Here is a 144179-nt window from a genome sequence, read left to right on the forward strand (position 1 = left end):
AGTTTGGCTAAAAGAGGTTGATTTTCCAGTTAAGCTACTTAAAAAAGTTTTCACAAACGAGAACAGTACACATGGTACATTATACTTGATTACTAATGATTTAAGATACACGTTTCTACGAACTCTATCAAAAAACGGTGGAGAATCGAGGAATACCATAAATCAATTAAACAGAATGCTAGTTTGGCTAAATCCCCAACTAAAGTTATTCGTTCACAATGTAACCATATTTTTTCGGTACTTATCGCTTATTGTAAATTAGAAAAACTAAAAATCAAAACTAAGCTTAATCATTTTGCGATAAAGTATAAATTATTGCTAAAAGCTAATCAGATAGCATTTAAGGAATTGCATAGTATGATTGCTACTACCGCTTAGTGCGTAACATGAGTTAATAATTTTTTTAGTTATTCTAGTTATGCAGTTTTAGGGGCGTATTTATTAAGGAAAAATATTGGGTTAAAGTTTTCTTGCTATTATTGGTTAATTTTATATTTGCTAGTAAGTAGTGTAACGTTTATTATAACTTGGATTTTAAATGTAAATTCTGTTAATCCTGATGAGAAAGCTTATTGGTATTTATCTCCGAACGTTGTCATAGCAGCTATAGGGATGTTTTTAGCATTCCAAAATATTATAATATACCAGTAAAGTATAATATATTACTAAAATGTATTTCTGAGAATTGTGTTGTTATTTTCTTTGTGCATGTATGGATATTAGTTAAATTAGAAAGTAAAATGATAAGTTTCTCGAGCTTTAATCCAACAAACTATCCAATATTTGGTAGTATAGTTTTAGCAGTTATTACTTTTATAGCTAGTTTGCTAATTAGTATAGTAATTAGCAAAATTCCTCATTCTCAAAAATTAGTTGGATGAAAAATACATATTTCCCGTTAGTTTCCATTATTATTCCGGTATATAACGGGGCAAATTATATGCGTGAGGCAATAGATAGTGCTTTAGCTCAAACATATAAAAATATTGAAATTATAGTTGTTAATAATGGCTCAAAAGATAATGGGAAAACGGAAGAAATAGCATTATCATATGGTGATCAAATACGTTATTTTTCTAAGGAAAATGGTGGATGTGCTTCGGCTTTAAATGTTGGCATAAAAAATATGAAAGGTAAGTATTTTTCTTGGCTTAGTCATGATGATCTATATTATCCTAGTAAAATTGAACATCAAATTAATATATTAAATGAATTAGATAACCAAGATACCATAATTTATGGTGGTTATGAGCTAATTGATGAAAAGTCCCGTTCTTTACGTTTTATAAAACTTGATGAGAAATATCCCAAAGAAAAATTAAATATATCATTATTTGCTCTTTTACGTGGGTTAGCATATGGTTGTACTTTATTAATACCGACTATATATTTTCAAAAAATTGGGTTATTTGATGAGTCCCTAAAACATACTCAGGATTATGATTTATTTTTTAAGATTTTTCGGATAGCAACAATTCATTTCGATTCTCAAATTCTTGTAAAATGTCGTAAACATCCAAATCAAAGTAGTCGTATCGTACCTAACCAGTTAGAAGAATGTGAAGTGTTATGGACGGGTTTTTTAAAAGAATTAACAGAGCAAGAAATGCTGACCATGGGTGGTGGCTCAATAGCAGCGTTTCTATTCGATACTATAAATTTTTTAAAATACAGTACTCCCTATAAAAAATCAGAACAATTAGCTTTAGAGATGGCAAATAAATATTTAAATAATACAAAAGTTACCGTGATTATTCCTCTATATAATAGAATAAATTGGACTATAGAGGCTATAGAAAGTGTGCTTATTCAAACTCACAGAAATTTTGAAGTGCTAGTAATAGATGATGGATCAACTGATGATGTATCAAAATTGATTGAAACCTGTAAAAAAGATGAAAGAATAAAATATTTTCGTAGAGAAAATAAAGGCGTTAGTTCAGCTCGTAATTTTGGAATTGAAAAAGCTACCGGAGAATATATTGCTTTTCTTGATTCTGATGATTTATTTATGCCGAATAAAATCGAAACTCAATTAAGGTATATGGCAGAAAATAATGAATCATTTTCTCATACTTCTTATCAAAAAGTAGATGAGCAACTAAAATATCTTTCTTCTGAGGATTCAGGTACTTTTTCTGGACAATGTTTTCCCCAGATTATTAATTACTGTCCAATAGCAGTGCCGACAGTTATGGCTAAAACTTCTGTATTTAGACAAAATTTATTTCCTGAAAATATTAGAAATGGTGAAGATTTTTGTGTATGGATTTCGATTGCAAGTAAGGATCTGATAGGTGGTATTAATAAAGAATTATCACAAGTAAGAATAACTAGTACTAATACTTTGTCAAATCCTATAAAACATGCAGAAAGTTTAATAAACACAGCATCTTATATTATTAGTCATCCTTATTTAAATAAATATAGCTCCCTAACTTTTGGTTTATTATCAAAAGCTATAACCAAATTAAAATCATTAAAAGAAGATGATGTTACAAAGAGCGACTCTAGTGGTATAAAAAAATACTATTAGGTTTTTCAAATATACCAAGTTTAATTAGGTTAGCCATTTATTCTATAAAATATAATGGAATGCATGCAACTATATCTAGAATAAGTATATGGCTTAAAAGAAGCAGATCTAAGTAATTTACTCATTAAGTATTTTTACTTTTGCACCATCGCTTATTTGAGACATGCCCTCTGTAACGATTATATCGCTGTCTTTTATGTTATCGGAAATAATCTCGATTAAGCTATTGGTTCGTAAACCAGTTTTTACATATAGCTGTTTTGATATATCACCATCTATTTTATAGACAAAATTATCTTGATTATTACGTTGTATAGATTTTTCTGGTACAGCTAAATTTTCATGCGGGTTGATTATCAACTTAACATCTACATAGCTATTATATAAAATATTTGTATTATTTGGTAAGGCAATTTTAGCGGTTATAGTACCATTATTTGATAAATAGTATAATGGACTGAGAAATCAAGACAAAATTTTGCTTGGTAATTTTGTTTAAAATTAAGCTGCCATTTTTGTATGATATTGTATACTATCGAGATAGACATTCATGGGTTTTACCAAACTACCGGCTTTAGACGGTAGAAATTGATAACCAATACTTGAATGGAATCTCTGATAATTATATTTACTGATATAATCATTGATCCCCTCTTTAAGCTCTCCTATATTTTGATAATCATTAATAAATATACAATTATATTTCAGCGTCCTAAAGAAACGCTCAATAACAATATTGTCAATACTTCTGCCTTTACCATTCATTGATAGTAAGCGTCTTGTAAAGGCGGTCTAGACAAAATGTGACTATTCCAGTTTAAGATTCCATGGTAATAAATCTACGATTTTCTTAGAATTATAATCCTGAATGATCTCAAGTACTTTTTGTCAATATTTCCAAGGATTGATATTATTTAATTTAGCGGTTTCAATAATCGAATAGATAATAGCGGCAGTATGTCCACCATTATCTGAGCCAGCAAACAATCAGTTTTTTCGTCTTATCGCGATTGAACGCCTAGCACGTTCTGCAGCATTGTTATCAATTTCAATCTGGCCATTATCTAAAAATTTTAGTAAAGCTTTCTGATTGTTCAAAGCATAAAAAATAGCTTTTGCTGTACTGCTTTTTTTTGGCAGTTGCTCATATGCTTTCCTGAAGCCTATAAATAATTTCTCAATCAGTGGCCTAGATTCTTTCTGTCGCTCCTTAACTCTTACATCAGGATCTAGACCTCTAATTCGATTTTCAATCTTATAAATTTCACCAATCTGCTCCAATATGGCAATCGCTATATTTGCTTTATCATTTGCAACTGTTATTTCATAAAATTTACGACGCATATGAGCCCAACATGCTGCCTCTTCTATCTTATTGCTTGATTGCTCATCATTAATATATAATTGGTTATAACCAGAGTAAGCATCAGCATGCAAAGTGCCAGTAAAATTCTTAAGATGCTCTAAGGACCTTACTCCTTTCCGATCAGGACTATAAAAATAACACACTGCAATAGTATATATATATTCTTTATTGATATACAAAAAGCAAATCAATCATTACAAACTTACATTTTGTGTTACAATATATGAAAAATAAAATAAAACTAAATAAAATAACACTGCAATAGGAGCTTTGTTACCATAACCTCTACCATCTAATACAAGTGGCAGGATCTATTGTCGGGAAGTGGCAGTAGGGTTAAGAAGATCTTGAAGGAAAAAGCAAAAGATTACTTTCTCGCAAGGGCTTTGACTGAGGCCAAGGAAAAAAAAACCTTGGAATTCTATATGACACTGAATCATTATGAGAGGGGCGCGCAATATGTAAATTTTGCTACTAGAAGTGAAAGGAGAATTTTGGCGAGTTTTAGGTTATATAGATTTGGTTGGGAAAACAAAAGGGAAAATGGAGAGGGTGAGAAGATATGTTGTTTGTGTGGTTGGGGAGTGGAGGGTGTGAGGCACCTCATACAGGACTGTAAAGGAACAGAAGGGATTGAAAGGGATGAAGTTTCTAGAAAAGGCTATGACAGTGCCATAGACATTCTGGGAGTGTGTAAAAAAGAAGATCTAGAGATATTGTGTAATTACTTAAATTTCATCTTGAATAAGCGACGCAAGAACTTAATGTAACAGAACTTAGTTATATTTTATTTGGTTTAGAATTTTATTTTTATTTTTCTTTTGTTGTACATACACATTGTATTTTTTTTTATTTTTATATTATCAGTTTTTTTTTTTTTTTTTTTATATTTTATGTATCGTGATAAGCCTTTGGCAAATCAAAAATAAATAATAATAATAATAATAATAATAATAATAAGGTCCATATTCTACCAATTTTTGTTTTGCCAATGCCAGGAGCTAATACTTTTACTGGTGTATCATCACCATGTATTTGCTGACCAGAAAATATAAATTGTTGAATTGCTACTGCTATTGGCTCTAGTAGTTTAGCACATTGACCAGCCCAACTTGCCATAGTGGTTCTAGAAAGCTCGATACCTTCTCTTTGATAAATTTGTGACTGACGATATAGTGGTAAATGATTGCAATATTTCTGAATTAATATATGTGCTAGTAATCCAGCACCCGCCTTACCTTTATCAATAGTTTTTGATGGACGATAAGCTTGTACTATTAGTTCACAATTAGTACAAACACAGCGTGGTCTTATATGCCTTATAACCTTAAATGATGACGGAACATATTCTAATGTTTCTGAAATATCATCACTTATTTTACGAAATTTTGTTCCGCCACAAGAAGTACATTGATCATCAACTTCTAATAATATATCTTCTCTTGGTAAATGCTCTGGTAACTTTTGACGTTTTGGTTGTTGGTTACTACCATGATTATCTAAAGTAACTTGATCATGATTCGATGCAATATGATCGATCTTACTTCTAAAACATGAAATAAGCTCATTTTCCTCTATTCTTAGCTCAAGATTCTGTATTTGTCGCTCTAACTTTTCTGATGATTGACCATATCGTTTAGATTTTAATAACGCCAGTTGTTCCTTTAAACTATTATTTTCTTCAGTTAATGACCTATTTTCCGCATTAAGAAATTTATTTTTAATTATCAATGATTCTATATCAAGATTTAATGTTGCAACACTTTGATGCAACTCTTCTATTTCTGATAGTAAATTTTTATTAATCACAAATGATATTCCAATATCTCAAATCTAGTACTAACTTTACAGAAGCCATTTTTTATCAATTACTACCGTCTAAAGCCGGTAGTTTGGAGTAGAAGAGTCACAGGGATTTCAGCACAGTTGGATGGTACACTTTTCAAAAAAGGGCAAACCTAGGTGAATGTTGGAAACCTCGGTTGAATGCGAAGTTGGATGACGTCATTGACCAATAGTAAATCAAGATGGCGTCGGGAGGTGTGGTGGGGGGGGGGGGGGATAATGGCTGCCTAAGCATTGATGATGTCATTGGCTTTGACCAATAGCAGCACTGTAAAAATCAAGATGGCGTCGGGAGGTGTGGTTGAATTGGTGGGGAGGAATGGCTGCCTAAGCATAAACGGGGAATAACCAGGTGACGTCATTGGCTTTGACCAATAGTGGCGCTTGACGGAGAGTGGACGGAGGGGTGGGACGTTGACATCATGTACGTTTTGGCCTAGTTGGATGGTACACTTTTCCAAAAAGGGCAAACCTAGGTGAATGTTGGAAACCTCGGCATTGACCAATAGTAAATCAAGATGGCGTCAGGAGGTGTGGTGGGGGGGGAATAATGGCTGCCTAAGCATTGATGACGTCATTGGCTTTGACCAATAGTGGCGGAGAGTGAACGGGGGGCGGGACGTTGACATTAGTCAGCAATTTTCAAGAATATGTTGAAATAGATTTGACCTTGAAAAATATTGTAATTTGACACTTTAAATATACATGATAAAATTCAAGACACGTGACCGGATGTTAATATTTTTTTTTTTTTTTTTTTTTTTTATTGAGTCAGCGATGTAATATGACACTTGAAATTTACATAATAAAAATACATGTTCAAACTTGTTTGAATGGACTTTGATCTTAAAATAATTTTACACGTGTCAGCAATTTTCAAGAATATGTTGAAATAGATTTGACCTTGAAAAATATGATATCATCATCTTGTTACAAGTTCAAACTTGTTTGAAATAATTTTACATGTGTCAAAACACGTGACCGGATGTTAATATTTTTTTATGATTAAGCGATGTAATATGACACTTGTTTACATAATAAAAATAAAAATACATGTTCAAACTTGTTTGAATGGACTTTGATCTTAAAATAATTTTACACGTGTCAGCAATTCTCAAGAATATGTTGAAATAGATTTGACCTTGAAAAATATGATATCATCATATTTTACATGTTTAAACTTGTTTGATCTTAAAATAATTTTACACGTGTTAGATAATAATTTGCAAGTATGGACAAGTCTGAATTCCAAGAAAAAATAATTAGTTTGAATTACGATTATAAAAATATCAAATTACAACTTTTTTAGTAGGGGGGGGATAATGCTATAAAAAGTGATGTACGTAGCTGTTGAAGTATCTCTTTCGAAATTCACCTTTGCTTCAGTTAGTTTTTTCTGCATATATTTTTTACATTATTTTTATTTTTATTGTCTCATCTATTTCATAGCAGGGCTGAGCCCGATTTAGTTTACCGCACGGACACAGTCAAGTGACGGTAAACTGTTTTTTCCTTGTTCTGGTCTGTCATGTGAACCGGAGAATGTGTGTGAGTGTGCGTGTATATTTGTGAGGGTATTTTTATTATTATTATTATTATTATTTAAAATTTGAAATTAACGAATTCATGCCTGCCAAGGAGGGAGAGAGGATACAGGATTTACACCCCAGAGCCTCCCATCTCCTTGAGAGACATAAATCTTCACAAGGCAGCTACGTCTTTTGAAGAAAGTTCACTGACTTGTGGCCGTGTAGTCTGTACGTCCGTCAGTCCACATATTATTATTATTTTATTATTATTGTTATTATTATTATTATTTAAATTTGATATTAACGTATTCATGTCTGCCAAGGAGGGAGAGAGGATACAGGATTTACACCCCAGAGCCTCCCATCTCCTTGAGAGACATAAATCTTCACAAGGCAGCTACGTCTTTTGAAGAAAGTTCACTGACTTGTGGCCGTGTAGTCTGTACGTCCGTCAGTCCACGCGACGTCTGTTGGTCCGTCTGTTTTCCGAGTCGGTGGTACGTAAGTCTGTCTAATGTCCTGGTCAAGCAGGCTCCGTCCCTGCACCGCAGCGATGTGGAACCTACTAAAAGAAAAAAAATAGAAAAAGAAGAAAGAAACTTCAAGGGCTGTTACTTGAAGACAGTCTGATGCGATCTCAATGTACGAAGGGTGCCTATAATGACAGCCTTCTGCATAGAAGAGATAAGGTGACGAAGATGAGACCTGCAGACCGGAATTTGAGATAGATTCGTCTCGAGAGTTGGACGAATTCCGCCTAGGCAACCAATAATGAGGACAACCATTTTGACTGAGTAGCCAGGGTGTAGTTGTCGTAGTTCTTGTAAGAGATCAAGATATTTAGTCCGTTTTTGCTCCTCCTTCGTGACTATGTTCGTTTCTGCAGGCGCAGAGAACTCGATGACGTACATAGTCTTAGATAAGATATCCTGGAGCACTATATCAGGCTTAGTAGCAGAGAGCTGCCTGGTAGTTGGGAACGAGAAATTCCAGAAGATAATGCATTTCTCGTTCTTGACGACGGACTCGATCTCGCCTGGAGCATATGGTAGGACTGGCGTAGGGTCCACTTCATACTTGTGTCTCAAGAAGTAGTACAGCACGCGGAGGGCAGCGTTATGGCGATGTATGTAGGTGTTTGTGGCATAAGAAGGACATGCCGAGATGAGGTGCATCAGCGTCTCCGGCTGAGATTTGCACGCTCTGCACATAGTGGTGGGGACTGCTTGCTTATATACATACTTTTGGTGAGTTAGCGTCGCTATCACACCATCTTGGGCAGCGATGATAAAGCCTTCTGTTTCGGACTTGAGTCCAGCTGATCGGAGAAAAGAGAACGTAAGATCAACGGAAAGACTACAGGTGTCTAGATGACGGTAGAACATTCCCTGATGGTCACGATTCCGATGATCTTCGAAGAGGGAGCGTATTTCAGCTCGTTTTACAGCTGAACGAAGTCGAGATTTGGAGAGAAGGACCACGTTATCATCAAGATCACGATTAGACGGATCAAAAGCAAGGCCCAATTTAGACGCTGCACGTTGTGCTGCAGAGAACAAGAATGCTCCTTTACCCTGTAACTCATGATCGCGCACGAGTTTCATAAGAGGGTCAGAACTATTTATGACCTGACAAGCTATTCCTAAAACTACCCTATCATGTAGACATTCAACGGATAGGAGACCTCTACCTCCTTGCTGGCGTGGGAGGTAATTACGCGGTACAGAAGCACGTGGGTGCAAACTACGGTTAACGTTCATGAGTTTGCGAGTGCCTCTATTAAGTTCCTTAAGCTCCTCTATTGTCCATTTGATGGAACCAAAAGAATAGAGAAGGATGGGTATTGCAAGCATATTAGTAGCACGGATCTTATGGTCCCAGACAATTCTGATTGCCAGATTTGTCGAAGACGGTGCCTATACCTGCCGCGAAGAGCTTCCTTGACAGTAGACACACTTTGAATGTGGTTTTCACCGACACCCAAATATGCGTAGAGCTCTTCTTCATCGAGATGTTTCACGATGCTTCCATCTGTGAGCTGCACGTCTGCATCGTAATCAGGGACACGACCCCTCTTACAATGAATGACGGCACATTTATCAAGTCCGAATTCCATGCCAATAGCCTTCGTGTACTGATGGACAGCTTTGAGAGCTTGAGATAGACTGCTCTCAGAAGAAGCATAAAGTTTCAGGTCATCCATATAGAATAGATGAGTTACCTGATGCTTCCTATCTGCCGGGGGACCACAACGGTAACCAGTTTCTTCTCGCAAGCGCAAGGAAAGGGGCATAAGGGAGATGCAGAATAAAAGCGGGCTAAGGCTGTCGCCTTGATAGACACCACGCTTATACGTTACCAGATCTGTTGAGACAGTACGTTTACCACATCTAATGGTAAATTTGGTCTTCCACAAAGGTAACAGCTCTTCGATGCATCTGATGATATCGGGGTGAATTTTCAAGCATTTGAGCAGCACCAATATGAGTTGGTGAGAGGTAGTGTCAAATGCTTTCCTATAATCCACCCAGGCCATACTCAGGTCGCGTTGATACTGACGAGCGTCTTGACAGATACATCTGTCAACAAGAAGATTATCTTTGCAACCTGATATACCTCGTTTGGAGCCGCGTTGCTCGTATATCATCTGCCAAACCGGTTCTAGGGTTGTGAGTATGCGTTCATTAAGAATGGAGGTGAACGCTTTGTACACGGTATTGAGACATATAATCGGGCGATAATTGCTCGGAACTGAAAGGTCTCCTTTCTTGGGAATCAAAACTGTTCGTCCTTCCGCGAACCACGTTGGAAAGGTCCCGTACCCAAGGGTGTATGAAGTAAAGTGCCTAGCAAGATGTGCGTGTGTGGAAGTTAAACGTTTCCACCAGAAGTTGGACACAGCATCCATGCCAGGCGCCGAATGATTCTTCTTGCCTTTGAAAGCAAGGGATACTTCATCAGCGGTAACAGATGTTAGGACCGCTTGTTCTGCTAGGCGCGCGTTGCAGAACCTTTCGAACAGTTTGATTGGTCTTATATTTTTATCTACACTAGTCGAATTTTCATATAAATCACGCCAGTAGCCATCGATTTGCTCTATCGAAGGTGGATTCTCGACGAGAGAAGGGGGTTTTGCAAATAAACGGGAAGGATTCGATACAAAGATCTTGTTCTCTCGAATACTCTTCTCGCGTTTAACTAGCTTTTTCCGAGCGAGAGCTAGTGCACGTATCTTTTCAATGTTTCGCTGCTTGATAGTGAGCAGGATACCCTTGTTTAGTGTGTGGTGTTGGTGCCTGAGTTCACGCGCGAAGGCTCGCACCTTTGGGGTGAAGGGTTTACCAGCTTTCTGGTACTCTAACACACACTCGATACGTGATACCGTCTGTCGTAGAGGGGTCAACTTGGAGTCAAGTTGCTCTATACGCTTGCGTGTTTTCTCCTCGGCTGTCTCAGTAGACTTGGGGGCAGGAGAAAGAGCACACATTGCAGCATAGACTGAGCTATCGATTTCGAGTAGGCTACTTGTGTGATTCAGATGATCGTCGACGATCTGGTTGATTAAAGCAAGGTCTTGTGCTTTGGCAAACGTTTTGCGGTACTTGGGACGTTTGCGTTTGGAAAGGTCATTATCGGTTTTGAACAGGATATTTTGAAACCGCTCTTTAAGCTCTTCCAAACGAGTGTTTGGTGGCTCAGCAGGAAGGATCGGAGTTTCCTCTACGTTCGCATCCGTGGTCGAAGTGAGTGGCGTGGCTGTTTCCGCCGTTAACACAGGTAGTGCTGGGATATCTTCGGGTATCAGAGGCGTAGGTGGTGAAGCCTCTAACACAGGTGGTGGTTGGGTATTTTGACATACCCGATCCTGTGTCTCAGTATCAGATCTCTCACTTTCTAATACTGGCCCATCCTGAGATATTCCATCCTGCGTCTCAGCGACTAATGTCTCACGTGTAGGATGAACTACACCAATAGCAGCCGGCTCTATCTCATCACCTCGATTCACTTCCGCTTGCGTAGTCCTGCATCGTTTCTCTTGTCCTGTTCGGGGTTTGTCAAATCCGGTTTTTTTGAGACGGGATGCTTGATCGCGTAGATGTTGCGATTTCATATGGGAAAGTTCGGGATGCTTTTCGCACCAGAGGGTGTGCATCCTGCCCATATAGCCACGTCTAGATGGTTCACTTGCTTCGTAACAAGTGAGCAGGTCAGCCTTAAGTGCCTTCGTCCATTGAAAGCGCTGAAGACGACTGTTTTGTGTGCTCGCTCGACTTTCTTGAGAAGTGCCTTGAGATGGCTCTTCGTCGTCAGCGGCACGTCTAGTCTCCGGGACTAGCCTGGGATCCAAAGCCAAATTTGATTGCTCTCCCTCATATCCGTGAGAGCTACCCCCTATAGGTAAGGTAGAAGCGTCACCTGCAGGGGGGCGGGGTTCTGTAGGACTGGGTCGACTACTAGTAGAAGAGTCATGTATGTTTCAGCGCAGTTTGACCTCAAGTAACCCCGGATGGTACACTTTTCAAAAAAGGGCAAACCTAGGTGAATGTTGGAAACCTCGGAAGTTGGAGGGGATAGATGACGTCATTGACCAATAGTAAATCAAGATGGCGTTGGGAGGTGTGGTGGGGCGTGGCTGACAGAGCGTTAGTGTGTTTCTTGGCGGAAGTGGGGCTTAAAGTGGTGGGCGCGGTTTTGGAAGTGGGGGTTAAAGGGGGCGGGAATTGGACGTTAGATGAGATAATCGAGCCCACTTTCAACCCCAAAGTATGGTACACTTTTCCAAAAAGGGCAAACCTAGGTGAATGTTGGAAACCTCGGCATTGACCAATAGTAAATCAAGATGGCGTCGGGAGGTGTGGTGTTGGGGAATAATGGCTGCCTAAGCATTGATGACGTCATTGGCTTTGACCAATAGTAGCACTGTAAAAATCAAGATGGCGTCGGGAGGTGTGGTTGAATTGGTGGGGAGGAATGGCTGCCTAAGCATAAACGGGAAATTACCAGGTGACGTCATTGGCTTTGACCAATAGTGGTGCTTGACGGGGGGTGAACGGGGGGCGGGACGTTGACATTAGTCAGCAATTTTAAAGAATATGTTAATTTGACCTTGAAAAATATGATATCATCATCTTGTAACAAGTTCAAACTTGTTTGAAATAATTTTACACGTGACCGGATGTTAATATTTTTTTATGATTAAGCAATGTAATATGACACTTGAAATTTACATAATAAAAATACATGTTCAAACTTGTTTGAATGGACTTTGATCTTAAAATAATTTTACACGTGTCAGCAATTTTCAAGAATATGTTAATTTGACCTTGAAAAATATGATATCATCATCTTGTAACAAGTTCAAACTTGTTTGAAATAATTTTACATGTGTCAAAACACGTGACCGGATGTTAATATTTTTTTATGATTAAGCAATGTAATATGACACTTGAAATTTACATAATAAAAATACATGTTCAAACTTGTTTGAATGGACTTTGATCTTAAAATAATTTTACACGTGTCAGCAATTTTCAAGAATATGTTAATTTGACCTTGAAAAATATGATATCATCATCTTGTAACAAGTTCAAACTTGTTTGAAATAATTTTACATGTGTCAAAACACGTGACCGGATATTAATATTTTTTTATGATTAAGCAATGTAATATGACACTTGAAATTTACATAATAAAAATACATGTTCAAACTTGTTTGAATGGACTTTGATCTTAAAATAATTTTACACGTGTCAGCTATTCTCAAAAATATGTTGAAATAGATTTGACCTTGAAAAATATGATATCATCATCCTGTTACAAGTTCAAACTTGTTTGAATAAAAATACATATTCAAACTTGTTTGAACATGTTTAAACTTGTTTGAATCGCATTAGATCTTAAAATAATTTTACACGTGTTATGAGATTAGAATAAAGGTTTTATTTAATAAAAATCTTATAAATATTTTTTTTTTTTTTTTTTTTTATTAATGATTAAAATTTACATTTTAAAAAAAATTTACAGAAAAAAATTATTATTATGAATCTGAAAAAACACACAAAGTATTGGTGACACTACAGTTCAATAAATTCATCAAATCCATTCCTATAACGACCTGCATTCATAGAAAAATTTTTCATTATTACAACAAATCCATTTGGATAATTTAATTAATCATCGTTTTGTTTTATCTATGAAATGACCTCACCACCTTATTTTCAGGTTATAAATACACCTTGTTTGTGCTAATTATATTCGCACCATCAAGTAATTTTGAGTAATAAACATGAATCAAAAAACATTTGTATTACAACAATATTTTTATATTGTTTTGTGTTAGTTAAAAATTGCTTCAATAAAATTTCATGAACCTAGTCTAATATATATATTCATATTAAAAAATACATTTCCTTTTTTAAAACACAAATATGTTCACAAAAGCGGTCCACTATGACAAAAATTTTTTTTTGTTACAAGTATGTTCACAAAAACTTTCCACTATAAAAGGAGACTTTTTTTATCAATATATGAATCATGTAAAGAGTCGAACCCTAACCACCTGACTTTAACGTTAGATCCATGTTTAGCTAAGACCTTTTCCACTAAATAAGTGTTTGTTTTGTGTTAAATACATCAGAAATTTCAGAATAAAAAATCATTTTATAAAATCTATGTATTTTTATTTTTAAATATTTATATATTATGAATCTGAAAAAACACACAAAGTATTGGTGACACTACAGTTCAATAAATTCATCAAATCCATTCCTATAACGACCTGCATTCATAGAGAAATTTTTCATTATTACAACAAATCCATTTGGATAATTTAATTAATCATCGTTTTGTTTTATCTATGAAATGACCTCACCACCTTATTTTCAGGTTATAAATACACCTTGTTTGTGCTAATTATATTCGCACCATCAAGTAATTTTGAGTAATAAACATGAATCAAAAAACATTTGTATTACAACAATATTTTTATATTGTTTTGTGTTAGTTAAAAATTGCTTCAATAAAATTTCATGAACCTAGTCTAATATATATATATTCATATTAAAAAATACATTTCCTTTTTTAAAACACAAATATGTTCACAAAAGCGGTCCACTATGACAAAAATTTTTTTTTGTTACAAGTATGTTCACAAAAACTTTCCACTATAAAAGGAGACTTTTTTTATCAATATATGAATCATGTAAAGAGTCGAACCCTAACCACCTGACTTTAACGTTAGATCCATGTTTAGCTAAGACCTTTTCCACTAAATAAGTGTTTGTTTTGTGTTAAATACATCAGAAATTTCAGAATAAAAAATCATTTTATAAAATCTATGTATTTTTATTTTTAAATATTTATATATTATGAATCTGAAAAAACACACAAAGTATTGGTGACACTACAGTTCAATAAATTCATCAAATCCATTCCTATAACGACCTGCATTCATAGAGAAATTTTTCATTATTACAACAAATCCATTTGGATAATTTAATTAATCATCGTTTTGTTTTATCTATGAAATGACCTCACCACCTTATTTTCAGGTTATAAATACACCTTGTTTGTGCTAATTATATTCGCACCATCAAGTAATTTTGAGTAATAAACATGAATCAAAAAACATTTGTATTACAACAATATTTTTATATTGTTTTGTGTTAGTTAAAAATTGCTTCAATAAAATTTCATGAACCTAGTCTAATATATATATTCATATTAAAAAACACATTTCCTTTTTTAAAACACAAATATGTTCACAAAAGCGGTCCACTATGACAAATTTTTTTTTGTTACAGGTATGTCCGCAAAACGTTCCACTATAAAAGGAGACTTTTTTATCAATATATGAATCATGTAGAGAGTCGAACCCTAACCACCTGACTTTAACGTTAGATCCATGTTTAGCTAAGACCTTTTCCACTAAATAAGTGTTTGTTTTGTGTTAAATACATCAGAAATTTCAGAATAAAAAAATCATTTTATAAAATCTATGTATTTTTATTTTTAAATATTTATAATACAATTAAAAAATACATCTCCTTTTTTAAAACACAAATATGTTCACAAAAGCGGTCCACTTTGGATTGTGAACTTTTTGTAATTCTTAGCAACCGCATAGAAACAGCCCTTTATATCATCGTTGTTGTAGTCATTCAGTAAACATGTTCTTAGGTTTGTAATTGGGATGTTTCACCTCGCGATTGGTGAATATTTCCGGTGTCCATGAATGAAAACCATGACGCTGTTCTAAATTTACATATCCTAGATACAGATCTGTTTAACCCAATGTTGAACAACTAGAGCCTAATCAACCAAATGAATTTATCTCATAGAATAATTCTAATGGTCCAGATGATAATTATTTTGAATAATTATGTATGCAACAGATGTAATATTTTAAATGTAATGTAATGTAAGAAGGTTTTATTTAAATAAAAAAAAAAAATGTCTGTGTAATAATGTCATGTATTATAAAAACAATACAAAAATATAAAATATAAATATTAATTAATATATCATAAATATTAACCTGAAAAATAAAAATAAAAAACATTAGAAATTTTAAAATAAAATTGAACATATAAAGTACTCACTTCACATTATTCCCCACATGCTGTCTTCGATTAAATATGTAATAAGTTCTAAGAGTATGTTGATATAATTATGCGGTTCTAAAATAATAAAAACTCATTAATAAATTATCTTAAGAAAAAAACAATTAAGACTTACTAAATGTTAAGTAATATATTATTTGGTATAATCCACACTCGTGGATTATACCCCCATTGATGTACACCTGCACAACTTGTATTGCCGTTTGAATTTGCACTTAAAAACACAAAAAATTATAATTAATAATTTATTAGTTAACAATAAAATTTTAAACATACTTGTTGACACTAAATAATAAATTTGGTGATACATTTGAACTTTCTCCATTGTAAAAAATTAACTTTTATGTTTAACCAGAAAAAATAACTCTATTTATATTAAAATAAATGCAATCCTACAAAAGTCATCTTGAGAAAGAATTTATTCAGGATTGTGTTAGAAATTCGATACACCAATATATATACAGGGTATTCTGTTATTAACTGTAGATCGTCAGCCTACGGAATAAGCTCATAAAACGAAGGAAAAAGTCATTTACCAATTTTGGATTTGAGGCCTGGTTTGGGCGCTACAGTTATGGTAAAAATTGATAAATTTGTTCATTCACTGACTATGATTCGATAACCAGCAGCCAATGATAATCAGTAGATAATAATATTAAACTAAAGAAGGGACTGATTTCAATTGGATTATATCATTTTTTTATTATATTTTTCCTAGAAAACATTAGATTCCTAGTAAAAAAACAAATTACATCATAAAAGGCGGTGTGTAGTTAATAACAGAATACCCTGTATATATATTGGTGCGTCGAATTTCTAACACAATCCTGAATAAATTCTTTCTCAAGATGATTTTTTGCATGATTGCAGTTTATAAATAAAAGAAATAATTAGATTAAATCAAAGAAACTTTAAAAAAAAAAAAAAAAAATATGTTTATTCACATAAAGTATTGGGTGACACTACAGTTCAATGAATTCATCAAATCCATTCCTATAACGACCTGCATTCATAGAGAAATTTTTCATTATTACAACAAATCCATTTGGTGAACTCCAACAATGTCGATATAAATCATGAAATTTTTGAAAATTCATATCAGAGCCAACATGATCGTAGAATATGTGTTTTAGATTCATTTCGTCCGTTTTGAATAACACCAAGCAATTAACATTGTCCCTTATGTTATGCTTTGGAACACATGCGTAGCTCTGACATAGGTAGAAACAATCAATTTTTCGATGACGACCCATACTAAAGTATTCTCTACTTCTCTGTTGTGAATGACAGCTCACATCATCAAAAATGAAAAGACTTTTTTATCGAGCTTCATTCAGACTAGGAATTTCACTAGTATCACTAAGTGGAAAAATAGCCAACCCCTTCCACTAATTTTAAAGTCTCTTCTAGTAATTGATATTTCGGTTAGTAAACAGATTTACTGTACACATAAATGTTTTCAAAGTGTAAACCATTTTCATCTTAAATTAAATTCAACATAACATTGGTTTTACCACAACCACTAGGGCCACATATTATTGTTCGTAGTGAATCTGAAAATAGAGGACCATGATATGTTTGTGTGTCTGTATTTTCTGGGAATAAACACTCAGAGCGGGTTGTTGTTTATGAAAATGCAATGTAACTAAGACTAAAATTTCAATACAACCCAGAGCACTTTACGATACAGATCTACATGCGTATGCTAAACAATTTAAAATTCCGTATTTTTGTAGTGTTTTTATGTGTGACACCCTACCTAAAATATCATATAAATTAATATTAAAAAATTAGATGATTATGTATTTTGTTTTAATATAAAATTATAATTTTTTAAAATAAAATTTTTTTATCTAATCTATAGTACAAGTTCATTTATTATATTCAATATAAAGAGCATATTATATGGGTTGATTGATGATGCTTGTTAGATTTGAAAACCAGACCTCTTTCTAAACAGACCAGTATTAAACAGGTCAAAACCAGTATTAAACAGCTACAGACCAGTATTAAACAGATACAGACCAGTATTAAACAGGTTTTCACCGATTTTGCTCCGACTTTCGCCGAATTTACTCCGGTTTTCACCGATTTTGCTCCGACTTTCGTCGATTTTACTCCGGTTTTACTCCGGCTTTCACCGATTTTACTCCGACTTTCGTTGATTTTACTCCGGTTTTACTCCGGCTTTCACCGATTTTACTCCGACTTTCACCGATTTTACTCCGGTTTTCACCGATTTTGCTCCGACTTTCGTCGATTTTACTCCGGTTTTACTCCGGCTTTCACCGATTTTACTCCGACTTTCGCCGATTTTACTCTGGTTTTACTCCGGCTTTCACCGATTTTACTCCGGCTTTTTAATTTTTGATAAAGTTATTATAAACTTGTTAATTAATTATATTTGTTTTCCTCAAGTAATGGATTATAGATAGTATTTCTCTTCCGATGTTTGTAGAATGTAGCCTTCTTAATTTATCAATTAATATATTACGATCACTATTGGAATCAATATTTTTTTTTTTCATAAGTTTTCAATACTAGGTTGAAAAAAACTGTTTAATACTGGTTTTGACCTGTTTAATACTGGTTTTGTCCTGTTTAATACTGGTCTGTATCTGTTTAATACTGGTTTTGACCTGTTTAATACTGGTCTGTATCTGTTTAATACAGGTCTGTATCTGTTTAATACTGGTTTTGACCTGTTTAATACTGGTTTTGTCCTGTTTAATACTGGTCTGTATCTGTTTAATACTGGTTTTGACCTGTTTAATACTGGTCTGTATCTGTTTAATACTGGTTTTAACCTGTTTAATACTGGTTTTGACCTGTTTAATACTGATCTGTATCTGTTTAATACTGGTTTTGACCTGTTTAATACTGGTCTGTATCTGTTTAATACTGGTTTTAACCTGTTTAATACTGGTCTGTATCTGTTTAATACTGGTTTTGACCTGTTTAATACTGGTCTGTATCTGTTTAATACTGGTTTTGACCTGTTTAATACTGGTCTGTATCTGTTTAATACTGGTTTTAACCTGTTTAAAACTGGTCTGTATCTGTTTAATACTGGTTTTGACCTGTTTAATACTGGTTTTGTCCTGTTTAATACTGGTCTGTATCTGTTTAATACTGGTTTTGACCTGTTTAATACTGGTCTGTATCTGTTTAATACTGGTTTTAACCTGTTTAATACTGGTTTTGACCTGTTTAATACTGATCTGTATCTGTTTAATACTGGTTTTGACCTGTTTAATACTGGTTTTGACCTGTTTAATACTGGTTTTAACCTGTTTAATACAGGTCTGTATCTGTTTAATACTGGTTTTGACCTGTTTAATACTGGTTTTGTCCTGTTTAATACTGGTCTGTATCTGTTTAATACTGGTTTTGACCTGTTTAATACTGGTCTGTATCTGTTTAATACTGGTTTTAACCTGTTTAATACTGGTTTTGACCTGTTTAATACTGATCTGTATCTGTTTAATACTGGTTTTGACCTGTTTAATACTGGTCTGTATCTGTTTAATACTGGTTTTGACCTGTTTAATACTGGTCTGTATCTGTTTAATACTGGTTTTAACCTGTTTAAAACTGGTCTGTATCTGTTTAATACTGGTTTTGACCTGTTTAATACTGGTCTGTATCTGTTTAATACTGGTCTGTAGCTGTTTAATACTGGTTTTGACCTGTTTAATACTGGTCTGTTTAGAAAGAGGTCTGGTTTTCAAATCTAACAAGCATCATCAATCAACCCATATAATATTCTCTTTATATTGAATATAATAAATGAACTTGTACTATAGATTAGATAAAAAAATTTTATTTTAAAAAATTATAATTTTATATTAAAACAAAATACATAATCATCTAATTTTTTAATATTAATTTATATGATCTTTTAGGTAGGGTGTCACACATAAAAACACTACAAAAATACGGAATTTTAAATTGTTTAGCATACGCATGTAGATCTGTATCGTAAAGTGCTCTGGGTTGTATTGAAATTTTAGTCTTAGTTACATTGCATTTTCATAAACAACAACCCGCTCTGAGTGTTTATTCCCAGAAAATACAGACACACAAACATATCATGGTCCTCTATTTTCAGATTCACTACGAACAATAATATGTGGCCCTAGTGGTTGTGGTAAAACCAATGTTATGTTGAATTTAATTTAAGATGAAAATGGTTTACACTTTGAAAACATTTATGTGTACAGTAAATCTGTTTACTAACCGAAATATCAATTACTAGAAGAGACTTTAAAATTAGTGGAAGGGGTTGGCTATTTTTCCACTTAGTGATACTAGTGAAATTCCTAGTCTGAATGAAGCTCGATAAAAAAGTCTTTTCATTTTTGATGATGTGAGCTGTCATTCACAACAGAGAAGTAGAGAATACTTTAGTATGGGTCGTCATCGAAAAATTGATTGTTTCTACCTATGTCAGAGCTACGCATGTGTTCCAAAGCATAACATAAGGGACAATGTTAATTGCTTGGTGTTATTCAAAACGGACGAAATGAATCTAAAACACATATTCTACGATCATGTTGGCTCTGATATGAATTTTCAAAAATTTCATGATTTATATCGACATTGTTGGAGTTCACCAAATGGATTTGTTGTAATAATGAAAAATTTCTCTATGAATGCAGGTCGTTATAGGAATGGATTTGATGAATTCATTGAACTGTAGTGTCACCCAATACTTTATGTGAATAAACATATTTTTTTTTTTTTTTTTTAAAGTTTCTTTGATTTAATCTAATTATTTCTTTTATTTATAAACTGCAATCATGCAAAAAATCATCTTGAGAAAGAATTTATTCAGGATTGTGTTAGAAATTCGACGCACCAATATATATACAGGGTATTCTGTTATTAACTACACACCGCCTTTTATGATGTAATTTGTTTTTTTACTAGGAATCTAATGTTTTCTAGGAAAAATATAATAAAAAAATGATATAATCCAATTGAAATCAGTCCCTTCTTTAGTTTAATATTATTATCTACTGATTATCATTGGCTGCTGGTTATCGAATCATAGTCAGTGAATGAACAAATTTATCAATTTTTACCATAACTGTAGCGCCCAAACCAGGCCTCAAATCCAAAATTGGTAAATGACTTTTTCCTTCGTTTTATGAGCTTATTCCGTAGGCTGACGATCTACAGTTAATAACAGAATACCCTGTATATATATTGGTGTATCGAATTTCTAACACAATCCTGAATAAATTCTTTCTCAAGATGACTTTTGTAGGATTGCATTTATTTTAATATAAATAGAGTTATTTTTTCTGGTTAAACATAAAAGTTAATTTTTTACAATGGAGAAAGTTCAAATGTATCACCAAATTTATTATTTAGTGTCAACAAGTATGTTTAAAATTTTATTGTTAACTAATAAATTATTAATTATAATTTTTTGTGTTTTTAAGTGCAAATTCAAACGGCAATACAAGTTGTGCAGGTGTACATCAATGGGGGTATAATCCACGAGTGTGGATTATACCAAATAATATATTACTTAACATTTAGTAAGTCTTAATTGTTTTTTTCTTAAGATAATTTATTAATGAGTTTTTATTATTTTAGAACCGCATAATTATATCAACATACTCTTAGAACTTATTACATATTTAATCGAAGACAGCATGTGGGGAATAATGTGAAGTGAGTACTTTATATGTTCAATTTTATTTTAAAATTTCTAATATTTTTTGTATAAGACCCATGATCCATTTCCATGTCTTCATGATGTTGTGGTACCAATAACGCCTCAAAGTCAGCGTACACCATATACTCAACACGTTCCTTGCTGTTGAAATCTTTGAACTCAACGAACCGCTCGTCATCAGTTTCAGGCATTCGTACCCGCACTGCTTCTTGCTCACCACAATTTACTGAATGCTGTTGGAGTTTGCCTTCTGTAGCAAAATAGTTGAGACATCGATCACATAAAAATATTTTATGCTCGAATTTTGTTACACCCGATCGAGCCAACTTTGCTAAATTTTTTATCCAGCAAAAGTGGTGACTGTTCCCATTCTCCACAGCCAATAGATGAATTTTCTTCCCCGCAGTGTTCGAACTAACGCGTACAGGGAAAATTTCCAAACCATGTATAAACGTATCTTTGTAGCCGTACACGTTAATCGATAAATGCGGGTTCATCTTTTCAAATTTATTAATTTGATCCAGAGACATGGGAAACTTTAATCCATCAAATTTTAAATGATATTTATAGTGCTGGTACTTAGTTAAACGTTGAGGATTCCTTTCAACCGGGTAAAGTGCTGACATTATCGACCATAAAAAGCAATGTTGGTCATCATTCTGGACATTAATCACAGCTTTTCTACATTTAATTGCAGATGGTAGTTCGCAAAATGTTCCAGCTGTGATCGGAGAGTACTTATTCATGTGGACTCGAATATTTATGATCATGTCAAGAGCCCAACCGCTATCGCGTTCCTGGAATTCTTCCAATTTTTTCAACAAATAGTTTTTGACATGATCAATGTACCACTCCTGCATGTCCGTTGTCAGATACATTTCCTTAGCCGACGTTATAAAAGTTTTCAAATCCTCCTCTTTGGTGCTGGGCTTAATGAAATTGCCCGTGAACATAATATACACCTGAAATAAAATCTCATTAGACTATTTAAATTATAAATCTTAAATTTTACTTACCTTGAGGGGATGATTCACTAGCTCACGCCGAACGTGTCTTCTAAACATTGGAAATGCCCGGTTGAAAAATATATTTGGATCTTTATAATCCAAATTGGTAATCATACCAGTCTTCACCCTGCCCTGGTGGTGGGTTTCAATTGTCTCCCAGATTAGATGTCGATTTTGTTTTTTGGTGACACCACCACCTTGCTTAACTAAATCTAATCGCAGTCGGTGAAGTTGCCGCTGGTATGATTTACAAAGTCCAATATTAGCTTCAAAACGCAGAGGATTTTCTTTCTTTAACATCAACATCTTTTTGAATAAGCGGATGTTCTGCTTATTAAGTATCATCCATCGCTCAGCTTCCTCCACCGTCTTGATGAGCCTCAACGCTCTCTCCACTTTCTTCATCATATCAGTGCTACCACCTTGAGGTACCACGTTTATCGTCTGCATAACATTTTGTTCGTAGGTGTCCATCTTTCAAAAAATTATATTTAAGTTTCACAATAATATTTAAAAAATTTTACACTTACCGTTATATTTTCAAATACTAAGCAAAATATACGTTACCGAACGTTCAACACTAAAGTTAACTTACAACTGAGTAATATTTGTTTTTTGTATAAAATATATAGACTAAGTTTAGAATAATAAATATACCAAAAAAAAAAAAAAAATAATAATAATAATAATAATAATAATAATAATAATAATAAAAATAACGTAAAAAATATATGCGGAAAAAACTAACTGAAGCAAAGGTGAATTTCAAAAGAGATACTTCAACAGCTACGTACATCACTTTTTATAGCATTATCCCCACCACTAAAAAAGTTGTAATTTGATATTTTTATAATCGTAATTCAAACTAATTATTTTTTCTTGGAATTCAGACAAGTTTAAACATGTTCAAACAAGTTTGAACATGTTCAAACAAGTTTGAACTTGTAGCAGGATGATGATATCATATTTTTCAAGGTCAAATTAACATATTCTTGAGAATAGCTGACACGTGTAAAATTATTTTAAGATCAAAGTCCATTCAAACAAGTTTGAACATGTATTTTTATTATGTAAATTTCAAGTGTCATATTACATTGCTTAATCATAAAAAAAAATATTAACATCCGGTCACGTGTTTTGACACATGTAAAATTATTTCAAACAAGTTTGAACTTGTAACAAGATGATGATATCATATTTTTCAAGGTCAAATTAACATATTCTTGAAAATTGCTGACACGTGTAAAATTATTTTAAGATCAAAGTCCATTCAAACAAGTTTGAACATGTATTTTTATTATGTAAATTTCAAGTGTCATATTACATTGCTAATTCAATAAAAAAAAATATTAACATCCGGTCACGTGTCTTGAATTTTATCATGTATATTTAAAGTGTCAAATTACAATATTTTTCAAGGTCAAATTAACATATTCTTTAAAATTGCTGACTAATGTCAACGTCCCGCCCCCCGTTCACTCTCCGCCACTATTGGTCAAAGCCAATGACGTCATCAATTCTTAGGCAGCCATTCCTTCCCCCACCACACCTCCTGACGCCATCTTGATTTTTACAGCGCTACTATTGGTCAAAGCCAATGACGTCCCCCCCTCCAACTTCGCATTCAACCGAGGTTTGCCCTTTTTGGAAAAGTGTACCATACTTTGGGGTTGAAAGTGGGCTCGATTATCTCATCTAACGTCCAATTCCCGCCCCCTTTAACCCCCACTTCCAAAACCACACCCACCACTTTAAGCCCCACTTCCGCCAAGAAACACACTAACGCTCTGTCAGCCACGCCCCACCACACCTCCCAACGCCATCTTGATTTACTATTGGTCAATGACGTCATCTATCCCCTCCAACTTCCGAGGTTTCCAACATTCACCTAGGTTTGCCCTTTTTTGAAAAGTGTACCATCAAAGCGGGGTTACTTGAGGTCAAACTGTGCCAGGACCGCTGTGACTCTTCTACTACTACTACCCGCCTGAGGACCGAAAAATCTGCTTCTCAAATTTGACATTTTTTGGATTTGACTCATTTAGCTCCGCTGAGTCAGCACGGACCCACCTCGTTAGCCCATCACTTTGAGCGGAATTGATGGTTACCGGGTATGGCACGTGTCCTAGTGTTAGGCTCGGACGTGAGGTTAGGGATTGCCTGCCCCTATTATTATTATTATTATTATTATTATTATTATTATTATTTTGTTTTTGATATATTTATTATTCTAAAATTAGTCTATATATTTTATACAAAAAACAAATATTACTCAGTTGTAAGTTAACTTTAGTGTTGAACGTTCGGTAACGTATATTTTGCTTAGTATTTGAAAATATAACGGTAAGTGTATAAATTTTTTAAATAATATTGTGAAACTTAAATATAATTTTTTTGAAAGATGGACACCTACGAACAAAATGTTATGCAGACGCTAAACGCGGTACCTCAAGGTGGTAGCACAGATATGACGAAGAAAGTGGAGAAAGCGTTGAGGCTCATCAAGACGGTGGAGGAAGCTGAGCGATGGATGGTACTAAATAAGCAGAACATCCGCTTATTGAAAAAGATGTTGATGTTGAAGAAAGAAAATCCTCTGCGTCTTGAAGCTAATATTGGACTTTGTAAATCATACCAGCGGCAACTTCACCGACTGCGATTAGATTTAGTTAAACAAGGTGGTGGTGTCACCAAAAAACAAAATCGACATCTAATCTGGGAGACAATTGAAACCCACCACCAGGGCAGGGTGAAGACTGGTATGATTACAAATTTGGATTATAAAGATCCAAATATATTTTTCAACCGGGCATTTCCAATGTTTAGAAGACACGTTCGGCGTGAGCTAGTGAAGCATCCCCTCAAGGTAAGTAAAATTTAAGATTTATAATTTAAATAGTCTAATGAGATTTTTTTTCAGGTGTATATTATGTTCACGGGCAATTTCATTAAGCCCACCACCAAAGAGGAGGATTTGAAAACTTTTATAACGTCGGCCAAGGAAATGTATCTGACTACGGACATGCAGGAGTGGTACACTGATCATGTCAAAAACTATTTGCTGAAAAAATTGGAAGAATTCCAGAAACGCGATAGCGGTTGGGCTCTTGACATGATCATAAATATTCGAGTCCACATGAATAAGTACTCTCCGATCACAGCTGGGACTTTTTGTGAACTACCACCAGTCATCAAAAATAAATTGGCTGTGGTTAATGTCCAGAATAAAGACCAACATTGTTTTCTATGGTCGATAATGTCAGCACTTTACCCGGTTGAAAGGAATCCTCAACGTTTGACTAAGTACCCGCACTATAAACATCATTTAAAATGTGATGGATTAAAGTTTCCCATGTCTCTAGATCAAATTAATAAATTTGAAAAGATGAACCCGCAGCTATCGATTAACGTGTACGGCTACAAAGATACGTTTCTACATGGTTTGGAAATTTTCCCTGTACGCGTTAGTTCGAACACTGTGGGGAAGAAAATTCATCTATTGGCTATGGAGAATGGGAACAGTCACCACTTTTGCTGGATAAAAAATTTAGCAAAGTTGAGTCGATCGGGTGTAACAAAATACAAGAATAAAATTTATTTATGTGACCGATGCCTCAACTATTTTGCTACAGAAGTCAAACTCCAACAGCATTCAGTAAATTGTGGTGAGAAAGAAGCAGTGCGGGTACAGATGCCTGAAACTGATGACGAGCGGTTCGTTGAGTTCAAAGATTTCAACAGCAAGGAACGTGTTGAGTATATGGTGTACGCTGACTTTGAGGCACTATTGGTACCACAGGACCATGAACACATGGAAACGGATCATGAGTCTTATACACAAAAGATTCAAAAACATATACCCTACAGTGTGGGGTATTATGTACATTGTACTCATGATCCTAACCAATCATTCTACAAGGCATACCGTGGTGCTGATTGTGTCAAGTGGTTTGTTCATGAACTGGAACAAGTAGCGTACTCATTAGAGCAAAAAATAAAACACGTTAAACCAATGTGTCCGCTCACCGTCGAACAAGAACTGGATTTTATGTCAGCAGAGAAGTGTCACATTTGTGGTAAAGATTTCGTATCCAATTCCATACGTGTTCGCGATCATTCACATCGCACAGGTAATGCAATTTATTTATTATTTTTTTAATTTCATCTAATTTTATATTAATCTATTTTAGGTATCTACCGTGGAGCAGCACACCAATTTTGTAATTTGCATTATCAAGATTCAAGGGTGATACCTGTTGTGATGCACAACTTAAGTGGATACGATTCGCATTTTATTATTGAAGCTCTGCTGACGGAAATCGACGGTCAAGTTGATGTGTTGCCCATCAACAAAGAAAAGTACATCAGTTTCACAAAGCACGTCTCGGACATTCAATTAAGATTCATCGATTCCTTCCGATTTCTCGCAGACAAGTTAGAAAATCTGGCCTCATATTTAGATAATGATAAAAAATCCATTTTACATAAAGAGGTAAATGATAAAAAATAAATAATTTTTAATACAGGGTTGTAATTTGTTTTTTAATTTTTTATAGGTCAGTAGTGATGAACAATTTCAATTGCTAACGAGAAAAGGTGTATTTCCATATGAATACATGAGTAGCTGGGGACGTCTCCAAGAGACAAAATTACCACCAAAGGAGGCGTTCTACAGTGTGTTAACAGATGAACATATAACGGATGAGGATTATAACCATGCGATACAGGTATGGAACACATTCAATTTACATACACTAGGTGATTATTCAGACCTGTATATGAAAACTGATGTGTTACTACTTGCGGATATTTTTGAAAATTTCCGTAACACTTGTATTCATAGCTATGGCCTCGATCCTAGTCAATATTACACACTTCCTGGCTATACGTGGAGCGCCATGTCGAAATACACCAATATCAAATTGGAATTGTTCACGGATATTGATGACTTGTTGTTTATCGAGAAAGGAATCAGAGGCGGTGTAAGTCAATGTTCTAATCGCTATGCTAAGGCGAACAATAAGTACATGGAAGAGGGGTATGATAAAACTCAAGAAGATGTCTACCTTATGTATTATGATGTGGTGAACCTATATGGTGCAGCAATGTGTGGATACCTACCAACAGGAAATTTTAAGTGGGTCGACACACCAAACATCGAGGATGTTGCAGATGATTCACCAGTCGGGTACATTTTAGAAGTAGACCTTGAAATACCCCAACATCTACATGATTACTTTAGCGATTTACCGCCATGTCCGGAGACAACGAAACCACCTGGATCAAAACAAAAATATCTTCTGTCAACCCTTTACAATAAGACCAACTATGTCGTGCACTACAGGAATTTAAAACTGTATACACAACTCGGCGTTAAGGTAACAAAATACCACCGCGTGTTACAATTCGATCAATCTGCATGGTTGAAACCATATATTGATTTCAATACCGAAATGCGCAAGAACGCCTCAAATGAGTTTGAAAAAGCATTATTCAAACTCATGATTAATGCCATCTTCGGTAAAACCATGGAGAATGTGAGGAAACATCGGGTTGTGTACATACGAAAAAATTGGGATGGAAAACATGGTGTGAAGAAATTAATTGCCAAACCCAATTTTCACAGTATGATGGTGCTCGACAATGATGTCAGTATTGTTGAAATGAAAAAAACACAGATACGTTTCAACAAACCCATCTACATAGGCTTCACAATTTAGACGTATCGAAAACGTTTGTGTATGACTTCCACTACAACTACATGTACCAACGGTACAACCCCACAAATGTCAGGTTATTATACACAGACACCGATAGTCTAATTTATAGCGTGAGAAATACTGACGTCTATGAGGTCATGAAACAGGATATTAATCGTTTTGATACGGCTGACTATGCACCCGACAACGTCTATGGTATGCCACTACGTAATAAGAAAGTCAAGGGTTTAATGTCCGATGAAAATAATGGTGATGTTATGCTAGAATTTGTTGGATTACGTAGCAAAATGTATGCTAATCGGGTGCAAAATAAAAAAGAGACTAAACGATCCAAGGGTCTCAAGAAGTCAGCTATCCAAAAACTTACTTTTGAGGACTATAAGCGGTGTTTGCTTGAGAACCGTAACTTTTACCGTGTTCAGCAAAGCATCCAATCCAAGCGACACCGCTTACATACCATCAAACAGCAGAAAGTGGGCTTATCACCATTTGATCAAAACCGATACATTACTCACAATTCATGTGAAACAAAACCATGGGGCCACTATAGCATTATTTGTTGAGTGTAAGTATTTTATATTTTATGTTTTTAATATTTAGCTAATTTTTGCTGTTGTTTCAGAAATGTGTCCTGCTGTTGTGATGATCCTCAAAGTGGTTCGGTATTGTGATAGGTGTACAAACAATTGATAGAGTAGTGCGCATGAACAATTGATAGAGTAGTGGTGGGGGTGTCAAAAAAATTGCAAGACTTTGGTAATCATAATAGTGATAACAACTGTATTGTTAATATGATTAAAGATAATTGTAGTTTAAGTACTATAAACAATATGTTAACAAAGTATTTTAAAACATGAGTTAATATGGCAATTAAATGTGGTCGACCGGAAACTTTAAACTACCTTATTGATAAGGTAGAACAAATGGGCTTAGAAGTGAAATTTTCCCCATCGTCAGACGATGAAGACAAACAAATGTGGAACTGGATTTTAAAAAATATCCACTCTGGACAAACAGATGGAATTGTAGGACTCTCCATTTTTGAACAATCTTACTACAGTGTATTTACATCAGACGAGTTATCCGACTATGTTCAAGTGAAAGAAATGATTGAAAATTATCTTATGAGGAAAGATGATGATGATGACAACGGACACTTTTCAGAATAATAATTATAATGTATTTTCGATAATTTATAAATATATATTTTTTAAATATTATTATAATACAACTCTGTTTTTATACTTTTCAGAATAATAATTATAATGTATTTTCGATAATTTATAAATATATATTTTTTAAATATTATTATAATACAACTCTGTTTTTATATGGTATAGATAAAATTTTACAATAAAAATAAAATTTCACAATGTGATATTTTTTATTTTTTTTTATAAAACACAAATATGTTCGCAAAAACGGTCCACTATGACAAATTTTTTATTGTTACAAGTATGTTCATAAAAACGGTCCACTATGAAATAAGACTTTTTTTATCAATATATGAATCGTGTAAAGAATCGAACCCTAACCACTGGACTTCAACGTTAGATCCATCATCATTTAAGGTAAATTCATTATTTTGAATCAGAATTCATATTGATTCACAAACATCTTCTACACTAATACCCAGGGTTGGGAAAAATTACTCCAAATTACTCCGATATTACTCCATATTACTCCGATATTACTCCGATATTACTCCAAACTACTCCGATATTACTCCAAATTACTCCGATATTACTCCGATATTACTCCAAATTACTCCGATATTACTCCGATATTACTCCAAATTACTCCGATAATACTAAACAGGTCTGTATCTAAACAGGTTCTGTATCTAAACAGGTCTGTATCTAAACAGGTCTGTATCTAAACAGGTCTATATCTAAACAGGTCTCTTTCTAAACAGGTCTGTATCTAAACAGGTCTGTATCCAAACAGGTCTGTTTCTAAACAGGTCTGTTTCTAAACAGGTCTGTATCTAAACAGTTCTGTATCTAAACAGGTCTCTTTCTAAACAGGTCTGTATCTAAACAGGTCTGTATCTAAACAGGTCTGTATATAAACAGGTCTGTATCTAAACAGGTCTCTTTCTAAACAGGTCTCTTTCTAAACAGGTCTGTATCTAATCAGGTCTGTATCTAAACAGGTCTGTATATAAACAGGTCTGTATCTAAACAGGTCTCTTTCTAAACAGGTCTGTATTAAACAGGTTAAAACCAGTATTAAACAGATACAGACCAGTATTAAACAGGTCAAAACCAGTATTAAACAGATACAGACCAGTATTAAACAGGTAAACCAGTATTAAACAGGTCAAAACCAGTATTAAACAGATACAGACCAGTATTAAACAGGTTAAAACCAGTATTAAACAGGTTAAAACCAGTATTAAACAGGTCAAAACCAGTATTAAACAGATACAGACCAGTATTAAACAGATACAGACCAGTATTAAACAGGTCAAAACCAGTATTAAACAGATACAGACCAGTATTAAACAGGTCAAAACCAGTATTAAACAGATACAGACCAGTATTAAACAGGTCAAAACCAGTATTAAACAGATACAGACCAGTATTAAACAGGTCAAAACCAGTATTAAACAGATACAGACCAGTATTAAACAGGTCAAAACCAGTATTAAACAGATACAGACCAGTATTAAACAGGTCAAAACCAGTATTAAACAGATACAGACCAGTATTAAACAGGTCAAAACCAGTATTAAACAGATACAAATCAGTATTAAACAGCTCAAAACCAGTATTAAACAGATACAGACCAGTATAAGTTTAACTTACGAAAAGGTAAGAGTAATTTATTAACAAGATTTTTATAAATTAAAATAGTTTGTTTAGAAAATTTTTACATATATAATTAATGTGAAAATTATTTATTAGTATAAGTAAAGTTAGTAATGTCTTTGTTAAAGCTTAAAAAATTTTTTATGATTGTTGGAAATTTTTTCTTAAATTTGTTATTTAAGTTGTGTTATAGATTCTAATTAAGGTTGTCTAAAATTCTATTAATCATTAATATAATTTTTCTTTCTTTCTTAAATTTATAGTTTATACTTAATTATACAAATGTGAAAATGGATGCATATCTATAATCCATGCAATGGATTAATTTGGGGCAAATTTCTTGCTTTCTTTGAACTTACGGTGGTTGCTTAAAAAAAATTTTTTTTTTTTCAAAAAAAAAAAAAATTTTTTTTTTCCTGACTCTTGGGGAATGTTCCGTAATTTATGTCGGTTAGATTACATAAATTACGAACACAACATATTACATAAAATAATGGATCTATTTTCTTATGCGCAGTGATCGCTACGCGGAGGAATTTACTAACCTACTTGTTTGAGTATTGATTAGGAGTTCTCTTCGTTTTGGGCTCTCGGACAGCAAGGATCGCAATGTAAAAACAGTAATGGATCCTACATTCAATATACAATTTTAAATTATTTGCACGTGGCACACTTAAACAATATGTGAGCAAGCAGTGATATTTTTATTAAATTATCTGGTATGTTTCGATTTATTATAATTATTGGGTTTTTGGAGATAGTTTGAAATGTTTAATTTCAATATATCATGCATCCGTTTAAACCTTTGATATAAGTTTATTTAAGGTTTCTAGGTTTAAAATGGCTTAGAATTTATTAATCGTTATTCGTAAAACACTTTAGAAAAAAAAAACACTTTGTGTATTTATTAAATACTTGATTTATGTTATTCAGTAAACACTTAATGTGTTAAATTCCTATACTTTGTAAATTTTCATAATGACGCTTAACGCGTTAAATTTGTATTTGATTATGTTTACATAAAATATCTTTCAAGTTTAAAATTACCTTTGATATTTGTTTTTAACTCTTTCCTTTTGGACATTTTTGTTTTGTAGATGTGAAATTCAAATCCATACGGTAACTTTTGGAAAAGTAAAGAAATGAAGCCTTTATTTTGAACACTAAACATTCCCATCCAGTTCTGATCTTATCCTCTGGACCTGTCGGTTTTAAATATCAGGGTGGCTCTAAAAAGTACAATTATCCCGGAAAACTGCATGGGTTGGGCCCTCTAGCACACTTTTCAACTCGTAACTCCGTTAATCTTAACTAATAATTATATTCTCTTTCATGAAACCCCATCATGGGTTTTTCGTTTCTTTTTGCTTCACTATTGATATTTTCGGAGAATTATTATTCATATATTTTGATTTTTATCATTATGTCATTGCGAGCGAATGACATGAGCGTGGCAATCTTATGAAGCAGGACTCCTGAGATTGCTTCGTCGATGCGTTGCCTCTCCTCGCAATGACGTTTTTAATCTTAAACATACCAAGGAGCAAGAGACAAGCCTATCTTAATCCCCCTCACAGTAATATCTTCTTCCTTACTAGCAAGATATTTCTCTTCTTTAACTAAAGCTATAGCTTTATTTTGATAGCTGGAACATATTATGCCTATTGAATCATTTCCTGCAAGTATTTCCTCATCTTTAATCAAGGATGATAAATCTTCCTCAGCTATAATTTTGTATATCTTTCTTCTTATAACTCCTTGATATTTAGCCCTTGAAATAACTTCCTGTCCTACATAACAACCTTTATCATAGCTAACTCCCTTTAGCTCCTCAATACCATATAAAGTGGGTATAGATTTACCAACAGTTAGATCATCTACCCCATCTACTATGGCAAAATTATATTTATCATCTAAATATAATTTTTTACTTAGATTCCCGCCTATGCGGGAATGACATGATTGGCTTAGTGTTATTGAGCGAAATCCCAACAAATTATATCGAGGATCACGAGCTGTGACTAACGAATCCATATTTAATTCTTGATGAAAATAAGCAATTTTATACTCATCTTTACAATCTACTATTTCTATTTTAGAGCGGAACTTATAAAAATTTAAGTGATCTATTAAGGCAGTTTTACTTTTCTCATCAATATCAATATAAATTTCTTCAAGGTTATGTATATATACAAAGAAATCAAATAAATATCTACCTTGATTATTAAGTAAATAAGTATAACAATAATTACTCTTATTGATATCATTAGTTGTAAGGTTTTGCAGGAACTTTAACGAATCTGAACCCGCTATTTTAATAACCTCTCTATTGTTTAATATTTCGTACATAATTATAACATTATTGACTTTCTATGCTCCACACTACTATACTTTAAATTTATGTAAATTAAACTTAAATAATTATGAGATGTTCATCTTACTGCATTTCTTCTGAATATAAGATGAGTGATCTAGTTACTAATTTAAAAAAGATAGAGCTTGAACCTCAGCATTTTGATGATGTTTTATATATTCGGAAAGAAATAAATAAAGATTCTGATTATATAGATATATTTTCTTTCCATTTGGTTGTGTAACTATTTGGGGTGGTGACGAAGTTCAGGAAAAAGTAATTTTAAATGATACTGATTAAGTAACGATAAATAGACTTGCTGAATCTGTATCAGTAGAAGAGTCATGTACCTTTCAGCCCAAAAGAATGGTACACTTTTCAAAAAAGGGCAAACCTAGGTGAATGTTGGAAACCTCGGAAGTTGGAGGCGATAGATGACGTCATTGACCAATAGTAAATCAAGATGGCGTTGGGAGGTGTGGTGGGGCGTGGCTGACAGAGCGTTAGTGTGTTTCTTGGCGGAAGTGGGGCCTAAAGTGGTGGGCGTGGTTTTGGAAGTGGGGGTTAAAGGGGGCGGGAATTGGACGTTAGATGAGATAATCGAGCCCACTTTCAGCCCAGTTGGATGGTACACTTTTCCAAAAAGGGCAAACCTCGGTTGAATGCGAAGTTGGAGGGGGGACGTCATTGGCTTTGACCAATAGTAGCGCTGTAAAAATCAAGATGGCGTTGGGAGGTGTGGTGGGGTGAGGAATGGCTAAACGGGGGGTTGGCTTTAACCAATAGTGGCGGAGAGTGAACAGGGGGCGGGACGTAAGGGGCAAACCTAGGTGAATGTTGGAAACCTCGGCATTGGCCAATAGTAAATCAAGATGGAGTCGGGAGGTGTGGTGTTGGAGAATAATGGCTGCCTAAGCATTGATGACGTCATTGGCTTTGACCAATAGTGGCGGAGAGTGAACGGGGGGCGGGACGTTGACATTAGTCAGCAATTTTCAAGAATATGTTAATTTGACCTTGAAAAATATGATATCATCATCTTGTAACAAGTTCAAACTTGTTTGAAATAATTTTACATGTGTCAAAACACGTGACCGGATGCTAATATTTTTTTATGATTAAGCAATGTAATATGACACTTGAACGTGTTAGATAATAATTTGCAAATCTGAATTCCAAGAAAAGAATATTATGAGTCTGCAATTTTCAAGAATATGTTAATTTAACCTTGAAAAATATTGTAATTTGACACTTTATACATGATAAAATTCAAGATACGTGACCGGATGTTAATATTTTTTTATGATTAAGCAATGTAATATGACACTTGAAATTTACATAATAAAAATACATGTTCAAACTTGTTTGAACTTGTTTAAACTTGTCTGAATTCCAAGAAAAAATAATGAGTTTGAATTACGATTATAAAAATATCAAATTACAACTTTTTTAGTGGTTTGAAATAATTTTACATGTGTCAAAACACGTGACCGGATGTTAATATTTTTTTATGATTAAGCAATGTAATATGACACTTGAAATTTACATAATAAAAATACATGTTCAAACTTGTTTGAATGGACTTTGATCTTAAAATAATTTTACACGTGTCAGCTATTCTCAAGAATATGTTGAAATAGATTTGACCTTGAAAAATATGATATCATCATCCTGTTACAAGTTCAAACTTGTTTGAATAAAAATACATGTTCAAACTTGTTTGAACATGTTTAAACTTGTTTGAATCGCATTAGATCTTAAAATAATTTTACACGTGTTATGAGATTAGAATAAAGGTTTTATTTAATAAAAATCTTATAAATATTTTTTTTTTATTTATTAATGATTAAAATTTACATTAAAAAAAAAAATTTACAGAAAAAATTATTATTATGAATCTGAAAAAAACACATAAAGTATTGGTGACACTACAGTTCAATAAATTCATCAAATCCATTCCTATAACGACCCGCATTCATAGAGAAATTTTTCATTATTACAACAAATCCATTTGGTGAACTCCAACAATGTCAACATAAATCATGAAATTTTTGAAAATTCATATCAGAGCCAACATGATTGTAGAATATGTGTTTTAGATTCATTTCGTCCGTTTTGAATAACACCAAGCAATTAACATTGTCCCTTATGTTATGCTTTGGAACACGTGCGTAGCTCTGACATAGGTAGAAACAATCAATTTTTCGATGACGACCCATACTAAAGTATTCTCTAATTCTCTGTTGTGAATGACAGCTCACATCATCAAAAATGAAAAGACTTTTTTCTCGAGCTTCATTCGGACTAAGAATTTCACTAGTATCACTAAATGGAAAATATCCAACCCTACTAAATAAATTATGGATATTTTTGTAAAAAATGGTGTTTATTTTAATTCATTACAATTATGGGATACAATGTCGTTACAAAATCATATTGATCTGTTTCAAAATTTGGAGATGATTTACCCAGAATATTTTAATGTGAGTATTGTTTGATAAGATCTGTTTAGAAAATTGTAGCCAAATATTTTTATAGATGGAATTTTATCAACTTATGGAGGCATGTCGTTGGAGTATACCTACAAAGTTAATCGACACATTACGGTATTCTTATTTAGAAGTTGATGATAAGTTTTTTTAAAATGTGTTTGTATTTACAATAAAAAACACCTATAATTTAATAAATTTCGATTTTTGCCCCAATTCCTAGATCAGTTTTTTGTATTTTTAAAATACGTATTTTCGACTACCAAGTAGTCATCATCAGTAAGAATTAGCTAGTGAATGTTACTCTTTGCTAATTTGGTGGCGGACTGCTAATTTTTTTTTTTTTGTTACAAGTATGTTCACAAAAACTTTCCACTATAAAAGGAGACTTTTTTTATCAATATATGAATCATGTAAAGAGTCGAACCCTAACCACCTGACTTTAACGTTAGATCCATGTTTAGCTAAGACCTTTTCCACTAAATAAATGTTTGTTTTGTGTTAAATACATCAGAAATTTCAGAATAAAAAATCATTTTATAAAATCTATGTATTTTTATTTTTAAATATTTATAATACAACACTGTTTTTTAAATAAGAAACTTACAATAAAAAAAAATATTTTTACAATGTGATATTTTTTATTTTTTTATAAAACACAAATATGTTCACAAAAGCGGTCCACTATGACAAATTTTTGTTTGTTACAGGTATGTCCGCAAAACGTTCCACTATAAAAGGAGACTTTTTTTATCAATATATGAATCATGTAAAGAGTCGAACCCTAACCACCGGACTTTAAATTTGGAGCTAAGACCTTTTCCACTAAATAAATGTTTGGATTGTAAATTTTTTGTAATTCTTCAGCATAGAAACCACCCTTTATATCATCGTTGTGACCTCACCACCTTATTTTCAGGTTATAAATACACCTTATTTGTGACAATTATATTCACACCATCAAGTAATTTGTTTTGTGTTAGTTAAAAATTGCTTTAATAAAATTTTGTGATCATATTAACCTAGTCTAATATATATTCATATTAAAAAATACATCTCCTTTTTTAAAACACAAATATGTTCACAAAAGCGGTCCACTTTGGATTGTGAACTTTTTGTAATTCTTAGCAACCGCATAGAAACCGCCCTTTATATCATCGTTGTTGTAGTCATTCAGTAGACATGTTCTTAGGTTTGTAATTGGGATGTTTCACCTCGCGATTGGTGAATATTTCCGGTGTCCATGAATGAAAACCATGACGCTGTTCTAAATTTACATATCCTAGATACAGACCTGTTTAACCCAATGTTGAACAAATAGAGTCTGATCAACCAAGCGAATTAATCTCATGGGATAATTCTAATACAACAGACGGTAACTTCTTGTAATTATGTATGCAACAGATACAGAATATGGATTCTTTTTCTTGTGAATATTTGCAAAATGCAGAAATATTGTAAATAATAACCCAATATTTTAAATGTAATGTAATGTAAGAAGGTTTTATTTTAATAAAAAAATTTTAAATTTTTTTCATGTATTTAATACATCAAAATAATAATAATAATAATAATAATAATAATAATAATAATAATAATAATAATAATAATAATAATAATAATAATAATAAATAATAATAAAAAATAAAAATATATCATAAATTATAACCTGAAAAATAAAAATAAAAAAACATTAGAAATCATACAAAAAAAAAGAAAAAAGCATACAAATAACTCACTTTCAAGCTCCTGTTGAAGTTTACCTTCAACTAATTGCTGAGCAATTTCTAACGTTCTGAACAGATAATTATCCGGCGCTAAAAATAATAAAAAACTTTAATAAATTATTCTAAATTATTCTAAAAAAAAAAAATGAGACTTACTGAACGTTAGTAAATAGGTCATCTCATACAACCTACAATCATGTTGACCCCCCTCGATCATCCACATTATGGCGTCTCTCGCCTCTCCTATTTGCACTTAAAAACAAAAAATTATAATTAATAATTTATTAGTTAACAATAAAATTTTAAACATACTTGTTGACACTAAATAATATAGATATAAGCACAGCGGTGTTGACATTTTTTTTTTTTAATTTTTTTCACTTGTTCACTTGAATGAAAGACTAACTTGTTCACTTGAATGAAAGACTAACTAGAAAAATAACTCTATTTATTTAAAATAAATACAATTATGCAAAAAATCATACTCAGAAAGAATTTATTAAAAATGAATTTATTCGGGATATTATTATGAGAATTTGATTAGTGGGCAATTCACAAACAATTCAGTTCAGGGAATCTGCGTTAGAAATTCGATATACCGATTTTTTTTTTTTTTTTTTTTTTTTTTTTTTTTCCAGATTGCAGTTTATAAATAAAGAAAATAATTAGATTAAATCATAGAAACTTTTAAAAAATATTTATTCACATGAAGTATTGGGTGACACCACAGTTCAATAAATTAATCAAATCCATTCCTATAACGACCTACATTCATAGAGAAATTTTTCATTATTACAGCAAATCCATTTGGTGAACTCCAACAATGTTGACATAAATCATGAAATTTTTGAAAATTCATATCAGAGCCAACATGATTGTAGAATATGTGTTTTAGATTCATTTCGTCCGTTTTGAATAACACCAAGCAATTAACATTGTACCTTATGTTATGCTTTGGAACACGTGCGTAGCTCTGACATAGGTAGAAACAATCAAATTTTCGATGACGGCCCATACTAAAGTATTATCTAATTCTCTGTTGTGAATGACAGCTCACATCATCAAAAATGAAAAGACTTTTTTATCACATAAATGTTTTCAAAGTGTAAACCATTTTCATCTTAAATTAAATTCAACATAACATTGGTTTTACCACAACCACTAGGGCCACATATTATTGTTCGTAGTGAATCTGAAAATAGAGGACCATGATATGTTTGTGTGTCTGTATTTTCTGGGAATAAACACTCAGAGCGGGTTGTTGTTTATGAAAATGCAATGTAACTAAGACTAAAATTTCAATACAACCCAGAGCACTTTACGATACAGATCTACATGCGTATGCTAAACAATTTAAAATTCCGTATTTTTGTAGTGTTTTTATGTGTGACACCCTACCTAAAAGATCATATAAATTAATATTAAAAAATTAGATGATTATGTATTTTGTTTTAATATAAAATTATAATTTTTTAAAATAAAATTTTTTTATCTAATCTATAGTACAAGTTCATTTATTATATTCAATATAAAGAGCATATTATATGGGTTGATTGATGATGCTTGTTAGATTTGAAAACCAGACCTCTTTCTAAACAGACCAGTATTAAACAGGTCAAAACCAGTATTAAACAGCTACAGACCAGTATTAAACAGATACAGACCAGTATTGAACAGGTTTTCACCGATTTTGCTCCGACTTTCGTCGATTTTACTCTGGTTTTACTCCGACTTTCGCCGATTTTACTCCGGTTTTACTCCGGTTTTCACCGATTTTGCTCCGACTTTCGTCGATTTTACTCTGGTTTTACTCCGACTTTCGCCGATTTTACTCCGGTTTTCACCGATTTTGCTCCGACTTTCGTCGATTTTACTCTGGTTTTACTCCGGCTTTCACCGATTTTACTCCGACTTTCGCCGATTTTACTCCGGTTTTACTCCGGTTTTCACCGATTTTGCTCCGACTTTCGTCGATTTTACTCCGGTTTTACTCCGGCTTTCACCGATTTTACTCCGACTTTCGCCGATTTTACTCCGGTTTTACTCCGGTTTTCACCGATTTTGCTCCGACTTTCGTCGATTTTACTCTGGTTTTACTCCGGCTTTCACCGATTTTACTCCGACTTTCGCCGATTTTACTCCGGTTTCACTCCGGCTTTCACCGATTTTACTCCGACTTTCGCCGATTTTACTCCGGTTTTACTCCGGTTTTCACCGATTTTGCTCCGACTTTCGTCGATTTTACTCTGGTTTTACTCCGGCTTTCACCGATTTTACTCCGACTTTCGCCGATTTTACTCCGGTTTTACTCCGTTTTTCACCGATTTTGCTCCGACTTTCGTCGATTTTACTCCGGTTTTACTCCGGCTTTCACCGATTTTACTCCGACTTTCGCCGATTTTACTCTGGTTTTACTCCGGTTTTCACCGATTTTACTCCGACTTTCGCCGATTTTACTCCGGTTTTACTCCGACTTTCGCCGATTTTACTCCGGTTTTACTCCGGCTTTCACCGATTTTACTCCGACTTTTTAATTTTTGATAAAGTTATTATAAACTTGTTATTTAATTATATTTGTTTTCTTCAAGTAATGGATTATAGATAGTATTTCTCTTCTGATGTTTGTAGAATGTAGTCTTCTTAATTTATCAATTATTATATTACGATCACTATTGGAATCAATATTTTTTTTTTTTCATAAGTTTTCAATACTAGGTTGAAAAAAAACTGTTTAATACTGGTTTTGACCTGTTTAATACTGGTTTTGACCTGTTTAGAAACAGACCTGTTTAGAAAGAGACCTGTTTAGATACAGACCTGTTTAGAAAGAGACCTGTTTAGAAACAGACCTGTTTAGAAAGAGACCTGTTTAGAAACAGACCTGTTTAGAAAGAGACCTGTTTAGAAAGAGACCTGTTTAGAAAGAGACCTGTTTAGATACAGACCTGTTTAGAAAGAGACCTGTTTAGATACAGACCTGTTTAGAAAGAGGTCTGGTTTTCAAATCTAACAAGCATCATCAATCAACCCATATAATATGCTCTTTATATTGAATATAATAAATCAACTTGTACTATAGATTAGATAAAAAAAAATTTTATTTAAAAAAATTATAATTTTATATTAAAACAAAATACATTTATAAACTGCAATCATGCAAAAAATCATCTTGAGAAAGAATTTATTCAGGATTGTGTTAGAAATTCGACGCACCAATATATATATACAGGGTATTCTGTTATTAACTACACACCGCCTTTTATGATGTAATTTGTTTTTTACTAAGAATCTAATGTTTTCTAGGAAAAATATAATAAAAAAATGATATAATCCAATTGAAATCAGTTCATATCCCTTCTTTAGTTTAATATTATTATCTACTGATTATCATTGGCTGCTGGTTATCGAATCATAGTCAGTGAATGAACAAATTTATCAATTTTTACCATAACTGTAGCGCCCAAACCAGGCCTCAAATCCAAAATTGGTAAATGACTTTTTCCTTCGTTTTATGAGCTTATTCCGTAGGCTGACGATCTACAGTTAATAACAGAATACCCTGTATATATATTGGTGTATCGAATTTCTAACACAATCCTGAATAAATTCTTTCTCAAGATGACTTTTGTAGGATTGCATTTATTTTAATATAAATAGAGTAATTTTTTCTAGTTAAACATAAAAGTTAATTTTTTTACAATGGAGAAAGTTCAAATGTATCACCAAATTTATTATTTAATATCAACAAGTATGTTTAAAATTTTAGTGTTAACTAATAAATTATTAATTATAATTTTTTGTGTTTTTAAGTGCAAATTCAAACGGCGATACAAGTTGTGCAGGTGTACATCAATGAGGGTATAATCCACGAGTGTGGATTATACCAAATAATATATTACTTAGCATTTAGTAAGTCTTAATTGTTTTTTTCTTAAGATAATTTATTAATGAGTTTTTATTATTTTAGAACCGCATAATTATATCAATATAGTCTTAGAACTTATTACAAATTTAATCGAAGACAGCATGTGGGGAATAATGTGAAGTGAGTACTTTATATGTTCAATTTTTATTTTAAAATTTCTAATGTTTTTTATTTTTATTTTTCAGGTTAATATTTATGATATATTAATTAATATTTATATTTTATATTTTTTGTAAAGGTAAACTTCAACAGGAGCTTGAAAGTGAGTTATTTGTATGCTTTTTTCTTTTTTTTGTATGATTTCTAATGTTTTTTTATTTTTATTTTTCAGGTTATAATTTATGATATATTTTTATTTTTTATTATTATTATTATTATTATTATTATTATTATTTTGATGTATTAAATACATGAAAAAAATTTTAAATTTTTTTATTAAAATAAAACCTTCTTACATTACATTACATTTAAAATATTGGGTTATTATTTACAATATTTCTGCATTTTGCAAATATTCACAAGAAAAAGAATCCATATTCTGTATCTGTTGCATACATAATTACAAGAAGTTACCGTCTGTTGTATTAGAATTATCCCATGAGATTAATTCGCTTGGTTGATCAGACTCTATTTGTTCAACATTGGGTTAAACAGGTCTGTATCTAGGATATGTAAATTTAGAACAGCGTCATGGTTTTCATTCATCATGGACACCGGAAATATTCACCAATCGCGAGGTGAAACATCCCAATTACAAACCCAAGAACATGTTTACAGAATGACTACAACAATGATGATATAAAGGGCGGTTTCTATGCGGTTGCTAAGAATTACAAAGAGTTCACAATCCAAAGTGGACCGCTTTTGTGAACATATTTGTGTTTTAAAAAAGGAGATGTATTTTTTAATATGAATATATATTAGACTAGGTTAATATGATCACAAAATTTTATTAAAGCAATTTTTAACTAACACAAAACAAATTACTTGATGGTGTGAATATAATTGTCACAAATAAGGTGTATTTATAACCAGAAAATAAGGTGGTGAGGCCACAACGATGATATAAAGGGTGGTTTCTATGCTGAAGAATTACAAAAAGTTTACAATCCAAACATTTATTTAGTGGAAAAGGTCTTAGCTCCAAATTTAAAGTCCGGTGGTTAGGGTTCGACTCCTTACATGATTCATATATTGATAAAAAAAAGTCTCCTTTTATAGTGGAACGTTTTGCGGACATACCTGTAACAAAAAAAAAATTTGTCATAGTGGACCGCTTTTGTGAACATATTTGTGTTTTATAAAAAAATAAAAAATATCACATTGTAAAAATATTTTTTTTTTATTGTAAGTTTCTTATTTAAAAAACAGTGTTGTATTATAAATATTTAAAAATAAAAATACATAGATTTTATAAAATGATTTTTTATTCTGAAATTTCTGATGTATTTAACACAAAACAAACATTTATTTAGTGGAAAAGGTCTTAGCTAAACATGGATCTAACGTTAAAGTCAGGTGGTTAGGGTTCGACTCTTTACATGATTCATATATTGATAAAAAAAGTCTCCTTTTATAGTGGAAAGTTTTTGTGAACATACTTGTAACAAAAAGAAAATTTTGTCATAGTGGACCGCTTTTGTGAACATATTTGTGTTTTAAAAAAGGAAATGTATTTTTTAATATGAATATATATATTAGACTAGGTTCATGAAATTTTATTGAAGCAATTTTTAACTAACACAAAACAATATAAAAATATTGTTGTAATACAAATGTTTTTTGATTCATGTTTATTACTCAAAATTACTTGATGGTGCGAATATAATTAGCACAAACAAGGTGTATTTATAACCTGAAAATAAGGTGGCGAGGTCATTTCATAGATAAAACAAAACGATGATTAATTAAATTATAGGTGTTTTTTATTGTAAATACAAACACATTTTAAAAAAAAAACTTATCATAGACAATTATATTCATGTTTTTATTTCTATGAAAAATATTTGGCTACAATTTTCTAAACAGATCTTATCAAACAATACTCACATTAAAATATTCTGTGTAAATCATCTCCAAATTTTGAAACAGATCAATATGATTTTGTAACGACATTGTACCCCATAATTGTAATGAATTAAAATAAACACCATTTTTTACAAAAATATCCATAATTTATTTAGTAGGGTTGGATATTTTCCATTTAGTGATACTAGTGAAATTCTTAGTCCGAATGAAGCTCGAGAAAAAAGTCTTTTCATTTTTGATGATGTGAGCTGTCATTCACAACAGAGAATTAGATAATACTTTAGTATGGGCCGTCATCGAAAATTTGATTGTTTCTACCTATGTCAGAGCTACGCACGAGTTCCAAAGCATAACATAAGGGACAATGTTAATTGCTTGGTGTTATTCAAAACGGACGAAATGAATCTAAAACACATATTCTACGATCATGTTGGCTCTGATATGAATTTTCAAAAATTTCATGATTTATGTCGACATTGTTGGAGTTCACCAAATGGATTTGTTGTAATAATGAAAAATTTCTCTATGAATGCGGGTCGTTATAGGAAGGGATTTGATGAATTTATTGAACTGTAGTGTCACCAATACTTTATGTGTTTTTTCAGATTCATAATAATAATTTTTTTCTGTAAATTGTTTTTTAATGTAAATTTTAATCATTAATAAATAAAAAAAAAATATTTATAAGATTTTTATTAAATAAAACCTTTATTCTAATCTCATAACACGTGTAAAATTATTTTAAGATCTAATGCGATTCAAACAAGTTTAAACATGTTCAAACAAGTTTGAACATGTATTTTTATTATGTAAATTTCAAGTGTCATATTACATTGCTGACTCAATAAAAAAAAAATATTAACATCCGGTCACGTATCTTGAATTTTATCATGTATATTTAAAGTGTCAAATTACAATATTTTTCAAGGTCAAATTAACATATTCTTGAAAATTGCTGACTAATGTCAACGTCCCGCCCCCCGTTCACTCTCCGCCACTATTGGTTAAAGCCAATGACGTCATCAATGCTTAGGCAGCCATTATTCTCCTCCACCACACCTCCCGACTCCATCTTGATTTACTATTGGCCAATGCCGAGGTTTCCAACATTCACCTAGGTTTGCCCTTACGTCCCGCCCCCTGTTCACTCTCCGCCACTATTGGTTAAAGCCAACCCCCCGTTTAGCCATTCCTCACCCCACCACACCCCCCAACGCCATCTTGATTTTTACAGCGCTACTATTGGTCAAAGCCAATGACGTCCCCCCCTCCAACTTCGCATTCAACCGAGGTTTGCCCTTTTTGGAAAAGTGTACCATCCAACTGGGCTGAATTCGATTATCTCATCTAACGTCCAATTCCCGCCCCCTTTAACCCCCACTTCCAAAACCACGCCCACCACTTTAAGCTCCACTTCCGCCAAGAAACACACTAACGCTCTGTCAGCCACGCCCCACCACACCTCCCAACGCCATCTTGATTTACTATTGGTCAATGACGTCATCTATCCCCTCCAACTTCCGAGGTTTCCAACATTCACCTAGGTTTGCCCTTTTTTGAAAAGTGTACCATTCTTTTGGGCTGAAAGGTACATGACTCTTCTACTTGTATCCGATTATATTTATTTTGAATATAATGAAGAACACGAAAAAACTTTTATTGACGAAGAAAAAAACAAAATAATTTTAGCTGATAAATCGGTTTTTGTTAAGCTATCTATTTCTCATGCACTTGCTTAATCTGTTAAGCTTAGCGTTCTTGAGCAATCTGTAAGTAATTTGATATCTCAAACCACTCCTATACAACAGGAATTAGCTAGAACCGGTAGTGTCTCTCTATCTAAAAAAGAAATATTACAACAAATAGGAATATTATTTAGTGAACGCTATTCAATCAGCTTACATAGTGATATATTCGATACTCCTGAATTTTTTTGGCGTCGTCCTAGGTATGAACCCCTATATCTTATGACGGCAGAATTTCAAGACATAGAAATAAGCAAAATATAATGAATCATCGCCTCAATATGATTCATGAGTTGCTCGATATCCTTTCAAATGATCTTAATTATAAACATTCTACTAAACTTGAGTGGATTATTATTATATTAATTGGTCTTGAATTAGTATTATCTTTATCTCATACCAATCTTTTTCTAAAAATTATTGAAGCTTTGTAAATAGCTTCATTTATGCAAATTATTAATAGTCAAAAAGTATTAGAAGAGTTTTGTAGGGAATTATCCACCAAAAAATGGTTGAGTATAGATACAGAATTTGAACGTCGTTATACCTATTATGCTAAACTTAGTATAATCCAAGTAAAAGCAGAGGGTTGCAGGATAATAATTGATGCAATAAATAACCTAGATTTAAATGTCTTTACAAGCTACTTATAGATAATAATATTATTAAAATATTTCATGCTCCTCGTGAAGATTTTGAAATTTTCTATAATTTGTTTAAAACTCTACCTTCTAATATTTTTGATGTACAAATTGCGGCAAATATTTGCGGTTTTGGTAGTCAACTAAGCTATGATGATCTTTGTTATAAACTTTTCAAAATCAATATTGATAAAACACATCAAAAAACCTAACTGGTTAAAACGCCCTATTACTGAAGATATGCTGAATTACGCATTTTTAGATGTTGAATATTTGGACAAAATATATAAACAGCTAAATAAGATAATTTGGGATAATAATTTAACAAATCAATATCAATCCATGCTTCAGTTTTTATTTAATATTAAAAACTATGAGGTAAAACCCGAAGATGCTTGGAAAAAAGTAAAATTTAGAATTGAGATTAAAGATTTTAATACTAAAATACAAATGCTTGCAGCCTATTGTGAAGAAAAAGCTCAAACTATAAATATTCCACGAAAACATTTCATTTCAGATGAAGACTTAATGAAGTTGTGTAAATATCTACCTTTAACTGAACAAGATTTTAAAAATCTAAACCTAAAAAGTAGACATTTACTAAAACCAAGACACAAAGAAGAGCTAATACAACTATGCAATAGCTATATGCATAAAATAGAATAGCACCGAAAAGTTATTATTCTATGTCATTCCCGCTTAAGGCTTGCTTGCGTAGATCGAGAGTTGTCATTGCGAGGAGCAAAGCGACGTGGCAATCTCAGGAAATAATGATGAGAATGCTTTGTCAAAACTTACAGTTTTTCCTCGCAATGAGGGGAAACTGATCCACGCGGGCAATGCCTACTCGCAATGACGGGCTATTAAAATTTTCTTTTACTGTTGAGGATACGGGTTATTACTTGCCACTTGAGCAGTAACAGTTTTTACACTATTATCGTCAAAGAAAAAAGTTATATCAACTGTGTCACCAACTTTTAGATCTTTCCTTATATAATAAGTTTTTATCATAATTAACCTTTTAATAATTTTATAAAATACTAGCATAAATTTTATATAAATCTAGTTTTTTAGAATATAATGCCTGCGTGTTTCTTTAGAAAATCTCTCAATCGCATAACGCAATGTAGTTCTAGGCATTTGCGATATATGTTGATTTAGAAAATCTATCAGCTGCTTTTCGTCCTTTTTTCCTGCTTCACGTAGCATCCACCCTACCGCTTTATGAATTTAATCATGCATATCGTTCAGTAATAATTGTGCTATTTTAAAAGTTAAATTGAGTTCATTTTTGCGAATAAAATACTAAGTTGCAACCATTGCTATTCTTCTTTCCCAAAGATTTTCAGATTTTGCTAATTTAAAAAGATATTCCTTATCTTTATCCCATAAATAAGCTCCGATAATATAATGAGCTGAAGCATCAACCAAGTTCCAATTATTAACATATTTTATATTATCTATATAGAATTCATAAAAAAATTTCTTATCATTATCAGAAGCTTTTTGATATTGATTGATAAGGATAACTAATGCTAAAAGTCTTTCTTCATTAAATCTTGATTTAATAAGCCCACCTAAATCATCCTTACTTAAATTATAATAAGTTTTAGCTATTTTACGTAAAGTCGGTACAGTCACCCCTATAAATCTATCATGCTCACCATACTGCCCTTCTTTAGTCTTAAAAAAGATTGTTAAACGTTCTACCGGAATAGTCGCCGAATTAAGTAAAATATTTCTAATTTCTTGTAAATTTTCTTTCATGTTCAATAAGCCATTTTTTGCGCTGTAATTCTGAACCATATCCGCCAAGCTCGCCATTATTATTAATAATGCGGTGGCATGGAATAATTATAGCAAATCTATTTGCTCCGTTAGCATTTGCAACAGCTCTATAAGCAGTTTCTTTACCCACTGCCTTAGCTTGTGTAAAGTAGCTCCTTGTTCCGCCATATGGCACATTCATTAGCTTTTCCCATACTTATTTCTGAAACTCGCTTCCTACAAGGCGTATAGATGTATTAAATTTTTGTAAATTGCCGTCAAAATATGACTTAAGTTCTTTTTCAACTGATGAAATAGGTTTGGTATTGCCATCAATAATAGACAATTTAGTCTTAACTTTAAGCATTTGAATTTTACGTTCTAAGCCTTTACTTTTAGCAAAATCAAGCAAATAAAGTTTCTCTTCATCACTAATAGCAAGCATCGAACCAAGCGGCGTATCAAGAAAAGTGGATTTTAAACTCATTTTTTTACCTAAAATTTTTTTAGTATTATATATTGATTTCTTTATTTAACAATTTTATTTTTTTTAAACTAATAATTCTAAGCGATTAAAATAGATAGAACAGAATTGAGCAAGATGAGTATTTAAGTTGAGTGACGTCATTACGAGGAAAAACCGGCTTTGTCGCGTGAATAACAAGTTGTCATTGCGATGAGATACGAAGTATCGACGTGACAATCTCAGGATTTAATATTAGATTGCAGCAAAGCTTCGCTCCTCGCAAGGAGCTAAAAAATGCTAATTTATAGTATTTTTTATTATTTTCCTTGCAGTCGCTCTCAATGACGACATTCGATCCACGCAACAATTTCTCCTGGCAATGACGGGAAAACAGTCAACCATCTACAATATCTGCAAGTCTAGTGAATAGAGCCTCAATCATGTCCCAGCCTTTTTTCTGAATATTAAGTAGTAAAAGATCATTAACATTTAACTGTTTTAATAAATCTACTCCCATTTGTTCATGCTCGGGGTCAAGGTGCGGTGGGTTTTAAAGTGCTTTTCTGCTTTTTTACAACTTAAAAATATTGAGCCTAATTTCTCATAAAATATAGTAGCACACGATTCTATTATCATATGCACAAGCACCGCTCGCTCACTATCACCAAGTGTCATCATTTTTAAAGTAAACCAAGAACCAAGTGCCTCAAAGATAGGATCTTCCACTTCGGTATTATTTTTTCTATCTTTTGAGAGTTCTATATTGTGACCGAATTCATCAAGTAAATGTTCCCAAGCAAGTTTTGTAAATTTTTTATGTTCTGAAAATACTACCCTTGCAAGCACCATTTTGTGAAATTCATTTGACCAGATTTGGAAGTAATCAAGAAATTTATTTTTTTGTGCGTCACTTTCTACATTAATTTTAAATAACTTATTTTGTTTAAATCTTTCTTTATATTTTTCATTGTCTAAAATTAAACGATCTATTACATTCATAGTTGTTAATATTAATTTATTGTTTAAATATATTAATATTAACAGGAGATAAATACCGCTAAAATTATTAATTTTTATTTACCAATTTTTAAAACCATATGTGTAGCTATAGACAAATATAAACTGCAAAATCATAATTTGCACACAATATATATATATAATATTTCTGCTGATCCATTTTAAATTTATAAATATTCTTTTTGAATAATTGATCATTAATATATATGTAGCTATTAATAAGATAATATCTAAAACTAAATCAAAATTTGAGAAATTAAGATCGCTAAAAGAAATAGTAAGCATGAACAGAGCTGAATGTACTAAAGTAATAAGAATTGTTACAAAACAACAAAGTTTTAGGTTTTTGGGTTCATGTTTTGCAATAAATCTAAGTATCATAATTGCAATTACAATTGTACCATAATCAATAATAGCCCAACTTATATACCATAATATTATCATTATAATAACATGGCAGTAGCCGCTATAGAAAAAACGAGTTAACGACTTATGAAAACAATAAATATAGCACTGCCCTAAATAAATAGAGATTAAAATATTTGTGTTGATAAACTGCTTGAATAATATTGTAGTGTAAATTTGTAGTAAAACACCCCATATTATTATTCGCAATTTTGGCTTATCATGAAAATTATAGCCAGCAAAAAAGCAAAAAACCGGCATAGCAGTACGACCAATTATTCGCAAAATAATAAGGTCAGGATATAGATACAAACCTATATGATCGATGATCATAGTTATGATTGCCAAGGTTTTTAGCAAATCTTGATAATTTGATTTATTTTTACTGCTTTCTAACATGTTTAACTACTTTTAATAAATAAGCTACACCAAAAAAGATTATAATGCCAATTGTAATAGTACCTCCTAATGCAAAAACTTTAATTAACAAATATTCCGAATAAAAATATTCTAAGAAATAATGTTTTATTGAGCCAATCATAATAGACATAATTATGCAGCATAATAAAACTTTAATACAAAAAGATTTTATATCCTGCTCTATATGTAGCATATTCTGCTTTTTAGTATAGCTATATAATAAACCTAAATTATACCAAGCTGCAATAGAAGTACCAACCACAATACCGATATGCTTTAAAGAATCCATCAATAACAAATTCATGCTGGTATTAATTATTATTGAAAATAGAGTTATTTTCAGAGGTGTTTTTGTGTCACTATTAGCATAAAAAATGGGAGTTAGAATTTTTGCCAAAATAAAAGCAGGTAGCCCTAAAGCAAACGCAGAAATAGCCTCAGCGGTATTTGTAGTATCAAGGGAAGTAAAAACGCCTCTTTCGTAAATCACGTTAATGATAGGATGCGATAAAATTATAATTCCAAAAGTCGCAGGCAGAGACAAAAATAGCCCCATTCTAATTGCATTATTCTTTACTTTCGTTGCAGCTACTATATCATTTGATTTATATATTTTTGATAATTCAGGTATGTAAAAAAACATATGTAAAAATTTCTACATATGTAAAAAAAAAATTTTCTTAATAAATAATTTTAATTTATTGACTATACGTGCAAAGAAATAGTACAACATGAAAAAACGATATCATTAACATTTATAAAGACAAAGAAAAAGGAAAACAAATTACACCTCTGACACTTTTAGAGGGTCAAAAAACGAAAATACAATGTCAACTGACGAAAGAATTGCTATGAAAAAAGAAGAAAATTGTTTTTTTTTTTTTTAACAGGTATGTCTTCAGCATAACCTGATTTACAATTTTAATTATAAAATTTAAAAAAAAAATTTGTTTAAAATTATCTAATGTGTTGAATTCCCACTTTTCCATATACAAATTCACTTAACAAAGAAAAACTTAAACTATTGCACTCGTTAGGTGATTTTAATTTGTATGTTTAAAATTTAGATTAGGAGTTAATTCGCACCACTACAATAAACCATCTTCATACCACTTTACTCTTCATATATGTTGCTGATGCAAATAAAATTCCAGAGTACATCCGTTAATAGCACTTAGAAAATCATACACTAGGCAAATTACAAATTAATATGTCAATCAGCATATGATATGTCCAGGTTAAATATACGTAATTAAACATTCAAAATGTTTTTCCAATGGCCAGGCAAAACAGTTATCAACAATGTTATATCTATTGCATGAAAAAATTGCCGCCAACATCCAATTATGAATTCATTTACATCGTCATAAGTTGTTTATTGTGAAAAGAAATATACAAAATCTTCCATCGAATTTGGTGCTTCCAAATATAATTATGCATTATCCATTTTGTAAAACGCAATAGTTCATCTCCATAAATAAACATAATTTGTGCCATAAGTGTATGAAATTTCAAATCGTTATCTATAGCGGTGTACTTTCAGATTCGTGTATTCTTGACAACCATATTTGTGTCAAGAAAAATGAGGTTATGTTACACACAACACAGTTTTTGAAAAAAATTAGATGATTGATTTATTTGTTATTAAAGTATAATCATTTGAGTGCAAAAATTTAAAAGAACATAAATTCAGTCAAGTCTTTTCACTTCTTTGGATTAAAATCATTTTACTCATTTGAGTACTACTAAAATGTATTAAAATTATAACATTGTATCGTTCAAATACACCAAAGTATACAAAAAATATTTTTTTTTTTTTTAAGAAACTGTAAGTTTTAAGAAAAAGAAAAAAGACTTGATTTTTACAATAAGTTTTTACATTATGCAATAGAACATTTAATTTGTAGGAATTCAAAACAAAAAGAAAAATCAAAATTAAAAGAAAAAATATACTAGATGTTATGTGAATTTTCCGCTCTTCTACTAGGAAAATAAACAATTTATCTAAAGAAGCCCTTACTCCAACAAACAAAAGTTTTTCCTTTTATTTATTAAAGAAAAGTACATTCGCGGTATGGGAAAGATTCCTTCAGACAAAGTTTAACCAAAAGATAATATTACGGATCTCTATGGAAAATTCTAGTACAATATATCATAAGTGACCAATTATTAGAAAATATAACAATAATCATCAAACAGATTATAATTGCTGGTAGGTAATGATTTAAACAATTTAATATTTATGCACGTAATATACGTTTTATAAGTTGTTAAATAATTATTTTTATTTCAGTTTTAGGTTACGTTCATGACAACTTACTTTATACAAACAATTGATGATGAAACATGGTATAAATTTTATGAAAAAAATTAAAGTTTGAAAAGAATAAAGTAATTTTCAAGTAGCTTAATAAGTTTTCATTAATTAACAATTTTGATGTACCAGTTTCTTTTTCAGATATGTCTCTGTACAGTTTCGTGAAACGGAATGAGATAGATTATGAAAATATTGAAGTGTATAATTTAAAAATTTTCGGAAAGAACTATTCTCTTCACACGATTTTTACCCACAAATTTACACAAAAGACCATCCAGAATAAAGAAATCTATGACATTTAAACCCGACTGGACGTCACGGTAAATGAATTTGCAATATTCCGAACTTTTTCTGTGATTCTCGTAGAGATAAATAGCGTTGAGATAAATAGCCCTAGATAATAACAGTTTAGACTCCGAAATATGAACTTTTTTTTTTTTTAAATTATCAACATGGTATAAATTTTACGAAAAAATTAAAGTTTGAAAAGAATAAAGCAATCTATAAATAGCTCAATAAGTTTTCATTAATTTACAATTTTGATGTACCAGTTCCTTCCCCCAGATATATATCGTTAAATACGTATTAGTATCCTTAGGATAATGTAATTATCTAGTACTATGATGGACAGGTTTAAGATGTGTAACATGGCATTTTTTAATTTCGTTTGTATTAATATGTTTTACTTGTACAGAAGACGGTGTATTAAACTTTGTAATCACATATGGACCCGAAAATCTAACAGCGAATTTTTTATCAGTATCAAAAGTCGAAGATGGTTCCAAGTTTTTAACCATAACAGTATCACCTATTTTTAGATTAGATTGAAGAGGATAATCTTTATACTTCTTTAAAGCTTTTCCGTTCGCGGCATGAATCGCGACCTTCACATCATCTATCGAAAAATCGTTTTCAGCCAAATTAATACTATACGCTAAATCGAAAGGAGTTTTCAATTCTCTACCCAGAAAAACTTTTGCTGGTGTCGTATCAATAGACGAATGGTACGTACGGTTGTAGTTGAAGGTAATACACTTCAATAATTCTGACCAATACTTATGATTTAAACCTTCCATTTTTAAAACAGCGGATAAGTTTATTTTAATATTTCGATCACTACGTTCAGATAAATTACTTTGGGCGTTGTATGGTGAAATGAATACCGGTCGTACCGTGCATTTCATTAGGTAATCATTGTATAAATTTGACCTAAAATCCGGAGCGTTATCAGAAATAACAAAATCCACGTAACCATACTGACAAAATATATTCTTTAAATTTTTAACTGTTACAGCCGCCGTGGCCCTACGAGTAGGAATTGTAATTAGGAATTTGGAAAATCCGTCCATCGCTACGAAAATGTATTTAAAATTTTCCACGGAGTTTAATAACGGACCAATATAATCGATGTACAAATGCGTCCAAACATTTTCTGGGGATATATGTGTTGGTTTAACGAGCATTGACTTATTGTGTGGTTTCATGATCGCACAGATATCGCATTTATTAAAAAAATTTTTAACCAACTGAAATAGATTTTTACACCAGAATCTTTTGGCTATATCTCTGTACAGTTTAATAATACCGGAATGAGATAGATTATGAAAATACTGAAGTGTATAATTTAGAAAATTATCGGGAAGAACTATTCTTTTCACACGATTTTTACCCACGAATTTACACAAAAGACCATCCCGATTAAAGAAATCTTTGACATTTAAACCCGACTCGATGTCACGGTAAATGAATTTGCAATATTCTGAATTTTCTGTGATTCTCGTAGAGATAAATAACCTTGCGGTTCTGTGTGAATAATATTAGATACTAACAGTTTAGACTCCGAAATATGAACTTTTTCTAAATTATCAAGTATTGTATCTTTCTCGCTTTGTTCGAACATACGCGACAAAGTATCTGCTATAACATTATCTTTACCTCGAATGTGTACTATAGAAAATTTAAACCTACTCAATTGTAAAATCCATCTACTGAGTTTATTAAAAGTTTGTGGTGTTTTAAAGAGCCAAACTAAGGCTGAACAATCAGTTTCTAACGAAAATTCCCTGTCCAAAAGGTAATCTTTAAAATGCGCTAGGGCCTTGACCACAGCGAGTAATTCCAATTCGTGCGCACTGTAGCGAATTTCCGCCCCTTGTAATTTTTTTGAAAAATATTCAATAGGAATAGGTCCACAAAATCTTGCGACAAGGTTGCCGAAATACGGAAAGAAGAAGCATCAGTAGTAACAATAAAACGTAAATTAAAATCTGGGAAACGTAATAAAGGGGGAGATATTAAAGCTTTTTTAAGTTGTTGAAAGGCTGTATGATGACTTTGATCGATTTTGAACTTTGCGTTTTTCTTTTTGAGAATATTAAAGGGATTAACAATTGAGCTAAAGTTTGAAATAAACTTAGCATAAAAAGCACACATACCCACGAATTTTTGCACTTCTTTAAGATTTCTCGGAAAAGGTAGGGTATTTATCGCTGCACATTTTTCTGGATCAGGCAATTTTCCCATATTACTGACAACATGCCCTAAAAGTCTTAAGCGTGTCATACATAAACGAAGTTTTTTAGGATTAATTGTTAGATTTAGTTCCTGGAAACGTTTAAACACTTTTGACAACTGAGAAATATGCTCATCCAAGTTATCTGAGTAAATAATCAAATCATCATAATACTGTTGGAAAAAACCTTCTTTACGAAAGTCAGAAAATTCACGTAATAAATACCTATTAAGAGCTTGAGAGGAATTTACCATACCAAAAGGGACCACATTAAAACGATACTGGCCAAAGGGGGTTACAATCGCAGTGATATCGCGAGACTCAGGAGCTAAGGGAATTTGATAAAAGCTACTACTCATATCCAAGCTCGAATAGTACCTAGACGAACACAAGGAATCAAAAATAGAGTTCATTTTCACTCCCGTAAGCGGATCAAACTGTATTTTAGGGTTTACGAACCTATAATCGGCACATAAACGAACACCACTTTGTTTTGGAACGAAAAATACTGGTGTTCCCCAAGGAGAAATACATGGAGAAAGAATTTTCCAATCTACTAATTCTTGAATATGCGCCTCCAAAAGTTGAATTTTATCTTTAGGAAAATAGTATGGAGATTTTCGTAGAGGTTCGCTATCTTTTAAAATTAATTTATATTCAAAATTGCGAGCTAAACCCGGTTTATTAGATAAAACAGATGAAAACATAGATAAAACCTTATTTAAGCGTTCGGTTTGAGGTTGTGATAACACCGCTTGAACCTCTGAAATTAGATTACATAATTTTGAATCACTTTTATAAGATACAAATGGAACTTCAAAATCTGAATCAAACTGAAATTTGATTCTTGAGGTCGCAAAATTATTTAAGATACCCGTGTGAGTAAGAGTTTCAGATCCTATAATCACAGGAAAAGGGATATTATCCGCAATTAAAAAGGTAGATTTCCAAGAAAAATAGCCCAACTTAAAAGATAGTTTACACGCTTGCTTAAATTGCATAAAGTTAGAGCCCGGTAACGTTGCCGTATATGAAACAGTTTCGAAATTAATTTTTATTGTTTTGAGTAAAGAATTGACTGCTTGTCGTGAAATAATATTACATGTGCTGCCCGAATCCAAAAGAGACAATACATCCAACACAGGAATTTCCTTAATGACATCATGAGGTCGAACAGATTCATTATTATTGTTACTACTGTGGTTTAGCTGCATTTGCGCATTTCTAGTTAATTCAGCAACAGAGTTCTGTTGTTGGTTAACGGCCAAGGATAAATTCCGTAACAAGTTTGTGGTTTCTTGTAAAAATAATGAAGTTTGTCTTAAAGGAGGACTCACCAAATCATCAATTCGCCTTCTTGCTCTTCTAAAAGTAGATAATGGCGTACGTTGTCGTCTACGTGGACTAGTGCCTGGGACAGGTTCTGCTGGTCCTTCCGACTGTACTTCAGTAATAGACGAATCCATATTGTTACTAAACTCAGATTAATGAACTTTACCAAATCAATATCCAACCTATAAGAAACAACTGTACATAAAATGTTCAACCAAAAACTTAAAGAGAGAAAGAAAATACACCAGGTATTTTCAAAAAAAAATTTTTAATAGTATAACATCAAGTTATCTATTAGAATATTAACGCACAAAAGGTGCTTTAAATGAGAAAAATCTCAATTTTAAGGTAAAAACTTAAAGAGAGGAAGAAAATACACGAGGTATTTTTCCAAAAAAAAATTTAATAGTACAACATCAAGTTATCTATTAAAATATTAACGCACAAAAGGTGCTTTAAATGAGAAAAATCTCAATTTTAAGGTAAAACTGAGGAGAAAAAAAAAATTAAAAATCATAAGTAATGACAATAACATATCATATTAAGGGTTTGAGATAGAATCGAAAGATAAAATTTAGTGTAGATCAAAAAGAAAATAAATTATCTAGTTTGATAACCGACGAAATTGGTATATCCATCGGTTTACGGTAAATTTCGGTTATAAAACACCAAACATCCATCCATTTGGCTCGCTGCCAAATGAAGCAAAAAGAAACGAAAAAACCCATGATGGGGTTTCATGAAAGAGAATATAATTATTAGTTAAGATTAACGGAGTTACGAGTTGAAAAGTGTGCTAGAGGGCCCAACCCATGCAGTTTTCCGGGATAATTGTACTTTTTAGAGCCACCCTGATATTTAAAACCGACAGGTCCAGAGGATAAGATCAGAACTGGATGGGAATGTTTAGTGTTCAAAATAAAGGCTTCATTTCTTTACTTTTCCAAAAGTTACCGTATGGATTTGAATTTCACATCTACAAAACAAAAATGTCCAAAAGGAAAGAGTTAAAACCAAATATCAAAGGTAATTTTAAACTTGAAAGATATTTTATATAAACATAATCAAATACAAATTTAACGCGTTAAGCGTCATTATGAAAATTTACAAAGTATAGGAATTTAACACATTAAGTGTTTACTGAATAACATAAATCAAGTATTTAATAAATACACAGTGTTTTTTTTTTTCTAAAGTGTTTTACGAATAACGATTAATAAATTCTAAGCCATTTTAAACCTAGAAACCTTAAATAAACTTATATCAAAGGTTTAAACGGATGCATGATATATTGAAATTAAACATTTCAAACTATCTCCAAAAACCCAATAATTATAATAAATCGAAACATACCAGATAATTTAATAAAAATATCACTGCTTGCTCACATATTGTTTAAGTGTGCCACGTGCAAATAATTTAAAATTGAATATTGAATGTAGGATCCATTACTGTTTTTACATTGCGATCCTTGCTGTCCGAGAGCCCAAATCGAAGAGAACTCCTAATCAATACTCAAACAAGTAGGTTAGTAAATTCCTCCGCGTAGCGATCACTGCGCATAAGAAAATAGATCCATTATTTTATGTAATATGTTGTGTTCGTAATTTATGTACTCTAACCGACATAAATTACGGAACAATAGTTTTACCAGTTTATAACAGAGAGAAGTTATTGCCGAGAGCTATTGAGAGCTGTCTTAATCAAACATTTAAAGATTTTGAGCTTATTATAATCGATGATTGCTCTAACGATAAAAGCTTTGAAATAGCAAAGGAATATGCAAAGCAGGATCAGCGTATTAAAGTAATAAGAAATGAGCCTAATAAAAAATTGCCAGCTAGTCTTAATATTGCTTTTAAAGAGGCTAAGGAGCAGTATTTTACTTGGACTTCCGATGATAATTTTCTGCACGAAGATGCTTTAGCAAGAATGAATAATGTTTTAGATAATTCACCGGATATAGGGCTTGTTTATACCGATTATACTTTAATTGATGAGCAGGGCAAAATAGGGGCAAGACTCTATCAAGAATCTCCGGAATTTTTGCCTATTCGTGATTGTGTTGGAGCATGCTTTTTATACAGAGCAGATATAGCAAAGAGAGTAGGTGGATATAACGAAAACATGCATTTAGTTGATGATTATGAATATTGGCTTCGGTTTGGGCTTGTTACGAAATTTGCTCATATACCAGAGTCGTTATATTTTTATATGGTGCATGATCAGAGCCTAACAACTGAACGTAAAGCAGAAGCCAAAAAAGCTAAAAGAGCTTTGCAAGAATTATTTAAAGATAAATATACTATTCCTGATAAGATTAAGCCTATAGATGATTTATATAGCTGGTTTATTGAGGATAAAAATTTAAATTCTTATCTCAAATTATTAAAAATAATAATTTATAATCCTATCATTACCCTTTCTTATATTCTAAAAAACCTTAAAAGAATTAGATAAATTTTTATTGATAAAAGGGTATTATTGGGTATTATGTTATTCACTGTCATCCCGTGGCTTGTCCGGCTTTGTTGCATGGATCAGTTCCACCATTGTCATCCCGCGACTTAATTGCGGGATCCAGTTAAAAATACTAATAATATTAGTATTTTTATTTATTTTCTGGACACCGTGGTCAAGCCACGACATGACATCGAGCAGGCTTTTCAAGCCCTACAACAAACTGGACTAAATAAATATATTATATGCCAAATCACGATTTCCTACATTCATTAAACGAGCAGCAGCAAAAGCAGTTCTTCATACCGAAGGACCGCTTCTTTTGCTTGCAGGGGCAGGGACGGGTAAGACGAAAGTACTAACCTCAAGAATTGCAAATATTATTCATCAAAATTTAGCATCCCCTCAAAATATTTTAGCTGTTACTTTCACGAATAAAGCAGCAAAAGAGATGCAGGAAAGAGTCCATAATTTGGTTAGCTCTTACGGTCTTAATATTGGTACTTTCCACTCAATGGCAGCAAGGATATTGCGTGATCAAATAGAGCATTTAAATCTTGGTTTAAATAGCAGATTCACTATTATTAATCAAGATGATCAACTAAGATTGATTAAGGATATAGTAAAGCTCAAAAATATTGATACTAAAAAATATGCTCCTAAATTAATACATATCGTAATCTCACGTTGGAAAGATCAAGGTTTATTGAAAAAATAAGCTTTCAAGCTCTGATACTAATTTACCGCTGCAACGTCTAGCAAAACTTGTTTATGAAGAATATCAGCAAAATTTACTGATCTCTAACGTAGTGGATTTTGGGGATTTACTGCTTTATAATAATGAGCTTTTCATTAAAAACCCTGAGATATTAAAATATTATCAAGAAAAATATCGTTATATTTTAATTGATGAGTATCAAGATACTAATGTCGTGCAATATTTGTGGGTAAGAATGCTTGCAAGCTTAAGTAAAAATATCTGTTGTGTTGGTGATGATGATCAGTCTATTTATGGTTGGCGTGGTGCAGAAGTAGGTAATATATTACGTTTTGAAAAAGATTTTTTAAATGCCACGATTATTAAATTAGAGCAGAATTATAAATCAACTCTGCCAATTCTTGCGGCTGCTTCAAATGTTATCAATAACAATAAAAATCGTCATGGCAAAACCTTATGGACTGATAAGGAAAGTGGTGAAAAGATCAAGATTATATCTTGTTGGAACGATAAAGAGGAAGCAATATATATTGCCTCCGAAATAGCTAGGTTAGTGCGAGAGGGAAGATATAGTGCAGGAAATATTGCTATATTAGTAAGGGCAGGGTTTCAAACTAGAAGCTTTGAAGAAGCCTTTATAAATAGTGCTATGCCTTATAAAATTATCGGCGGTTTGCGGTTCTATGAACGTATGGAAATAAGAGACGTGCTTGCTTATATCCGTATTGCCTTAAACCAGAATGATAATTTAGCATTAGAGCGTATTATTAACGTACCGAAAAGAGCAATAGGAGCAGCTACTTTAAATAAAATTAAAACGTATGCTATAGAAAAAAATATCTCTAATTTCGCTGCTATTAAAGAAATGCTAGAAAATGGTGAGATAAAAACAAAATCCTATGAAACTTTAAAAGATTTAGTTACCAAAATTAGCAATTGGCATGAAAGATTTTGCTTTGATGCTCCAATAAATGTAACTAAAGCAATACTTGATGATTCCGGATATTTAGAAATGCTTCAGGAAGAGAAAACTGAAGAAGCTTTAGGCAGGATCGAGAATATAAACGAAATGCTAAGAGTTATTGCTGTGTTTAATGATATTCATGATTTTATTGAGCATTCTAGCTTAGTTATGGAAAATGAAGTTTTAGAAACCAATTATGGTGGTTCTATAACAATAATGACACTACACGGTGCTAAGGGTCTTGAATTTGATGTAGTATTTTTGCCAGGTTGGGAAGAGGGGGTGTTTCCGTCTCAAAGATCTTTGGATGAAGAGGGTGAAAAAGGTTTGGAAGAAGAACGTCGCATTGCTTATGTTGGTATTACTAGAGCTAAAAAAGAGCTTTACATCACCAATGCTGAAAGCCGTAAAATATTCTACGAAATAGTCAGATCATACCCATCAAGGTTCATAACCGAAATCCCAGATGAAATAACTATCCGCACATCTTCTATGAAAAAATACGATTCTTTTTATAAATTTTAACTAATTTTTTTTCTAGAATTTAAAATTAATTTGGCATTTTTTCTATTATGTTTATTATTATTTAAAATAAATTAAAAAAGGAATAATATGACAGAGAATTTGAAAGTTGATGACAGAGTTCAGCAACTGAAAGACATAATGGATATGCAAGAAAAGGATTTAAATATTAATGATCAAGCTCAGCAATTCCCAAGAAAGATGTAGCTGATGAAAAAATTAATGAGATTGAAGAAGCAAAAAATTTAAAAATTGATGATCAGAACCAGCAATCATCAAATAGAAATGTAGTAAATAACAAAATCAACGATATTACAGGAGTAATTAGAAAGTTTGATCAATATCAGTCATTAGTACCTAAAGATCTTTCTTTTCTTGATCAACCGCTTCAATATGTACAAAATTTTGGTGGAGCGTTAGATTTAGGTTATGACCTTATAAGGTCCTATCTTAAAGAAGAGAGAATTCAAAATCTTGTTGATAGTATAAATGAAAATGCAAAACAAAATGCTGCAATAACTACAAAGCAAAATAGAAAGAAAATTAAACTTTATGCTGCAAAAATTGAAGGTAATTTAAAAGGATTTAGGGTAAGTTTAGATTTAGAATCAATGAAACCTGTACTAAATGAATTTAATGATCAAGATATAAATACTTTAACAAATGCAATTAATGAATCATTAGTTGAAGTGAGTAATAATAAGATTCCCGCAGAGATATATACTGAAAAACTACTAGAAGCAGTTATAGAAAAATTACCTAATTCTTTATCACAGCAAAAATTGCAACAATGTAAGGAATTTATTCATAGTGGGGGAAAAAATAAAAAAACATATACAGAATCGGAAATGGATAGAAAAGAAATTTCTAAAGCAGCAGAAGATTCAGTAAATCAACTGACAGAAAGATTAGATAAAATACTCAAGAAAGTAAAATGTTAGAGCCTATGGTTAGGCTTCTTGCACCTTTATATGAGAGTACCAATGAAAAACTTATTGAAAAAACAGGAACTATTTTAAAGAATTTAGATTCTGCTTATCTAACTGACAATAGTCCTAGAATAGTCTCGGAGCTAAAAGAAATTAATGACAAAGGTACTTCTCTCTGGGTAAAGTTTAAATCAATTTTTACAGGTAAAGATTACTTGGAGGAAAAACTAGAACAATCAGTAAATAAATATGCAGCGTTAAGTGATGAGTATGTCAAAAAAGAAATTGATAATAAAATCTTTTCAAATGCTTTAACAAACGAACAAATTGCTGCTTGCTTAACAAAATTAATGAATAAAACTGTTGAGCCAAAAAGAAGTTAATAATCATAATCTTAATGTAGTTGAAATAAGAAAAGCAAATCCTGAAATATTTGATAAATTATTATTTGCCAACCAATCTCAAACATCTTCAAAAGACAAACCTGCTATTCATCAAGAGAATCAGAAAGTAAGAATAAGAGGACCTGGTCTTTAGTTAGCCTTCTTTCCAAGCTGTGAAGATTTCTAAAAATACCTTAAAATGGGATATGTATTAGAAATCTTCATAGAACCTATCTTAGTTATTTCACATCGTTAATTTTTTAAATATTTCAATCAAAAGATAAAAAAGTTGCAAATTATGGAATTTTGATATCTAATATATCAAATGTTTTAATAATAGGTAACATATGGCTATAAAGTTACAAGAAGCACAGCATGAGGTTAGGAGTAAAGATAAAGAAAATGATTTAATACAATTATTAAGAAAAGACTAAAAAGAAACAAAAAACTATTTAGTACAAGGGTTAATTAACGAGGGATTAAAAAAAAAGAAATTAATGTAAATGATCCTGATGTAAAAAAAACAATTCAAAATCTAATATATTCTGATCCTGATGACCCTAAAAATATATCTTTTGATCCTAGTAAAAAAAATGATATTAAAAGTATTATTGCAACTATAAAAAATAACAACGAGCAAATAACAAAACGGGAGCAAGATGGTTATAATCCTGAAGCTTTTAAAGGAATTAAGGAAGAGATGGAAAAGCTTTCTAAGCAGTTAGAAGCAGAATTATCAAACCAAAAAAATGTAGATAATCTTGTAAATGAACGTGTAAAAAACCGTATATTTATGTATAATAATTTTGCTAAAGAAAATCAGCCAATATTTAAAGATGAAAAACTTATAGGTAAAATAAATAAATATGTAGAAATATCGCAAGATACAGTTTCGCCTTTGCTAAAAAATGAAAAATTATTAGACCCATTAGTGCGGCAAATTACTAAAAATGCTAGCGATTTTTTTGGTAAAGATGGAGCTAACGTTAAAAATGTATGCGTTTTAGATGAGAAAAAGTTGACTGATGAAAATATCCTTAAATTTACTTATGAAACTAATCATGCTATTAAGTCGTTTGAATCAGTACAAAAAGGGATTAATAACTTAGATGTTGCAAAAAATAAGCAGGTCACAGAAACATTATTATCTAAATTAGACACAGATTATATAACTAAATATAATAACACAATAATCAATGAGTTACAGGCAGTTAGTAATAAAGGCACTTCATTTTTAGAAAAAATACAAGCAGTTTTTACAGGAAAAGATTATTTGAGAGAAAAATTAGAGAATGTCCTAGATGCTCATATTAAGGCAAATAACAAGCATATAGATAATAAAATTACTACTCTTTCAAAAGGTTTAAAAAATAATGAATTTGTTACGGGTTTAAAGCATTTTATAGATGAAAATACAAAAAAAATATCAGATAACTCTAAACTTCGAAATGTAAATCTCAATGAAATACATAATAATAAAGCTGCTTTAGTAGAGCTTAGAAAAATTAATCCGCACAGATTTAATCAAACAGTGTTTGAAGATTCAAAGCGGCTTGCTTTAAAGTCTAAACCTCACAATATAAAAATTGAATCACCTACGCCTAATCTTTCTAATAAAAAAGGTCAAAATATAGTTAGATAAATATTATTCGAGGGTATCAGAAAGTATGTGTAAGTTGTAAAAATAGTTAAGAATAAAAATAACATAAACAACTTACATGGATCTAATATGAAAAATAAGATCAAAGTATCAAATCCAACTATAGAGAGAGTAGTATCAGAAATACTATTCCAAAGTGATTCATCTGAGATATTTGGCAAGGAAGGAATCTTTCAAGAATTTAAAAAGCAGATAGTAAATAAGATTTTAGAAAAAGAAATGGAAACTCATATTGGTTATGAGCAACATTTCAAAAATGAGAAAGATTCATATAACAGACGTAATGGTCACTATGATAAGACTTTAATAGATCCTGAGGGTCGTAAATTGAGTATAGAGGTACCAAGGGATCGGGATGGAGAATTTGAACCTAAAATAATGTCCAAAGGAGTGCGTAAATTTGAAGGATTTGATGATAAAGTAATATCGTTATATGCTTGGGGAATGAGGTGGTCCAATTTGTCTAGACTAAAAATTAAGATTTATGTAGTTAAGTGGGATAGGGTTAACACCCTCGCCTTTAGGCGAACACTTTAGTATAATCTATCTACTAGGTTACTAGAGGAAGAGATGGAATATAGGAGAGGGTCTCATAGCCTGTATGATTTAAAGTATCATATAGTGTTTTGTACAAAGTACAGGTATAGAGTTTTAACTGGGCAAATAGCAAGTAGAGCAAGGGAAGTAATTCAGGAAATATGTGCAGCTAATTACATTGATATAATTAGTGGCAGCATAAGTCCTGATCATGTTCATATATTAGTATCAGTTCCACCGAGTATCTCAATATCTAAGGTGTTACAATATATTAAAGGAAAGAGTAGTCGTAAATTGCTACAGGAATTTGAACTACTTCGTAAGCGATATTGGGGTCAACATCTTTGGGCTAGAGGGTATTTTGTTATTACAGTTGGTAATGTGAGTTCAGAAGCAGTACAGAAGTATATAGAGCAACAAGAAGAATTTCATGAAAAAGATGATTTTGGAATATCAGAGTTTTAGCGTTTACGCTTTTAATCTGCTTTGCAAGCGTAAACCAAACTACCGGCTTTAGACGGTAGAAATTGATTAACCATATTGTAATAAAGCTATAGTATATTGTCAATGTTTAAATAATCTTAATGCTTACAGCTACTTCCATGAACATGAGGAGGGTGCATTTTTATATATTTCAGCATTTTTTTAAGCAAAGTGTCGCGTTTTAGTTTAGATAAGTGATCTAAAAAAACTTTGCCATTTAAATAATCTACTTCATGCTGAATTACTGTTGCTAAAAAATCTTGTGCTTCTAGCTCTTGTTTATTCCCTTGATAATCAAAGTAATTTATTTTTATTGCTTGTGATCTGGTAATAGGTGCTTCTATTCCTGGAAATGATAAAGATCTTTCCATAAATGTTTGTTTGTCACTTGAGAAATAAGTTATTTCCGGATTGATAAAAATAATAGGTGATGATTTGTTATTCTCATGTAAATCAACTACCGCTATACGCTTTAATATACCGACCATATTAACACCAAGCCCTACAGCTCTTTCTATCTGCATAGTATTAAGCATTTTGTCTACAATAGTACGAATATTATCATCAACAACTTCTATATGTTCTGCTTGCTTCTTAAAGATATCGTTTGGAGCGTAAACTATTTGATAATAAGATTTTTCTTGGTTCATAATACTAATTTTTAATTATAATTGTTGATAATATATTTTGATTATAAGGTTCTTGCAAGTGATAAGAGCGTCTTTTGCTAGGGTATTTTGCTGGGTTTGCATAAGTATCTTCTGCAATTTTTTTAATATCTTTAACTCCTGCTTGCTTAAGCTGTAATTCTACAAATCCTGGTAAATCAAACTTATAATGATTTTCTTTTTTTGAATATATGAAGAATTGCTTATTATTAATATTTTTATCTAAAAAAGCCTTATAATATTCTGTATCAACTTCATATGATTCTTGTGCTATAGCAGGACCTATTAGTGCAGTCAAATTTTCTACACCTTTTCTATCATCTTATTAACTATGTTATGGATAATACCGTTTATAGCACCTTTCCATCCTGCATGTGCTGCTCCAATTATTTTACCATCACCGCTTACAAGTAACGCTGGTACACAATATGCAGTTTGCACTGCTAGAACTAAATTTTTTCTAGTAGTAATACTGCCATCAGCTTCAGGTATGATAATAGAATTATTATCTGCATCAATAATATCTATACCATGATTTAAAATTAGAATATCTTCTGCTTTAAAATAATCAGTTATGGCTTTTTTGTTTCTTATTATTTCTATTTCATCTATAGAATTATTTTTTTTTACATATCTATGACTAGAATCCTTGAATGTTCCGTCAAAAATTTTATAATATACTAGTCCGTTTATTAGTGCTTCCATGCAAATATCCTATAATAATTTTATTAATACCTTATCTAATAACCTAAAAAAAAAGAAACAGCTAGAAAAAATCATTTTCCAATTTCATAAAGATTATAATTTAATACCTATTATTGGGGTAGAGATAGAGTTTTACTTAAGCCCTAATATTGATATATCTAAATTTGAAATACTTGCAAGAAAATATTTAACGAAGTTTAAAATTTCTAAAATAAAAAAAGAAAAAGGTAATAATCAATTCGAAATAGATCTTCCTCCATCCCATGATTTAGTAAATTAAAAATGATACTTAAAGTTAAAAATACTTTAACAAAAATAGCTGAGTATTTAAATGGTCATACGGATTTCTCTCCTAAACCTTTTTTAAATGATTATGGAAATAGTATGCATTTCCATATAAGTTTTGATATAGAATCTGGCGATTATATAATTTTAGCAGCACAAGGTTAATGCCATTATATGCTAGATACTCTACTTGCTTTTATGCCTGGTAGTATTGATTATTTACGCCTTGACAAAGATTTTATGGCACCAACTCATGTATCTTATGGAGGAAATAACAGAAGTGTAGCTATTCGAACTCCAAATGTTGTTCCTAAACGTTTAGAACATCGCTTATCTTCTCCTGAAACTGATCCTTATATAGCAATTTTTACTATTTTAAAGTCTATATTATTATCTTTAAAATTTCCAAATTCAATTAAAAAAACAGAAAAGATTTACGGAAATGCTTTTGATCCGCAATATTATTTAACGCCACTACCAACGTCAGCTCAGGAAAGTTTTAAGCTATTTAAGCCAGAGTTTTGTAGATAAAATTTTTTACCAAAGATTTACATAATTATCAATCTTCACGAAACCTAAATTAGAAGCTATAACTTTTTATATACTTATTTATTAGAGCTATAAATATTAGTAAGTTCTACGTAATTTCTTACATTATCTTGCATCTCTTCTAGCTCTTGATCTGTTAAATATCTAACGAATTTTGCAGGGCGACCCATCCATAATTCTTTAGATTTAATTATCTTTTTAGGAGGTACAAGGCTTCCTGCAGCAACAAAAGCATATTCTTCTATTACTGCATAGTCCATTATTGTGCTACTCATACCAATAAAGGCATTATTGCAGATAATACAAGCATGAATAAGCGATAAATGACCAATAGTTATGTTATTGCCTATTTCTACAGGACCATTAAACCTTGAAGTATGAATTACGCTGCCGTCTTGTACGTTAGTATTATCCCCTATCTTTATTGATTCAACACCTCCTCTTAAAACAGTGTTAAACCAAATGCTTGAATTACTTCCGATCTTAACATTACCTATTATAGAACTACTTGGAGCAATATAAGCAGTTTTATTAATATTAGGTTTAATTCCTTTATAAGGAAGAATCATTAATTATAATCTACCCAAGAAATATTACCATCTTTACGGTAATAAACTATATTTATACGATTGTTATTAATATTTTTGAATACTAACTGCCGGTAAATTTTCTAAATCAATTTTCATTACTGCGTCTTTTACTGATAGCTTTAATATTTCTACAGGTTTTTCAGCAATAATTATTGGATAATTAGCATCATTTGTATCATTAGTATTTTCTTGATCTTGAGGACTAATAATATATTTAGTACCTTCAGAATCGATTTCAGATATTTTTACTTTACCTGTGTGATGATTTTTTAGTTTTGATTTATATTTTCTAAGCTGCTTTTCGAGTTTTGCCATAGCTTTGTCAAATGCTACATATATGTCATTGCAGCTCTCGTTACTCTTAACGATATTATGCTTACCTGAACCATATTTTGCTATAATAGCGCATTTAAAATTTATTCCTTCTTTTGAATAATGTATATCTGCACTTATTATATCAGAAAGATATTTTGTTAGAACTTGGTTAGCTCTTTCTTTTGAATATTCTTGTAAATTATTACCAATAGAAATATGTTGTCCTGAAACTGAAATAATCATAAATAACCTTATAGCTTGAAATTAAAACTATAACGTAAATATTAGTTATAGTGTATATAGATGTTACCTAGTAACATCTATATAATTAATTTATATTTAGCGTAATTTCAAGCTTTTATTACAAAATAAATCTCTTTCATGGGTAACTGATTTATTTTCTTGTAGTCTAATTAAGTCCTTAGTAATTTTTCTTACTAAAGAGGGTTCTATCCCTGCTTCAAAACATATGAGTAGAAGAGTCACAGGGATCCTGGGCCAGTTTGACCTCAAGTAACCCCGGATGGTACACTTTTCAAAAAAGGGCAAACCTAGGTGAATGTTGGAAACCTCGGAAGTTGGAGGGGATAGATGACGTCATTGACCAATAGTAAATCAAGATGGCGTTGGGAGGTGTGGTGGGGTGTGGCTGACAGAGCGTTAGTGTGTTTCTTGGCGGAAGTGGGGCTTAAAGTGGTGGGCGTGGTTTTGGAAGTGGGGGTTAAAGGGGGCGGGAATTGGACGTGAGATAATCGAGCCCACTTTCAGCCCAGTTGGATGGTACACTTTTCCAAAAAGGGCAAACCTCGGTTGAATGCGAAGTTGGAGGGGGGACGTCATTGACCAATAGTAGCGCTGTAAAAATCAAGATGGCGTCGGGAGGTGTGGTGGAGGAGAATAATGGCTGCCTAAGCATTGATGACGTCATTGGCTTTAACCAATAGTGGCGGAGAGTGAACGGGGGGCGGGACGTTGACATTAGTCAGCAATTTTAAAGAATATGTTAATTTGACCTTGAAAAATATTGTAATTTGACACTTTATACATGATAAAATTCAAGATACGTGACCGGATGTTAATATTTTTTTTTTATTGAGTCAGCATTGTAATATGACACTTGAAATTTACATAATAAAAATACATGTTCAAACTTGTTTGAATGGACTTTGATCTTAAAATAATTTCACACGTGTCAGCAATTTTCAAGAATATGTTAATTTGACCTTGAAAAATATGATATCATCATCTTGTAACAAGTTCAAACTTGTTTGAAATAATTTTACATGTGTCAAAACACGTGACCGGATGTTAATATTTTTTTTTATTGAATTAGCAATGTAATATGACACTTGAAATTTACATAATAAAAATACATGTTCAAACTTGTTTGAATGGACTTTGATCTTAAAATAATTTTACACGTGTCAGCTATTTTCAATAATATGTTAATTTGACCTTGAAAAATATGATATCATCATCTTGTTACAAGTTCAAACTTGTTTGAAATAATTTTACATGTGTCAAAACACGTGACCGGATGTTAATATTTTTTTTTTTTTATTGAATTAGCAATGTAATATGACACTTGAAATTTACATAATAAAAATACATGTTCAAACTTGTTTGAATGGACTTTGATCTTAAAATAATTTTACACGTGTCAGCTATTTTCAATAATATGTTAATTTGACCTTGAAAAATATGATATCATCATCTTGTAACAAGTTCAAACTTGTTTGAAATAATTTTACATGTGTCAAAACACGTGACCGGATATTAATATTTTTTTATGATTAAGCAATGTAATATGACACTTGAAATTTACATAATAAAAATACATGTTCAAACTTGTTTGAATGGACTTTGATCTTAAAATAATTTTACACGTGTCAGCTATTCTCAAGAATATGTTAATTTGACCTTGAAAAATATGATATCATCATCCTGCTACAAGTTCAAACTTGTTTAAACATGTTCAAACAAGTTTGAACATGTTTAAACTTGTCTGAATTCCAAGAAAAAATAATTAGTTTGAATTACGATTATAAAAATATCAAATTACAACTTTTTTAGTGGTGGGGATAATGCTATAAAAAGTGATGTACGTGGCTGTTGAAGTATCTCTTTGAAATTTACCTTTGCTTCAGTTAGTTTTTTCCGCATATATTTTTTACGTTATTATTATTATTATTATTATTATTATTATTATTATTATTATTATTATTATTATTATTATTTTGTTTTTGATATATTTATTATTCTAAACTTAGTCTATATATTTTATACAAAAAACAAATATTACTCAGTTGTAAGTTAACTTTAGTGTTGAACGTTTGGTAACGTATATTTTGCTTAGTATTTGAAAATATAACGGTAAGTGTAAAATTTTTTAAATAATATTGTGAAACTTAAATATAATTTTTTTGAAAGATGGACACCTACGAACAAAATGTTATGCAAACGCTAAACGCGGTACCTCAAGGTGGTAGCACTGATATGATGAAGAAAGTGGAGAGAGCGTTGAGGCTCATCAAGACGGTGGAGGAAGCTGAGCGATGGATGATACTTAATAAGCAGAACATCCGCTTATTCAAAAAGATGTTGATGTTAAAGAAAGAAAATCCTCTGCGTCTTGAAGCTAATATTGGACTTTGTAAATCATACCAGCGGCAACTTCACCGACTGCGATTAGATTTAGTTAAACAAGGTGGTGGAGTCACCAAAAAACAAAATCGACATCTAATCTGGGAGACAATTGAAACCCACCACCAGGGCAGGGTGAAGACTGGTATGATTACAAATTTGGATTATAAAGATCCAAATATATTTTTCAACCGGGCATTTCCAATGTTTAGAAGACACGTTCGGCGTGAGCTAGTGAATCATCCCCTCAAGGTAAGTAAAATTTAAGATTTATAATTTAAATAGTCTAATGAGATTTTATTTCAGGTGTATATTATGTTCACGGGTAATTTCATTAAGCCCACCACCAAAGAGGAGGATTTGAAAACTTTTATAACGCCGGCCAAGGAAATGTATCTGACAACGGACATGCAGGAGTGGTACATTGATCATGTCAAAAACTATTTGTTGAAAAAATTGGAAGAATTCCAGGAACGCGATAGCGGTTGGGCTCTTGACATGATCATAAATATTCGAGTCCACATGAATAAGTACTCTCCGATCACAGCTGGAACATTTTGCGAACTACCATCTGCAATTAAATGTAGAAAAGCTGTGATCAATGTCCAGAATAAAGACCAGCATTGTTTTCTATGGTCGATAATGTCAGCACTTTACCCGGTTGAAAAGCATCCTCATCGTTTAACTAAGTACCCGCACTATAAATATCATTTAAAATATGATGGATTAAAGTTTCCCATGTCTCTGGATCAAATTAATAAATTTGAAAAGATGAACCCGCAGCTATCGATTAACGTGTACGGCTACAAAGTTACGTTTCTACGTGATTTAGAAATTTTCCCTGTACGCGTTAGTTCGAACACTGCGGGGAAGAAAATTCATCTATTGGCTGTGGAGAATGGGAACAGTCACCACTTTTGCTGGATAAAAAATTTAGCAAAGTTGGCTCGATCGGGTGTAACAAAATACAAGAATAAAATTTATTTATGCGATCGATGTCTCAACTATTTTGCTACAGAAGTCAAACTCCAACAGCATTCAGTAAATTGTGGTGAAAAAGAAGCGGTGCGGGTACGAATGCCTGAAACTGATGACGAGCGGTTCGTTGAGTTCAAAGATTTCAACAGCAAGGAACGTGTTGAGTATATGGTGTACGCTGACTTTGAGGCACTATTGGTACCACAACATCATGAAGACATGGAAATGGATCATGGGTCTTATACAAAAAATATTCAAAAACATGTACCCTACAGTGTAGGTTACTATGTTCATTGTACCCATGATCCCAACCAATCGTTTTATAAGGCATACCGTGGTGCTGATTGTGTCAAGTGGTTTGTTCATGAACTGGAACAAGTAGCGTACTCATTAGAGCAAAAAATAAAACACGTTAAACCAATGTATCCGCTCACCGTCGAACAAGAACTGGATTTTATGTCAGCAGAGAAGTGTCACATTTGTGGTAAAGATTTCGTATCCAATTCCATACGTGTTCGCGACCATTCACATCGCACAGGTAATGTAATTTATTTATTATTTTTTAATTTCATCTAATTTTATATTAATCTATTTTAGGTATCTACCGTGGAGCAGCACACCAATTTTGTAATCTGCATTATCAAGATTCAAGGGTGGTACCTGTTGTGATGCACAACTTAAGTGGATACGATTCGCATTTTATTATTGAAGCTCTGCTGACGGAAATCGACGGTCAAGTTGATGTGTTGCCCATCAACAAAGAAAAGTACATCAGTTTCACAAAGCACGTCTCGGACATTCAATTAAGATTCATTGATTCCTTCCGATTTCTCGCAGACAAGTTGGAAAATCTGGCCTCATATTTAGATAATGATAAAAAATCCATTTTACATAAAGAGGTAAATGATAAAATATAATTAATTTTTAATACAGGGTTGTAATTTGTTTTTTAATTTTTTATAGGTCAGTAATGATGAACAATTTCAATTGCTAACGAGAAAAGGTGTATTTCCATATGAATACATGAGTAGCTGGGGACGTCTCCAAGAGACAAAATTACCACCAAAGGAGGCGTTCTACAGTGTGTTAACAGATGAACACATAACGGATGAGGATTATAACCATGCGATACAGGTATGGAACACATTCAATTTACATACACTAGGTGATTATTCAGACCTGTATATGAAAACTGATGTGTTACTACTTGCGGATATTTTTGAAAATTTCCGTAACGCTTGTATTCATAGCTATAGTCTCGATCCTAGTCACTATTACACACTTCCTGGCTACACGTGGAGCGCCATGTTGAAATACACCAATATCAAATTGGAATTGTTCACGGATATTGATGACTTGTTGTTTATCGAGAAAGGAATCAGAGGCGGTGTAAGTCAATGTTCTAATCGCTATGCTAAGGCAAACAATAAGTACATGGAAGAGGGGTATGATAAAACTCAAGAAGATGTCTACCTTATGTATTACGATGTGGTGAACCTATATGGTGCAGCAATGTGTGGATACCTACCAACAGGAAATTTTAAGTGGGTCGACACACCAAACATCGAGGATGTTGCAGATGATTCACCAGTCGGGTACATTTTAGAAGTAGACCTTGAAATACCCCAACATCTACATGATAACTTTAGCGATTTACCGCCATGTCCGGAGACAACGAAACCACCTGGATCAAAACAAAAATATCTTCTGTCAACCCTTTACAATAAGACCAACTATGTCGTGCACTACAGGAATTTAAAACTGTATACACAACTCGGTGTTAAGGTAACAAAATACCACCGTGTGTTACAATTCGATCAATCTGCATGGTTGAAACCATATATTGATTTCAATACCGAGATGCGCAAGAACGCCTCAAATGAGTTTGAAAAAGCATTATTCAAACTCATGATTAATGCCATCTTCGGTAAAACCATGGAGAATGTGAGGAAACATCGGGTTGTGTACATACGAAAAAATTGGGATGGAAAACATGGTGTGAAGAAATTAATTGCCAACCCCAATTTTCACAGTATGATGGTGCTCGACAATGACGTCAGTATTGTTGAAATGAAAAAATCACAGATACGTTTCAACAAACCCATCTACATAGGCTTCACAATTTTAGACATATCGAAAACGTTTGTGTATGACTTCCACTACAACTACATGTACCAACGGTACAACCCCACAAATGTCAGGTTATTATACACAGACACCGATAGTCTAATTTATAGCGTGAGAAATACTGACGTCTATGAGGTCATGAAACAGGATATTAATCGTTTTGATACGGCTGACTATGCACCCGACAACATCTATGGTATGCCACTACGTAATAAGAAAGTCAAGGGTTTAATGTCCGATGAAAATAATGGTGATGTTATGCTAGAATTTGTCGGATTACGTAGCAAAATGTATGCTATTCGGGTGCAAAATAAAAAAGAGACTAAACGATCCAAGGGTCTCAAGAAGTCAGCTATCCGAAAACTTACTTTTGAGGACTATAAGCGGTGTTTGCTTGAGAACCGTAACTTTTACCATGTTCAGCAAAGCATCCAATCCAAGCGACACCGCTTACATACCATCAAACAGCAGAAAGTGGGCTTATCACCATTTGACCAAAAACGATACATTACTCACAATTCATGTGAAACAAAACCATGGGGCCACTATAGCATTATTTGTTGAGTGTAAGTATTTTATATTTTTTGTTTTTAATATTTAGCTAATTTTTGCTGTTGTTTCAGAAATGTGTCCTGCTGTTGTTGTGATGATCCTCAAAGTGGTTTGGTATTGTGATAGGTGTACAAACAATTGATAGAGTAGTGCGCATGAACAATTGATAGAGTAGTGGTGGGGGGTGTAAAAAAAAAACTGATCGTTAGGTAGAATTATTGTAGAAAACAATTTAGTGTTAGTTTAAACATACAAAATGCAAGACTTTGGTAATCATAATAGTGATAACAACTGTATTGTTAATATGATTAAAGATAATTGTAGTTTAAGTACTTTAAACAATGTGTTAACAAAGTATTTTAAAACATTGGTTAATATGGCAATTAAATGTGGTCGACCGGAAAACTTTAAACTACCTTATTGATAAGGTAGAACAAATGGACTTAGAAGTGAAATTTTCCCCATCATCAGACGATGAAGACAAACAAATTTGGAACTGGATTTTAAAAAATATCCACTCTGGACAAACAGATGGAATTGTAGGACTATCCATTTTTGAACAATCTTACTACAGTGTATTTACATCAAACGAGTTATCCGACTATGTTCAAGTGAAAGAAATGACTGAAAATTATCTTATGAAGGAAGATAATGATGATGACAATGGACACTTTTCAGAATAATAATTATAATGTATTTTCGATAATTTATAAATATATATTTTTTAAATATTATTATAATACAACTCTGTTTTTATACTTTTCAGAATAATAATTATAATGTATTTTCGATAATTTATAAATATATATTTTTTAAATATTATTATAATACAACTCTGTTTTTATATGTTATAGATAAAATTTTACAATAAAAATAATATTTTTACAATGTGATATTTTTTATTTTATTTTTTTTTATAAAACACAAATATGTTCGCAAAAACGGTCCACTATGACAAATTTTTTATTGTTACAAGTATGTTCATAAAAACGGTCCACTATAAAATAAGACTTTTTTGTCAATATATGAACCCTTTATATCTTCGTTGGTGCTATCCTTCAATAAATATACAGGTCTCTTTCTAAACAGGTCTGTTTCTAAACAGGTCTGTTTCTAAACAGGTCTCTTTCTAAACAGGTCTCTTTCTAAACAGGTCTCTTTCTAAACAGGTCTCTTTCTAAACAGGTCTGTTTCTAAACAGGTCTCTTTCTAAACAGGTCTCTTTCTAAACAGGTCTGTTTCTAAACAGGTCTCTTTCTAAACAGGTCTGTATCTAAACAGGTCTCTTTCTAAACAGGTCTCTTTCTAAACAGGTCTGTATCTAAACAGGTCTGTTTCTAAACAGGTCTGTTTCTAAACAGGTCTGTATCTAAACAGGTCAAAACCAGTATTAAACAGTTTTTTTCAACCTAGTATTGAAAACTTATGAAAAAAAAAAAAAATTGATTCCAATAGTGATCGTAATATATTAATTGATAAATTAAGAAGGCTACATTCTACAAACATCGGAAGAGAAATACTATCTATAATCCATTACTTGAGGAAAACAAATATAATTAAATAACAAGTTTATAATAACTTTATCAAAAATTAAAAAGCCGGAGTAAAATTGGTGAAAGCCGGAGTAAAACCGGAGTAAAATCGGCGAAAGTCGGAGCAAAATCGGTGAAAGCCGGAGTAAAACCGGAGTAAAATCGGCGAAAGTCGGAGCAAAATCGGTGAAAACCGGAGTAAAACCGGAGTAAAATCGGCGAAAGTCGAAGTAAAATCGGTGAAAACCGGAGTAAAATCGGCAAAAGTCGGAGTAAAATCGGTGAAAACCGGAGTAAAACCGGAGTAAAATCAGTGAAAGTCGGAGTAAAACCGGAGTAAAATCGGCGAAAGTCGGAGCAAAATCGGAATAAAATCGGCGAAAGTCGGAGTAAAATCGGTGAAAGCCGGAGTAAAATCGGCGAAAGTCGGAGCAAAATCGATGAAAACCGGAGTAAAACCGGAGTAAAATCGGCGAAAGTCGGAGTAAAATCGGTGAAAACCTGTTTAATACTGGTCTGTATCTGTTTAATACTGGGCTGTAGCTGTTTAATACTGGTTTTGACCTGTTTAATACTGGTTTTGACCTGTTTAATACTGGTCTGTATCTGTTTAGATACAGACCTGTTTAGAAAGAGACCTGTTTAGAAACAGACCTGTTTAGAAAGAGACCTGTTTAGAAAGAGACCTGTTTAGAAAGAGACCTGTTTAGAAAGAGACCTGTTTAGAAAGAGACCTGTTTAGAAAGAGACCTGTTTAGAAACAGACCTGTTTAGAAACAGACCTGTTTAGAAAGAGACCTGTATATTTATTGAAGGATAGCACCAACGAAGATATAAAGGGTTCATATATTGACAAAAAAGTCTTATTTTATAGTGGACCGTTTTTATGAACATACTTGTAACAATAAAAAATTTGTCATAGTGGACCGTTTTTGCGAACATATTTGTGTTTTATAAAAAAAAATAAAATAAAAAATATCACATTGTAAAAATATTATTTTTATTGTAAAATTTTATCTATAACATATAAAAACAGAGTTGTATTATAATAATATTTAAAAAATATATATTTATAAATTATCGAAAATACATTATAATTATTATTCTGAAAAGTATAAAAACAGAGTTGTATTATAATAATATTTAAAAAATATATATTTATAAATTATCGAAAATACATTATAATTATTATTCTGAAAAGTGTCCATTGTCATCATCATTATCTTCCTTCATAAGATAATTTTCAGTCATTTCTTTCACTTGAACATAGTCGGATAACTCGTTTGATGTAAATACACTGTAGTAAGATTGTTCAAAAATGGATAGTCCTACAATTCCATCTGTTTGTTCAGAGTGGATATTTTTTAAAATCCAGTTCCAAATTTGTTTGTCTTCATCGTCTGATGATGGGGAAAATTTCACTTCTAAGTCCATTTGTTCTACCTTATCAATAAGGTAGTTTAAAGTTTCCGGTCGACCACATTTAATTGCCATATTAACCAATGTTTTAAAATACTTTGTTAACACATTGTTTAAAGTACTTAAACTACAATTATCTTTAATCATATTAACAATACAGTTGTTATCACTATTATGATTACCAAAGTCTTGCATTTTGTATGTTTAAACTAACACTAAATTGTTTTCTACAATAATTCTACCTAACGATCAGTTTTTTTTTACACCCCCCACCACTACTCTATCAATTGTTCATGCGCACTACTCTATCAATTGTTTGTACACCTATCACAATACCAAACCACTTTGAGGATCATCACAACAACAGCAGGACACATTTCTGAAACAACAGCAAAAATTAGCTAAATATTAAAAACAAAAAATATAAAATACTTACACTCAACAAATAATGCTATAGTGGCCCCATGGTTTTGTTTCACATGAATTGTGAGTAATGTATCGTTTTTGGTCAAATGGTGATAAGCCCACTTTCTGCTGTTTGATGGTATGTAAGCGGTGTCGCTTGGATTGGATGCTTTGCTGAACATGGTAAAAGTTACGGTTCTCAAGCAAACACCGCTTATAGTCCTCAAAAGTAAGTTTTCGGATAGCTGACTTCTTGAGACCCTTGGATCGTTTAGTCTCTTTTTTATTTTGCACCCGAATAGCATACATTTTGCTACGTAATCCGACAAATTCTAGCATAACATCACCATTATTTTCATCGGACATTAAACCCTTGACTTTCTTATTACGTAGTGGCATACCATAGATGTTGTCGGGTGCATAGTCAGCCGTATCAAAACGATTAATATCCTGTTTCATGACCTCATAGACGTCAGTATTTCTCACGCTATAAATTAGACTATCGGTGTCTGTGTATAATAACCTGACATTTGTGGGGTTGTACCGTTGGTACATGTAGTTGTAGTGGAAGTCATACACAAACGTTTTCGATATGTCTAAAATTGTGAAGCCTATGTAGATGGGTTTGTTGAAACGTATCTGTGATTTTTTCATTTCAACAATACTGACGTCATTGTCGAGCACCATCATACTGTGAAAATTGGGGTTGGCAATTAATTTCTTCACACCATGTTTTCCATCCCAATTTTTTCGTATGTACACAACCCGATGTTTCCTCACATTCTCCATGGTTTTACCGAAGATGGCATTAATCATGAGTTTGAATAATGCTTTTTCAAACTCATTTGAGGCGTTCTTGCGCATCTCGGTATTGAAATCAATATATGGTTTCAACCATGCAGATTGATCGAATTGTAACACACGGTGGTATTTTGTTACCTTAACACCGAGTTGTGTATACAGTTTTAAATTCCTGTAGTGCACGACATAGTTGGTCTTATTGTAAAGGGTTGACAGAAGATATTTTTGTTTTGATCCAGGTGGTTTCGTTGTCTCCGGACATGGCGGTAAATCGCTAAAGTTATCATGTAGATGTTGGGGTATTTCAAGGTCTACTTCTAAAATGTACCCGACTGGTGAATCATCTGCAACATCCTCGATGTTTGGTGTGTCGACCCACTTAAAATTTCCTGTTGGTAGGTATCCACACATTGCTGCACCATATAGGTTCACCACATCGTAATACATAAGGTAGACATCTTCTTGAGTTTTATCATACCCCTCTTCCATGTACTTATTGTTTGCCTTAGCATAGCGATTAGAACATTGACTTACACCGCCTCTGATTCCTTTCTCGATAAACAACAAGTCATCAATATCCGTGAACAATTCCAATTTGATATTGGTGTATTTCAACATGGCGCTCCACGTGTAGCCAGGAAGTGTGTAATAGTGACTAGGATCGAGACTATAGCTATGAATACAAGCGTTACGGAAATTTTCAAAAATATCCGCAAGTAGTAACACATCAGTTTTCATATACAGGTCTGAATAATCACCTAGTGTATGTAAATTGAATGTGTTCCATACCTGTATCGCATGGTTATAATCCTCATCCGTTATGTGTTCATCTGTTAACACACTGTAGAACGCCTCCTTTGGTGGTAATTTTGTCTCTTGGAGACGTCCCCAGCTACTCATGTATTCATATGGAAATACACCTTTTCTCGTTAGCAATTGAAATTGTTCATCATTACTGACCTATAAAAAATTAAAAAACAAATTACAACCCTGTATTAAAAATTAATTATATTTTATCATTTACCTCTTTATGTAAAATGGATTTTTTATCATTATCTAAATATGAGGCCAGATTTTCCAACTTGTCTGCGAGAAATCGGAAGGAATCAATGAATCTTAATTGAATGTCCGAGACGTGCTTTGTGAAACTGATGTACTTTTCTTTGTTGATGGGCAACACATCAACTTGACCGTCGATTTCCGTCAGCAGAGCTTCAATAATAAAATGCGAATCGTATCCACTTAAGTTGTGCATCACAACAGGTACCACCCTTGAATCTTGATAATGCAGATTACAAAATTGGTGTGCTGCTCCACGGTAGATACCTAAAATAGATTAATATAAAATTAGATGAAATTAAAAAATAATAAATAAATTACATTACCTGTGCGATGTGAATGGTCGCGAACACGTATGGAATTGGATACGAAATCTTTACCACAAATGTGACACTTCTCTGCTGACATAAAATCCAGTTCTTGTTCGACGGTGAGCGGATACATTGGTTTAACGTGTTTTATTTTTTGCTCTAATGAGTACGCTACTTGTTCCAGTTCATGAACAAACCACTTGACACAATCAGCACCACGGTATGCCTTATAAAACGATTGGTTGGGATCATGGGTACAATGAACATAGTAACCTACACTGTAGGGTACATGTTTTTGAATATTTTTTGTATAAGACCCATGATCCATTTCCATGTCTTCATGATGTTGTGGTACCAATAGTGCCTCAAAGTCAGCGTACACCATATACTCAACACGTTCCTTGCTGTTGAAATCTTTGAACTCAACGAACCGCTCGTCATCAGTTTCAGGCATTCGTACCCGCACCGCTTCTTTTTCACCACAATTTACTGAATGCTGTTGGAGTTTGACTTCTGTAGCAAAATAGTTGAGACATCGATCGCATAAATAAATTTTATTCTTGTATTTTGTTACACCCGATCGAGCCAACTTTGCTAAATTTTTTATCCAGCAAAAGTGGTGACTGTTCCCATTCTCCACAGCCAATAGATGAATTTTCTTCCCCGCAGTGTTCGAACTAACGCGTACAGGGAAAATTTCTAAATCACGTAGAAACGTAACTTTGTAGCCGTACACGTTAATCGATAGCTGCGGGTTCATCTTTTCAAATTTATTAATTTGATCCAGAGACATGGGAAACTTTAATCCATCATATTTTAAATGATATTTATAGTGCGGGTACTTAGTTAAACGATGAGGATGCTTTTCAACCGGGTAAAGTGCTGACATTATCGACCATAGAAAACAATGCTGGTCTTTATTCTGGACATTGATCACAGCTTTTCTACATTTAATTGCAGATGGTAGTTCGCAAAATGTTCCAGCTGTGATCGGAGAGTACTTATTCATGTGGACTCGAATATTTATGATCATGTCAAGAGCCCAACCGCTATCGCGTTCCTGGAATTCTTCCAATTTTTTCAACAAATAGTTTTTGACATGATCAATGTACCACTCCTGCATGTCCGTTGTCAGATACATTTCCTTGGCCGGCGTTATAAAAGTTTTCAAATCCTCCTCTTTGGTGGTGGGCTTAATGAAATTACCCGTGAACATAATATACACCTGAAATAAAATCTCATTAGACTATTTAAATTATAAATCTTAAATTTTACTTACCTTGAGGGGATGATTCACTAGCTCACGCCGAACGTGTCTTCTAAACATTGGAAATGCCCGGTTGAAAAATATATTTGGATCTTTATAATCCAAATTTGTAATCATACCAGTCTTCACCCTGCCCTGGTGGTGGGTTTCAATTGTCTCCCAGATTAGATGTCGATTTTGTTTTTTGGTGACTCCACCACCTTGTTTAACTAAATCTAATCGCAGTCGGTGAAGTTGCCGCTGGTATGATTTACAAAGTCCAATATTAGCTTCAAGACGCAGAGGATTTTCTTTCTTTAACATCAACATCTTTTTGAATAAGCGGATGTTCTGCTTATTAAGTATCATCCATCGCTCAGCTTCCTCCACCGTCTTGATGAGCCTCAACGCTCTCTCCACTTTCTTCATCATATCAGTGCTACCACCTTGAGGTACCGCGTTTAGCGTTTGCATAACATTTTGTTCGTAGGTGTCCATCTTTCAAAAAAATTATATTTAAGTTTCACAATATTATTTAAAAAATTTTACACTTACCGTTATATTTTCAAATACTAAGCAAAATATACGTTACCAAACGTTCAACACTAAAGTTAACTTACAACTGAGTAATATTTGTTTTTTGTATAAAATATATAGACTAAGTTTAGAATAATAAATATATCAAAAACAAAATAATAATAATAATAATAATAATAATAATAATAATAATAATAATAATAATAAAAATAACGTAAAAAATATATGCGGAAAAAACTAACTGAAGCAAAGGTAAATTTCAAAGAGATACTTCAACAGCTACGTACATCACTTTTTATAGCATTATCCCCACCACTAAAAAAGTTGTAATTTGATATTTTTATAATCGTAATTCAAACTAATTATTTTTTCTTGGAATTCAGACAAGTTTAAACATGTTCAAACTTGTTTGAACATGTTTAAACAAGTTTGAACTTGTAGCAGGATGATGATATCATATTTTTCAAGGTCAAATTAACATATTCTTGAGAATAGCTGACACGTGTAAAATTATTTTAAGATCAAAGTCCATTCAAACAAGTTTGAACATGTATTTTTATTATGTAAATTTCAAGTGTCATATTACATTGCTTAATCATAAAAAAATATTAATATCCGGTCACGTGTTTTGACACATGTAAAATTATTTCAAACAAGTTTGAACTTGTTACAAGATGATGATATCATATTTTTCAAGGTCAAATTAACATATTATTGAAAATAGCTGACACGTGTAAAATTATTTTAAGATCAAAGTCCATTCAAACAAGTTTGAACATGTATTTTTATTATGTAAATTTCAAGTGTCATATTACATTGCTAATTCAATAAAAAAAAAAAATATTAACATCCGGTCACGTGTTTTGACACATGTAAAATTATTTCAAACAAGTTTGAACTTGTAACAAGATGATGATATCATATTTTTCAAGGTCAAATTAACATATTATTGAAAATAGCTGACACGTGTAAAATTATTTTAAGATCAAAGTCCATTCAAACAAGTTTGAACATGTATTTTTATTATGTAAATTTCAAGTGTCATATTACATTGCTAATTCAATAAAAAAAAAATATTAACATCCGGTCACGTGTTTTGACACATGTAAAATTATTTCAAACAAGTTTGAACTTGTTACAAGATGATGATATCATATTTTTCAAGGTCAAATTAACATATTCTTGAAAATTGCTGACACGTGTGAAATTATTTTAAGATCAAAGTCCATTCAAACAAGTTTGAACATGTATTTTTATTATGTAAATTTCAAGTGTCATATTACAATGCTGACTCAATAAAAAAAAAATATTAACATCCGGTCACGTATCTTGAATTTTATCATGTATAAAGTGTCAAATTACAATATTTTTCAAGGTCAAATTAACATATTCTTTAAAATTGCTGACTAATGTCAACGTCCCGCCCCCCGTTCACTCTCCGCCACTATTGGTTAAAGCCAATGACGTCATCAATGCTTAGGCAGCCATTATTCTCCTCCACCACACCTCCCGACGCCATCTTGATTTTTACAGCGCTACTATTGGTCAATGACGTCCCCCCTCCAACTTCGCATTCAACCGAGGTTTGCCCTTTTTGGAAAAGTGTACCATCCAACCGGGCTGAAAGTGGGCTCGATTATCTAACGTCCAATTCCCGCCCCCCTTTAACCCCCACTTCCAAAACCACGCCCACCACTTTAAGCCCCACTTCCGCCAAGAAACACACTAACGCTCTGTCAGCCACACCCCACCACACCTCCCAACGCCATCTTGATTTACTATTGGTCAATGACGTCATCTATCCCCTCCAACTTCCGAGGTTTCCAACATTCACCTAGGTTTGCCCTTTTTTGAAAAGTGTACCATCCGGGGTTACTTGAGGTCAAACTGGCCCAGGATCCCTGTGACTCTTCTACTCATATGGTAATAAAATCTTCATTATCTATAAAAATCCATTTTTTAGCCGCATCTTCTGCTTTTTTAGCCTGTGTTTTTGGGGAAGTATTAGTTGAATCAATTATTGCTAGCATAATAATAGCGAACCTAAGTGCAATATCAGGTAAAGGATTATAAAATTTTAAGCGTTCAAAAGGGTTATACTAAGACTAAGAGTTATAAAAGCTGTAGAAGCAGGGATACGAATAAGAAAGGTAAGAAAATTATTTAATGTAAGTCATGATACTATATATAAATGGAAAAAATTAAAGGATAAGCAAGGTACTTTAGAGGCAGCGACTGGTTATCAGAGAGGTCATAGTCATAAGATCAAAGATTCAGAATCTTTTTAAGAATTTTTCAAAGCTAATATGATTAAAACATCAAAGGATTTAGCAAAGCAATGGGGCAATATTTCATCTGTAACTATTTTAAGACAAATCAGAAAGCTTGGTTATAGCTATAAAAAAAACATATTATCATCCGAAAAGAGATATTGAATTAAGAAATGAATTTATTGCGAAGATAAAAACCATTACAAAAGATAAATTAGTATATCTTGATGAATCTGGAATAGAGGATAATGTTTGCAAAGAGTATGGATGGAGTATTATTGGACAAAGATGTTATGGAGCAAAGGTATATCAACATAAATAGAGAATAAGTTTGATATTTGAAGGTAATTGTAATACAGAGGTCTTTAAAACTTATATTAGGGATGTATTAATTACAGAATTACAACCTGGGCAAACCGTCATTATGGATAACATTAATTTTCATAAAAATTCTAAAGTTAAGGAGTTAATCGAATCCGTTGGTTGTAGCATACTGTTTTTACCAACTTACTCGCCTGATTTGAATCCTATAGAGCATTACTGGTTTAAGATAAAAAATGAAATTAGGAAAGTTGTAGGAGATTTTAAAACATTCTATGATGCTGTTTTTAATACTATTAAATTGTCAGTACCTTAATGATTCTTGCTATATTATAGGACAAAGATGTTATGGAGCAAAGGTATATCAACATAAATTGAGAATAAGTGTGGTAGCTGGTCTTTGTAATGGCAATCTTATTGCTCCTATGATATTTGAAGGTAATTGTAATACAGAGGTCTTTAAAACTTATATTAGGGATGTATTAATTACAGAATTACAACCTGGGCAAACCGTCATTATGGATAACATTAATTTTCATAAAAATTCTAAAGTTAAGGAGTTAATCGAATCCGTTGGTTGTAGCATACTGTTTTTACCAACTTACTCGCCTGATTTGAATCCTATAGAGCATTACTGGTTTAAGATAAAAAATGAAATTAGGAAAGTTGAAGGAGATTTTAATAGATTCTATGATGCTGTTTTTAATACTATTAAATTGTCAGTACCTTAATGATTCTTGCTATATCTTAAACTATTTCTGATTTGATGTACAATACATAATTGATGCTCAGTCTTTGGAAAAAATGCTCCTATAGCTTCAGACATACCAGTCAAGTTATCGCTGCAGGCAATTAACATATCTTGCATACCCCTGTTTTTCATCTCAGTAAAATTACTAAGCCAAAATTTAGCACCTTCATTTTCACTGATCCATAATCCTAAAATATCTTTCTGCCCTTGTAAATCAATACCTAATGCAACATATACTGATTTATTGATAATACGTTTATCCTGACGTACTTTTACTATTAAACAATCAAAAAACACTATAGCATATACTGAGTCGAGTGGACGACTCTGCCATAGCTTAACATCCTCAATTATATCAGCAGTAATTTGACTAATTAAGCTCTCACTAATATCAGCTCCATACAATTCTTGCAGTTGAATCTTTATATCTGATAAGCTCATGCCTTTAGCGTATAATGATAGCACTTTGTCATCAAATCCATCAAACCTTCTTTGACGCTTTGCTATTAATGCTGGTTCAAAACTACTATTCCTATCCCTTGGTACTTCAATCTCAACAGCACCATTCTTTGTCATGAGGTTCTTTACATTATAACCATTACGCGAATTCTCAATATCACTCTGACTATATTTGCTATATCCTAAATGATTATTCATCTCTGACTGCAATGCCTTCTCTACAAAACGCTTAGTTAACTGTTTTAATAAACCATCTTCTTTAAATAAAGTTGATATATCTGTATCATTATTGATCAATAAATCTATGGCTTGATTCATTGCTTCATTTTGTTTTTGAGGTCGGGTAGAAACCATAACATTTACTCCATATTTTAAATTAAAATTAGTTTCAATGCTATGGGTACCCCCACACAACCGTGCTTGCGATTTTCCCGCACACGGCTCTTCAATAAAACATTTACTATCAAAACTAGAATTAATACATTGCATGACATATCCTAGGTGTTGGTAGTGGATTCCACTGTAGATAATTTTGATACTGTTCAACATTCATACTCTTTTTCTGACTGCGACGATTTATCCACTTGAATACCATCCAAAAGATCGACTTATAAAACTTAGAGAGACAGCGATAATTACCACTCACTCCAAAATAATTATAATGTCCTGTTAATTTAGATTTAAGTACTGACCACCATGCTTTAAGACACATCTTATTACGTATCTTCTTTAACCACTCTTTAGTTTCCTTAAGCTTTTGACAAAGATTCTCTTTACTAGTCTTATGACCCATAACGAAATACCCTTGTCTACTCTGGCCGCAATAATGCGTAAACCCAAGAAAGGTAAAAGTTTCTACTTTTTCTTTGCTTCCCTGAGCCTGTTTCCAGACTTGTCCTCCAAATTTAAGAACTCTAGTTTTATCTTCTGATACCTGTAGACTAAACTTTTCTAACCTTATATGTAGCAGTTCTAGAAAATTCTTTGCATCTTTTTTACTTTCGCAACATACTACAAAGTCATCACAGTAGCGTATTTGCTCCATGTGTCCTTTTCCTCGTGGTTTCATTTCTTTCTTAAACCATAAGTCTTGTACATAATGAAGATAGATATTTGCAAGTAATGGACTAATCACTCCTCCTTGAGGAGTGCCTACCTCCGTTACTAACTGCTTTCCATCCTCAACTACTCCAGCTTTTAAGAATTTTCTTACTAACCACAATAAATTACGATCAACAATTTTCTCCTCTAAGCAACGTTGTAGCCAATAGTGATTAACATTATCAAAGAACCCTTTAATATCTACTTCTACAATATAATTAATCGGCTTAGTCATCACCGCTTTGTCTAATGCTCTTAATGCATCGTGACAGCTTAACTTAGGTCTAAATCCATAAGATACCTCCAAAAACTCGGCTTCATAAATCTGTTCTAAGATTTTCTTTAGCATAATTTGAACTAACTTATCTTCAACTGATGGTATACCAAGACCACGCTTCTCATTCTTACCAGGTTTTGGGATATATACACTCTTTACTGGTTTAGGACGATATTGCTTCAACTTCATCGATTCCACTAATTGACTAAGCCTATCTTCTAGATTAATACCGTATGATTCAACTGTCTCACCATCAACCCCACAAGCTTTATTAGCTTTTAGTTCTTGATAGCATTCTGCAAGATTAGCCTCATTCACATGATGTATTAATGATGTGAATTTTAGCCTTTTATCTTGCTTCGCTCTTTTAGCTATTTGATTGAGTTTAACCTGCATCATTATAATAACCTCAGCGTGATATCTTGAATGGTACTCAACAAAGCTTTCCATTGCTGACCGCTTCCCCATGTACATAGCTTTCCTATGCTCCGAGTACTATCAGTCAGTCCGACTTCTTCTGTATCATTTGTCAGTTCTTGCCTATTTTGACTTGACCCGACATACTCTTGCAAGAACACAGAAGATCTCCCATGTTTACGTAAACTCCATCTCATACCATGCCACGGACTTCGACCCCGATAGAGTGAGTGGTGACTTACCATTGCATCACCCTTCATGCTGCCTTCCGCACTATGAAAAACGTCGACCGCTATAATGTTGTCTATTTCGGGGCTCAACACCTTCACTTGCGTTGTAGCCTGATATGTCGCTTCTATTGGCTTCATTACATTTTTAACCGCCTGTAATGCAATAGTTGCCTCTATGCTGTTGGTTAGACTTTGCATAGATCGGATTCTCACCGACTGATTTTTACGCACTTCCCTTGGCGCACTCATATTAATTTCTCCTTAAGTTATAATGTTCTTTATATAACATTTGAGAAATTTACACACTTATTTGCACAGAGCCAACAAAATTACCAAGCAATTGGCTCAAAATTTTGTCTTGATTTCTCAGTCCATTATAGTGGTCCCTTTTTTACGTAATTTAGTGGTCCCTTTTTATTTGACAATGACACTAATATTCCACCTCATATAAAAATCTGTGAATTTGTACAAAAAGCGAAAGTCAGATCTTCAAAGAAGATGCAAGAGGAATTTCCAATATTAAAACAAAAATACTTGGATAGACATTTGTGGGCACGGGGTTACTTTAGTGCTACTAACCATAATTCTGGATTAGCTAATTTTGAGATATAGCAGGTTTATTAGGTTTCATACAGTATGCAATTAGGGCGGATAAGATATGTACGAAGGCATTCCAAATTGATTTATGTCTTGTATGTTCGATCTCGAAAGAACCCTTCAGCAGACTAAATACTGTTGCGATAATTGAGCGTTTGCGTAATAATATTTTTTCAAATAATGGCATAAGTTTATTCTTCATTTTCTTCTTTATGCCAGTTACTAACTTGAGTCCTTTACTGTATAGATCATCAAAAAGCTCTTGTTTGATATAACCCTTATCGCCAAACAATAATCCCGTGATATGTTTGGTGATTGTCGAAACCGGTGCTCTATCATCTACATTACCAGGCGTTAGTTTTAGACCTTGAATCTGACCTTTTTCGTTAATAAGCAAATGTAATTTTAGACCAAAAAACCAACTTTTTGTTGTTTTACCCAAAGCAGCAATACCAGCAAATACTTTATTACGAGAGATTCTTTTTGGATGACAAACTTCTAAAGATGTGGCGTCAATATAAGAAACTCCCGTAGATTTAGCTTTCTGCGTATACCATTCAAGTAATAAAACTAAATAACTCAAAACTCTTGGTTTTAGAGCTATAAAACGAGTATATGAAGGAAGAGTTACAAAGTCTGATTTATATAATTGTAGATAGGACATATAAAAATATTTAAAGTTTTTACAAGGTGATTGATAGTATAAAAGCACTATTGTTAACAGCTCAGAATAGCTTATTTTAGGCTTTCTTGTAGGATTTTTATTAATTAATGGTAAAAATGATTTATTAATCCATTGCTCGCTAATTTTACAAAAATCATCGACAAAACAAAATAATGCAGTAATATCTTTCTTTATGGGGATACTCTTGTTTTTTTTTGCTAAAAATTATATAGAGTATCTTCTATCCCTTGTAAATACTTACTTCCAAACCTGGAGTAATCCAGAATTCAGGTTCAAAGAAGATGCAAGAGGAATTTCCAATATTAAAACAAAAATACTTGGGTAGACATTTGTGGGCACGAGGTTACTTTAGTGCTACTAGTGTTAATGTGACTGATGATATAATTAATGAATATATTAATAAGCATACTGATGCACATGAATCAGACATGATTTCTAACATAAGACTCGAATAAGCTTTAGCTTGATATGCGACTTCTAGTCGCTATAATCAAACTTTTATCTCTCAGATGAAAGTGGTTGATTTTTAAATAAGCATAATTTTTTTTCTGTACTATCCCATCATTTTTTAAAGTTTTAGCAACTCTTATCAATTCCGGATTATCTAACTTTTGAAAAATTAACTCATTTTTATGCATATTATAATTCTAATAAATGAAGAGTAAAAAGCATTGTTGGATAATTCTTATCTCATTCCCGCTTAAGGCTTGCTTGCGTGGATCGAGAGTCGTCATTGCAAGCGACTGCAAGGAGCGTGGCAATCTAGAAAAAATAATAAAAAATGTTATAAATTAGCATTTTATAGCTGGATTGCTTCGTCAATTACTTCGTAATTTCCTCGCAATGACGGGTAAATCGATCTACGCAAGCAAGCCATAAGCAGGAATGACATACAAGGCATTTTCCAAGTTATCACTGATTACGCAAGTCGATCAAGCAATAAGGTTTAAATATATCTCATCAATTAACTCTTTTGTAGAAAATAATTCTATGTTTAATGCAGCAAATATCTGTACTAAGGCGGTAGATAAATCGTTGATCATTTCATCGGTATGTACGGGAGTTGGGATAATTCGGAGGCGTTCAGTTCCTCTTGGAACAGTCGGAAAATTGATATGTTGAACATAAATACCATACTCATTAAGCAACATGTTAGAAGCTTTGGCAGCCTTGATAGGATCACCAATAATTATCGGCACTATATGGCTTTCATTTTTTAAATAAGGAATATTAAAGCGGTCAAAAGAGCTTTTAAGATTGACTTGCTGGTATGTTTTTCGTTCTTGATTAGATTCTTTTAAATGTCTAATACTATGCGTTGCCGCGGTAGAAATTACCGGCGGCAATGAGGTAGTAAAAATAAAACCGGAAGCAGTTAATCTGATAGCATCAATTAGGCTATGGTTTGCGGTGATATAACCACCGATAGTACCGTATGCTTTGGCAAGCGTTCCTTGGATAATGTCGATTTCATCGCTACAATCAAGAAGCTCAGCAATACCAGCACCGGTTTTGCCATATACACCTACTGTGTGGACTTCATCAATAAAGGTTAAAGCATTATATTTTTTAGCTAAATTGATTATATCTTTAACAGGAGAAAAGAAGCCGTCCATGGAATAAGCCGACTCAAAAACGATTATTTTAGGTCCATTAACATCAAATGATTGGAGCAGCTCTTCTAAATGCTTAACGTCTAAATGTCTGTATATGTGCTTTTCGGCTTTAGAACCGGTAATGCCGGCAATGATCGAGGCGTGATTTAGCTCATCGGAAAAAAAGACAAGATCAGGCATAATTTTAGCAAGTGTTGCAAGGGTTATGTCATTTGCCACAAAGCCGGAAGTAAAGACTAAGGAGGCTTCTTTGTTATGCAAGCTTGCCAGCTCTTGCTCAAGCTCAAGAATAGCTACATTATTACCGCCGATATTTCTTGTTCCGCCTGAACCAACGCCATATTTTAGCAATGCATCTATGGAAGCTTGCACTACTTTTGTATGCTTGCTCATACCCAAATAGTCATTGATACACCACATGACTATTTGTTTATCATCGCACATAGCGAAAGGAAAATTATCGGCTTGCCTTTTTAAGGCTTTAAACTCCCGATATCTTCCTTCATTTTTAATTTTATCTATATGATTGCTAAATATAGTATCGTAATAAGACATTAAACCTATTATTTTGTTTGAAAAATTTTTATGTATCCCGTCATTGCGAGCGACTAAAGACTTTGTTGCATAGATCCCGAATCGTCATTGCGAGCAGCCGTAGGCTGCGTGGCAATCCACAAAAGTAATAAAAAAATTCTGTAAATCAGAATTTTTTACTGGATTGCTTCGTCAAAACTTACAGTTTTTCCTCGCAATGACGTTAACCTATTCACAACCATTCTACATTAAAGCTAATTAAGTTAAAAGCTATAATTTAGCTTTTTGTACAATATCATTAAGTCTTTTTGAGAAAGCCCCTGTATCTGCTACCGGTTCACCCTCTAAAATACAAGCTTGATCAAATATTAACTTAACTAGCTCCTCAATATTTTTATAATTCGGTTTTAAGTCATTAAATATTTTTTCTATGATCTTATTTTTGGGATTCAGCTCTAGATTTTTAGCGGATGCAGCAGCTATTTGCTTCTGCTCGATCAAAAATCGCTCCATACGAATATCCATAGCAGCTTCACTAACGGCAAGACAAGCAGGGCTTGAAGTCAGTTTTTTAGATATTTTAACATCCTTAACTAAACTCCCTAAAGTCTCTTTAAAATAATCAGTTAATGATTTATATTCATCATCAGATTTTTTCTCATCCTTATTTTTCTCTTCTGGTGATGAAGTAGCTTGATCTACATCAATATCGCTTCTTGTAGCCGACTTAATCGCATGTCCTTTATATTCGCTATTAACATTTACCCAAAAATCATCAACAGTATCGGTAAATAATAACACATCAATATTTTTACTTAATAACCCCTCTATTTGTGGGCTTGAAAGTAGTTTGTCAGGATTATCACCACTTAAATAATATATAGTATTCTGCCCATCTTTAAAGGCAGTAGTATAGTCACAGCGGTTTCAGCGCAGTTTGGAAAAGGGCAAACCTAGGTGAATGTTGGAAACCTCGGAAGTTGGATGACGTCATTGACCAATAGTAAATCAAGATGGCGTTGGGAGGTGTGGTGGGGCGTGGCTGACAGAGCGTTAGTGTGTTTCTTGGCGGAAGTGGGGCTTAAAGTGGTGGGCATGGTTGACAGGAGTGTGTTTCTTGGAAGTGGGGGTTAAAGGGGGCGGGAATTGGACGTTAGATGAGATAATCGAGCCCAAATTCAGCTCAGTTGGATGGTACACTTTTCCAAAAAGGGCAAACCTCGGTTGAATGCGAAGTTGGAGGGGATAGATGACGTCATTGACCAATAGTAGCGCTGTAAAAATCAAGATGGTGTTGGGAGGTGTGGTTTGGGTGAGGGATGACATAAACGGGACTTGACCAATAGTGATGGGGAGTGAACGGGGGGCGGGACGTTGACATAAGTCAGCAATTCTCAAGAATATGTTGAAATAGATTTGACCTTGAAAAATATGATATCATCATCCTGTTACAAGTTCAAACTTGTTTGAAATAATTTTACACGTGACCGGATGTTAATATTTTTTTTATTTATTTTTTTTTTTTTTATTGAGTTAGCGATGTAATATGACACTTGAAATTTACATAATAAAAATACATGTTCAAACTTGTTTGAATGGACTTTGATCTTAAAATAATTTTACACGTGTACATTACTCAGCAATTTTCAAGAACATGTTGAAATAGATTTGACCTTGAAAAATATGATATCATCATCTTGTTACAAGTCCAAACTTGTTTGAAATAATTTTACATGAGTCAAAACACGTGACCGGATGTTAATATTTTTTTTTTATGATTAAGCGATGTAATATGACACTTGAAATTTACATAATAAAAATACATGTTCAAACTTGTTTGAATGGACTTTGATCTTAAAATAATTTTACACGTGTCAGCAATTCTCAAGAATATGTTGAAATAGATTTGACCTTGAAAAATATGATATCATCATCCTGTTACAAGTTCAAACTTGTTTGAATAAAAATACATGTTCAAACTTGTTTGAACATGTTTAAACTTGTTTGAATCGCATTAGATCTTAAAATAATTGTACACGTGTTATGAGATTAGATAATAATTTCTGCTGGTGGGGGGGATTTTTGGAGTGGTGGTAATCATATAAAAAAGGCGCTCGACATTACGGTAATATCAGTTTTCATTAAATATTCATAATATTAATCAAAATGAATAGAGCAGAATTAAAATTATTAGATAGTTGTTTAGTGCGACCATGCATAAAAATGGACGACTTGCCACTGAAAAAAAATTAAAAATACTAAAAATGGAGCTGATTCTAACGATACATGGGCCATCAATAAAAGTTTTACTGGATATAAGCCTAGATGGCACAGAAAACGAGGGGGTTTTTCTACCATCTAGGTTTGCAGTGTTGACGGACAACATGATTAAATTATTTAACACAAAACCGGGGTATTTGATGGTGGAGGAGAAAATTGGAAGAAGTCACCAACTGAGACTGCGCCTATTCGAAGACGATGGTGATAGTGATGATGATGATGATGATGACTATGTTCAAGAACATCAAAATTTTTAACAAATCATTCCTATATTGAATTTTATTACTGCAAGATATATATATTTTATTGTTATTGTTATAAAAAAATTGTAAAGTTTATGTTTTTGATATTTAAAAAAAAAAATAATACTAAATAAATTATGGATATTTTTGTAAAAAATGGTGTTTATTTTAATTCATTACAATTATGGGGTACAATGTCGCTACAAAATCATATTGATCTGTTTCAAAATTCGGAGATGATTTACCCAGAATATTTTAATGTGAGTATTGTTTGATAAGATCTGTTTAGAAAATTGTAGCCAAATATTTTTATAGATGGAATTTTATCAACTTATGGAGGCATGTCGATGGAGTATACCTACAAAGTTAATCGACACATTACGGTATTCTTATTTAGAAGTAGATGATTGCTTTCATATTGCTGCATTTATAGTAAGAAATTGTTTGGATGCAATCTTATTTGTAAATTATGCGAAAAAGTTCAACTACTTTAAAAGAGATTTCAATCAGTTTGAAATATTACTAAATGAATGTTGTGATGATCTTACTCATGGAAGTAACTTGAGAAAAAATTGGGGTACATACGATATCCGCCGAAAACAATGGATTGGTGATAGTGCTAGACATGATGAGAGAATGTTTTTATGGTATGAACAAATAGATCCTAAAATTCTCTGTAGAATGCTATACCAACAAATGGATGGTGGAAATATACCGAAATGGTTCGAGCCATGGATATGTGCTACAAATTGTAATGAAATAGACAGATGTGATTGTGGAAGAAATAGTGATGATCATGATTGTATATAGAAATAAAAACATGAATATGATTGTCTATGATAAGTTTTTTTTTTAAATGTGTTTGTATTTACAATAAAAAACACCTATAATTTAATTAATCATTGTTTTGTTTTATCTCTGAAATGACCTCACCACCTTATTTTCAGGTTATAAATACACCTTGTTTGTGATAATTATATTCGCACCATCAAGTAATTTTGAGTAATAAACATGAATCAAAAAACATTTGTATTACAACAATATTTTTATATTGTTTTGTGTTAGTTAAAAATTGCTTCAATAAAATTTCATGAACCTAGTCTAATATATATTCATATATTAAAACACAAATATGTTCACAAAAGCGGTCCACTATGACAAAATTTTTTTGTTACAAGTATGTTCACAAAAACTTTCCACTATAAAAGGAGACTTTTTTTATCAATATATGAATCATGTAAAGAGTCGAACCCTAACCACCTGACTTTAACGTTAGATCCATGTTTAGCTAAGATCTTTTCCACTATATAAATGTTTGGATCGTGAACTTTTTGTAATTCTTCAGCATAGAAACCACCCTTTATATCTTCGTTGTTGTAATCCTTCAATAAATATGTTCTTGGGTTTGTAAGTTTCACCTCGTGAATGGTGAATATTTCTGGTAACTACTCCGATTTTATAAGTTTTTGTTAAAAACTACTCCGATTTTATAAGTTTTTTAACAAAATTGATTTGATAACTGCTTTAATACTCTGATTTTTTCAATTTTTTTAGTAAAATTTTATATCTGCTTTAATACTCTGATTTCTCAGTTCATATCAGGTTCATATCCAAATCTAACGGGACAGGAGAAAGAGAATTCTCCAGAATATGTTGAAATAGATAACATCTAACCTTGAAAAATATTGTAATTTGACACTTTAAATATACATGATAAAATTCAAGACACGTGACCGGATGTTTATTTTTTTTTATGTTGAAATAGATAACATCTAACCTTGAAAAATATGATATCATCATCCTGTTACAAGTTCAAACTTGTTTTAATCGACTTAAAATAATTTTACACGTGACCGGATGTTAATATTTTTTTATGATTAAGCAATGTAATATGACACTTGAACGTGTTAGATAATAATTTGCAAGTCTGAATTCCAAGAAAAGAATATTATGAGTCAGCAATTCTCAAGAATATGTTGAAATAGATAACATCTAACCTTGAAAAATATTGTAATTTGACACTTTAAATATACATGATAAAATTCAAGACGCGTGACCGGATGTTTAATTTTTTTTTATGTTGAAATAGATAACATCTAACCTTGAAAAATATGATATCATCATCCTGTTACAAGTTCAAACTTGTTTTATTCGACTTAAAATAATTTTACACGTGACCGGATGTTAATATTTTTTTATGATTAAGCAATGTAATATGACACTTGAACGTGTTAGATAATAATTTGCAAGTCTGAATTCCAAGAAAAGAATATTATTAGTCAGCAATTCTCAAGAATATGTTGAAATAGATAACATCTAACCTTGAAAAATATGATATCGTCATCCTGTTTCTTAAAATAATTTTACACGTGTTATGAGATTAGATAATAATTTCTGCTGGTGGGGGATTTTTGGAGTGGTGGTAATCGTATATAAAAAGGTGCTTTACATTGCAGGAAACATCAGTTTTATAACAAATACTTATTAGTTAATATTATAACTATAGTAAAAAATAAAAGTTGAAAATGAACAAACAAGAAAAAAAAAATTTTAGACAGTTGTTTACTACGACCGTGTGTAAAAATGAAGAATTTGCCAATTAAAGAAAAACTAACAATTTTAAAATTGGAGCGATTAATGACGAAACTTGGAGCATCCATAAAGGTGACAGAGGAGGTGAGCCGGGGTGGTGAGGTTAGAGAGGAGGCGGTGTTTCTACCAGGTCAATTCGCTTCAATGACCGATAACACGCTTCAATTATTTAAGAATAAAGCGGGGTACTTGAGGGTGGAGGGGAAAATTGGAAGAAGTCACCAATTAACGCTGCGCCTATCCGAAGACGATGTTAACGAAGATTGTGTTGACATCGAAGAAGAAAGTCAAGCATTATTTTAAAATCATTCCTATATTGAATTTTGTTACTGCGAGATATATATATTTTATTGTTATACATCAGAAATTTCTGAATAAAAAATCATTTTATAAAATCTATGTATTTTTATTTTTAAATATTTATAATACAATACTGTTTTTTTAAATAAGAAACTTACAAAAAAAATAATATTTTTACAATGTGATATTTTTTATTTTTTTTATAAATCACAAGTATGTTCACAAAAGCGGTCCACTATGACAAATGTTTTTTTTTGTTACAGGTATGTTCGCAAAAACGTTCCACTATAAAACGAGACTTTTTTTTTTTTATCAATATATGAATTGTGTAAAGAGTCGAACCCTAACCACCGGACTTTAACTTTGGATCCACGTTTAGCTAAGACCTTTTCCACTAAATAAATGTTTGGATCGTGAACTTTTTGTAATTCTTCGGCATAGAAACCACCCTTTATATCATCGTTGTTGTATTCCTTTAGCAAATATGTTCTTGGGTTTGTAAGCAGATACAGACCAGTATTAAACAGGTTAAAACCAGTATTAAACAGATACCGACCAGTATTAAACAGGTCAAAACCAGTATTAAACAGATACAGACCAGTATTAAACAGATACAGACCAGTATTAAACAGGTAAAAACCAGTATTAAACAGATACAGACCAGTATTAAACAGGTTAAAACCAGTATTAAACAGACACAGACCAGTATTAAACAGGTTAAAACCAGTATTAAACAGATACAGACCAGTATTAAACAGGTCAAAACCAGTATTAAACAGATACAGACCAGTATTAAACAGGTCAAAACCAGTATTAAACAGATACAGACCAGTATTAAACAGGTTAAAACCAGTATTAAACAGATACAGACCAGTATAAAACAGATACAGACTAGTATTAAACAGGTTAAAACCAGTATTAAACAGATACAGACCAGTATTAAACAGGTCAAAACCAGTATTAAACAGGTTAAAACCAGTATTAAACAGGTCAAAACCATATTAAACAGATACAGACCAGTATTAAACAAGTTAAAACCAGTATTAAACAGGTCAAAACCAGTATTAAACAGATACAGACCAGTATTAAACAGGTTAAAACCAGTATTAAACAGATACAGACCAGTATTAAACAGGTTAAAACCAGTATTAAACAGATACAGACCAGTATTAAACAGGTCAAAACCAGTATTAAACAGGTCAAAACCAGTATTAAACAGATACAGACCAGTATTAAACAGGTCAAAACCAGTATTAAACATATACAGACCAGTCTTAAACAGGTCAAAACCAGTATTTAACAGATACAGACCAGTATTAAACAGGTCAAAACCAGTATTAAACAGATACAGATCAGTATTAAACAGGTCAAAACCAGTATTAAACAGGTCAAAACCAGTATTAAACAGATACAGACCAGTATTAAACAGGTCAAAACCAGTATTAAACAGATACAGACCAGTATTAAACAGGTTAAAACCAGTATTAAACAGATACAGACCAGTATTAAACCGGTCAAAACCAGTATTAAACAGATACAGACCAGTATTAAACAGGTCAAAACCAGTATTAAACAGATACAGACCAGTATTAAACAGATACAGACCAGTATTAAACAGGTCAAAACCAGTATTAAACAGATACAGACCAGTATTAAACAGGTCAAAACCAGTATTAAACAGATACAGACCAGTATTTAACAGGTTAAAACCAGTATTAAACAGATACAGACCAGTATTAAACAGGTCAAAACCAGTATTAAACAGATAGAGACCAGTATTAAACAGGTCAAAACCAGTATTAAACAGATACAGACCAGTATTAAAAAGGTCAAAACCAGTATTAAACAGATACAGACCAGTATTAAACAGGTCAAAACCAGTATTAAACAGATACAGACCAGACCCCAAGGTAGTGTATTATAGGAACCAAGTATAATGTATCGCTTGTCATCATAAGGACTAAGAGCAATTTTTGTTTGAGTTTGAGTATAAAGTTTAAGTTTTTCAGATTTAATAAGGTTTTGATTAACCGATTTCTCTTTAAAGTTCTCCAAACATTCAACATAATCTTCAAATGTTATTTTCGTACTAAGAACCGATCTTTTAACTCCCTTAGCCTTTTTTGTTAACCCAATATTATTAGATTCTTGTACAATATTCCCATGTTCAAATGCGGCATCATCATGTGAGTAATGGTTGAAAACGAGGTGTATTTTGCTATATAAAATTCATTAGATCTACATACATGTATTCATTTTATCAATTTTATTCCGATTTTGCTCCGACTTTCGCCGATTTTACTCCGGTTTTCACTGATTTTACTCCGACTTTCGCCGATTTTACTCCGGTTTTCACTGATTTTACTCCGACTTTCGCCGATTTTACTCCGGTTTTACTCCGGTTTTCACCGATTTTACTCCGACTTTCGCCGATTTTACTCCGGTTTTACTCCGGTTTTCACCGATTTTGCTCCAACTTTCACCGATTTTACTCCGGTTTTACTCCGGCTTTCACCGATTTTACTCCGGCTTTTTAATTTTTGATAAAGTTATTATAAACTTGTTATTTAATTATATTTGTTTTCCTCAAGTAATGGATTATAGATAGTATTTCTCTTCCGATGTTTTTAGAATGTGGCCTTCTTAATTTACCAATTAATATATTACGATCACTATTGGAATCAATATTTTTTTTTCATAAGTTTTCAATACTAGGTTGAAAAAAACTGTTTAATACTGGTTTTGACCTGTTTAATACTGGTTTTGACCTGTTTAATACTGGTTTTGACCTGTCTAGAAAGAGACCTGTTTAGAAAGAGACCTGTTTAGAAACAGACCTGTTTAGAAAGAGACCTGTTTAGAAACAGACCTGTTTAGATACAGACCTGTTTAGATACAGACCTGTTTAGATACAGACCTGTTTAGATACAGACCTGTTTAGAAAGAGACCTGTTTAGACACAGACCTGTTTAGATACAGACCTGTTTAGATACAGACCTGTTTAGAAACAGACCTGTTTAGAAAGAGACCTGTTTAGAAAGAGACCTGTTTAGAAAGAGACCTGTTTAGATACAGACCTGTTTAGAAAGAGACCTGATTAGAAAGAGACCTGTTTAGATACAGACCTGTTTAGATACAGACCTGTTTAGATACAGACCTGTTTAGATACAGACCTGTTTAAATACAGACCTGCTTAGAAAGAGACCTGTTTAGAAACAGACCTGTTTAGAAAGAGACCTGTTTAGAAACAGACCTGTTTAGAAAGAGACCTGTATATTTATTGAAGGATAACAGCAACGAAGATATAAAGGGTGGTTTCTATGCCGAAGAATTACAAAAAGTTCACGATCCAAACATTTATTTAGTGGAAAAGGTCTTAGCTAAACGTGGATCCAACGTTAAAGTCAGGTGGTTAGTGTTCGACTCTTTACACGATTCATATATTGACAAAAAAGTCTTATTTTATAGTGGACCGTTTTTATGAACATACTTGTAACAATAAAAAATTTGTCATAGTGGACCGTTTTTGCGAACATATTTGTGTTTTATAAAAAAAATAAAAAATATCACATTGTAAAAATATTATTTTTATTGTAAAATTTTATCTATAACATATAAAAACAGAGTTGTATTATAATAATATTTAAAAAATATATATTTATAAATTATCGAAAATACATTATAATTATTATTCTGAAAAGTATAAAAACAGAGTTGTATTTTAATAATATTTAAAAAATATATATTTATAAATTATCGAAAATACATTATAATTATTATTCTGAAAAGTGTGCATTGTCATCATCATCATCATCATCATCATTATCTTTCTTCATAAGATAATTTTCAATTATTTCTTTCACTTGAACATAGTCGGATAACTCGTCTGATGTAAATACACTGTAGTAAGATTGTTCAAAAATGGATAGTCCTACAATTCCATCTGTTTGTCCAGAGTGGATATTTTTTAAAATCCAGTTCCAAATTTGTTTGTCTTCATCGTCTGACGATGGGGAAAATTTCACTTCTAAGCCCATTTGTTCTACCTTATCAATAAGGAAGTTTAAAGTTTCCGGTCGACCACATTTAATTGCCATATTAACTAATGTTTTAAAATACTTTGTTAACACATTGTTTATAGTACTTAAACTACAATCATCTTTAATCATATTAACAATACAGTTGTTATCACTATTATGATTACCAAAGTCTTGCATTTTGTATGTTTTAACTAACACTAAATTGTTTTCTACAATAATTCTACCTAACTATCAGTTTTTTTGACACCCCCACCACTACTCTATCAATTGTTCATGCGCACTACTCTATCAATTGTTTGTACACCTATCACAATACCAAACCACTTTGAGGATCATCACAACAGCAGGACACATTTCTGAAACAACAGCAAAAATTAGCTAAATATTAAAAACAAAAAATATAAAATACTTACACTCAACAAATAATGCTATAGTGGCCCCATGGTTTTGTTTCACATGAATTGTGAGTAATGTATCGTTTTTGGTCAAATGGTGATAAGCCCACTTTCTGCTGTTTGATGGTATGAATTTTGTGGCGCTTCGATCGAATGCTTTGTTGATGATTATATGATTTGATCATCAAAAGTAAGCTTTCGAATTGCTGACTTCTTGAGACCTTTTGATTTTTTCGTCTCTGTCTTGTTTTGCACCCGAACTGTATACATCTTACTTCGCAATCCAACAAATTCCAACATTACTTCACCGTTGTTTTCATCAGACATTAAACCTTTTACTTTCTTATTACGAAGCGGTATTTTATAGATGTTATCAGGTGCGAAGTCAGCAGTATCAAAGCGATCAATATCCTGCCTCATGAAGTCATAGACGGAAATATTTGATATATCATAAACTAAACTGTCGGTATCTGTGTATAAAAGCTTAACATTTTCACGACCGTATCGAGGGTACATGTAATTATAATGAAAATCATACACATACGTCTTCGATACATCCAAAATAGTGAAGCCTACATAGATTGGTTTGTTTAAAAATATTTCAGTCTTTTTCAACTCTACAATACTGACGTCATTATCGAGCACTGTCATACTATGAAAATTGGGCTTAGCAATCAATTTTTTTACTCCATGCTTTCCATCCCAATTTTTTCGTATGTAAACAACCCGGTGTTTTCTAATATTCTCCATGGTTTTACCGAATATTGCATTGATCATCAATTTGAACAATGATTTTTCAAAATCATTCGTTGCGTTCTTACGCATTTCGGTATTGAAATCAATGTATGATTTCAACCATGGAGATTGATCAAACTGTAACACACGATGGTATTTTGTTACTTTCACACCAAGTTGTATATATAATTTTAAAATTCTATAGTGCACGATATATCTGGTCTTGTTGTACAGAGTTGTAAGCAGGTATTTTTGTTTTGAGCCTGGTGGTTTTGCTATCTCCGGACATGGTGGTAGATCGCTAAAGTAATCATGCAGATTTTGGGGTATTTCCAGATCCACTTCTAAAATGAAACCGATTGGTGAATCGTCTGCAATTTCCATGACGTCTGGTGTGTCAACCCACTCGAAATTTCCAGTGGGTAAAGATGTAGACATTGCTGCTCCATATTCATTCACCACATCGTAATACATCAAATAATGTTGTGTTTCATTTGGATTATACCCCTCTGTCATGTACTTATTATTAGCTTTTGCATAGCGATTAGAGCAATGACTCACACCACCTCTGATTCCCCTCTCGATAAACAGAAACTTATCTACATCAGTGAACAATTCCAGTTTCTTATCGGTGTATTTCAACATGGCTTCCCATGTGTAGCCAGCTAGTGTATAAGAGTGAGCTGGATCAAGGCCATATTTATGCAAACAAGTTTTACGGAAATTTTCAAAAATGTCCGCAAGTAGAAACACATCAGTTTTCATATACAGGTCAGAGTATTCACCTAGTGTATGTAAACCAAATGTATTCCATACTTGTATAGCATGATTATAATCCTGATCCGTTATGTGCTCATCTGTTAATGCACTGTAGAACGCCTCTTTTGTGGGTAAGCTTACCTCATCAAGACGTTCCCAACTAGACATGTATTCATAAGGAAATACACCTTTTCTTGTTAACAATTGAAATTGATCATCATCACTGACCTGCAAATAAAAAAAAAGATACGGCTCTGTATAAAGTATTTATTTATTTATATTTTTTTTTATGACTTACCTCTCTATGCAAAATAGTTTTTGTATCATTATCTAAATAGGAAGCCAGATTATCTAATTTTTCAGAGAGAAACTTAAAGGAATCAATGAATCGTAATTGAATGTCCGAGACGTGTTTGGTAAAACTGATGTACTTTTCTTTGTTGATGGGCAACACATCAACATGGCCATCGAATTCTGTTAGCAGAGGTTCTATTATAAAATGTGCATCATATCCGCTTAAATTATGCATCACAACAGGTATCACCTTTGAAGTTTGATAATTTAAGTTACAAATTTGGTGTGCTGGACCTCTGTAATAACCTGTAAAATAAATATTTAAATTAGATAAAATTTTAACAGTAATAAATATTAATACATACCTGTGATGTGTGAATGGTCACGCACACGGATACTATTTGTTGGTGTAAAAGATTTTTTACAAATATGACACTTTTCTGCACACAGAAACTCCATTTCTTGTTCGATGGTGAGCGGTGTCATTGGTTCAACATGTTTAATTTTCTTTTCCAATGTATACGCAACCTGTTCCAGTTCTTTAACAAACCATTTTGCGCAATCAGTACCACGGTATGCCTTATAAAACGATTGGTTGGGATCATGGGTACAATGAACATAGTAACCTACACTGTAGGGTACATGTTTTTGAATATTTTGTGTATAAGACCCATGATCCATTTCCATGTCTTCATGATGTTGTGGTACCAATAACGCCTCAAAATCTGCATATACAATATATGGAATTGGTTCTTGATGAGAAAATTTCTGAAACTCAACGAACCGCTCGTCATCAGTTTCAGGCATTCGTACCCGCACCGCTTCTTTTTCACCACAATTTACTGAATGCTGTTGGAGTTTGATTTCTGTAGCAAAATAGTTGAGACATCGATCACATAAAAATATTTTATGCTCGAATTTTGTTATACCCGATCGACACAACTTTGCTAAATTTTTTATCCAGCAAAAGTGGTGACTGTTCCCATTCTCCACAGCCAATAGATGAATTTTCTGCCCCGCAGTGTTCGAACTAACGCGTACAGGGAAAATTTCCAAACCATGTATAAACGTATCTTTGTAGCCGTACGCGTTAATCGATAGCTGCGGGTTCATCTTTTCAAATTTATTAATTTGATCTAGAGACATGGGAAACTTTAATCCATCATATTTTAAATGATATTTATAGTGCGGGTACTTAGTTGAACGTTGAGGATCCTTTTCAATCGGGTAAAGTGCTGACATTATCGACCATAAAAAGCAATGTTGGTCTTTATTCTGGACATTAATCACAGCCAATTTATTTTTGATGACTGGTGGTAGTTCACAAAATGTTCCAGCTGTGATCGGAGAGTACTTATTCATGTGGACTCGAATATTTATGATCATGTCAAGAGCCCAACCGCTATCGCGTTCCTGGAATTCTTCCAATTTTTTCAACAAATAGTTTTTGACATGATCAGTGTACCACTCCTGCATGTCCGTGGTCAGATACATTTCCTTGGCCGACGTTATAAAAGTTTTCAAATCCTCCTCTTTGGTGGTGGGCCTAATGAAATTGCCCGTGAACATAATATACACCTGAAATAAAATTCAAGATCTCATTAGACTATTTAAATTATAAATCTTAAATTTTACTTACCTTGAGGGGATGCTTCACTAGCTCACGCCGAACGTGTCTTCTAAACATTGGAAATGCCCGGTTGAAAAATATATTTGGATCTTTATAATCCAAATTTGTAATCATACCAGTCTTCACCCTGCCCTGATGGTGGGTTTCAATTGTCTCCCAGATTAGATGTCGATTTTGTTTTTTGGTGACTCCACCACCTTGCTTAACTAAATCTAATCGCAGTCGGTGAAGTTGCCGCTGGTATGATTTACAAAGTCCAATATTAGCTTCAAGACGCAGAGGATTTTCTTTCTTTAATATCAACATCTTTTTGAATAAGCGGATGTTCTGCTTATTAAGTATCATCCATCGCTCAGCTTCCTCCACCGTCTTGATGAGCCTCAACGCTCTCTCCACTTTCTTCATCATATCAGTGCTACCACCTTGAGGTACCACGTTTAGCGTCTGCATAACATTTTGTTCGTAGGTGTCCATCTTTCAAAAAAATTATATTTAAGTTTCACAATAATATTTTAAAAATTTTACACTTACCGTTATATTTTCAAATACTAAGCAAAATATACGTTACCGAACGTTCAACACTAAAGTTAACTTACAAATGAGTAATATTTGTTTTTTTTTATAAAATATATAGACTAAGTTTAGAATAATAAATATACCAAAAACAAAATAATAATAATAACAATAATAATAATAATAATAATAATAATAATAGGGGCAGGCAATCCCTAGCGGGGCAGGCAATCCCTAACCTCACGTCCGAGCCTAACAATAGGACACGTGCCATACCCGGTAACCATCAATCCCGCTCAAAGTGATGGGCTAACGAGGTGGGTCCGTGCTGACTCAGCGGAGCTAAATGAGTCAAATCCAAAAATGTCAAATTTGAGAAGTAGATTTTTCGGTCCTCAGGCGGGTAGTAGTCGACCCAGTCCTACAGAACCCCGCCCCCCTGCAGGTGACGCTTCTACCTTACCTATAGGGGGTAGCTCTCATGGATATGAGGGAGAGCAATCAAATTTGGCTTTGGATCCCAGGCTAGTCCCGGAGACTAGACGTGCCGCTGACGACGAAGAGCCATCTCAAGGCACTTCTCAAGAAAGTCGAGCGAGCACACAAAACAGTCGTCTTCAGCGCTTTCAATGGACGAAGGCACTTAAGGCTGACCTGCTCACTTGCTACGAGGCAAGTGAACCATCGAGACGTGGCTATATGGGCAGGATGCACACCCTCTGGTGCGAAAAGCATCCCGAACTTTCCCATATGAAAGCGCAACATCTACGCGATCAAGTATCCCGTCTCAAAAAAACCGGATTTGACAAACCCCGAACAGGAATTGAGAAACGATGCAGGACTACGCAAGCGGAAGTAAATCGAGGGAATGAGATAGTGCCGGCTGCTACTGGTGTAGTTCATTCTACACGTGAGACATTAGTTGCTGAGACACAGGATGGAATATCTCAGGATGAGCCAGTATTAGAGAGTGAGAGATCTGATACTGAGACACAGGATCGGGTATGTCAAAATACCCCACCACCACCTGTGTTAGAGGCTTCACCACCTACGCCTCTGATACCCGGAGATATCCCAGCACTACCTGTGTTAACGGCGGAAACAGCCACGCCACTCACTTCGACCACGGAAGCGAACGTAGAGGAAACTCCGATCCTTCCTGCTGAGCCACCAAACACTCGTTTGGAAGAGCTTAAAGAACGGTTTCAAAATATCCTGTTCATAACCGATAATGACCTTTCCAAACGCAAACGTCCAAAGTATCGCAAAACGTTTGCCAAAGCACAAGACCTTGCTTTAATCAACCAGATCGTCGACGATCATCTAAATCACACAAGTAGCCTACTCGAAATCGATAGCTCAGTCTATGCTGCAATGTGTGCTCTTTCTCCTGCCCCCAAGTCTACTGAGACAGCCGAGGAGAAAACATGCAAGCGTATAGAGCAACTTGACTCCAAGTTGACCCCTCTTCGACAGACGGTATCACGTATCGAGTGTGTGTTAGAGTACCAGAAAGCTGGTAAACCCTTCACCCCAAAGGTGCGAGCCTTCGCGCGTGAACTCAGGCACCAACACCACACACTAAACAAGGGTATCCTGCTCACTATCAAGCAGCGAAACATTGAAAAGATACGTGCACTAGCTCTCGCTCGAAAAAAGCTAGTTAAACGCGAGAAGTGTATTCGAGAGAACAAGATCTTTGTATCGAATCCTTCCCGTTTATTTGCAAAACCCCCTTCTCTCGTCGAGAATCCACCTTCGATAGAGCAAATCGATGGCTACTGGCGTGATTTATATGAAAAGTCGACCAGTGTAGATAAAAATATAAGACCAATCAAACTGTTCGAAAGGTTCTGCAACGCGCGCCTAGCAGAACAAGCGGTCCTAACATCTGTTACCGCTGATGAAGTATCCCTTGCTTTCAAAGGCAAGAAGAATCATTCGGCGCCTGGCATGGATGCTGTGTCCAACTTCTGGTGGAAACGTTTAACTTCCACACACGCACATCTTGCTAGGCATTTTACTTCATACATCCTTGGGTTCGGGACCTTTCCAACGTGGTTCGCGGAAGGACGAACAGTTTTGATTCCCAAGAAAGGAGACCTTTCAGTTCCGAGCAATTATCGCCCGATTACATGTCTCAATACCGTGTACAAAGCGTTCACCTCCATTCTTAATGAACGCATACTCACAACCATAGAACCGGTTTGGCAGATGATATACGAGCAACGCGGCTCCAAACGAGGTATATCAGGTTGCAAAGATAATCTTCTTGTTGACAGATGTATCTGTCAAGACGCTCGTCAGTATCAGCGCGACCTGAGTATGGCCTGGGTGGATTATAGGAAAGCATTTGACACTACCTCTCACCAACTCATACTGGTGCTGCTCAAATGTTTGAAAATTCACCCCGATATCATCAGATGCATCGAAGAGCTGTTACCTTTGTGGAAGACCAAATTTACCATTAGATGTGGTAAACGTACTGTCTCAACAGATCTGGTAACGTATAAGCGTGGTGTCTATCAAGGCGACAGCCTTAGCCCGCTTTTATTCTGCATCTCCCTTATGCCCCTTTCCTTGCGCTTGCGAGAAGAAACTGGTTACCGTTGTGGTCCCCCGGCAGATAGGAAGCATCAGGTAACTCATCTATTCTATATGGATGACCTGAAACTTTATGCTTCTTCTCAGAGCAGTCTATCTCAAGCTCTCAAAGCTGTCCATCAGTACACGAAGGCTATTGGCATGGAATTCGGACTTGATAAATGTGCCGTCATTCATTGTAAGAGGGGTCGTGTCCCTGATTATGATGCAGACGTGCAGCTCACAGATGGAAGCATCGTGAAACATCTCGATGAAGAAGAGCTCTACACATATTTGGGTGTCGGTGAAAACCACATTCAAAGTGTGTCTACTGTCAAAGAAGCTCTTCGCGGCAGGTATAGGCACCGTCTTCGACAAATCTGGCAATCAGAATTGTCTGGGATCCATAAGATCCGTGCTACTAATATGCTTGCAATACCCATCCTTCTCTATTCTTTTGGTTCCATCAAATGGACAATAGAGGAGCTTAAGGAACTTGATAGAGGCACTCGCAAACTCATGAACGTTAATCGTAGTTTGCACCCACGCGCTTCTGTACCCCGTAACTACCTCCCACGCCAGCAAGGAGGTAGAGGTCTCCTATCCGTTGAATGTCTACATGATAGGGTAGTTTTAGGAATAGCTTGTCAGGTCATAAATAGTTCTGACCCTCTTATGGAACTCGTGCGCGATCATGAGTTACAGGGTAAAGGAGCATTCTTGTTCTCTGCAGCACAACATGCAGCGTCTAAATTGGGCCTTGCTTTTGATCCGTCTAATCGTGATCTTGATGATAACGTGATCCTTCTCTCCAAATCTCGACTTCGTTTAGCTGTAAAACGAGCTGAAATACGCTCCCTCTTCGAGGATCATCGGCATCGTGACCATCAGGGAATGTTCTACCGTCATCTAGACTCCTGTGGTCTTTCCGTTGATCTTACGTTCTCTTTTCTGCGATCAGCTGGACTCAAGTCCGAAACAGAAGGCTTTATCATCGCTGCCCAAGATGGTGTGATAGCGACGCTAACTCACCTAAAGTATGTATATAAGAAAGCAGTCTCCACCACTATGTGCAGAGCGTGCAAATCTCAGCCGGAGACGCTGATGCACCTCATCTCGGCATGTCCTTCTTATGCCACGAACACCTACATACATCGCCATAACGCTGCCCTCCGCGTGCTGTACTACTTCTTGAGACACAAGTATGAAGTGGACCCTACGCCAGTCCTACCATATGCTCCAGGCGAGATCGAGTCCGTCGTCAAGAACGAGAAATGTATTATCTTCTGGAATTTCTCGTTTCCAACTACCAGGCAGCTCTCTGCTACTAAGCCTGATATAGTGCTCCAGGATATCTCATCTAAGACTATGTACGTCATCGAGTTCTCTGCGCCTGCAGAAACGAACATAGTCACGAAGGAGGAGCAAAAACGGACTAAATATCTTGATCTCTTACAAGAACTACGACAACTACACCCTGGCTACTCAGTCAAAATGGTTGTCCTCATTATCGGTTGCCTAGGCGGAATTCGTCCCACTCTCGAGACGAATCTATCTCAAATTCCGGTCTGCAGGTCTCATCTTCGTCACCTTATCTCTTCTATGCAGAAGGCTGTCATTATAGGCACCCTTCGTACATTGAGATCGCATCAGACTGTCTTCAAGTAACAGCCCTTGAAGTTTCTTTTTTTTCTTTTTCTTTTCTTTTCTTTCTTTTAGTAGGTTCCACATCGCTGCGGTGCAGGGACGGAGCTTGCTTGACCAGGACATTAGACAGACTTACGTACCACCGACTCGGAAGACAGACGGACCAACGGACTTCGCGTGGACTGACGGACGTACAGACTACACGGCCACAAGTCAGTGAACTTTCTTCAAAAGACGTAGCTGCCTTGTGAAGATTTATGTCTCTCAAGGAGATGGGAGGTTCTGGGGTGTAAATCCTGTATCCTCTCTCCCTCCTTGGCAGGCATGAATTCGTTAATTTCAAATTTTAAATAATAATAATAATAATAATAATAATAATAATCACTTTTTATAGCATTATCCCCACCACTAAAAAAGTTGTAATTTGATATTTTTATAATCGTAATTCAAACTAATTATTTTTACTTGGAATTCAGACAAGTTTAAACAAGTTCAAACAAGTTTGAACATGTATTTTTATTCAAACAAGTTTGAACTTGTAACAGGATGATGATATCATATTTTTCAAGGTCAAATCTATTTCGACATATTCTTGAGAATTGCTGACACGTGTAAAATTATTTTAAGATCAAAGTCCATTCAAACAAGTTTGAACATGTATTTTTATTATGTAAATTTCAAGTGTCATATTACATCGCTTAATCATAAAAAAAAAATATTAACATCTGGTCACGTGTTTTGACACATGTAAAATTATTTCAAACAAGTTTGAACTTGTAACAAGATGATGATATCATATTTTTCAAGGTCAAATCTATTTCAACATATTCTTGAAAATTGCTGAGTAATGTACACGTGTAAAATTATTTTAAGATCAAAGTCCATTCAAACAAGTTTGAACATGTATTTTTATTATGTAAATTTCAAGTGTCATATTACATCGCTGACTCAATAAAAAAAAAAAAAAAAAAAATTAACATCCGGTCACGTGTCTTGAATTTTATCATGTATATTTAAAGTGTCAAATTACAATATTTTTCAAGGTCAAATCTATTTCAACATATTCTTGAAAATTGCTGACTAATGTCAACGTCCCGCCCCCCGTTCACTCTCCGCCACTATTGGTCAAAGCCAATGATGTCATCAATGCTTAGGTAGCCATTATTCCCCAACACCACACCTCCCGACGCCATCTTGATTTACTATTGGTCAATGACGAGGTTTCCAACATTCACCTAGGTTTGCCCTTTTTGGAAAAGTGTACCATCCAACTGGGCCAAAACGTACATGATGTCAACGTCCCGCCCCCCGTTCACTCCCCACCACTATTGATCAAGTCCCGTTTATGTCATCCCTCACCCCCACCACACCTCCCAACGCCATCTCGATTTTTACAGCGCTACTATTGGTCAATGACGTCATCTATCCCCTCCAACTTCGCATTCAACCGAGGTTTCCAACATTCACCTAGGTTTTTCTTTTTTGGAAAAGTGTACCATCAAAGCGGGGTTACTTGAGGTCAAACTGCGCTGAAACCGCTGTGACTATACTACTCAAGGCACTTCTAAATATACATACTTCTAATAACTTTTCATGATCTGTTGTAGCCTCACATAACCCTTCCTTTACAGCTCCGCCAAAATTAGTCCAAAAATTATTATATTCATCCATCGCCTCTTCTTTCTTTTTCTTAAGTTCTTCTAGCACTCTTTAAGTAATAGCGTTTTTGATTTTCTCAAGTATGTTATTATGTTGCAACGATTCACGGCTTATATTCAGCGGTAAATCCTCTGAATCTACCACTCCTCGTAAAAACCTTAGATATGATGGGATTCAATCAATATCCACATCAGAAATAAATACTCTTTTTATGTATAATTTTACTCGTCTTTTTCGATCAGGATGGAATAAATCATAAGTTTTGCTTGATGGGATAAATAGCAGATTTGTAAACTCTATAGCTCCTTCATTTTTATTATGCATAGTAATCCAAGGATCATCCACCGCATAAGATAAGCTTTTATAGAATTCTTTATATTGCTCTTCGGTAATTTCTGATTTTGATCTTGTCCATAATGCTGATGCAGAATTTAGTTGTATTTCGTTATTATCCCCCTCATCAAAGAAATATATTGGCACAGCTATATGATCGGAATAGCTTTTAACTATATGTTTTAATCTAAAATGATCAAGGAAACTATCTTCTTCCTTTTTAATGTGTAGAGCAATTTCCGTTGCTCTGCTTAATTCTCTATCTGAGCTTGATACAATATATTCGCCTTCGCCTTCCGATTCCCAAACATATACTTTATCTTCGCCAGCTTTTCTTGAAGTTACAGTGACCTTATCAGCTACCATAAAGCTTGAGTAAAAACCAACGCCAAACTGACCAATTAGCATATTATCTTTTTTAGAATCACCTGAGAGATTCTTAAGGAAATTTGCCGTACCCCATCTTGCAATAGTGCCTAGATTCTCGATTAAATCCTCTTTATTCATACCGATTCCGTTATCACGGATGATAACCTGACCATTATTTTTATCGACTTTAACAGTAATTTTAAAGTTAGAGTCACCGGCTACTAATTCAGCGTTGCTTTGAGATAAATAACGCAGCTTATCACAAGCATCAGAAGCGTTAGAAATCAATTCCCGCATAAAAATCTCTTTATTACTATAAAGAGAGTGAATCATTAAATTTAAAATCTTACCAACTTCGGCATCAAATTTCTTTTTTTCTTGTTTCATTACTTAAATCCAATTTAAAATTCTTTTTATTTAATATAGGGTTTTCAAATCAAATTTAAATACTCCTCATCAAAATTTTTATTAAAATTGTTTTTAAGCTGTTAGTATGACCTTTAGTAATTTCTAAATTACTCCGCAATAATTGCCATTCTTTTGCTAAAAAATTTATGATCTCTTCGTTAGCTTTGCCTTGTTCCGGCAGTGCTTTTATAGATAATTTTAGATGGGGGATATCATTAATTATAATAAATTCTTTGATGTCATTACTTTTGGCAGCCGCCTTAACTTTTATATTTAAAAATGCTGTTTTTGATAAAGGATTATAGATAAAAAATTTCATGGTAAATAACGTAACAGTTGAAAATTATAAAATTTAATTTTTAATGCCTTGTGAAAATTCAACTAAATCTATTTATGAATTCTACGAACAAATATCAAGCACTTATCACTCAGTTACAAAAAAACGATCCTAAACTTGTACATCTTGAGCTTAAAGATATAGATTTAACAATATTGCAGCTAGAAGAAATAGCAAGTAAAATCCAGAACAATGATTTTATCGGTAATGTAAGCTGGGGAAAAATGCCTAATTCTTCCAGTGATTTTATACAGAAGATAGAAAATAAAATAATTTTAAACAATCAGAATTACAAGCAGCACCCTAGCGATTTTATTCACGGGTTACTTAGCTTGCATGCTTATAAAGATTCTAAACCACAGGAAAAAGTAACTTTTGAAAATTCTAAATATAATCAATATTTAAAAGATGGGAAGATATTTAAAATATTTAGCGAGTCTAAAATAGGCAGATATTACGCCGTGGCATATGTAAACGACAAGACCAAACAAATAGTATTTGCTCATCAAGGTACTACATTTGAGGGATGGGATTTGCTAAAAACAGACTCGCCACTTAAGGTTCACTTAAAAAGTATTTTAGGCGGGCAGATATAGCCAAACCACTATAAATCAGTTATGAGTAATTATTTCTAAATACTGATACAGTATATATAATATACTAAAATGGTATAACTATTTTATAGTGGTTTAGCTATAGTAGCAGAACAAGCAGCAGCATATCAGACTACGCAGGAAATCACCGAATATGCTAAAAAGCATGACTATAATCTATCTTTTACGGGTTATTCTTAGGTGCATGGTTTGCAGAATTAAGCTTATATTTTGCTCATCAAGATTTTAACTATTACAAAGGAAAAGCTATAACGTTCGATAGTCCTGGCTCTGCAAAAGTTATAGGTAGTTTTAAACCCAATATAATTAGTCATAAAACTCATTTTGATATAAGAAATTTAGACATAACTACTTATCTATCTGCTCCGAATTTTGTAAATACTAGTAACTCTTATATTCATAAGGCATATAGATTATTTCCTGAAATTACGGCTACCGAGTATAGCAGTAAAATAATAAATACCTTGAATAAAGCCATCCCAATTAAAAATTATATTTCTTTACTATCATTAAGTAGCGACTTACTTACTTCAATGCTGGATGCCTTTGATCCCGAAACCGGTAGACCTATAAAATATGAACAGATAATAGATTGGCCTTGTATCAAATATGAACCTAAAGACAATCCGTTAGGAGATAAGTTATTTTATTTTGTGCCTGTTAATAACACAATTAAATATTTGGCAAGCGATCTAGCAGATAGAGGCATAACGGCAACGACATTAGGAAGTTTTCTTGAGGTAATTAATCAATTTGTCAGCGGTAATGTCGCAATTGAGCAAATTTTAGAAGTTTACAAGCATTTAGAAAACCCTGAACAACTAAAGGGAAACAATCAATTTGAGCTTTCTTACCAAGGTCATTACCGCTCGCAGGAAGTAAATTTGTCTGAAGATGTAGCTAATATAAATGATAAAAGAAACGGTGATTGGTATTTATGCCAACTAGCATAGCAGAACTAAACCTTGAAGTAAAAGAGATACCAAACTTAGCTAGAAAGCAATTAAAGATTATAAAAGAACAATATGCGATAGAACATAAAAATGACAAAGATTATATATTTATAAAATCATCTAATATTAAGGTGGATGATTTAAGGGAGCAAATTTTAAGATTAGTTGAAGTGAGTCATGAGGCAAAAAATATTGAAAGATCGTAATGTTTATTCTGCCGGTTATATAGGGAGTGTAAACAGTAATTTACCTATTTTATCAATTCATAACCTTATTCATCGTGAAGAAGCATTTAAACAAATCGATAATGCTTTAAATCGATTAATACCTATAAAATTAATGAAGCATATAGGCAACTTGCTAAAGAGCTTGCCATTTATATAACAGATAAAAAAGAGGGAGAGATAATAAGATTAGTCTATAATAAAATTGCAAATTTAAATTCAAATACATTATTTATTTTTGATAATGTCGAAGCATATAAAGATATTGAACTTTATATTAACGGTATAATGAATATACCCAAAGATAAAGTACAAACCATAATTACTACTTAAAATAATAAGCTAAGTGATGATATAACAAATATTGAATTAAAACCTTTTAATATAAAAACAGCAATAACATATTTAGAAAATTCCTTAGGAAATAGGATTAATAATGAAGACATTAACGATTCAATAGCAGAGTTAGGCAATAAAGATGAAGTATTGCCATATAGTTTGTCCAAAGCGGTAGCATATTTAAAAGAAAATAAATTACTTAAAGTAAAAGATTATCTTAATTTTCTACGTAATAATAAAGATGAACAACCTGAGACAATATTATTGTTGGAAATACTAGAAAAATCATCGCTAGCTTGGTTAATATTACAATATTCTGCATGTTTAGACCCTGACTTTATCAGTATAGATATTTTCAAAGAATTATTTTTATTAGATGAAGAAAAATTGCAAGAACCTATAAAAAGATTAGAAGAATTATTGTTAATGAATTTAATATATCAAGATAGACAAGCAGGCTTACAATTACATGGACTAGTACAGTCTGCAGTAAAAAGATATGTAGATAGACATAAAGAACATGCAATAGATAAAAAAGAAGTTTTTGTGAGATTAATAGAAGTACTAGATAATTTATGTCCAATATTAACAGATGTTCCAAGCAAAGATTGGGAAAATGCTAAATTAATTTATCCTCATGTAATAAAAATATTAAATATACATAAACTTAGCAAAGCAAGCTTATATAAAAAAGTGGGGTATTATAATGATCATATATTATGTAAATTTAAAGAATCATTAGAATATCACGAGGAAGCTTTAAAGAGATATAGGGTACTGTATTCAGGTAATCATCCTTATATTGTTATTTCTCTCAAAAATATTGGTATAGCTTATCAAAAATTAGGATAGTTTTCAAAAGCACTAGAATATTTAGAAAAAGCCTTGAAGATAAGGCAAATGGTATATCAAAACAACCATCCTTATATTGCTAACTTGCTTAATTGTATTGGGACTGTTTACAGTAACCTAGGATACTCATCTAAAGGACTAGAATGTTTAGAAGAAGCCTTAAAGATAAGACAAGCATTATATCAAGTTGATCATCCCGATATTGCAAATTCTCTTAATAATGTGGGCTTAGTTTATAAGGATTTGGACAATATTTCTAAAAGGCTAGAATATTTTAAAAAAGCCTTAGAGATGAAACAAAAATTATATCAAATTGATCATCCTACAATTATTACCTCCCTTAATAATGTAAATACAGTTTATGATAAATTAAACCATATCTCTAAAGAACTAAGATATAAAGAAGAAGCGTTTAGGATATAATGGACTGAGAATATAATGGACTGAAAAAATTGGACAAAAAAAGAGTTAGGTTATCTTGGTAATAAGTTAGAATAAAGAAATAACTTATAGGAGATAAAATGACTAAGAAACAGATACGGAATTTCAGTGCTGAAGAGAAGACAAAGATAGTGTTAGAATTATTCAAAGAAGAAGTAACAATATCACAGTTATCGTCTAAATATGAGGTGAGTAGCAATAGTATATCACATTGGAAGAAGCAATTTTAATCAAATGCAGCAATAGCATTTGAAGCAGCTAAGGTAGTGAGTGAATATCAAGAACAAATTAAAGAACTTAAGGAGCAAAATGATGCGTTGGCAAAGGTTTTAGGAAAAACTACAATTGAGAGAGATTGGGCTGTGGGAAAGCTAAGAAGCTTGGATTTATCAAATAGAAAGAGTCTTGTCATATCCAAGCTAGAACAGTTACCAAAGACAAGACGATGTGAATTATTAGGGGTTAACCGTTCTTCAACATATTATAAAGTAGAAGGACTTAGTAGCTATAATTTAGATATATTAAATAGAAGAGATGAGATATATACAGATAATCCAGAATTTGGTTATCGTTATATATATATATATCAGCAATTATTAGAAGATGGTTTTAAGATAGGTCGAGACCGAGTGCTAAAATCTATGAGATTCATTGGTATTGAAGCGATATACCCTCATAAAAAGAAGTCAACTACTATAAAAGATAGTGAGCATAAAATATACAGCTACCTACTTGATAAATACTAGATTACAACTATTAAAACTAAGAAAGTAGTTGTTCCTACTGCTAATAAGGTCTGGAGCGGAGATATTACATATATTCGCACTAACGGGGGCTTTGTGTATCTAGCATCCATTATAACGCCAGTTTAGGATAAGGATGTTTGAGTATCATCTAAAAACGCTAAAGATTTTCTAGATTTATTTAAATTAAAAGCATTGACACAAGAAAGTATATGAACTAAGAAATTAACAGGGGAGCGATGTCTTGAATGTTCAAGGTTCATGCTGTTTTTCAGTACATTAAATACTGATTCAATAATTGATCTACTTTTCAGTAAGATTTTATCCTCTATATCTAATAAATGATTTTTCATGTCCTTGCGAATCCCAGTAAATAACCGTAGTCCACGACTAAATAATTTAGCAGATAATGTTTTAGAAATATAAGCCTTATCCCCAAATAATCTACCACATAGTCCCATGGTAATTGAGTCTACAGCAGACAAATCACTAGCATTACCCTTTGTTATTTTAATGCCATAATCTGCTCTTTATTATTAATTACAATATGTAATTTAAATCCCATAAACCATCCATAACTACTCATACCTATTTTAGCAATGCCACTAAACACTTTATTACTATTTGTTCGTTTTTCATGGCATATAGTGTTGCGGGATTTATGTTTTGGTGAGGTAATTAGAAAAAAAAAGAAACGAATTTTTTCTCTTCCCAAAATTTAAATACTTAATTGATTCTCGACTTGCGTCGAGAACAAGAAATAAGCCTCAGCCAAAATTCCTCGCAACCCCCAGAACACTTAGATTAATATTTACCATACCAAAAAAAAAATATTAAACAGTGTTACTAAAGGGAAACATCCCGGTTTGAAACATTCAAAATAAAAAATATGTTTAACATTTTTACTAATGTTTAAAAAAAACCGAAACAGATCAATTTACGTGCTAGGCCCAAAGATAACGCCGAAGGCGATTACCCCCCAGAAAGTCATAAAAAGACAAATAAAAAGTCTACGTTTAAAATAAAAAAAATATAAAGTTAGTTTATTTCATTAATTCAAAAAATATAAAATGATTTACATAACGTAATTGAAAAATTATAAATTCACAAGGCGTCAGCCATTTTTTTTTAACTTACATGAAATTTCACATGTTGAATTTAAAGCCAAAATACAAAGTTTTTGAAAAACATCTTTCGATATAAATTTAGAAAAAAATTAACATATCTAAAATATATAATAAAATGTTACCTGTATGTAGTTTGTGATCACTGTGAATCCAATTCCATAAAATTACATTTTATAAGGAATTGTGCTCACAAAAAAAATTCTAAGCGCCACAAAAAACATACAAAGGAAAATAATATAAAGTTACACAATTTTTAAATTATTACAGAATGTCTCTTTTACATTCTGTATAATTGCGTGTTTTCAATAAACGACATTTAACAAAAATATATGTTTAAACTGTCGTATTCAAAAATATAAATTCTTAATAAGAATTAAATAAATAAATTATAAAAATTAAATAATTTAATTATTGCCACACACTAAAAGGTGTGTTTAAAAAATATTTGTATCCATCTTGGAATAAATAATTTAAATTAATTATTCCAAGATGTTTTCCTTATGACAGTTAAAATTTTAAGAGGTTTATTTTAACTCAAATTGCACTGAGCTCTGTTCGGGTGACTGGTGACAATTTTTAGAACTAACAGTTGCAAAAAAAAAATAAATAACAAAGTTGAAAAAAATAAAGTACAGTCACCGACAGAGTAAACTTTTTAATTGCATATGTACCGTCGCAGACAGATTTAAAAGTTTAATATTTTACATTTTGTTTGCATAATTTATTACTAATTAATTAATTTTAATTAGTTTGCCAACAATTTGTAACACTCCCCCGCCCTAAAAAAATTCGAAGAATAAAAGAAAAAGAGAATAAAGCGGAGAGAGAAGAAAAAAAAATTAATTTTGCACTATTTGTGGTTGATAGGGCTTCAGGTGACTAACATGCACACGAGATAAAGTATTATCATTCTCGTCAAAAAGCTCGACCGACACTGGTCCAGTAAAACGTAAAATCCTTTTTGGACCTGAATATCTAGGTTGAAATTTACTGTCAGTATCAAAGGTCGCACGATACTTAGGAAGCTTCACACAGACCATCTGATCCACTCTGTATTTAACATCTACAGAATTACCTTTACGTTTATTTATTATTTGATTCATTTTAACTAATGCTTGTTTAACCTCTTCATGTGTTGGTGGTTTATCTGCCGTAAAATAATTATAAGTTTCCAGCCCTAAATCCAAGGTGTTATTTAAACGTCGTTTAAAAAAAATTTCGACTGGAGAAGTTTCAATAGAAGTATGGTAACTATTGTTATATTGAAAAGTAAAATATGGTAAAACTTTAGTCCAAGCTTTATGCTCCAAGGCATATTGCTTTATGATACACGCCATATTAATTTTTAAATTTCTATTTAGTCTTTCGGACATATTGGAAGATGCGTGATAGCTCGAAATACAAGCTGCTCTAACACCATGATTGAATAAAAAATTTTTGTATTTTTGAGCCACAAAAAATTTGGCATTATCACTAACAACACATGCAGGGTAACCAAATTGCATAAAAGTTTTATGAAGAAATTTAATAACCACTTCCGCTGTAGCTCTACGTGTAGAGTATGTAATAGCAAATTTACTAAATGAATCAAGAATAACTAAAATATATTTCATTCCACCATCCAAAGATGGAATTAAAGGACCGATAAAGTCTATGTAAAGTTTATCCCAAATACCAGTGGGAACCGTTGACTTTGTGTGCACGTTCGTATTTTTATTATAAGGTTTAAATTGTTGACAAACTGTACAATTTTTAATAAATTCTACAACTTTTTTATATAATAAATTATGATAAAATCTCTTGGCAATTTCTCTATACGTTTTAGTTACAGCACCATGCTGACCATATAAAGAATTATGATAGTATTTAATGACATATTCAAGCATTGAATCTGGTAGAACTATTCGTTTTAATTTATTTCGTCCAACTTCGCGCAGCAAAAGACCGTCTTTAAGTGAAAAGTTATTAACATTATGGCCATTTTTTAATTGATCCATTATGAATTTACACTGATTACAATTCCCTTGTGCAAGCTTAATTGAAAGAAAACCCTGAGGTTCAGTAACTAAAGTATTTAATAGAAAAACCGGGTCGTTTTGTAAAGATTCATCCTTGACCAAATTATTATTGTCAACTAAAGATGGATCTTCACCCGAATAATTACTACCATTATCATTTTTTAATAAAAAATTATTTGTAGAGAAATTACCATTCGAAAACAATCTAGATAAATAATCTGCTGCAGTATTATCTATGCCCTTAATATGTTTCGGTGTAAAATTGAATTTTGACAGTGTCAAAATCCATCTCGAAAGTTTGTTAAACTTTTGTGGTGAATTAAAAAGATACACTAAAGCATTGTTATCGGTTTCTAAGAAAAAATGTCTATCGACAAGGTAGTCACTAAAAGTATTTAATGAAAAAATTACAGCTAAAAGCTCTAACTCGTACGCGGAATATCTCATTTCAGCGGGATTTAATTTTCTAGAACAATATTCAATTGGGTGTAAATTCCTATTAATATTTTGTAATAAAACGGCTCCTAGGCCAACAGATGATCCTAGGCATCCGTTCTCACAACAAAGGGATATTTATCATCAAAAATAGGAAATTTCAAAATTGATGCAGACGTTAAAGCTCTTTTTAATTTAGAAATAGCCTCGACATGTACATCAGTTATTTTAAATTGAACATTTTTCTTTTTTAATTCATTCAAAGGTGCAACAATAGAACTAAAATGCTCAATATAGCGAGCAAAAAACGCTGCCATTCCGATAAATTTCTGTAATTCTTTTATATTTTTTGGAATTGGCATGTCGCAAATAGCACTAATTTTGTCAGGATTAGGACGTCTACCTTCTGATGATATAATATGGCCAAGAATTTTTAGACGTGCCATAAAAAATTTATTTTTATTTGGATTTAAAGTTAAATTAAGTTTTTTAAATCTACTTAATACCTGGTTTAAATGAATTTTATGATCATCAATAGAGCTTGAAAAAACTATAATATCATCGTAATAAATTAAGATACACACATTCAACAAATCGTTAAATTCTTTAATTAGAAAACGATATAAGCATTGGGAACTAATATTAAGTCCAAACGGACAACAAACAAAAGAAAATTGTCCCCATTGCGTATTAATAGCAGTAATATCTCTGCTCTCTTTACTCAAGCTACACTGATAAAAGCTTTTTGACATATCCAAAATAGAAAACACTTTTGCGCCTCCTAGACTAGAAAATATGTGATTGATCGATACATTTGAAATCGGATCAAACACAATCTTTTTATTAACGAACCTATAGTCAGCTTCCATGCGAAAACCATCCTGTTTTTTAACAAAAAACACAGGAGATGCATAACTAGACTGGCTAGGAACTATAATATTTAATTTCAAAAGCTCATCTAAATGTTGCTTTAAGAGTAAAGATTTATCTTTTGGTAAAAAATATGCAGTTTTATAAACTGGTGTATCATCTTTAAGTTTAATATGATATTCATAATTTTTTGCTCTGCCAGGAATTTCAGAAAATACTGACTTATACTTTTTATATACTGAATCCATAAATTCTTTATCCTTTTCTGACAAATTTAGTGGTAATTCACAAATAATATTAACGAAAAATTGTGTGCAATTTTTTTCAAAAGGAATTTCAATATTTCTAAATGAATTAAAAAATACTTTGTTATTACAAAGGTCTAAAATCATACCACATTTGTTGAGAGACGGTGCTCCAATAATCATATCAAAAATGGATTTTTCCATTAAGTAAAATTCTAAATTCCAGCTGAAATTACTAATCTTGACGTGTAACGTAACCTCCTTCTTCATAGTTACATAATTTGATCCCGGTAATGTAACAGTAATTTTTTCATCTTCATAAATAACTTTCTTAATTTTTAATTTACTAAACATTTTTCTAGAAATCACATTTATAGTTGATCCCGAATCTAAAAGAGATAATATTTTAATATTGTTCACAGAAACATAAATTAAGGGCATCGATGATGCATTTTTTGAAGAACTTAATGTGTGGCATGGTTCAAGTTTTTTGAACTTGTTGTGTCTTTATTGGCTAGTTTAACACATTGTTGAATTTTGTGTCCTGGTCGTTTGCAATAAACACAAAATATAGATTTACTTTTATTTAAATTTGATTTTTCTATCTGAACAGAAGCTTTTTTATCATTTTGCCCTGTAGTTTCAGGCTTAAGATCCTTAACATTTTGAACATTGTGTTCAATCTTAACTAAACCAGAATTTTGATCATTAAAACTATTCTGTATTCTATTTTGATACAAGTTAAATTTATTAAATGAATTTTCTCTTGTTATTATTTCTTGTAAATTTCTTACAAAAGAATTTAAGGAAACTAAAGTTTCTGGAATTGGAAGCAATTTAATCAAATTAAAGGTTTTCTGATTAACATGGGCAAATATAATTTGTATAATTATTTGAATGTCCTCTTTAGGCATTAGTATTTGCGAGTATTTCAAAATATCAGTTACGAAATCAGAAAACTTTTCATTTGGAAGTTGTCTTCTTCTAATGTATCTATCAATTGCAATTTGCAATTGAGCAGGATATATATACTCAGATAATAAAATGTTTGAAATATAAGCCCAAGTTTTATTATTTTAAATTTGCTTTGACCAAAAGTGTTTTGTATTTGAATTACATTTTGTAATTAAAAATTTAATAAGAGAATTTTCATCAACTAAACTTAATGAAACAACACTATTGGTTTCAATAATAAAATTAATAATTGAACTTGTATCAAATAAATCTAAAATATTAAAGTTATTTGTAAGAGATTCAAACCTAAATTTAAAATCTTGAGATTTCTCTTTACTTATCTTTTGATTTAATGATGAAATAATGTGTGTTAAATGATCCACATGAATATATTTTGTTGCTTGTATAGTTTCACACGACGTTGACGGTACAGGATCTATTAAACATTGTATTGTCTTATCCTTTTGTCGAACTGATACTAGAACATCTTTGTCAACCAAACTAAATTCCGTTTACACTCTTTTATTGTTGTATTTTTCGTCTTTAACAGGCTTTGGAAAACCAAGAAAATCCTCGTCGTCAGACGACATTTTTTTTTTTATACGATTTCCTCAAAAAAAAATTAACGAAACGAAAACAAAAAAAGAAATTAGTAAAGTTAAACAAAGTAAAAATTACAAACGTTTGAATTAATTTTGATGAGATATGAACTTGTTTCAAAATAAATATTCATGTAAATAAAAAAAAAATTTTTTTTTTTAAAATAGCCAACAAAGAAACATACAAAAAAAAACTATGAAATAAAATTTGGATTTACAACGTAAACAGTAGACCAATAAAGGTAATCAAAATAGCAATATATTTTAAGATTACATAAAATCTGTAAAAAGACAAAAACAAAATCTAATTAATTCAAACTAGTCAATGTTATATATATGGATTTATAATGTCAATTCCTTGAACAAATACCAAAAAAAATATTAGATATTATTTTAATTAATATCCAATATTACGTATAAATTTTTTAATTTTCAAAATTTAATTTATATACGAAAATATTCAACTTACGTGATTCCACAAACTACATACAAGAAAATTCTACTAGTCAAAAAAAAAAAATTTAGAGAAAATTAAACGTAGATTTTTAAAGTAATGTAACCAGATATAACGCAAAAAACTAAAAGGTGTTACGCTCACTACCAAGTGTAACGGGAATCTGGAAATCGCGGAGCTCTGCTAACAAGTGTATGAAATAACTAGTTAACGCTATTGCTACTAAGTGTACGAAAATCGTAGATCGCGGAGCTCTGCTAACAAGTGTAACTGAAATCGTAGATCGCGAAGCTCTGCTAACAAGTGATACGCTCGCTACCAAGTGTTGCGGGATTTATGTTTTGGTGAGGTAATTAGAAAAAAAAAGAAACGAATTTTTTCTCTTCCCAAAATTTAAATACTTAATTGATTCTCGACTTGCGTCGAGAACAAGAAATAAGCCTCAGCCAAAATTCCTCGCAATCCCCAGAACACTTAGATTAATATTTACCATTCCAAAAAAAAAAATATTAAACAGTGTTACTAAAGGGAAACATCCCGGTTTGAAACATTCAAAATAAAAAATATGTTTAAGATTTTTACTAATGTTTAAAAAAAACCGAAACAGATCAATTTACGTGCTAGGCCCAAAGATAATGCCGAAGGCGATTACCCCCCAGAAAGTCATAAAAAGACAAATAAAAAGTCTACGTTTAAAATAAAAAAAATATAAAGTTAGTTTATTTCATTAATTCAAAAAATATAAAATGTTTTACATAACGTAATTGAAAAAAATATAAATTCACAAGGCGTCAGCCATTTTTTTTTAACTTACATGAAATTTCACATGTTGAATTTAAAGCCAAAATACAAAGTTTTTGAAAAACATCTTTCGATATAAATTTAGAAAAAAATTAACATATCTAAAATATATAATAAAATGTTACCTGTATGTGGTTTGTGATCACTGTGAATCCAATTCCATAAAATTACATTTTATAAGGAATTGTGCTTACAAAAAAAATTCTAAGCGCCACAAAAAACATACAAAGGAAAATAATATAAAGTTACACAATTTTTAAATTATTACAGAATGTCTCTTTTACATTCTGTATAATTGCGTGTTTTCAATAAACGACATTTAACAAAAATATATGTTTAAACTGTCGTATTCAAAAATATAAATTCTTGATAAGAATTAAATAAATAAATTATAAAAATTAAATAATTTAATTATTGCCACACACTAAAAGGTGTGTTTAAAAAATATTTGTATCCATCTTGGAATAAATAATTTAAATTAATTATTCCAAGATGTTTTCCTTATGACAGTTAAAATTTTAAGAGGTTTATTTTAACTCAAATTGCACTGAGCTCTGTTCGGGTGACTGGTGACAATTTTTAGAACTAACAGTTGCAAAAAAAAAAAAAAATAACAAAGTTGAAAAAAATAAAGTACAGTCACCGACAGAGTAAACTTTTTAATTGCATATGTACCGTCGCAGACAGATTTAAAAGTTTAATATTTTACATTTTGTTTGCATAATTTATTACTAATTAATTAATTTTAATTAGTTTGCCAACAATTTGTAACAATAGATAATTTGCTTGAATCAACAAAATATATGCCTGTCGCCTCTCCAGTAAATAATTGTAACATTATAGTTAAAAATAACCTCTATATTTATATGATAAATGATATAAATAATAATTCTTAAAATCTTTGCATGGTGATATATAAAAATATACTACTATAGTTAATAGTTGTGAAAGGCCTAGATTCAATAATCTTTTACGCTTTCTACAGCAAGGAATTAATTTCTTTTCTTCCCGTTCTTCGTAAATTTTACAATAATTATCTATTATACAAAACAGAGTTATGATACATTTTTTCATTGTTGAGTGCATATTTTCTTTGATTAAAAGTCTATGTAACTCAACACTCTTATCTTGTAAATACTCTTCCTTGTTTATCTTTACTGCTACACTCTTATCCTAAACTCACGTTTATAGATTGGCATAGCAAAGCCATATTAAGCTATAAACTGTCAAATAGCATGGACGGGACATTAGTAACTCATGTTACGCACTGAGCATTAGAAGCAATCATATTATGTAATTCCTTAAAGGCTATCTGATTAGCTTTTAGAAATAATTTATGTAGTTAAGTGGGATAGGGTTAACACCCTCGCCTTTAGGCGAACACTTTAGTATAATCTATCTAATAGGTGACTAGAGGAAGAGATGGAATATAGGAGAGGGTATCATAGCCTGTACGATTTAAAGTATCATATAGTGTTTTGTACAAAGTACAGGTATAGAGTTTTAACTGGGCAAATAGCAAGTAGAGCAAGGGAAGTAATTCAGGAAATATGTGCAGCTAATTACATAGATATAATTAGTGGCAGCATAAGTCCTGATCATGTTCATATATTAGTATCAGTTCCACCGAGTATCTCAATATCTAAGGTTTTACAATATATTAAAGGAAAGAGTAGTCGTAAATTGCTACAGGAATTTGAACTACTTCGTAAGCGATATTGGGGTCAACATCTTTGGGCTAGAGGGTATTTTGTTGTTACAGTTGGTAATGTGAATTCAGAAGCAGTACAGAGGTATATAGAGCAACAAGAAGAATATCATAAAAAAGATGATTTTAGAATATCAGAGTTTTAGCGTTTACGCTTTTAATCTGCTTTGCAAGCGTAAACCAAACTACCGGCTTTAGACGGTAGTAATTGATAATTTATCGCAATATGATTAAGCTTAGTTTTGATTTTAAGTTTTTCTAATTTAAAATAAGCTATCAGTAACGAAAAAATATGGTTACATTGTGAACGAATAACCTTAGTTGGGGATTTAGCCAAACTAGCGTTCTGTTTAATTGATTTATGGTATTCTTCGATTCTCCACCGTTTTTGATAGAGTTCGTAGAAACGTGGATTGTCTAAGCTTAAATCATTAGTAATCAAGTATAATGTACCATGTGTACCGTTCTCGTTAGTGAAAACTTTTTTAAGTAGCTTAACTGGGAAATCAACCTCTTTGAGCCAAACTGTTAAAGTAGTATTATCTTGCATATCTAATGATTCAATTCGTTTAAAATATCCTTGTAGTTTAGCATCTTCTGAAAAAGCTATTGTCCTATTGGACTTAATACCAAAAATAAAATATTTGCTTAAATCATAGTGAATAAATTTTACTGTTCTTTGGATGAAAACCAATTATCAGCAAGCACGTAAGCAAATTTTATGTCATTATTTATGGCTTGTTTAACTAGCTTACGAAATAACTCATTTTTATTAACGCTGGATTTACGTTTTTCTTTTTTAGTATCTATATCACAAAATTTTATCTCCTTTTTTATGTAGTTAGGTTGGATAGGATTAACACCCTCGCCTTTAGGCGAACACTTTAGTATAATCTATCTAATAGGTTACTAGAGGAAGAGATGGAATATAGGAGAGGGTCTCATAGCCTGTATGATTTAAAGTATCATATAGTGTTTTGTACAAAGTACAGGTATAGAGTTTTAACTGGGCAAATAGCAAGTAGAGCAAGGGAAGTAATTCAGGAAATATGTGCAGCTAATTACATAGATATAATTAGTGGCAGCATAAGTCCTGATCATGTTCATATATTAGTATCAGTTCCACCGAGTATCTCAATATATAAGGTGTTACAATATATTAAAGGAAAGAGTAGTCGTAAATTGCTACAGGAATTTGAACTACTTCGTAAGCGATATTGGGGTCAACATCTTTGGGCTAGAGGGTATTTTGTTATTACAGTTGGTAATGTGAATTCAGAAGCAGTACAGAAGTATATAGAGCAACAAGAAGAATATCATAAAAAAGATGATTTTAGAATATCAGAGTTTTAGCGTTTACGCTTTTAATCTGCTTTGCAAGCGTAAACCAAACTACCGGCTTTAGACGGTAGTAATTGATAACTTCATAACTTACAGGAAAACTGATATCTCCATAACGAATCAAACACGATAGTAAATTAATGCCTTTTATATGACTTCCCTTAGCATAAGAATAATGCCAACAGATTACTTCATTCTCATCTGTATAATTCTATTCTGCTACTGAATCATCAAGAATTAATACTCCTGCATCTATATTCTCCTGATGCCTAACCAACTGTTTAACATAACCCCATAATTCCTTAGAACCATATTCTCCTTTGTGCAAAAACCTTGTTATTTGATCATGACTCAACTCTCCACAAAGTAATTCTGATAATCCAGTCGCTGTCGCATACTTATTTTGACTAATCAAATAATCTGTATAAATATCAAGCAATCTTCCTTTCAATTCTTGTTCCCGTGATTATTGTTTTTCTCCTCATTTCTTATATTAATTTTACACTTCTTTCAACCTTCACTGCGTAACATGAATTAGTAACTGATATATTGAAGGAAGCATTAAATAAGTATCAAGCTCCACATATATTTAATAGTGATCAAGGTAGTCAATATACCAGTAATGATCATATACAGATTCTTAAAGATTATAATATACAGATATCAATGAATGGTAAATTCAGAAGTATTGACAATATTGATATTGAGCGTTTCTTTAGGACGCTGAAATATAATTGTATATTTATTAATGATTATCAAAATATAGGAGAGCTTAAAGAGGGTATCAATGATCTAGCCCAAAGATGTTGACCCCAATATCGCTTACGAAGTAGTTCAAATTCCTGTAGCAATTTACGACTACTCTTTCCTTTAATATATTGTAACACCTTAGATATTGAGATACTCGGTGGAACTGATACTAATATATGAACATGATCAGGACTTATGCTGCCACTAATTATATCTATGTAATTAGCTGCACATATTTCCTGAATTACTTCCCTTGCTCTACTTGCTATTTGCCCAGTTAAAACTCTATACCTGTACTTTGTACAAAACACTATAGGATACTTTAAATCATACAAGCTATGAGACCCTCTCCTATATTCCATCTCTTCCTCTAGTAACCTATTAGATAGATTATAGGGTTGTTGAAAGATGATGAGTAAAAGGTTATAATGAGATAAAAAATAAATAAGTAAGGAATGTCAGAGCATCAAATAACAATGGTCAGTTTAGATGAATTAGTTAGCCCCGATCATCAATATCGTAAATTTAAAAGTTTATTTAAGTTTAAAACAGTTGAAAGAGAGGTATTAGCGATAGAATCTGAGGCTAATTATAAAGGTTACGGGATATTGCGGTTATTTAAATCTTTACTTTTACAATTGATGTAAGACTTCTCTGACCTGGAATTAGAACGTTATTTAGCTTATAGTAATGCTGGTAAATGGTTTTGTGATTTTGCTCTTACAGAGAGGACGCCAGATTATAGTGTGTTTAGTAAAATTCGTAAAAAAATAGGCACTATCTTACTATCTAAAATATTTGCAAAACTCAGAGAGCAATTACGATTCCAAGGTTACATGAGTGAAGTATTTACATTTGTAGATGCCTCTCATTTAATCTCAAAAGCTAGCCTTTGGGAAGAACGTGATGAATTGAGGAAACAAAAATATGACAGGCTAAATAATGAGACTTTGGCTAAAGTTGCGAATGATAAACAAGCTAAAATTGGTTGTAAAGGAGGTAGTAAGTTTTGGTATGGTTATAAACAACATGTTAGCATTGATATCCAATCAGGGATGATTAATAAGGTTGCAGTTACCCCTGCAAATGTTACTGATAGCAAAGGTTTTAATCATGTTATACCACGCTCCGGTGCTACATATGTAGATAAAGCATATTGTACAGTACAAAGCCTGCCAAAGATGCAGCAACTAGGAAAGGAGTACATCTTTGTGCTGTAAAAAAAAATAACATGAAAGATAAGAATTTTGATCTTGATAAATATTATACGAAAATTAGAGCACCTTTTGAAAGAGTATTCTCACAAGATAATAAACGTGTCAGATATATTGGTATTGCACAAAATGAGTCCAGTGGACGACTCTGCCATAGCTTAACATCCTCAATTATATCATCAGTAATTTGACTAATTAAGCTCTCACTAATATCAGCTCCATACAATTCTTGCAGTTGAATCTTATATCTGATAAGCTCATGCCTTTAGCGTATAATGATAGCACTTTGTCATCAAATCCATCAAACCTTCTTTGACGCTTTGATATTAATGCTGGTTCAAAACTACTATTCCTATCCCTTGGTACTTCAATCTCAACAGCACCATTCTTTGTCATGAGGTTCTTTACATTATAACCATTACGCGAATTCTCAATATCACTCTGACTATATTTGCTATATCCTAAATGATTATTCATCTCTGACTGCAATGACTTCTCTACAAGACGCTTAGTTAACTGTTTTAATAAACCATCTTCTTTAAATAAAGTTGATATATCTGTATCGTTATTGATCAATAAATCTATGGCTTGATTCATTGCTTCATTTTGTTTTTGAGTCATATTAATTTCTCCTTAAGTTATAATGTTCTTTATATAACCTTTGAGAAATTTACACACTTATTTGGACAGAGCCCAATTCTCTGAATTTATGAATGCTATATGTTTTAATTTGAAACGATTAACCGTTTTAACGCCTAGCTAATATAATATTCGATAACTCCTGTAGATAGGAACAAAATCTACTCTAATTTCTACTAATTTTTTATATACTGACCAAAATTTATCTTAAATTTAAACTCAATTGCTTCTAAAAAATATCTTTCTTATAATTCTCTACTTAATTTCTTATCTCTCAACGCTCCCATTATACTAAAGTGTTCGCCTAAAGGCGAGGGTGTTAACCCTATCCCACTTAACTACATAAAAAACCCATGAATGTCTATCTCGATAGTATACAATATCATACAAAAATGGCAGCAGTAGAAGAGTCACAGGGATTTCAGCACAGTTGGATGGTACACTTTTCAAAAAAGGGCAAACCTAGGTGAATGTTGGAAACCTCGGTTGAATGCGAAGTTGGATGACGTCATTGACCAATAGAAAATCAAGATGGCGTCGGGAGGTGTGGTGGGGGGGAATAATGGCTGCCTAAGCATTGATGACGTCATTGGCTTTGACCAATAGTAGCACTGTAAAAATCAAGATGGCGTCGGGAGGTGTGGTTGAATTGGTGGGGAGGAATGGCTGCCTAAGCATAAACGGGGAATTACCAGGTGACGTCATTGGCTTTGACCAATAGTGGCGCTTGACGGAGAGTGAACGGGGGGGTGGGACGTTGACATCATGTACGTTTTGGCCTAGTTGGATGGTACACTTTTCCAAAAAGGGCAAACCTAGGTAAATGTTGGAAACCTCGGCATTGACCAATAGTAAATCAAGATGGCGTCAGGAGGTGTGGTGAGGGGGAATAATGGCTGCCTAAGCATTGATGACGTCATTGGCTTTGACCAATAGTGGCGGAGAGTGAACGGGGGGCGGGACGTTGACATTAGTCAGCAATTTTCAAGAATATGTTGAAATAGATTTGACCTCGAAAAATATTGTAATTTGACACTTTAAATATACATGATAAAATTCAAGACACGTGACCGGATGTTAATATTTTTTTTTTTTTTTTTTTTTTTTTATTGAGTCAGCGATGTAATATGACACTTGAAATTTACATAATAAAAATACATGTTCAAACTTGTTTGAATGGACTTTGATCTTAAAATAATTTTACACGTGTCAGCAATTTTCAAGAATATGTTGAAATAGATTTGACCTTGAAAAATATGATATCATCATCTTGTTACAAGTTCAAACTTGTTTGAAATAATTTTACATGTGTCAAAACACGTGACCGGATGTTAATATTTTTTTATGATTAAGCGATGTAATATGACACTTGTTTACATAATAAAAATACATGTTTAAACTTGTTTGAATGGACTTTGATCTTAAAATAATTTTACACGTGTCAGCAATTCTCAAGAATATGTTGAAATAGATTTGACCTTGAAAAATATGATATCATCATATTTTACATGTTTTAACTTGTTTGATCTTAAAATAATTTTACACGTGTTAGATAATAATTTGCAAGTATGGACAAGTCTGAATTCCAAGAAAAAATAATTAGTTTGAATTACGATTATAAAAATATCAAATTTCAACTTTTTTAGTGGGGGGGCTAATGCTATAAAAAGTGATGTACGTAGCTGTTGAAGTATCTCTTTTGAAATTCACCTTTGCTTCAGTTAGTTTTTTCTGCATATATTTTTTACATTATTTTTATTTTTATTATTATTATTATTATTGCTATCTCATCTATTTCATAGCAGGGCTGAGCCCGATTTAGTTTACCGCACGGACACAGTCAAGTGACGGTAAACTGTTTTTCCTTGTCCTGGTCTGTCATATTATTATTATTGTCTCATCTATTTCATAGCAGGGCTGAGCCCGATTTAGTTTACCGCACAGACACAGTCAAGTGACGGTAAACTGTTTTTTCCTTGTTCTGGTCTGTCATGTGAACCGGAGAATGTGTGTGAGTGTGCGTGTATATTTGTGAGGGTATTTTTGTTCTTGTAGTGTGTATAAATGTATGTATGTTTATTGTGTTCAGCGACCTCGCCTTTTGGGTGATGTGTGTGGTGTTGTATTGTGTTGTGCTCGCTTTCGCGTTCGATGAGCGATTGGGACGTTCTCCGTCGGTTTTGAATAGTGTGCAATTTGGCCATGTGTGAGTCTTGTGAGTCTTACAATGGGTGAAGTGTTTTGTGTGAGGTTTTGATTTATTGGTGGTGGTACGTGTATGGGTGTTGTGGTTAATAAAGTTATACTATGTTGTGTTTCTTGTGAAGTGTTTTGTGTTTTGTTTGAGACATCTGATGGTCTTGATATTTGATCTTGTGTGAGGCTTGTTAACCGAGCAATGGGTGGTGTGTATTATTATTATTATTATTATTATTATTATTATTATTATTATTATTTTGTTTTTGGTATATTTATTATTCTAAAATTAGTCTATATATTTTATACAAAAAACAAATATTACTCAGTTGTAAGTTAACTTTAGTGTTGAATGTTCGGTAACGTATATTTTGCTTAGTATTTGAAAATATAACGGTAAGTGTATAAATTTTTTAAATAATATTGTGAAACTTAAATATAATTTTTTTGAAAGATGGACACCTACGAACAAAATGTTATGCAGACGCTAAACGCGGTACCTCAAGGTGGTAGCACAGATATGACGAAGAAAGTGGAGAAAGCGTTGGGGCTCATCAAGACGGTGGAGGAAGCTGAGCGATGGATGGTACTAAATAAGCAGAACATCCGCTTATTGAAAAAGATGTTGATGTTGAAGAAAGAAAATCCTCTGCGTCTTGAAGCTAATATTGGACTTTGTAAATCATACCAGCGGCAACTTCACCGACTGCGATTAGATTTAGTTAAACAAGGTGGTGGTGTCACCAAAAAACAAAATCGACATCTAATCTGGGAGACAATTGAAACCCACCACCAGGGCAGGGTGAAGATTGGTATGATTACAAATTTGGATTATAAAGATCCAAATATATTTTTCAACCGGGCATTTCCAATGTTTAGAAGACACGTTCGGCGTGAGCTAGTGAAGCATCCCCTCAAGGTAAGTAAAATTTAAGATTTATAATTTAAATAGTCTAATGAGATTTTTTTTCAGGTGTATATTATGTTCTCGGGCAATTTCATTAAGCCCACCATCAAAGAGGAGGATTTGAAAACTTTTATAACGTCGGCCAAGGAAATGTATCTGACTACGGACATGCAGGAGTGGTACACTGATCATGTCAAAAACTATTTGCTGAAAAAATTGGAAGAATTCCAGGAACGCGATAGCGGTTGGGCTCTTGACATGATCATAAATATTCGAGTCCACATGAATAAGTACTCTCCGATCACAGCTGGGACTTTTTGTGAACTACCACCAGTCATCAAAAATAAATTGGCTGTGGTTAATGTCCAGAATAAAGACCAACATTGTTTTCTATGGTCGATAATGTCAGCACTTTACCCGGTTGAAGGGAATCCTCAACGTTTAACTAAGTACCCGCACTATAAACATCATTTAAAATGTGATGGATTAAAGTTTCCCATGTCTCTAGATCAAATTAATAAATTTGAAAAGATGAACCCGCAGCTATCGATTAACGTGTACGGCTACAAAGATACGTTTCTACATGGTTTGGAAATTTTCCCTGTACGCGTTAGTTCGAACACTGCGGGGAAGAAAATTCATCTATTGGCTGTGGAGAATGGGAACAGTCACCACTTTTGCTGGATAAAAAATTCAGCAAAGTTGAGTCGATCGGGTGTAACAAAATACAAGAATAAAATTTATTTATGTGACCGATGCCTCAACTATTTTGCTACAGAAGTCAAACTCCAACAGCATTCAGTAAATTGTGGTGAGAAAGAAGCAGTGCGGGTACAGATGCCTGAAACTGATGACGAGCGGTTCGTTGAGTTCAAAGATTTCAACAGCAAGGAACGTGTTGAGTATATGGTGTACGCTGACTTTGAGGCACTATTGGTACCACAGGACCATGAACAAATGGAAACGGATCATGAGTCTTATACACAAAAGATTCAAAAACATATACCCTACAGTGTGGGGTATTATGTACATTGTACTCATGATCCTAACCAATCATTCTACAAGGCATACCGTGGTGCTGATTGTGTCAAGTGATTTGTTCATGAACTGGAACAAGTAGCGTACTCATTAGAGCAAAAAATAAAACACGTTAAACCAATGTGTCCGCTCACCGTCGAACAAGAACTGGATTTTATGTCAGCAGAGAAGTGTCACATTTGTGGTAAAGATTTCGTATCCAATTCCATACGTGTTCGCGATCATTCACATCGCACAGGTAATGCAATTTATTTATTATTTTTTTAATTTCATCTAATTTTATATTAATCTATTTTAGGTATCTACCGTGGAGCAGCACACCAATTTTGTAATTTGCATTATCAAGATTCAAGGGTGATACCTGTTGTGATGCACAACTTAAGTGGATACGATTCGCATTTTATTATTGAAGCTCTGCTGACGGAAATCGACGGTCAAGTTGATGTGTTGCCCATCAACAAAGAAAAGTACATCAGTTTCACAAAGCACGTCTCGGACATTCAATTAAGATTCATCGATTCCTTCCGATTTCTCGCAGACAAGTTAGAAAATCTGGCCTCATATTTAGATAATGATAAAAAATCCATTTTACATAAAGAGGTAAATGATAAAAAATAAATAATTTTTAATACAGGGTTGTAATTTGTTCTTTAAGTTTTTATAGGTCAGTAGTGATGAACAATTACAATTGCTAACGAGAAAAGGTGTATTTCCATATGAATACATGAGTAGCTGGGGACGTCTCCAAGAGACAAAATTACCACCAAAGGAGGCGTTCTACAGTGTGTTAACAGATGAACATATAACGGATGAGGATTATAACCATGCGATACAGGTATGGAACACATTCAATTTACATACACTAGGTGATTATTCAGACCTGTATATGAAAACTGATGTGTTACTACTTGCGGATATTTTTGAAAATTTCCGTAACACTTGTATTCATAGCTATGGCCTCGATCCTAGTCACTATTACACACTTCCTGGCTATACGTGGAGCGCCATGTTGAAATACACCAATATCAAATTGGAATTGTTCACGGATATTGATGACTTGTTGTTTATCGAGAAAGGAATCAGAGGCGGTGTAAGTCAATGTTCTAATCGCTATGCTAAGGCGAACAATAAGTACATGGAAGAGGGGTATGATAAAACTCAAGAAGATGTCTACCTTATGTATTATGATGTGGTGAACCTATATGGTGCAGCAATGTGTGGATACCTACCAACAGGAAATTTTAAGTGGGTCGACACACCAAACATCGAGGATGTTGCAGATGATTCACCAGTCGGGTACATTTTAGAAGTAGACCTTGAAATATCCCAACATCTACATGATTACTTTAGCGATTTACCGCCATGTCCGGAGACAGCGAAACCACCTGGATCAAAACAAAAATATCTTCTGTCAACCCTTTACAATAAGACCAACTATGTCGTGCACTACAGGAATTTAAAACTGTATACACAACTCGGCGTTAAGGTAACAAAATACCACCGCGTGTTACAATTCGATCAATCTGCATGGTTGAAACCATATATTGATTTCAATACCGAAATGCGCAAGAACGCCTCAAATGAGTTTGAAAAAGCATTATTCAAACTCATGATTAATGCCATCTTCGGTAAAACCATGGAGAATGTGAGGAAACATCGGGTTGTGTACATACGAAAAAATTGGGATGGAAAACATGGTGTGAAGAAATTAATTGCCAAACCCAATTTTCACAGTATGATGGTGCTCGACAATGATGTCAGTATTGTTGAAATGAAAAAAACACAGATACGTTTCAACAAACCCATCTACATAGGCTTCACAATTTTAGACGTATCGAAAACGTTTGTGTATGACTTCCACTACAACTACATGTACCAACGGTACAACCCTACAAATGTCAGGTTATTATACACAGACACCGATAGTCTAATTTATAGCGTGAGAAATACTGACGTCTATGAGGTCATGAAACAGGATATTAATCGTTTTGATACGGCTGACTATGCACCCGACAACGTCTATGGTATGCCACTACGTAATAAGAAAGTCAAGGGTTTAATGTCCGATGAAAATAATGGTGATGTTATGCTAGAATTTGTTGGGTTACGTAGCAAAATGTATGCTACTCGGGTGCAAAATAAAAAAGAGACTAAACGATCCAAGGGTCTCAAGAAGTCAGCTATCCGAAAACTTACTTTTGAGGACTATAAGCGGAGTTTGCTTGAGAACCGTAACTTTTACCGTGTTCAGCAAAGCATCCAATCCAAGCGACACCGCTTACATACCATCAAACAGCAGAAAGTGGGCTTATCACCATGTGATCAAAAACGATACATTACTCACAATTCATGTGAAACAAAACCATGGGGCCACTATAGCATTATTTGTTGAGTGTAAGTATTTTATATTTTATGTTTTTAATATTTAGCTAATTTTTGCTGTTGTTTCAGAAATGTGTCCTGCTGTTGTGATGATCCTCAAAGTGGTTCGGTATTGTGATAGGTGTACTACTATAAACAATATGTTAACAAAGTATTTTAAAACATTAGTTAATATGGCAATTAAATGTGGTCGACCGGAAACTTTAAACTACCTTATTGATAAGGTAGAACAAATGGGCTTAGAAGTGAAATTTTCCCCATCGTCAGACGATAAAGACAAACAAATGTGGAACTGGATTTTAAAAAATATCCACTCTGGACAAACAGATGGAATTGTAGGACTATCCATTTTTGAACAATCTTACTACAGTGTATTTACATCAGACGAGTTATCCGACTATGTTCAAGTGAAAGAAATGATTGAAAATTATCTTATGAGGAAAGACGATGATGATGACAATGGTCACTTTTCAGAATAATAATTATAATGTATTTTCGATAATTTATAAATATATATTTTTTAAATATTATTATAATACAACTCTGTTTTTATACTTTTCAGAATAATAATTATAATGTATTTTCGATAATTTATAAATATATATTTTTTAAATATTATTATAATACAACTCTGTTTTTATATGTTATAGATAAAATTTTACAATAAAAATAATATTTTTACAATGTGATATTTTTTATTTTTTTTTTATAAAACACAAATATGTTCGCAAAAACGGTCCACTATGACAAATTTTTTATTGTTACAAGTATGTTCATAAAAACGGTCCACTATGAAATAAGACTTTTTTTATCAATATATGAATCGTGTAAAGAATCGAACCCTAACCACTGGACTTTAACGTTAGATCCATCATCATTTAAGGTAAATTCATTATTTTGAATCAGAATTTATATTGATTCACAAACATTACTCTAATACCTGGGGGTGGGAAAAATTACTCCAAATTACTCCGATATTACTCCATATTACTCCGATATTACTCCGATATTACTCCAAAGTACTCCGATATTACTCCAAACTACTCCGATATTACTCCGATTTTACTCCAAATTACTCCGATATTACTCCGATATTACTCCAAATTACTCCGATAATACTAAACAGGTCTGTATCTAAACAGGTTCTGTATCTAAACAGGTCTGTATCTAAACAGGTCTGTATCTAAACAGGTCTCTATCTAAACAGGTCTATATCTAAACAGGTCTCTTTCTAAACAGGTCTGTATCTAAACAGGTCTGTATCCAAACAGGTCTGTATATAAACAGGTCTGTATTTAAACAGGTCTCTTTCTAAACAGGTCTGTATTAAACAGGTTAAAATCAGTATTAAACAGATACAGACCAGTATTAAACAGATACAGACCAGTATTAAACAGGTCAAAACCAGTATTAAACAGATACAGACCAGTATTAAACAGGTTAAAACCAGTATTAAACAGGTTAAAACCAGTATTAAACAGGTCAAAACCAGTATTAAACAGATACAGACCAGTATTAAACAGATACAGACCAGTATTAAACAGGTCAAAACCAGTATTAAACAGATACAGACCAGTATTAAACAGGTCAAAACCAGTATTAAACAGATACAGACCAGTATTAAACAGCTCAAAACCAGTATTAAACAGATACAGACCAGTATTAAACAGACCTGTTTAGATACAGACCTGTTTAGAAAGAGACCTGTTTAATACTGGTCTGTATCTGTTTAATACTGGTTTTGACCTGTTTAATACTGGTCTGTATCTGTTTAATACTGGTTTTGACCTGTTTAATACTGGTCTGTATCTGTTTAATACTGGTTTTGACCTGTTTAATACTGGTCTGTATCTGTTAAATACTGGTTTTGACCTGTTTAATACTGGTCTGTATCTGTTTAATACTGGTTTTGACCTGTTTAATACTGGTCTGTATCTGTTTAATACTGGCTTTGACCTGTTTAATACTGGTCTGTATCTGTTTAATACTGGATTTGACCTGTTTAATACTGGTCTGTATCTGTTTAATACTGGTTTTGACCTGTTTAATACTGGTCTGTATCTGTTTAATACTGGTTTTGACCTGTTTAATACTGGTTTTAACCTGTTTAATACTGGTTTTAACCTGTTTAATACTTGTCTGTATCTGTTTAATACTGTTTTTGACCTGTTTAATACTGGTTTTAACCTGTTTAATACTGGTTTTAACCTGTTTAATACTGGTCTGTATCTGTTTAATACTGGTTTTGACCTGTTTAATACTGGTCTGTATCTGTTTAATACTGGTCTGTATCTGTTTAATACTGGTTTTAACCTGTTTAATACAGACCTGTTTAGAAAGAGACCTGTTTAGATACAGACCTGTTTATATACAGACCTGTTTAGATACATACCTGTTTAGATACAGACCTGTTTACAAAGAGACCTGTTTAGAAAGAGACCTGTTTAGATACAGACCTGTTTATATACAGACCTGTTTAGATACAGACCTGTTTAGATACAGACCTGTTTAGAAAGAGACCTGTTTAGATACAGACCTGTTTAGATACAGACCTGTTTAGAAACAGACCTGTTTAGAAACAGACCTGTTTGGATACAGACCTGTTTAGATACAGACCTGTTTAGAAAGAGACCTGTTTAGATATAGACCTGTTTAGATACAGACCTGTTTAGATACAGACCTGTTTAGATACAGACCTGTTTAGATACAGAACCTGTTTAGATACAGACCTGTTTAGTATTATCGGAGTAATTTGGAGTAATATCGGAGTAATATCGGAGTAATTTGGAGTAATATCGGAGTAATATCGGAGTAATTTGGAGTAATATCGGAGTAATATCGGAGTAATTTGGAGTAATATCGGAGTAGTTTGGAGTAATATCGGAGTAATATCGGAGTAATTTGGAGTAATTTTTCCACCCCCAGGTATTAGTGTAGAAGATGTTTGTGAATCAATATGAATTCTGATTCAAAATAATGTATTTACCTTAAATGATGATGGATCTAACGTTAAAGTCCAGTGGTTAGGGTTCGATTCTTTACACGATTCATATATTGATAAAAAAAGTCTTATTTCATAGTGGACCGTTTTTATGAACATACTTGTAACAATAAAAAATTTGTCAAAGTGGACCGTTTTTGCGAACATATTTGTGTTTTATAAAAAAAAAATAAAAAATATCACATTGAAAAAATATTATTTTTATTGTAAAATTTTATCTATAACATATAAAAACAGAGTTGTATTATAATAATATTTAAAAAATATATATTTATAAATTATCGAAAATACATTATAATTATTATTCTGAAAAGTATAAAAACAGAGTTGTATTATAATAATATTTAAAAAATATATATTTATAAATTATCGAAAATACATTATAATTATTATTCTGAAAAGTGTCCATTGTCATCATCATCATCTTTCCTCATAAGATAATTTTCAATCATTTCTTTCACTTGAACATAGTCGGATAACTCGTCTGATGTAAATACACTGTAGTAAGATTGTTCAAAAATGGATAGTCTTACAATTCCATCTGTTTGTCCGGAGTGGATATTTTTTAAAATCCAGTTCCACATTTGTTTGTCTTCATCGTCTGACGATGGGGAAAATTTCACTTCTAAGCCCATTTGTTCTACCTTATCAATAAGGTAGTTTAAAGTTTCCGGTCGACCACATTTAATTGCCATATTAACTAATGTTTTAAAATACTTTGTTAACATATTGTTTATAGTACTTAAACTACAATTATCTTTAATCATATTAACAATACAGTTGTTATCACTATTATGATTACCAAAGTCTTGCATTTTGTATGTTTAAACTAACACTAAATTGTTTTCTACAATAATTCTACCTAACTATCAATTTTTTTGACACCCCCACCACTACTCTATCAATTGTTCATGCGCAATACTCTATCAATTGTTTGTACACCTATCACAATACCGAACCACTTTGAGGATCATCACAACAGCAGGACACATTTCTGAAACAACAGCAAAAATTAGCTAAATATTAAAAACATAAAATATAAAATACTTACACTCAAAAAATAATGCTATAGTGGCCCCATGGTTTTGTTTCACATGAATTGTGAGTAATGTATCGTTTTTGATCAAATGGTGATAAGCCCACTTTCTGCTGTTTGATGGTATGTAAGCGGTGTCGCTTGGATTGGATGCTTTGCTGAACACGGTAAAAGTTACGGTTCTCAAGCAAACACCGCTTATAGTCCTCAAAAGTAAGTTTTCGGATAGCTGACTTCTTGAGACCCTTGGATCGTTAAGTCTCTTTTTTATTTTGCACCCGAATAGCATACATTTTGCTACGTAATCCGACAAATTCTAGCATAACATCACCATTATTTTCATCGGACATTAAACCCTTGACTTTCTTATTACGTAGTGGCATACCATAGACGTTGTCGGGTGCATAGTCAGCCGTATCAAAACGATTAATATCCTGTTTCATGACCTCATAGACGTCAGTATTTCTCACGCTATAAATTAGACTATCGGTGTCTGTGTATAATAACCTGACATTTGTGGGGTTGTACCGTTGGTACATGTAGTTGTAGTGGAAGTCATACACAAACGTTTTCGATACGTCTAAAATTGTGAAGCCTATGTAGATGGGTTTGTTGAAACGTATCTGTGTTTTTTTCATTTCAACAATACTGACATCATTGTCGAGCACCATCATACTGTGAAAATTGGGTTTGGCAATTAATTTCTTCACACCATGTTTTCCATCCCAATTTTTTCGTATGTACACAACCCGATGTTTCCTCACATTCTCCATGGTTTTACCGAAGATGGCATTAATCATGAGTTTGAATAATGCTTTTTCAAACTCATTTGAGGCGTTCTTGCGCATTTCGGTATTGAAATCAATATATGGTTTCAACCATGCAGATTGATCGAATTGTAACACGCGGTGGTATTTTGTTACCTTAACGCCGAGTTGTGTATACAGTTTTAAATTCCTGTAGTGTACGACATAGTTGGTCTTATTGTAAAGGGTTGACAGAAGATATTTTTGTTTTGATCCAGGTGGTTTCGTTGTCTCCGGACATGGCGGTAAATCGCTAAAGTAATCATGTAGATGTTGGGATATTTCAAGGTCTACTTCTAAAATGTACCCGACTGGTGAATCATCTGCAACATCCTCGATGTTTGGTGTGTCGACCCACTTACAATTTCCTGTTGGTAGGTATCCACACATTGCTGCACCATATAGGTTCACCACATCATAATACATAAGGTAGACATCTTCGTGAGTTTTATCATACCCCTCTTCCATGTACTTATTGTTCGCCTTAGCATAGCGATTAGAACATTGACTTACACCGCCTCTGATTCCTTTCTCGATAAACAACTCTCGTCATCAATATCCGTGAACAATTCCAATTTGATATTGGTGTATTTCAACATGGCGCTCCACGTATAGCCAGGAAGTGTGTAATAGTGACTAGGATCGAGGCCATAGCTATGAATACAAGTGTTACGGAAATTTTCAAAAATATCCGCAAGTAGTAACACATCAGTTTTCATATACAGGTCTGAATAATCACCTAGTGTATGTAAATTGAATGTGTTCCATACCTGTATCGCATGGCTATAATCCTCATCCGTTAAATGTTCATCTGTTAGCACACTGTAGAACGCCTCCTTTGGTGGTAATTTTGTCTCTTGGAGACGTCCCCAGCTACTCATGTATTCATATGGAAATACACCTTTTCTCGTTAGCAATTGTAATTGTTCATCACTACTGACCTATAAAAAATTAAAGAACAAATTACAACCCTGTATTAAAAATTATTTATTTTTTATCATTTACCTCTTTATGTAAAATGGATTTTTTATCATTATCTAAATATGAGGCCAGATTTTCTAACTTGTCTGCGAGAAATCGGAAGGAATCGATGAATCTTAATTGAATGTCCGAGACGTGCTTTGTGAAACTGATGTACTTTTCTTTGTTGATGGGCAACACATCAACTTGACCGTCGATTTCCGTCAGCAGAGCTTCAATAATAAAATGCGAATCGTATCCACTTAAGTTGTGCATCACAACAGGTATCACCCTTGAATCTTGATAATGCAAATTACAAAATTGGTGTGCTGCTCCACGGTAGATACCTAAAATAGATTAATATAAAATTAGATGAAATTAAAAAAATAATAAATAAATTGCATTACCTGTGCGATGTGAATGATCGCGAACACGTATGGAATTGGATACGAAATCTTTACCACAAATGTGACACTTCTCTGCTGACATAAAATCCAGTTCTTGTTCGACGGTGAGCGGACACATTGGTTTAACGTGTTTTATTTTTTGCTCTAATGAGTACGCTACTTGTTCCAGTTCATGAACAAACCACTTGACACAATCAGCACCCCGGTATGCCTTGTAGAATGATTGGTTAGGATCATGAGTACAATGTACATAATACCCCACACTGTAGGGTATATGTTTTTGAATCTTTTGTGTATAAGACTCATGATCCGTTTCCATGTGTTCATGGTCCTGTGGTACCAATAGTGCCTCAAAGTCAGCGTACACCATATACTCAACACGTTCCTTGCTGTTGAAATCTTTGAACTCAACGAACCGCTCGTCATCAGTTTCAGGCATCTGTACCCGCACTGCTTCTTTCTCACCACAATTTACTGAATGCTGTTGGAGTTTGACTTCTGTAGCAAAATAGTTGAGGCATCGGTCACATAAATAAATTTTATTCTTGTATTTTGTTACACCCGATCGACTCAACTTTGCTAAATTTTTTATCCAGCAAAAGTGGTGACTGTTCCCATTCTCCACAGCCAATAGATGAATTTTCTTCCCCGCAGTGTTCGAACTAACGCGTACAGGGAAAATTTCCAAACCATGTAGAAACGTATCTTTGTAGCCGTACACGTTAATCGATAGCTGCGGGTTCATCTTTTCAAATTTATTAATTTGATCTAGAGACATGGGAAACTTTAATCCATCACATTTTAAATGATGTTTATAGTGCGGGTACTTAGTTAAACGTTGAGGATTCCTTTCAACCGGGTAAAGTGCTGACATTATCGACCATAGAAAACAATGTTGGTCTTTATTCTGGACATTAATCACAGCCAATTTATTTTTGATGACTGGTGGTAGTTCACAAAAAGTCCCAGCTGTGATCGGAGAGTACTTATTCATGTGGACTCGAATATTTATGATCATGTCAAGAGCCCAACCGCTATCGCGTTCCTGGAATTCTTCCAATTTTTTCAGCAAATAGTTTTTGACATGATCAGTGTACCACTCCTGCATGTCCGTAGTCAGATACATTTCCTTGGCCGACGTTATGAAAGTTTTCAAATCCTCCTCTTTGGTGGTGGGCTTAATGAAATTGCCCGTGAACATAATATACACCTGAAAAAAAATCTCATTAGACTATTTAAATTATAAATCTTAAATTTTACTTACCTTGAGGGGATGCTTCACTAGCTCACGCCGAACGTGTCTTCTAAACATTGGAAATGCACGGTTGAAAAATATATTTGGATCTTTATAATCCAAATTTGTAATCATACCAGTCTTCACCCTGCCCTGGTGGTGGGTTTCAATTGTCTCGCAGATTAGATGTCGATTTTGTTTTTTGGTGACCCCACCACCTTGTTTAACTAAATCTAATCGCAGTCGGTGAAGTTGCCGCTGGTATGATTTACAAAGTCCAATATTAGCTTCAAGACGCAGAGGATTTTCTTTCTTCAACATCAACATCTTTTTCAATAAGCGGATGTTCTGCTTATTTAGTACCATCCATCGCTCAGCTTCCTCCACCGTCTTGATGAGCCTCAACGCTTTCTCCACTTTCTTCGTCATATCTGTGCTACCACCTTGAGGTACCGCGTTTAGCGTCTGCATAACATTTTGTTCGTAGGTGTCCATCTTTCAAAAAAATTATATTTAAGTTTCACAATATTATTTAAAAAATTTATACACTTACCGTTATATTTTCAAATACTAAGCAAAATATACGTTACCGAACGTTCAACACTAAAGTTAACTTACAACTGAGTAATATTTGTTTTTTGTATAAAATATATAGACTAATTTTAGAATAATAAATATATCAAAAACAAAATAATAATAATAATAATAATAATAATAATAATAATAATAATAATAATAATAATAATAATAACAACAAACAGACCTATGTCGGCAATGTCGACAAAAACCAGAAACAATACAACACATTACATCAGCATGCTCACGTCTTACCCAAACAGATTACAAACACAGACACGATCAGGTAGCAA

At 32.8% G+C, this 144179-nt stretch overlaps 8 protein-coding genes across 8 annotated transcripts; 4 read left to right on the forward strand and 4 right to left on the reverse strand.

Annotated features, from left to right (window-relative positions):
• The first annotated feature begins 11377 nt into the window (after window positions 1-11377).
• On the forward strand, window positions 11378-110533 carry LOC123295469. Its single transcript, XM_044876844.1, has 4 exons — window positions 11378-11707; window positions 105004-107020; window positions 107378-107625; window positions 110524-110533. The coding sequence occupies exons 2-4, from the start codon at window positions 105050-105052 to the stop codon at window positions 110531-110533; spliced, it is 2229 nt and encodes a 742-aa protein (XP_044732779.1). The 5' UTR covers window positions 11378-11707; window positions 105004-105049.
• On the forward strand, window positions 25979-31975 carry LOC123295419. Its single transcript, XM_044876768.1, has 4 exons — window positions 25979-26723; window positions 27190-27895; window positions 28423-28602; window positions 31960-31975. Exons 1-4 carry the CDS (start codon window positions 25979-25981, stop codon window positions 31973-31975), a joined length of 1647 nt encoding a protein of 548 aa, XP_044732703.1.
• Window positions 32654-33475, reverse strand: LOC123295430 (putative transferase caf17, mitochondrial). Its single transcript, XM_044876779.1, has 2 exons — window positions 33379-33475; window positions 32654-33216 (listed from the first exon to the last, which is right to left on the reverse strand). The coding sequence occupies exons 1-2, from the start codon at window positions 33473-33475 to the stop codon at window positions 32654-32656; spliced, it is 660 nt and encodes a 219-aa protein (XP_044732714.1).
• On the forward strand, window positions 59684-62246 carry LOC123295439 (probable DNA helicase II homolog). Its single transcript, XM_044876793.1, has 3 exons — window positions 59684-60818; window positions 61253-61870; window positions 62068-62246. The coding sequence occupies exons 1-3, from the start codon at window positions 59684-59686 to the stop codon at window positions 62244-62246; spliced, it is 1932 nt and encodes a 643-aa protein (XP_044732728.1).
• Window positions 70469-73889, forward strand: LOC123295447. The gene is made up of 7 exons (XM_044876807.1): window positions 70469-70933; window positions 70988-71058; window positions 71465-71478; window positions 71619-72197; window positions 72257-72558; window positions 72623-73267; window positions 73788-73889. The coding sequence occupies exons 1-7, from the start codon at window positions 70469-70471 to the stop codon at window positions 73887-73889; spliced, it is 2178 nt and encodes a 725-aa protein (XP_044732742.1).
• LOC123295453 lies at window positions 73978-81609 on the reverse strand. The gene is made up of 7 exons (XM_044876819.1): window positions 81145-81609; window positions 81020-81090; window positions 80600-80613; window positions 79881-80459; window positions 79520-79821; window positions 78710-79455; window positions 73978-74047 (listed from the first exon to the last, which is right to left on the reverse strand). Exons 1-7 carry the CDS (start codon window positions 81607-81609, stop codon window positions 73978-73980), a joined length of 2247 nt encoding a protein of 748 aa, XP_044732754.1.
• Window positions 91177-103656, reverse strand: LOC123295461. Its single transcript, XM_044876831.1, has 4 exons — window positions 102909-103656; window positions 102548-102849; window positions 101723-102477; window positions 91177-91657 (listed from the first exon to the last, which is right to left on the reverse strand). Exons 1-4 carry the CDS (start codon window positions 103654-103656, stop codon window positions 91177-91179), a joined length of 2286 nt encoding a protein of 761 aa, XP_044732766.1.
• Window positions 110534-110749: 216 nt separating the features above from the next.
• LOC123295478 (chaperone protein HtpG) lies at window positions 110750-111664 on the reverse strand. Its single transcript, XM_044876856.1, has one exon. It carries the CDS (start codon window positions 111662-111664, stop codon window positions 110750-110752), a length of 915 nt encoding a protein of 304 aa, XP_044732791.1.
• Window positions 111665-144179: the final 32515 nt, after the last annotated feature.

Source organism: Chrysoperla carnea, chromosome 1 (assembly GCF_905475395.1).
Source record: "Chrysoperla carnea chromosome 1, inChrCarn1.1, whole genome shotgun sequence".
Lineage (NCBI taxonomy): Eukaryota > Metazoa > Arthropoda > Insecta > Neuroptera > Chrysopidae > Chrysoperla > Chrysoperla carnea.

Bases quoted from the DNA above. Each gene is read 5' to 3' on its own strand.
- LOC123295461 (XM_044876831.1), bottom strand. From the start codon at position 103,656: ATGAACCCGCAGCTATCGATTAACGCGTACGGCTACAAAGATACGTTT. The intron at 102,478-102,547 runs GTAAGTCATAAA...TTTTATTTGCAG, and splicing joins AAACTATTTTGCATAGAGAG to GTCAGTGATGATGATCAATT. The intron at 91,658-101,722 runs GTACAACAAGAC...AAATGTTAATAG, and splicing joins AAATACCTGCTTACAACTCT to CGAATATAAAGGACATGCGA.
- LOC123295453 (XM_044876819.1), bottom strand. From the start codon at position 81,609: ATGGACACCTACGAACAAAATGTTATGCAAACGCTAAACGCGGTACCT. The intron at 79,822-79,880 runs GTAATGTAATTT...AATCTATTTTAG, and splicing joins CGACCATTCACATCGCACAG to GTATCTACCGTGGAGCAGCA. The intron at 74,048-78,709 runs GTCAACCCTTTA...GACAAATTCTAG, and splicing joins TCAAAACAAAAATATCTTCT to CATAACATCACCATTATTTT.
- LOC123295447 (XM_044876807.1), top strand. From the start codon at position 70,469: ATGGACACCTACGAACAAAATGTTATGCAAACGCTAAACGCGGTACCT. The intron at 72,559-72,622 runs GTAAATGATAAA...AATTTTTTATAG, and splicing joins AATCCATTTTACATAAAGAG to GTCAGTAATGATGAACAATT. The intron at 73,268-73,787 runs GTAGACCTTGAA...TCACAATTTTAG, and splicing joins CAGTCGGGTACATTTTAGAA to ACATATCGAAAACGTTTGTG.
- LOC123295419 (XM_044876768.1), top strand. From the start codon at position 25,979: ATGAACCCGCAGCTATCGATTAACGTGTACGGCTACAAAGATACGTTT. The intron at 26,724-27,189 runs GTAATGCAATTT...TAACGAGAAAAG, and splicing joins CGATCATTCACATCGCACAG to GTGTATTTCCATATGAATAC. The intron at 27,896-28,422 runs GTCAACCCTTTA...TCTAATTTATAG, and splicing joins TCAAAACAAAAATATCTTCT to CGTGAGAAATACTGACGTCT.
- LOC123295439 (XM_044876793.1), top strand. From the start codon at position 59,684: ATGCTTGCAAGCTTAAGTAAAAATATCTGTTGTGTTGGTGATGATGAT. The intron at 60,819-61,252 runs GTAAAATATTCT...ACGATATTACAG, and splicing joins CATCACCAATGCTGAAAGCC to GAGTAATTAGAAAGTTTGAT. The intron at 61,871-62,067 runs GTTAGAGCCTAT...CAATTTTTACAG, and splicing joins AATACTCAAGAAAGTAAAAT to GTAAAGATTACTTGGAGGAA.
- LOC123295469 (XM_044876844.1), top strand. From the start codon at position 105,050: ATGTCAAATTTGAGAAGTAGATTTTTCGGTCCTCAGGCGGGTAGTAGT. The intron at 107,021-107,377 runs GTGGATTATAGG...GCTTCTTCTCAG, and splicing joins GCGACCTGAGTATGGCCTGG to AGCAGTCTATCTCAAGCTCT.
- LOC123295478 (XM_044876856.1), bottom strand. From the start codon at position 111,664: ATGAAACAAGAAAAAAAGAAATTTGATGCCGAAGTTGGTAAGATTTTA.
- LOC123295430 (XM_044876779.1), bottom strand. From the start codon at position 33,475: ATGTACGAAATATTAAACAATAGAGAGGTTATTAAAATAGCGGGTTCA. The intron at 33,217-33,378 runs GTAATTATTGTT...GCTCTAAAATAG, and splicing joins AACTAATGATATCAATAAGA to AAATAGTAGATTGTAAAGAT.